Here is a 110,942-nt window from a genome sequence, read left to right as displayed (position 1 = left end):
TTTGGTCTGTCGCACCCGAATCCAAAAATCATTCGATACGCTTGCTCGACATCGGAGTACCCAAGTAACCATAAGCACTAATAATAAGCCCTTAATCAGCATCATAAATGCGTACCTACCTTGATACCTTGATGGCTACAGCGTAGCATCACGCCATTGCCGGGCGTATTGTAGAGCTCCATCTTCGTCGGTCTTGGGCGAAACTTCTCCAGTTGCCCCGAACGTTTAAGGCCCAAACGCAATGATAGCGGAACGGCAACGGAATGCGGAACCGGTTCGCCAGCATGAACTACAACAAGCTTGTCCACTCAGTGTTAATCCAATTTCATTCGTTGTCAGCTCAGTCGAGATGGTGTGATTCATGCTGGCGAACCGGTTCCGCATTCCGTTGCCGTTCCGCTATCATTGCGTTTGGGCCTTTAGGGTCGCCAGGTCCTCTTCCACTGCGTACAGCCAGCGTATTCGTGGTCTTCCCCGAAGCCGCCGGCCTCTACCTGGTTCCCTGCTGAATATTATTTTCGCAATTCTTTCTTCCGACATTCGCACTAAGTGACCAGCCCACTGAAGCCTGCCGTATTTTACACGATTGATAATATTCGCATCTTTGTACACTTGATACAACTCGTGATTCATGCGTCTGCGCCACACACCATTTTCGAGTTTCCCACCGAGTATTGTCCGCAGCACTTTACGCTCGAAAACACCGAGAGCTTTCCGGTCTGACTCTTTCAACGTCCACGCTTCGTGCCCGTAGAGAGCCATCGGAAGAATCAATGTTTTATACAGGGCGAATTTAGTTTCGGTTTGCAAGCTGCGGGACCTAAGCTGGTTACGTAGTCCGTGAAAGGCCCTATTCGCAGCCGCAACACGTCTTTTCACTTCGCGGGAAACGTCGTTGTCACATGTCACAAGTGTTCCAAGGTAAACAAATTCTTCAACAACTTCAAACACATCCCCATCAAACACTACCTCAGCACTTACACCACCATGCCTGACTCTATCTCTACCTGCAACCATGTACTTCGTCTTGGTAGAATTGATGGTCAGGCCTATCCTCGCTGTCTCCCTCTTCAAAGGCACGAAGGCCTCTTCCACTGACCTGCGATCGATTCCAATCAGGTCTATATCGTCCGCAAAGCCAAGGAGCATGTGCGACCTTGTGATAATAGTGCCATTTCTTTGCACGCCAGATCTCCTAATAGCACCCTCAAGTGCAATGTTGAACAGTAAATTCGAAAGTGCGTCTCCCTGCTTCAATCCGTCTAACGTCACGAACGAGGTTGACACCTCGTCTGCGATCCGAACACTTGATTTCGAACCATCCAGCGTAGCACGTATCAGCCTAATTAGTTTCGCCGGAAAACCATTTTCAGACATTATCTGCCAAAGCTCATTTCTTTTCACTGAGTCGTACGCCGCCTTGAAATCAATAAACAGATGGTGAGTCTGCAAGTTATACTCCCGGAATTTGTCTAGGATCATTCGCAAGCTAAACATCTGGTCCGTTGTCGAACGGCCCTCACGAAAACCAGCTTGGTATTCGCCGACGAAGGACTCCTCGAGCGGTCTCAGTCTGTTAAACAGGATGCGCGACAGAATTTTGTACGCCGAATTCAGCAGGGTAATTCCTCTGTAATTGGCACACTCCAGTCTGTGCCCTTTCTTGTAGATAGGGCGGATGAGGCCATCCAACCAGCCGGTGGGCAATTCTTCGTCCTCCCATACCTTCAGAAGTACTCGATGGATCGACTGGTAAAGCTGCTCGCTTCCGTGCTTGAGAAGCTCGACCGGGATCTCGTCCTTCCCAGCAGCCTTACAGTTCTTCAGCTCGCTGATAGCCTTTTTAACCTCTCCTATGGTCGGTGGGTCCACAGCTTGATCGTCATCATCTATGTTCATCCTGTTCCTCGCTACATTTCCATTCTCACCGTTCAACAATTGCATAAAGTGCTCCTTCCACCTGGCAGCCACCGCCGTTTTATCGGTCAGCAAATTCCCTTCTCGATCATTGCACATGGCGGGCACTGGTACGGTATTGTGCCGCGCACCATTGACCGTTGCATAAAATCTCCGCATATCATTTCGGTTCATGCTTTCTTGTGCGTCAGCTACCACACTTTCTTCGTGCTGCCTTTTCTTTCTGCGGTGGATTCGCTTTTCTTCGGCTCTCGCTGCCCTGTACCGCTCTCTGTTCTGTCGGGTACCGGCCACAAGCATACGGCTTCTGGCAACATTCTTCATGTCTGTCACCCTCTGGCACTCTTCATCGAACCAGTCGTTCCGTCTTCGTCGTTGACCAGTGCCGATCACTTCCCGCGCCGTTGTTGTCACAGCTTCGTGGATAGGGTCCCACAGGCTGTCGACGTCTCCAGCAACGTTCACTCTTCCCAACTTCTCGTCTAGTTGCTGACGGTACTGCGCAGCTACCCCATCAGTCGACAAGCGTTGTATATTGAAGCGTAGCGTTCTGTGTGTTGCGGAACTCGTGACGCTGGATAACCGCGCCCGAATTTTAGCTACAACGAGATAATGATCCGAGTCGATATTAGGGCCTCGGAAGGTCCTGACATCAATGACATCTGAGAAATGTCGTCCATCAACCAGCACGTGGTCTATTTGGGAGCAGGCATCGCCACTCGGGTGTCGCCAGGTGTGTTTGCGGATATTCTTTCGTGCGAAGTAGGTACTGCTGATTGCCATCCCTCTAGCAGCAGCGAAGGTTACTAGCCGCAGGCCATTATCATTGGTAAGGGAATGAAGGCTTTCCGTTCCAATAACGGGTCGGAAGAAATCTTCTTTCCCGATCTGCGCATTTGCGTCGCCAATTACTATCTTGACGTCTTGTTTTGGGCACTCTCCGTAGGCCTTATCCAGGCTCTCATAGAACTCATCCTTCATGTCATCGGGCTTATCGTTCGTTGGCGCATATATGCTGATCAGGCTGTAGTTGAAGAACTTGCCCCTCATTCTCAACACACAGATTCGGTCGCTTACCGGTTTCCACCGAATAATTCGCTTCATCTGCTTCCCAATCACTATGAAGCCAACTCCACGTTCTGCTCTGTCGCCACCGCTGTAGTAGATGTGGTACTTGAATGAAGTGTTGGCGATGGGGTCCACCGCTCGAAATTCGCGTTCTCCGGTTCTCGGCCAGCGTATTTCCTGGATAGCTGCCACGTTCACGCCGACATTCCGCAGTTCACGAGCCAGGAGCCCAACACGCGCGGGTTCATTCAAAGTTCTCACGTTCCAAGATCCAACTTTCCAATCGTTGTCCTTTATTCGTTGCCGGGTCTGTTGCCGTAAAATCAATCCGTTTGCTCTACTTTTGCCTTTCTTGGTTGGTGAAGAGTCTTCGATAGGCCACCTAACCAGGGTTGCGCTACCTACATCGTGCTAGAGGGGCTGCCTCCTCGATGCTGACACGATACAGCATCGTCCGCTTGTTCTTTACATGATGACCACGGTCATAGCCATCACAACCATCCACCTTTATCAGGGCTTTGGACCTGTAGCTCTGGTTCTCAATAGTTTCAAGTTCTTTCGGACATGCTACTATGGTGAGCCGTCATGCGCTAGCGGTGTTGCATTATAATAGCACCACAAATGCTTACACACCTTATAACAGCACTTCCGCTGCATAGAAACCCTATTACAGCATCATTAATGCTTCTAAGCCTGATGCATACGGGCATTAAATAAGCAATATATTGGCTCTATATTCGCATACAGGGCCTGTTTAAATGCCATCCAGTGTTTTGACAGATATACCACGTGCTTTGTGTTTACATATAGTGGTGAGAGGGAGTCAAACATAAGTCTTCTCACTACTACAATTGCAGGTTTTATGACGGGGAAAAGTGGTGGTTTAAATTGGTCACTTTTCTTTCCAATACTATTCATCTTATGTGGGCGAAGGAGCAAAGGAGCAGAACTTCAACAACTCAACAATACAGGTGTCGCAGGTTCGAGACGCAAAATGAGGAATTTCATCATCATAAAACAAGGATCAATATGTGGCAATTTCAAGTCCTCAAAAGGATGAAAACCACCAAAATGAATAAGTCTGATACGGAGAAGTACTATCTCAATCATTTTATTACATTTTGCATACTATTCGAGGTTTCCGTTTTCATTCATTTATTTATTTACCTCGTGTACCAGCTGCTTGGCCGCATACGCGAAAGCTCTCTGGCTGCGTACGCGAAAGCACAAAATATTCGCCCGAAAAACCTGGCGAAAACAACTGACGTTTCTCACGTGGTCTTATATCAGCACTAGTGATGCCGAGAAGCACGGTTATATCTTCGCATTATAATGGCACGCTATTTCGCCTTTTCTGGCATTATAATAGCATTATATGCGTATATAAAACTGACAAGCATCAAATGATTACCTTATATGCGCATATAATGCTGTTACCGTGCCGCATTATCGTGCTTACTGGTTACTTGGGTAGGCGTCGAAAAAGCAACGTTGCCTGTGGTTGCAATGAAAGAAATATCACTCGCACACGTGGCTTGCGCACCACTTGGAACGCAACTCCTAGAACTGCTTCGTCAGGAAAAGATTCCCGTCCAAGTAGCAAAGTTAATTTTATGCTATTCTTGAAGTATTCTTCTATATCAATTCTATAAAACTAGAAATAAAACCAGTAATTCTAAAAACCTACACTAACCCAATGATAAACATCTCATAAGACTAAAGTGGCCCATACTAGAGACTGTGTTGGAGAGCAACTGGCAAGTATCTCTTAAAACTTGTAATCATGCACTTATGACAATCCTCAACACTTCAATAAACTTTCCACAAGTAGGGAAAGTGTACCAATTACGGCTATAGTGGTTACCTATTTGGCCATAAGTGTTTTCTCAAAAACTTTCACATTTTTAACCTTTGTGAGTGTTTTAACATCAAGATATGTTTGATATCAAACTACTTAAACACACAGAATGATTTAAAATTTGAGGATAATCAAATTATCCCGTTTGGCGAAATAAGGAACCATTATGTCCATAACTGGTACACCTACCCTAGTTCTCAAGACAAGTTAAACTCATAATATGTTTATTATGTTGGTTTGGCTAACGAATTTGGGGATTTTTTTTATTTCCGTACGGGTTTAGGCCGAAAGGTCTCAGATTTTCATGAAAGCATCGTAGAAACAAAGTTTTTTATGAAAATGAAAGCAAATTTTTTTAGGAATAAAAAAAAAATTAACATCGTAAGAATGCAGCGTCACAGCGGTGAGTCGCGATCCAGTTTGGTTGCAGCGCGACATTATATGGGCTATTCGGCGAGAAGTCATTTCGACAAGTTACTACTTTTTCCCAGCACGGAATCGATCTCATGCCTGCTCTTTCGACCAAACATTCGATTCCCAGTTACGAAACACGATATCAAAACAAACGAGGAAAAAAAATCATTCAAACGGAGGACGCGCGCTTTCTCGTTCATTAGTTTCATGTCTGATGCAGTTGCAATTTATCCGTGTAAATTCATGTTACGCATAAATTCAATTCAGTTATTCATAAAGTACGAATTTGTTCAATTATTCTGTACAATATGGAGGACTACTTGAAACAGTACTACGATGAAGAAATCACAAATCTGTTAAATAACCCCGATGACATGGTTTACGTTTCGATTAATGTCAAGTGAGTTCTTGAACCAAGAATTACTTAAGAAATTTGATAGTTACTAACATAAATCGTTTCATTCATAGTCTAGCCCACCTTCAGCGAAAGCAACCTGCCTTGTACAATTCATTACTTCGGAACTATCGCTCGGAATGGATCAAATGGAACACCTGCCTGCTGAACGCTCAGAAGTCCCTCGTGGAAGGGAACATGTTCCTCGAGCCCGGCTTCCAAATCAAGCAAAACTGCCACGTTCGGTTCGTCAACATGCCCCAAACGGTGGCCGAGGCCGTTCGGAAGGTGGCATTCCCCAACAACGACAACGTCGGTCAGTTTGTGCAGGTCAAGGGCAGCGTGATCCGAATGACCCAGGCAAGGTTTCTGGAGTTCAAGAAGGAGTATACTTGTAGCAGATGTAAGAATGATTTCACACTGGAAGCGCAGTACGAGAAGAGCTATGTCTTTGACCCGCCTCGTGCTTGTCCGCTAGCTGGTGAAACTGGTTGCAAGGGAACTCCGCATCAGAAGAGTGCCCAACCTCAGCCGGATCACTGCCGGGATTATCAGGAAATACGCATCCAGGAGATTATGAGCGAACGAAACGTCCCGGCCTCGTTGTTGGTAACGCTGGAGAATGACTTGGTGGACAATTGCCAGCCCGGGGATTGCGTGACCGTGGTGGGAATCATAGAGCGCCGTTGGAGTCCGCTGGTTCAAGGGAAGCGAACGGAGGTGACCATAGCTATGAATGCCAACAGCGTTTCCAAGGACGAGAACAAGATGAACCTGGGGAAGGATCTGCCGGAGCATTTGGTGTTTGTGCGAGGGGAATGGCAGAATACGGTCAAGGAGATCGGGGAACTGGCTGCGAGGGACATGCTTGTGCAGTCATTCTGCCCCGAGATCCACGGGATGTATCCGGTGAAGCTGGCGGTTGCTCTTTCACTCGCAAGCTGTACGGAGAGATTCCTCGGTAGTGGGGCAAGCGTGCGAGGACACTCCCATCTACTGTTGGTCGGAGATCCAGGACTGGCCAAGTCACGGCTGCTGAAGTTCGCTTCGGAAGTTTCGGTACGATCGGTTTTCACCACCGGAATGGGATGTTCCGCTGCAGGGTTGACGGCAGCGGCCGTGAAAGAGGACGGCGAGTGGCAACTGGAGGCCGGGGCGTTGGTCCTTGCAGACGGTGGAGTCTGCTGCATCGATGAGTTCAATCTGATGCGTGAATCGGACAAGGCATCGATCCACGAGGCGATGGAACAGCAAACGATCAGCATGGCAAAGGCCGGACTGGTCTGCAAGTTAAGTACCAGGTGCGTCGTCCTGGCCGCAACCAATCCCAAGAATTTACTATCCATGGTCGAGATGGAGGCCAACAGTAGTGCCAGCCTGGGCATTGGGGGTCCGCTGCTGAGTCGGTTCGATTTGGTGCTGATTTTGACAGACGATCGGAACGAGCACTGGGATGAGCGGGTGGCCAATCACATCCTGGCGCTCTCGGTTGTGGACGAGACAAGGGACAAGTTTGAGGAAACTACTCCGGACGGGCACTGGGATTTGGAACGTCTGCAGACGCACTTTCTGGCGATCAAGGACATTCACCCGCGGATTACGGACGACGCCAATACCATTTTGGGTAAGTTGCTATTGCAGAAAGATTCCTTATGATGACTGAATTCTAAATTATGAAATTTTGTTTGCAATGAAATTATTGGAACTTCCGATAATTGAAGGTTGTGAAGAAATTTCCGCTGAATATTTTTGAGCATTTCTTCCCTGATTAATCGGTTTAGGTATTGCAAACCTAAAAAAAATCCTATGGCAGTTCATGCAAGAATTACTCCAGGCAATTCATTGGGATTCCATCAGAGATTTTCCCGAGAGTTTATGTACGAATTCTCCCTGGAGCTCGCTAGAGGACTTCTCAAAGAGTTCCCCGAATGTTTTTATAGAACAATCGCACATTTGGAGCTCATTTGGAACAATAGTTCAAGAATTTAATCACAGGTAATTTTTCAACATATTTCTGCAAGGTATATTAGAAAAAAAATCATTGGAAGAGCTATTTTAAAAATTTATGCAATATTTCTAAACAGAATTCCTAAAGAAACACCTGGACATATTTTCTAAACATTCTTGAAAAAAATATGTAGAAATTTCAAAGGAATTGTTTCAAATTTTAACTTAAAAGATTCAAAGAAGAGCTCCTGCAATGTTACTATTTTGAAGAAGTGTTTGAAAAAATCTGTAGAGAAATTCTTTGTAGGAGTTTTGATGATCTTAAGAGCAATTCCTCAGGAAAGAGATCGATGAAAGAACTCGTGATGGAATTAATGGAAAGTTTATAACAGAGTCCGAGACAAATTAACAAGAGCATCGTCTGAAGAATAATCTTGATACCTTATGCAAAAAGTTACATGAAATTTGAAACAATTCGTTTAACAATTTTGAATTAATTTTTGGAAATACATTGACAGTATCCCTTAAATAACCCTTAGAGAAATTCAGTGTGTCTGAAGGAATTCAAGAATAAATATTTGAAGGCATATTTAGGGGTAATGTAAATCACCAAGAGGGTAAACTGTAAACAAATCCTGGAAAAATCTCAAAAGGAATCCCTAGACATTTTTCTGTGAGATTTTTTGTCGGATTCCTTGGAGGAATACATACTTGCTAGAAGCCTGGAGGCATTCAGCAGTTATTCCTGGAAGAAATGTTGGTGCAATCAATCTTAAGATATTCTTCCAATAATTTCCTGGTCAACAGGAACGCCATCAATCTAATTTTCAAAATTTTTCAATCTGGAATTTTCCAAGACATTAAACGGACCCCTTACTTAGCCAACAAGGTTAACTAATACGCGATTCAGACTCCATTTTTCTCACTAAGAATGCAAAAGAATGGCGAAAGTCCTTCATAATAAACATTTATGGATGGACACAATATGCTTACATATTTCAGTTGAATGACTATTGGTCCTAGACATGTCTGCCCCAAACTTATTATAGTTTTGATGTTCTTGCAGTGTCGGAATGATTTTTCGTAACATTTTGAGATACATTAACACGATTGAGTACAACAAACTGGTTAATAACAGGTGCTGATCACTATTGATTCTGAAGATCTTCAAGACCAGAATTAAAAGAGCTTGGATATTCTGCATAGCTTACGAAGCATCTAGATTCTTCTTTGTGGTATTATGTATTCCCTGTCTACCCAACGTCATAAAGCATTCGTAGATACTACAGAAACTGTCTTTTACCCTGTAGATATTGCGGTCATTTCTGATAATTTGGATGACGTTCAATATCTCATCAGCACGACAAGTCTCATTTCACAGTTTTACGAAGTGTGTGAAACCTATCTGAATGTGGAGGCACAGCCGAAAAATTTGTTGATTGCAAAATTTTTGGTTGAAAAGATATTGTGTCGAAAAAATGATTATTCTACCATGTTTTACTAATTTAAAATAATTTCCCTGATTGTGGCCGAAATTCCCTGAGAATTCCATGTTTTTCCAAGTTGAATAAAATTTCCTGATAATTCCAGGTTTAAGAGGGTTTTCAAAATAGTAGACACTCAGATTCTCTATAAAGAAACTTTTCACTTACCCCACGTGGCTAGAAAATATATGATGTTTCAATTTAGCTATTTTAAGGTCCACGTCGAATCCTTCTACAACCTTTTTTATTTCCATTTTAAAAGACTATTTACACCGTATTCAGCCATGGGCTGCACAGACTGAACATAACTAACATTAAACAACGGACACACGGAACGACCAGTGGATCAGTGAAGAATTTTTCGATTGACGAAAAGTTTTCTCCGTCTGGGGTGGGAATCGAACCCACACTCCGTAACACAATACGCCTAAACGACTGACGCCGCTAACCGCACGGCTACGAAGCCCACATTTGGAATTATTATAAAGGGCAACTTAGAAGTAGACAGCCTCCTGACACCGCCCATACAACCCCGTTGGAAAATAACGAGCAAACATCTCTGGTTCCCACTGGGAAGTGGTTCCCACTGACAACTCAATGTTTGTAAACAAAAAGTCGTTCAGGGACTAACAATCAAGGAGGGCGAAATATTTTTTGCCGAAAAATTTATTTTCTCACAACAACAGTTATGTTAACACAAATAAACGGTTGCAAACTATCCGTTTGCAGTACTGAAGTTAATTTGAGTTGATATGGTTAGCGTGGAACACATTAAAATATCGGAGAAAAATTACCCTAATATGATTACGCCAATGCACGTTGTTGCTCTTGAGTTTGATGTTGACCTCGAAAACATGGCTGCCTAGCACCGGGCTGGAAGTAGATAAGAAAATAATTTTACGAAACATTCAACAGCAACAACAACACACGGTGTGCTGGAACACACATATTATCGAACTTGCATGAACCTCCGATCTTTTTTCACGAAAAGTTAGCCTTGATAGTCAAAAAAAGCTTGCGGAATATTAAAAAATCTTTCATCGGGAAAAAATTTAAAAAAGTTGATTTTTGTATTTTTACCCTTCTCCCATATATGAGTTCATAGAAGAATATTAGAGTTACACTAATTTTGATGCATTGCAATAGCTCAAAGACTTATTTGATATACCTTGAACACGAATTGATTACAAGACGTTTCAAATTGAGCATAATTTATACCTACATTCACACAATGTGACCAGCCCATGGTGGTATGCCGTTTATTAACGACATAGCATTTTTACATAACTTCATTAAGGTACTACACCTTATCAAATTTCCATCAATGTTTCCAATTCTACTGAATAGTTGAAATCATTGGAGTTCGTTATTGAACATGAAGCTTTTTTAAGATAGCAGACAATTATATAATTACACACAACCATTAAAATAAACAGCCATACAATCATATAGGGCAATGTACTGTTTCGATTTTGTATGGTATTTTCACGCTAGCTGGTATTGTTATTCACATTTGTTTTGATTGACAGATAGAGGAAGATTTAACGCAAACCTGTATAGGGTGTGTCTACATCCAAAACTAAAACGTATACTAATATTGTAAAATATCGTTACACATACAGAACATACTTAAAACTAAATACATACCATAAAACGGGGTAACTTTGATAGTTTTTTGAGTGAAAATCTGAATATTTTATGTTTTATTTGTAAAATAAGCACTGGTATGTTAGTTATCGATTGCACATGAAAGATTGCATAACGGTTCGATCTGTATGATTCTATAGTTTTTCATATAATTGAAAGTCAGTTTTTGGTAATGGGGTAACATTGATACTGAGTAGATAAGCACATGAAAATCCACAACAAACTATTGTTTGACATCATCACAGTTTAAATTGGATTGGACAATATTAATAGAAAACTGGATTAGATTTTATCAATTAAAATACAGAATTTATTGAACAAATAACACCTTTAAAAGTGTTTTCAGTCAAAACAAACATGACAAACACCATTATAAGTTGATAATAAAGGGTATAAAATTATATCTCTGAATAGATATCTATCGATAATCATGTTTCGACATTGAATTCATCATAAATCAATCGTTTTTGAAACATGAATGAGTACACATCGAATGAATCCCGTAAAGTACATGAGGCGTTGCATACCTTTAGGCTTTGAACGTCATATGGGAATTTGTGACTTTGATTACAAAAATGATTCCAAATTGTAAAACTGTTTTTCGCTATAAGGTTTGATACCGGATTTATGTTCTACTATAGCTAGGTCATCAAGCATACGTACCGAACTCATTATAATTTCATGAAATAGTTATAGTAAAACAGATCTCGCGTTTGGTATCATACAGGCGTATCTGCAGTGATCGATTTCTCTTCGTCGATTTTCTCTTTGGAGTAATTCAATCAAATTTCAGAACAATTTACGATGCAGCATGACGAAGAACGATGAGTAGCTTCCAAAGAAACAAAAATAGCAGTCAAAAATAGTTGTCCGGCCAAGTTATTAACTAAGGAGAAAGTCGATGAAGAGAAATCGATCAATGCAGTTACGCCCTTATGATAATGAACGCGAGAGATTGTTTGTGAGCGTTTTGAAAGTGCTTAAATCTCATAATTTTTTTAATATTTGAACATAAAGCCTCAAATACTCTCGATTGGCACGAAAACAGCTCCGAGGTGAAGTGTCACACTGATACTCCTTACTTTCGCATCCGTTTTGGTTAACTGAATTATTTTTATTTTTTTTTATATATTTTTGTTATTTTGTTTAGTACGTTGTGGATCCCGCATCAAAGTTACCCGCATTATCAAATATACCTCGTTTTACGATATTAAAATTTATGTGTCCATGTTGGTTATGAAATTGCTGTGTCTATTTCTCGCATACTCTGAGATAACGCCCTAAAAGCCATTGGTAGCCAAGTGTGTAGCTCGTTGTTTATGAGCAAATGAAAGAATAAGCATCCAAACCAACATTACGGGCAGGTAGATAATGATCCTTTCTTCCCAATAGCATTGTTAAATAACATGAAAATCCATTCAAATGCTCAGAGACAACGTGCTACACACATGGTTACCAATGGCTTTTAGGGCGAGATCAGAAGTTATGCGAGATTTCTACAAAATGTGCCCTCCATAAGTGCAAAGTCGTGAGTAAAAGTGCGGGATTACGTCGGATCGATTCGTTATCTTCTCCACATTTATTATTCATCTTAGGCGGCATCCACAAATTACGTAACGCTCTAGGGGGAGGGGGGGAGTAGGCCTAAGCGTTACGGCTCATACAAAAATTTGAAATTTTCCATACAAAAAGCGTTACGGAGGGGGGGGAGGTGGTCAAAAATTTCCAACTTTAGCGTTACGTAATAAATGGACGCCGCCTTATGACAAATAACACAGCGTAACAAAAATGACACTTTCGCGTGTCTCAAGGATCAAACCATGTGTTTCTAGTAGATTTTGGGTCGCTGATTCTGATGCCGTTCTGAGAAATATTCCAGCACGTCACAATTTTTAGCTACAGGTCGCCAAAGTTGTATAAAACACTGGTTTTATTGATGTTTTCATGATATTTAAAGTATGATTTATCAAACATTTTTGTGATATAATCTACCAAACATGCTAAATAGGACTTGAACTATCAATTTAGATACAAATCAGTTGAAATTTTACGATAAAATTTAGGGTAAATCGATTTTTTTCAACATTTTTGCAGTCTTCATATAAAATTCTTCGTTTCTCTTATATGGCATAATACAATACTTTTCTGAACCACCAAAAAATAACATTTTACCATCGAAAATATTATGAACTTCGTTGATAATTATTATTCTATACATAAAGTTTGAATTCTGTGACAAATTGAGCAAACAAATTGCCGTACAAGTTGGAAAACTTGCATGCAAGTTGGCTGAAACAGTCAAATTTAGCATTTTCAACAGTCAATATCTCAAAAACTAGACGTGCCATGATATTTCTGAAAACGGCAATGGACTCAGCAACCCTTAATTTAGTAAATAGCGGTATTTTGGTTCTTGAGACAAAACCGTGTTCCGCAGTGTAATTGGAGTGATGAGTAGATTAGTGACCTCACAAAACTTGTATCACGATGAGCTTGAGACCACATTAAGGCTATATAAGTCATTTACTGTTAATCATGTTATAGTGAACCCTCTTTCAAGACTTTTGCGCGTATAAGCACATGAGTACAGCCTTTACTGCCATGTGTATCCATTTCTGGGAATTCCTATTCTGATTAGAAAACTATGCCACATACGTAAAATATTACTGATTTGATTCATAAAGAAGAATACAAAGCATCCGTATGCGCTTTTCTGAAGTGAAAAATGAAATTTCCATTATATAAAATACGGCATACCACCATGGGCTGGTCATATTGTGTGAGTGTATGTAGGAAGTGATGTTTAATTTGAAACATCTAAGAATTCGTTCATATTAAAGATATGTCAAATTGGTCTTTATGCCGTTAAAAGTCATCATATTAGTGTAAATCCAATATTCTCCTATGAACCCATGTATGGGGAAGGGCCAGAAATACAAAAATCGACTTTATTCAAATTTTTGCCGATGAAAGATTTTTTAATATGCCGCAAGCTTATTTTGACTACTAAGGCTAACTTTTAGTGAAAAAAGATTGGAGGTTCATGCAAGTTCGATAATATGTGTGTTCCAGCACACCGTGCAACAAGCAAATTTTCACAAAAAAAAAAACATCAACGTAAGATTACACGCCAATAACTTGTTACGAAGTCATAACTGACAGGTAAACAATCTTTCGCTCTATTATGCAAAAATGGTTGAAAACCTCATAAATTTCATATCTGTCGTGATGTTTTGAATAACCTCAAAGGTTTACGAATGAGTTTGAAACGTAAATTCCTGTAAGGTACCGCGGAGCAAGTGGGTAAATAGGGTAAGTGAAAATAATTGGTATATTTAACTGAATATGTGAATTAACGTTTTTAACTCATGCGTAAACCTTTGAGGACATTGAGAACATTACGATAGGCAAGAGATTTCTGAGATAGAGCGAAAGATTGTTAACCTGTCAACTATCACTCCGTAACAAGTTGGCGGCGGTATTTTAATATTTTAGGCAGAAAAAAGTTGCGGAAAATAATTTTCTGTACCACTTCTAAGTTGTCCCTTCTGTTTTCTCTTTAGGTAGCTTTAAGTATACAAGGTTCGCAATTATCATAGAACAACAGAACATGCTGATAATTTAAGAAACACTATACTCAAAGCGTTAAAAGCTATTATCATGGCCAAATCATGGAACTTCTCTAAAAAAGAAGGTTGCCAAATATTACGATATTAATATGTTTACTTCGGACAGCCGATTAAAAGGAAGACGTTGATTGAAAAGTTCCAATGTATTCCGTTTGATTTCTCCCGAAGAGTATTACCCGATTTTCTTAACAAATAACGAGCGGTGTAAATTCTATAGAGCAGAAATGCAATTGCTGTCCCATGGTGTAAGAACTAACATTGGAAATGTTGCAGTTATAATGTTGTCGATGTGGGCAGAGCACCTTGCAGCGTACCGCGGATTATACGAAGAAGGACAAATCGACCGGAAAAGCAAGAGAAACTCGTAACGCGTGCTTTCAGAGGAAAGGAATAACTTTTATTGAAACAATGCTTTTGTTTACAGTTCAATCAGCACGAATGATCAAGAAAATATAAAGAAAGGTTTACTCTGTTTTTCGGAACGAGGGGCACCTGAGTGGTTATTTTACTCCTACACTCCTCCTAAAATTACTACTGAGGCACAAGCCCAATCCGTTCTACGAATCGGTTATGCAACGTTGGTCCCAAGGGTTTCGTCAACGCGTCGGCGACCATATCAGCTGTAGGGCAGTACGTTAGTACAATGATCTTGCGTTCACATAACTCCCGGATGAAATGTCCTTTGCAGGGTATCTACTACCTGGTAAAACCTGGAAAACCTGGAATTATCAGGGAATTTTTTTAAACCTGGAAAAAACCTGGAATTCTCAGGGAATTTTACTAACAATCAGGGAAATTTCTTTGTGGCAGTAATTCATGGTAGAATGTGTACATGACTAATGACTTTCACGTAGAAAGTCCCCAAAAAAATTCGGCTGCGCCGCTATCAAAACCCTCCTTTAGGTGTTCAGTGAATCTTATCAACTTTTCAAGACATGATTGTCTCTATTTTTGATGAAAGGTTTCTGAAGTTTTTTTTATCAAAATAGTCTCTGAAATCACTTTTTTCCATATCTTGTTTGCAATGAATTCTGATGCTTAATGATGTAGGCATAAGAGAAACCTTCGGTAACTGTTACGAGACTTTTCAACTAATTCTTAAAAAAATTAATCTCAGATTTCTCGGGGAAAACCTTCAGGAATAATCCTAGTTGTTTCTCCGGAGATTTCCTCTGGGATACTTCCAGCGATTCCTATCAGGATATCTCCAGAAATTCTTCTAGAGATTCCTCTGCCAATTCTCTTAGATATTGTCCGAGAGATTTTTATAAAAGATCTTGAGTAATTTATCCAGAATTTGCTCCAGGAAACACTATATGAGGACTTTCTCTAGATATTTTTCCATTTATCCTTCAACCGAATTTTCTAGTTGTTACTCTAGGAGATCTTCTAAGAATGTTTACTAAATTTGTTCCAAGAAAAACCGCAAAGGTCAATTCCACAGTTCTTAAAAGAAATTGTTCAGAGGTTTTCCCTCAAACTCGACTTTGTGTTTCATCATAGAATTCGTCTAGACTTCTCCAGAATTTCATCGAATGATTACAACTGAAGTCGAGTCTAGTACACGACACTAAAGATGGCCTTTCAGTTGAGGTCGAAATACGCGTATTTGTCAAAGGATACAAACTCTAGTGGAATTAAATGGTATAGTACTAAATTCGGTTTTTCATTCACTTACAACTGCAGTTCTTCAAAACATTTCTCATAAAATCCCATGATACTTACAAAAGTGATAAAAGTTTAAGTTTCCATACTAATTAACACTGTAGCATTTTACCAGAAAATTATGCACATATTTTTTGCCTTTTCTCAATTATCCCAAAAATTTAGCAAGAAAATCTACTAAAAATTCTTCAAGGGTCTATGAGTTCTTCTAGTAATCGGGTGACTTAAAAACTTACACAAGTTTCATCAGAGTTTGCTTTAAAATTTGCTTTAGAAATACCTTACAAATTGAACATTTTCTCAAATTTCTGAAAAATTGCATTCATATTTTCAGGCAGAAAAGCCTAAAAAATCCTGGAAGTATACTTGGACAAATCTTTAAAGACTTCCTTGAGAAATCTTTAAAGGATTACTGTAGGAATTCCTAAAGAAATCTGAGTAATTACGGAGTCATCCTTAGAAAAATTTGAAGTTGAAATCTTAAAGAAATTATGAAGGACGATTTTTAAGAAATCCCTAGATGCATCTTTGGAGAAACTTCTGGTTGAATTTTTGAAGAAGCTCTAAATGGAAGTCTTAGAGGATGTCCTAGGAAAATCGATGGAAGAATCACTGGATAAAATCTTGGAGGACTCAGGTCTTTCTTGGAAAACATCCGAAAGAATCAGTAAAGACATTGCTGACGATCTCTGAGTTATCTGTGTGGTTATAAATGGCAAAAATCAGGTCGTGTTTTGAGATATATAAAACAAAATTCTTTTACAAATTCCTTAGAAAAATTCTCGAAGGGATTCCATGGGAAATAATCACTACATGAACTCCTGGAGACATTTAAGACGTGAGCTAGCCTAGTGGTGCAAATTTCACAAATAAAGAAATCCATTCAACTATCCTAGCCTGAGTAAATCTTCGGAGTAACATCTGGATCTTTGGGCAAATGCTTGAATTAATGTCTGGTGAAATTCCTTTAGAAAATAATTGAAATATTTATCGAAAAACATGTTTTACGACATGTAATTTTAATTGTGAAATATTGTCACAAACATTTGTGAGTATTATTTATTTCGCCCATTTAGCTGTCTTAAGTATCAAAACTGCCCATGGATACCTTTTGAGATTTCTTCACTGAACGTGGGCCAAAATGGAATAGTGCATTATCTGTTTTTGCACAAGTACGCTGTAATCAATAAACTTGAAGGGTCAAGCATACTGAATCACTTGAAGGTTCCGTTTAGTTTACAATGATGATCAGAGCTCTCACAAACGATATAAAAATGAGTCTTCTTATCAAATACAATCAAGGCTTTGTATCAAATACAATTCAGTTGACAAAAACTTAAGCTTTGAAATTGTTCCACCTTTAAATAGCTTCGACATGCATTAATAAATTTGGAAGCTTGAAACGAATTGAAGCAAATTATTTTGTCAATAACTTTTTGTATGTCTGAAATTGGAGTATTTCTTAAACCTGGAATTATTTTGTAGAGCCTGAAAAAAACCTGGAAATATCAGGGAATTTCATTTATGTTAACGAGTAGACACCCTGCTTTGGTTTCGATGTGCTTCACTCGACCGCTTAACCGCTCTGCCTTCGCGAAACAAATACACCCCTGGTTATCCTCAAAAAGGGTTGTCGCTTCATCTTGAGGCTCTCTTAACTCCTTCAGCAAACGTCTAATCCAAATGGCTTCCTTGCACGCAACGGTTAGCGCGTTATACTCAGCTTCTAACGAGGAGAGCGCAACGCACTCCTGACTTCTGCTGATCCAGCTAATGGGTCCTCCACCAAAGAAAAATACTATTCCAGTTGTGGACTTCCTTGTTCGTTGGTCACCGGCCCAATCGGAATCGGAGTAGCCGATCAACTTCCAGGCCAGCCCTGGTCCAAATTTCAGCTTCCAGTGTTTCGTCGCGTTTAGATACTGGAGAATCCGTTTAGCGGCTGCCCAGTCACTTTGATTTGGATCACTCACCTTCCTTCCCAATAGTCCTACGCTGATGGCTACATCCGGACGAGCGTTGACAGCCAGATAGAGCAAGGCTCCAACTAGGCTGCGATAACGTGTTGTATCCGAGAACTGCTTGCTGTCACAATTATCGGTAACATACCCCGGGTTCATTGGGGTCTTGACCGGTGCTGAATTCCGCATTCCGAACTTGTCTACCAACTGTTCGATGTTCGAAGTGAGCCGCAACGAATAGTAACCTTCATCTCGCTCTATTTCAAAACCCAGAAAAAATCTGACTGGCCCAAGATCGGTTATGTCGAACTTGTCACGTAGCGCACAGTATACACGATTGATTTCGTCTTCGTTCATACACCAGAAGATAAACGGTGATGGATCCGCTCCGTCTTATATATAGACATGGATCTGATTCGCACTGCTGGAACCGAAGGTCACGAAGCACGCCATCCAGCGCTTTGTTCCAGCACCTCGCTGATTGACGCAGACCGTATATACTCTTCTTGAGTCTGCACACAAGCTCCTCCTGCCCATTTACCTCGAAGCCCGGTGGCTGTCGCATGTACAGCTCTTCGTCCACGGTCCCCTTCAAATAAGCAGTTTTGACGTCATATTGCTTCAGAATTAATTTTTGCTTTCCGGCAACAGCTAGTAGCGCACGCAAAGTTGTTTGCCGCGTCACCGGAGCAAATACATCGGTGAAATCTACACCGAAACGCTGTGTGTAGCCTTGGGCTACAATTCGAGCCTTATGCTTGATCACTTTTCCCGTTTCGTCTCGTTTGAGTTTAAAAACCCATTTGGCTCCAATCACTTTCTTTCCAATCGGCAAACTCGTGAGTTCCCATGTCTCGTTAAGTTCATGAGCTTTTAGTTCATCTCTCATCGCACTATTCCACTCGGGTAAGGCCAAGGCCTGCTGGAAATCGTCCGGCTCTTCATTGTGTTTCACAAGTCCAACCACATAGTTCTCAAAATGTTTCGGTAGAACTCCACGAGTTTGTCGATCAGATCTTCTCAAGCACTGTTCATTTTCGAGATTTTCTTCTTCTAGTTCATTCTCTTCAAATCCCAGAAAGTCACTTTCGTCCGTATTGTCAGCATCTTCATACACTGATTCTTCACCGATGGCTTCTTCTTCAATTACTTCCGTTTCATTTTCACCACCACTCATCGTTACTTCACAATCACCATCAACAGCTTCTTCCTGATCAACGACCACTTGCTGCCGATCTTCATCTTCCGTTAGCTCCGATCCATTAGCCAATTCAATAAAGCGAGCATCGCGATTAATCACGACTCGATCCGTCGCACGATCAAGAAAGCGGAATCCTTTATGGTGATCCGAGTAGCCAACGAATACTAGCTTCTGAGCTTTCGGATCGAACTTCTTCCTTTTGTTGTCCGGAATGTGGACGTATGCATCACATCCGAACACCCGGAACCGAGTTAGATCTGGTTTCGTTCCGGTCCACATCTCGTATGGGGTACGTTCAACGACACGGGAAGGTAGCCGATTTTGAATATATGCCGCGGTAAGCACCGCCTCACCCCAATAGCGTTTTGGTAAATCGGCGTCCAAAAGCATGCAATTGGCCATCTCTTGGAGAGAACGATTTTTCCGTTCCGCTACCCCATTCTGTTGGGGGGAGTAGGGAACGGTAAACTGTGTTTCAATACCTTCCGCCTTATAAAAGCTCAACAATTCGTGTCCGGTGAACTCACCTCCGCCATCCGACCTGATGACCCGAGGCTTCCGACCGAAAATGTTTTCAGTCCAGCGAACATACTCACGTATCTTAGCCGCTGCCTCAGCCTTAGATTTGAGGAGATACACCACACAAAATCTGCTAAAATCATCGATTACGGTCATCAGATACTTATTGCCGCTCGGTGTTGAGTGTTCCATCGGCCCACACAGATCGCTATGGATTAAATCCAAAGGCTGCTTGGAACTACGCTCTACAATTGGCGGAAACGGACTCCGTGCCAACTTTCCTTGAAGACAACACTCGCACACAAGCTGCTGGCCACAGTCCTTAATATCCAATCCATTGGCCAAATCTTTTGATTTGATAACGCTCATAACACTGGGATCTCGATGGCCAAATCTCCTGTGCCAGGTGTGTTGACACCGATCGCTGTGATTTTCAATCATGACCGCCTTGCACTTCTCTGCCGTTTTGAGTATATACTGGTTGCCAACCGTATCGCCTACCGCAATCACCACTCCATCGGCCGTTCGGATCTCGCAGCAATTCACCTTGAACACAACGGCGAATCCTTTTAAAGCCAGTTTTCGAACTGAAATTAATCCACCCTCAAGCGACGGCACAAACAAGACATTTTCCAGTCTGATTGCAATGCGATTTCCTTCACCATTCACACCAAACAGCACACCGTTGCCACATCCAGCCGACTTCGTTGTGGTACCATCTGCAAGTGTCACCTCGACTACGACATCTCTTTTAAACTCGTTAAAAAACTCACGGTCGTTGGTCATGTGGCATGTGCAGCCACTATCCACCGTCCAGGCACCAGCAATCGCTCCTCCGGCAATGAAGCACACAGCACCCTGTACCGTGCTCGAGCTTGCCGATGCATTCGGCTTCGATTTCCGTTCCGCCTGAACCTGTTTCGCTTGCTGCTCGCTGGATTTAGACGCAGACTGATCGGTGTTTTCATTTATCTTCGCAGCCAGAAACTTTCGGCAGTTCTTTTGCATATGGCCTGGCATGTTACAGAAGAAGCACTTTCGTTTATCGTATTTCGGCTTAACTTCTGTTTTCAAAGCTCGTTCGTTGTTTCCGCTGGCTCCCGACTGGCTCGCCCGCTTCTGACATTCATCCCGCATTCGAGCCACAACCAAATCCATCGTCAAATCCTCTTGCGGGCGGTTTTCCAAAGAAGTGACGAAACTGTCGAAAGAGGGGGGCAAACTCCGCAACATCATAATGATTCGCAGCAACTCGCTCAATTCCACCCCGGCATTATCCAGTCGTTCGTAGAGGCATTCAATTTCTTCAATGTGCCGCTCCACATCGCCACCCTCGCTTAGGTTCAATGCACATAGCTGCTGCAACAGCAGGGCCTGGTTGCCGATGGTCGCCTTCTCATGGTAAGTTTTGAGGTTATGCCACATTTCCCTCGCCGTAGTCGCCTTTTTAACAAAACGGAGCTGGCTGTCCTCCACGAATAAAGCGATGGTGGTGCGGGCCTTCCTATCATCCTTCTGCCACTGGCGGAATGCATCGTCAACTTCTTCCGGCTTCGGATCCGTGATGACGTGCCAAACTTCCTCTCGCTCCAGCATGGTCATCATCCTATATTTCCACGACACATAATTACTGCCGTTCAATTTGGCAAACGTAACTTTTACGTTGTCGGCCATCTTTCCACTTCTCACGTTGCACAGTCACTGAAACACTCGGAGAAAAAAAACGTGATTCCTCCGGAAAAACAACTTTTCCTTATATCCGTCCACTTGAACCGAAACCCTGGGTCCACAACCTGTGGGCAGAGCACCTTGCAGCGTACCGCGGATTATACGAAGAAGGACAAATCGACCGGAAAAGCAAGAGAAACTCGTGACGCGTGCTTTCAGAGGAAAGGAATAACTTTTATTGAAACAATGCTTTTGTTTACAGTTCAATCAGCACGAATGATCAAGAAAATATAAAGAAAGGTTTACTCTGTTTTTCGGAACGAGGGGCGCCTGAGTGGTTATTTTACTCCTACAGTCGAATCATTCCAACAAACATAACCGAACAGAAGAAAATTCAAGTAACAAGAATACCATTTTCTTTGTTTACATGTCACTTATGTTATTGTTTATTGGGAAGCCTTATCAAATGTTAAAGGTAATAGAAATCGTGAATATAACTGTTAGTTTTTGAATTTATTGTTCAAAACGATAAACTTTTCACTTGCAAGTGAAAAGTAAAGAGACGTTTTTCAAAAACTTTTTCTGTACTTTTTTCTTCAATTTTACATAAACATAAATTTCAGCATACTGCTTATATTTGGTGGGAGTCAAGCTAAAAATATACACGACCTCATTTGTTTTAATTGAAAGTCTCTAGGCTTTGAAGAATCCCAACTAAGCGAAATCCATTACCCACTTGCCCCACGGTACCTTATTCATTAAAATACAGTGATCCCCCCATGAGTCGATGTTCCATGACTCGATATCGACTCATGGAACCATACTGGAAACAAAATTTCATGGTTACTATGATGGTCCCTTCAAACAGCTTTCCAAAGGATTGCTGTTTCATGACTCGATATTTCCATGAGTCGATGGTCCCTTCAATATCGACTCATGGAGGTTTCACTGTATACAAATTATTTTCACTTACCCCATTTGCCCGCGGTACCTTATTGTCATTTGATAGATCTATCCAGACTACCTTGAACACATGTCGTCCTTTATGAAACATTTACACTTCTTCTCTCTCTTCGAACTGGTTAAGAAGAAGTTAGCTTAGATCCAACATTAATTTTGGCGGAACCCTTTGCTCCTCACTTGAGTCGTAGAGGCTGCATCGATTAGTTGCTTGCATAATGCATCGAAGTGATTTCTCATTTCAATACAATTTTCAACACTGTTCTGTTTACTGTTCAATTGTTTGAATGGGATGAAGCACCAAACTACGACGACTACTGATTAATATTTTCTATTATACCCACAGGGGCGTACTACAAACTATGTCGCTCGGATCCGTCACGTGACCCGTCGAGAACCACCGTGCGATTGCTGGACAGTTTGGTCCGCCTCTCGCAGGCCCATGCTCGTCTGCTGTTCCGAGATGAGGTCAACCCGGTGGATGCAATCACCGTCATCCGGTTGATGGAATCGACTTGGGGCTTTGGAAAGGTTTTACAGCCCACCGATTTGATACGCAAAGGACTTCCCATAGGTCCAACTCCGCAGGAGATTGCTGAACTTCTTGAACAACTACTTCTGTCTGATGTAGTGAAAGATATTCAGCTGGAACAGGTCAATAAAGGTCGTGTCGAACGGTATCAGCAGGAATTGGCGAAGAAGAAGAAGGAAGCTACGCCCGCAAATAAATGGGAATCTTTGTCGACGCAAAGAATAATCGAGTTCGACGAGAGAGTCCTCAGTGCGTTGGAGAACAATCAAAGTGAGAGCAGTAAGCAAAAGGAAGTTATTGAAGAGCCTAATTCTGAAGAGCCGAAGCAAAAACCAATTGAAGAAAGAGAACTCTATTCGAAATACTCATTTACGCAAATGCGTAAGAACAACGTGAAGAAGCTACGTAAGGAAAGTTCGGAGAAGACTGTGGACCCCAAGCCACCCGAACCTGCAAAGAAATCAAAAACGAAAAAACCTTTCCCCGAACCAGATCCAAAACTAAAAGAAAACATGAACAATGATCAGTTGGATCGCATCTTCAGCAGCATACGCCAAAACTTCATGTCCGAGCTGAGTGGTGCAACTCAACAAACGAAAACTAACGAAGGCTCTCAAGAATGCGTTACGCGAAGCAGCCAGATCGATACCAATTTTCCGCCAGCCAGCGGAAGATCTAGGGTGTCCCGCGAGGAGTCCTTCCGCACCATGCTGGACGTAAGTGGCTTGCTGGATGACGATCCTCCGGAAGAGCGTCAACCGGTCAATCCCAAAACAACCAATTCTAGCATGAGTGTGTTTGAGAATTTGGATTCGAGTACAACGCCGGTGCAATCCATTGACAATCCAACGCATTCTCTACTGACAAAACCGCTGGTGAATACCTCAGATGACGAATCTCGATTCCGTCTCAAACGGCCTCGAAACGAGATCAAACCAGCCTCCCACAATGAGTCGACGTCGTCCACGGTATCACGTTTCCAGTTCAAGCGACCAGCGCCAAACAGCACGCCTTGCAGTCCTAAACCTAGCAACTCGACGACATCGTCAGCAGACGATGAATCCCGGTATCGTTTGAAACGACCTGCGCCCAAAACTCAAACCAATGCGTCCAACAAACCGACCACACCGAACCCGATGCTGGTCAGCCAGCTCAGTTTCGACATGTCCTTCGATACGGAGGCTCTCGCTCTGGAAGAAGCACCGCAACAGCCCAAGCCGAAGCCATCACTATCCGAGCAAACCTTGAACAAAATGCGGGTCTTTGAGTTTAACCGGGGTCCGGATGACGGTGCTTCAAATTCCAAAGCTGATCCGGAAGAGAAGAAGCAGCGTGATGATAGCGCATACGAATCGCAGCCGGCATCGTCGTCGTCCGCGTCCACATCCGGTTCAGGTAGGTACTGGAAGCGAGACTTGAAGTTGCCGGAACTGAGTCACGTGGCCACTCTCGGTGGATCTGGTGACGTGGATGCTGAACTGGCGCTGCTCGAGTCGGTTGATTTCTAGGTAAGGCTTTCTTAATATCTTTATAACCATCTGTGATGACTCTTAATCTTAGACTGTTGAAAATAAAGCAGTTTACTAATTGTAATTTTCGATTCGATTTATATGCGAGATAGCCCTAGTAAGTATAGCACTAGTTTGAGCATTCCAAGACTAACTTCAAAGCTGAAAAAATCGATTCTAATTGCTTTTTCTGCTATTATCAACGCCAGGACCTAGCGTGGTCTAATCTTCGATGTCGCGTGTGTGCATGGCTGCGCTTCGATGATGGATTATCAATTAGTGAGCTCGTTTACTTCTTTATCACATGTGTTTTTGTCTACCCAAAATTACAAAGTCCCCATGAACAATAACATAAGTAACATGTAAACAAAGAAAATTTTATTCTTGTCAATTCAATTTTCTTCTGTTCAGTTATGTTTATTCAACATTATAACTACTTACAACATTTTCAATGTTAGTTCTTACATCATGGGATAGTAATTGCATTTCTTTCCTATGAATTCCCATCGCTCGTTATTTGTTTTTAAGAAAGTCGGATATGACGTCGGATAACTCTTCATGAGAAATCATTTCTTGGAACGAATTCCTTCAAAAAAGTATTTAGAATATTTTTTGTGTGGACCTATACCCCATTTTAATGTTTTGAACTTGCTTTACATAGACATTTCACGGGTTTTCCGTGCGTTCTCTTATATTGGAACTTTTCAATTTCTCCCAATCAGCTGTCCGAAGTAGACACATTGTTATTGTAATGTTTGGCACTCTCTTTTAAAAAAGTTCTATGATTTCTAATAGCTTTGATACTGCGAGTAGAGTGTTTCTTGAATTATCAGCACGTTCTTTTTATCTATGATAATTTAGAACCTTTTTTAATTATAGCTACCTAAAGAGTAAACACAAATTCAATCTCAAATGATAAACTTTTCCCTTGCCCCAAAGGTTTACACAAGATTTTGAAGCAATAATTCACATATTCAGTAAAATACACAAATTATTTTCACTTACCCATTTACCCACTTGCCCTGCGGTACCTTACTCACTTTACCAGTCATTCTAAGGCCTGGGTGGCCTCTGCTGTACGTAGGAGACGTCTCCATTCGACTCGGTTAATGGCTGCCCGTCGTAAGCCACGTAGGGTTCATGTTTCGTGTCCATAGAGGAATACTGGTCTAAACAGCGTATCATAGATAGTAAACTATGTGCACAATTTCTCCGCTGGATTTCTCCGCCGGTGTCGTTATCGGCGATTACCTGTGAGCCCAAGTACACGAATTCTTCGACCACCTCAACTTCTTCGGCTTCGGCACGAAATTGACCTCCTTAGCCTTGTACCACTCCAAAACCTCTTTCTGATAATGGTACGTGGCCAAATCCGGCCGGAAAATCGTAGGACCATCATGTGACCTCTGAAGAGGAACTAGTTGTCACGAACAGTGATGGAAAGTGACGAACATTTCCCAAGGAACAATTGGTAGCTTTTAAGATACTTACGTGTTTAATACAAGCTGCATAGCAGCAACCATTGCTGAACAATTTTTTAGTTGAATCATAAAATGTATAAAATAATTTTCCGCTTATAAAAAAGCTATTATTCCACTTGAAGTGTGTGTTTTGAGTAAGAGCTGAATAATCCTCCGAAAGTGCAAATATAGTAGCTTTTGTTCTATGACACATACGAAGTTTAAAAATTGACTGATTAAAAGCTTCTATAGGTTGTAGCCATCTCTTTAGTAGAATATTGAACATTTGATTAGCAACAAATAGTACAAAAGTTTCATTGTCTAATACTTAAAATGTTGACCAGCATGATTCGTAAAACTGATAAACAATGTGAATAACAGTATATGAGTATGCTTTTATTCAAGCAAAACATATTATGTCTTTTTTATGTTATTTTCAAATGTTTTTCAAATCAAATCTAAGACATGTAGGCGACTATGGATCAACGAGGATAAAATTCGAATCACATTGGATCAAAAAGATCATAATTTAAATTTTCTAAATGTAGTGATCATCATCTGCGACGTTATTGATATCGGAAACAGTTACTAATCATAACATTTTTAATGATAATCGAAGAATAAATAATAAATTAACAATAATTACATGAAAGTGGTTACCCAACTAACAGTACAGAGTCACAAATAAACATACATATTTAATTATTGTTGAATAATGGTGACAGCTGAAAAAAAAGCCCTACAAAGAGCTGAGAAGATGCTATTTAGACCAAATTTTAGTCAATGTTCAATATTTTTCATTGAAATGAATAATAGTAGAATCAACACTTATTAAACTTTTCTCTGTCAACTTGTCAAGATTGTTTTACTAATAAGTTGAACAAGTCATTTTTCCTTCTATAAAAGAGCCAATATTCCACCAAACAAATATATTTGTGTAATCAGATGTATATGAGACGAACTAACGTTTTGGTTGCTTCGCACTTCAGCTGTTTCCATGCTTAACATGAACATGATTAAAAGCTGAATAGGTATTTTATAAAATCCTAATTCAACATAGATATATAATCCGAGCAGTTAATCTAAAGTGGGTCAAAACAACGATTAATAAACACATTGTACAGCTACAAATAAACCTTACAAAGGAGGTCACACCATAACCAAAACTTTCGAAAAATGGACAAAATATCTAAACATTGCGTTGTATTCCTGCAATGTTCAGCTAACTAATATTATTATTATTTATCTTTATTTGAGTGGCTTTTAGCCGTGAATTTGTCGCTAATTTACTAATTATAAAAACATATTGGATACAATCATAGCTGATACTTTCTCAATACAATTATTCAATTATGTTTAGACAATATTTCGAATCAGTCTTCTGATATAGGATTATTTCGAAAAGAAAAATGGCACATTTAAAATACAAATGATTGAAATATATTTTATATTTCTATAATGCTTAATAGATAGAAAAAATACGACACATGATTAAAATATTAACCTAATAAAATATAATATATGAAATAAATGGATTTTAGTATGGTTAGATGAACAATGAAATTAAAGTTTTAACAAGTTATGAAATTCTATTGATCATTGCGGACTGTTTTTACTTTGTGAATAAACTTTATTTTTGACCAGCATTGACAAAAATTTTCTCACTGTGCGCTATAAATAGCCGACTGAATACAGCTTGCATCAGTACTGAACATCAGCAGAAGTAAGGCGCTTGTTCAGTTGTTGATCAGCCTAGCACGTGTTGATTAGACATTGTTGAATAGAAGCTCAAGCATGATCAATATTCAGCTACAAGAGGTTTATATTGGGCACTGGAAGGCTGGTATATGAATTCAAGGATGGCGCAGGTGGCAAGGTATACCGCTGACGATGGGAAAGTCTCGAGTTTGAATCCAGTATCCAGGTAATTATTAGAAGTGGTTATTAATTCATGGTAAAAATATATACTGTATTTGAAGCACGGTGTTAAGCGATTTTTGATCATTTATTTGTTTTCAATTATTTTGTGGCAGTTGAATAAAAGCTGAGATAAATGTTTATAAAGTGATTTTTAAGTTGCAGAACAAAGTCAATATACAACGACACGCTTTATAACTTCTCCAAATTTGTGTGTACAACGCCTGAACAAAGGCTTCACATGGAAATAATTAAAATTTTGTTAAACATGATGCTGAATTAAACTGCAATAATGTTGTTTGTTAAATTAGCGTTGTTAAATCAACAGTCCTTATTAGGCTAAGTGAAACCTGAATAAACATCATTAAAATATATGTATACAATCACTAAATGATAAGTAGCCTAATAATTTCGCCAGATTTGCTTGAACAATGTGTGCGTAGCAGCTGCAAAGTAATATAATAAAGCAACTATTCAGTATGTAGTTGTGAAAAATTGCTTAATAAATGATTATAAAATAGGCAAATATTTCTTGGGATATTCTGAACTGGAACAAAAACAAAACCAAACGCTCCCGAGCGTCAGAGCGCTGGTTTACTCGCATCTGTCGGCTCCCGAGTAACTAAGGCTAAAAGTGATTCGCGAACCTGTTCGGAGCTGTTCAGAGTCATATTGTGCTTTTGGGAAAAATGCTGCTTCCCCTCCGAGATTTATGGTTTTCAAGGGCTTTTGATTACAAACTAGTAGTTTGCTGTCGATGTGATGATTATACAATTGATTTGTCTGTCAAAACCGTAATAAATCACACCTTGCTCGGTTACTCGCGAGTAAACGCTCCCGAACTTGTTGCTATTTCTTTTGACATGTTCTCCCGAGCAGACGGGTGTGGACTTACTAGTTCCCGAGTCTGTGATGATTGTTATGCGTTGGTATACACTCGTGAGCTGCTTCGTGATGCGAACTTTTCCAGCACTTGTCACGAATGGGGTGCTCCGCTTTTCACACGAGCAAATTGCTTGCCAAATCTAATATTTTTTGGCATTGACATCTTGTGCTTTATAACGTCCTCAGGGACATCGAGTTTATGATGAGCAGTGAAAAACTGGAGTTGCTGTTCTTCCGAATCAATCTTAAACACATTGAACAAATTACACCCAAAATTTCAATAGAACGAGTAAAAAGCTACAGCCATTTAAAAGTGGTGTAATTTAATTCCGTATTCCTTTAACCAGTATCTCGTCAACGATACTGCGATATAGGACTCCTACTAGGGACATGGCACTGGGTACTAAGCGGAACCGTGAAAGGCTGAAAGGTGAGCTTCTACATGACGCAGTTTCTGTCAGGTCATTGATACATACTGAAGGATCTATATTCAATGGGAATATGTTAGAGGTTAAGAATTGGTTTATCTTGGAACACTTTTTTTTTTTTGTTTTTACAAGGGGAAAATCTGCAAACAGACCCCCTGAGATTTATAGGCAGTGATATCATGAGCGCACAACAAACCCGGTGCTCTAAACTTATAAATAATTCCGCTTTATTTTCACTATCGGCTGAATCGGTCTACAGTTACATGCCTTCTTTCTATTTCTGCCGCAATGCCCCTAATCCTAGTGCTAGCTAGTATCTACTACAACAGAACTACTGATTCCTTTTGTTTTGTGTCGCAGGCTTTGAACGGGCAAAAATACGTATTGTTGCCGGGTTAAAATAGGTACATTGATATTATAGTATGTGTTCATTACTATTCGAAAATAAGCTTCCCTATGGGTTCATTATGTTCTGCTGTTTTGTTTGTTCTACTGCTTGTTCTTGTGCATTGGATTGGCGCAAATTTGAAGTACAGTACGGTCGATTCCGTTCAGTTACAATCGATACTCGATAAGTGCAACATGCACTTAGTTTGATGGGTGAAACTAGGCCAGTGAAAGAGATTCACCTAAAATGCTAATGTGAAGGAAGTCAACCGCATTTCGTTGATAAAAAGTCGGATTTTTGAGGGAAAATATAATTTTTCTTAACGATAAATTCATCCCAATTTATCCACATCGACGGGCATATTTGTTAACAATTGATTAAGCCACGGGTGAATTAAGTTCACTGCAAATTTTTCGACACTTCTTTGGGCCCGGAACATGTTAGGAAGCATTTAGAAGCGTGTCCGCTCAAGTGTAAAATTATTGGACCAAATGAACTAAATTCATCGATGGATTGACTTCTGGCCCCACGTGTCACAATTCTTGAACCGAATGAATTTAGTTCATAGGTGGATAAGTCAATATGATTAGGCCAGGAGAAGCGGTTCGCCTAGAATAAATTTAGATAAAAAAGTAGATTTTATTTGTAAATGAAAAAGCGAATTTAATACTATACCATTTAATTCACTAGGGTTTGTATCCTTTGATAGATACGCGTATTTCGACCTCAACTGTAAGGCAGTCTTCAGTGTCGTGTACTAGACTTGATTCGGCTAGAATAAGTGGATGAACTTGTCATTCATTTACTTCTCAATTTTCGTACAAAATCTACTTTTTCTCTGATATAAATTCACTCTAGGTGAACCACTTCCCCTGGCTTATGCACGAGTTCACTAGTTGACGTTTGAGCGGTGCCGTGTCATTCCACTCCAACGTCAAATTAGTGAACTCGTGAATTGGTCCATAGGAATGAACTCTAATCGTTGAGAAAAAAATATAAGAAGAAAAGTAAGTAAGAAAAACGGCAAGTTTCTTCCACTTCTCCTAGCCTATTGACATCCACCGATGAACTGAGTTCACTCGGTCTAAGAATTTAAACACTTTAGCGAAACACTCTTCTTCTTCTCTCAGGCATTACATCCCAACCGGAAGCATGCTTCTCAGCCTAATGTTCTCATGAACACTTCCACAGTTATTAACTGAGAGCCTCCTTTACTTCCCTCCTGCATTCTAGGTAAACCACTTCCCTTAGCCTAGTGTCAACATTCTTGAACCTAGTGAACTCAATTCACTTGCGAATGAAGACTGCACTTGTAGAACATCTACTGAAGTTACCGTAGTTCCATATTCAGCACACTGAACCCAAAGCTTGGCTAAGCAGAAAAATCTATTTTAGTGTGTCATTAATTCCGAATTTCATAGGTTGTCTAGTTCATTTTCGAAAGAAATCGTTTCTGTTGGTCACTACGATGTGGTGCAATAGAAGGTTATTTAAATTCGCCAACCTTGCTCCGCTTAGGTTCGGATGTCTTTCCTCTCATTGAAAGAAGTGCAGTACGTTCGTCATTACACATACATCGCAGCAGGCATAATTATACGTTTTTACCTAAAACTAAATCCTATCTATGAAAGTCCGACTCGTATATCATTCCCTCAGAGGTGCGAAAGGGGGTCGATGCCCTTATTCTGCACCATTGTTACCTTACTGTCATTCATTCGTTCACTTAATATTGTTTACTCAAATGACCCCTAACAAGCTACTAGATTAGTGGTGGTAAATTTCTTTTAAAATATATTTTCAATAAATTTTTTACACAATTGTTAGTCCTAATTTCCCGAAAAGAAAACTCATCTCCTCTGTTGCCCTGTCGAAACATTCGAATAAAATATTTCATATTCACCATTCCATGCTTCTTTCTCTCTCACGATGATATTGTTTTTCTTTATCCATATATATTAAACCTTGATTTTAACGGTATGTAACGACTTGTACGCTTGGATTACTTCTTCCTTTTCCTATGTAGATTTGTGGCTCTCAGAGCTTTTACAAAAGGTCTCACACTTCAGTAAAAACTTTTAATCGCATCCCAACTAATAACATCCTTCAACAGATAAAAGTCCACAATTGGATAAATTAAACTCGATAAAAAAAACTTTCCAACTAATATGAAAACATTGCTTTTTCGCACGATTGCCAATTGTTTGCTAAGAGGCGATAAACCGAAAAGTGTAGTGTCTCGCCCCTGTGGCGACAACGACCTCGCCTACTACCTGTTTGTATGTCTGTGTGTGTGTGGGTGTGTGTTGCGGTGGCTGACGACAACCCAGATGTGTAGAAAATAATTCAGGCTACTGTGATTGGGCTGGGGAGAAGAAGTACTGGGATGGTTTGCATGGCTTGCTCACCTGCTGTTCAGGAAATTGTGCAGCTACTCTTCTCACCGGTGTTTCCGTTGTCGCGCTCGATCTGCTGCAAAAGTAGGTGGAATATATCTGCTACAGACTGAAAATGGATGTAAATGCGGGCATTAGTGGCATGGAATCAATTTTGAATACATCGCGAGTATCTAGGTACCTCGTTCTGTTTGGCAGAGGTCTCCAGGAATTGCGCCTTCCAACATTCTGCTAGTTTCTTTCCCTCCTCGGTTGAGACGGCTCTTTCTTGATGCAAATCGGTTTTGTTTCCTACCAACACCACGGGAACGCTACAATCATTTAAAAATCATAAATCAGCTTTAATTATATTGTGTCTTATCCAAGGAAACGTACTAAGCCTTTCCCATGACGTCCAGCAGCTTCTCGTAGATGATCTGGATGACTTCGAACGACTTCTGGCTGGTGATCGAGTACACCAACACGTACCCGTGGAAGTCCATGCTGTACTGGGCGGGAAATATGCTGTACTCATCCTGACCGGCGGTGTCCACCAGTTTTACCTCGTAGTCGGTTGAGTTGACGCGTGTGATCTTGGTGAAGGCTGCGAACGAAAGGGGGAAGTAGTAGATTCATTCACTTTCATTTGTTTAGTTAATATCTGAACTGATAACACTGAATCTGTAGTATATTACACAACCTTGCTACTATGAGTACCATACCATAAGTATCATTAACTTTGCGCTCGTCGTCCATGATGCTGCTGTCACACACACTGATAAACAGGATTGGGTACCCAGGTCGGTGTGACAACGAGATCGTGGGAAGAGACACTTTTTGTTAGACTACGGGCACGACGAGACGCATTGTCACAATCTGGCGACGAAGATTTTTGATCGTAAATTGAAAAGCGTGGAAAATGTAAGTATAAATGGCGGAAAAAACTGGCTGATATGAAAAATGGAGATAAATGAGGATAATTAACGACCGGGAAATAAGAATGAGTTTGCGAAAGATGGAAATAATTGTGCACTAAGTGGGGTTGGCGGAAAATTGAGGTTATGCATGGCGTGGGTTGGAAAAAGTGAAAATGTGCATTTACGCGAGGATTCTCCAGATTGTAGGGTTTGTGGCGGAAGCTTGTGTCCCCCGGAAGAAGCAGAAACCGTGAGGATTTCTCTAGAGCAGGCGGAAAATGTAAAGTTCCCCTGTATACAAAGCAGAGACGCGAGGATTGTTCGAATTCTCCAGATGGAAGCAATTAATTGTGGCGGAAGCAATGTGGGTTTCCCTGGAAGTGGCAGAAATCATTAGGATTTCTCCGGTGCAGGCGAAAAATGAGAAGTTCCCCTGAAAAAAAAAGCGAGGATTAGTTGAATCCTCCGGAATAATTCGTGGCAGAAATCAAACATGGAGTCGACGGAAATTGAGTTTCCCCGAAACGGCGAAGGTTCGAATTGGAATTTTGGAGAAATATTGGCTGCTGTGTGGAAGCTAGTGTGGAAGTGCTACTCAATTTCTAGCGTTGTGTACATATACAAACAAATTATTGGACACTGAAAAAAAAAAATACTTTTAGTTTTCTAGTTCATTTACCAAGAAAATTAAAACGATATTTTTCTTTAAATCTTGCTTTCCAGATGCAAGACTCACGACCAGTTCCAGCATTCCGGTGCGACCAGATCGAATCTGGTAAGCTTGCCAAGGAGTGGAAGATTTGGAAGACAGCGCTTGAATGTTATTTTGCGGCGTACGACGTTACCGACCAGTACGCCAAAAGAGCTAAACTGTTGCATTTGGGCGGTCCGGCACTGCAGGTCGTGTTCAACAATTTAAAGGATCATGACCATGTCCCATTGGTAACTTTGGAGCCAAGGTGGTATGATTCTGCTGTAGAGAAGCTGGACGAGTTTTTCGAACCTCGTCATCAGAGTACATCGGAACGGCGGAAGCTTCGCCTACTGAAGCAAAAGCAAGGGGAACGCTTCGCGGATTTTGTGATCCGACTTAAACAACAGGTCTCGCAGTGTGGATTCGAAAAGTATGGCACTGAAGTGAGCCACATCTTGAGCGACATCTACATGATAGATGCAGTGGTTGAGGGATGTTCCTCCAACGAAGTTCGACGAAGAGTGCTACTGATGGATTTGTCTTTCCCGGAAATCGAAGCTCTGGGAATTGCGCAAGAGAGTGTAGATCAGCAAATAGCGGAGATGGCGATCGGTCAACCGCCGGAGAAAGTTTTCAGAATTGAACAGCAGGGAAGATTTCGAGGAAAATCCACGGGGAGAACTGCGAAGCCAACCGAGAAGTCTTGTTTCAACTGCGGTCGGTTGGGACACTTCGCTGCTTCACCTGTTTGCCCAGCCCGCGGGAAACAATGCCGAAATTGCAAATGCTACGGCCACTTTGAAAAACTGTGCCGGAAGGCGAAGCGATCGGCGGTTAAAGATACGGACAAACTCATCAGGGTCGTAGAAGAAACACCGCAGCAGGAAACGCTGAAAATGGAACCAGAGAAGCACGAAGCGAAGGTGTATTACGCCTTCTACTCGGGAAATGAATCTAATGTCATAACATGCATGATTGGAGGAGTTTCCTTGGAGATGCTGGTCGATTCCGGCGCAGATGCCAACTTGGTTAGCGGTGAGATGTGGGAGAAACTGAAAAACGAAAACGTGGCAGTGTTTTCATCGACAAAGGGAAGCTCTCGTATCTTGCGCGCTTATGGAAGTCAAGATCCACTCATGATCCTCGGTTCATTCGTTGCGGATATTGAAATAGGTGATCAGCATAGTCGCGCGGAGTTTTTTGTGGTGCACGGAGGACAACGATGCTTGCTAGGCGACAAGACAGCTAAGCAGCTGGGGGTACTGAAGGGCGGGTTGGACATCAACAGTGTGGCGGTAAGTCTTTTTTCGAAGATGAATGGCATAAAAGCAAAGATCCAGTTCGATCCGGCGGTAGTTCCGGTGTATCAGCCGATGCGTCGAATCGCTGTGCCTTTGGAAGAAGCGGTTGACAGGAAACTGGATGAAATGTTGAACCGGGACATAATCGAGGTGAAAACTGGACCGACAACGTGGGTATCGCCATTAGTTGTAGTCGGAAAATCAAATGGAGAGCCTCGACTGTGCCTGGATCTACGAAGAGTCAACGAGGCTGTGTTGAGGGAACACCATCCGATGCCATCGGTTGACGATTACTTGGCGAAACTGGGGCGGGGACAGTTGTGGAGCAAACTCGACATCAAGGAAGCATTCCTTCAGATTGAGCTAGACGAGAATTCCAGAGACGCAACAACTTTCATTACGCGACGGGGTTTGTATCGCTTCAAGCGATTGCCGTTTGGCTTAGTTACAGCTCCTGAGCTGTTTCAAAAAGCAATGGATGAGACACTATCCGGTTGCGAGGGAACAGTCTGGTATCTCGATGATGTGCTTGTCGAAGGCCGAGACCTACAAGAACACGATCAGCGCTTGGAGCAGGTAAAGTTGTAATTTGATTAATCATAATAAAATCTCTTTTTTGTGATGGCAAATCCTGCTGTTTGACCTTTACTGAGCTTCTTCCCTAATACGCATTGTTGTTATTTCTGTCTTCCTGTCTGCAGGTCATAAAACGATTGAAAAACCGGGGCATTGAACTTAATTGGGAGAAATGCCAACTGCGAGTAACCGAATTGGACTTCTTGGGGCATAGAGTTTCTCGCTACGGAATTATGCCTGCAAAAAGTAAAATTCAAGCAATTCAATCGTTCCGTGAACCACAATGCGAAGCTGAAGTTCGCAGCTTTCTGGGGCTTGCGAATTATCTCAATAAGTTTGTACCGATGCTAGCTACCCTTGATGAACCACTGCGCAGGTTACTACACAAAGATACTAGGTTTGAATGGACACAGGAGCAATCCAAATCGTTCAACGCCATAAAAGAAGCTATGGGAAGAATTCAAAATTTGGGTTTCTACCGAGTTGAGGATCGCACAGCTGTCATCACTGATGCGAGCCCGTATGGACTAGGTGCCATGCTAATTCAATTTGATGAAGCTGATAGACATCGTGCCATTGGCTTTGCTTCCAAAGCTTTAACCGATACGGAGCGTCGCTATTGCCAGACGGAGAAGGAAGCCCTGGAAATAGTCTGGGGCGTTGAACGGTTTCAATATTATCTCCTGGGAAAATCATTTGACATCTTCACGGACTGCAAAGCATTAAGTTTTCTTTTCTCAAAAAGATCTAAGCCATGCTCGCGAATAGAAAGGTGGGTGCTGCGCCTACAGGCTTTCGACTATAGAATTGTATTCATGTCAGGGAAACACAATGTGGCTGACGCCTTGTCTCGGCTGCCAGTACAGGAAGCAACACCATTTGATCCGTCAGAGGAAATTTTCGTGCGAGAGGTAGCCACACATGCAGCTAGTTCTTCGGCTTCGCGCTGGAGTGATATTAAGGAAGGTAGCCAATCAGACCAAGAAATTCAGGAAGTCTTGGAACTACTGGTCAGTGGAGAGACACAAAAGTTGCCAATCACATATCGCGTGATCGCTAGCGAGCTTTGTGAGCTGGAAGGAGTTCTTCTTCGAGGAGATCGGATCGTTGTTCCGGTTTCTCTCAGAAATAGAGTTTTGGTAACTGCTCATGAAGGTCATCCAGGCATTACGATGATGAAAAACCACCTGAGGTCCAATGTATGGTGGCCCAAAATGGATGCTCATGTGGAACAATTCGTGAAAAACTGCAGGGGTTGTACTCTCGTTGGTGCTCCAGAACCTCCGGAGCCGTTGCTGCGAAGCCAGCTGCCTAGTTCTCCATGGCATACGATAGCGTTGGATTTTCTTGGTCCTTTGCCAGAAGGACAGCACCTCCTAGTAGTAATCGACTGTTATAGCCGATTCATTGAGGTATGCGAAATGGATACAACCACTACCAGCGATGTCATAAGGGAATTATCCATAATGTTCAGTCGTTACGGAATTCCACTTTCCATGAAAGCCGATAATGCCCCTCAACTTAGTGGAGAGTGCGCTGAGTTGAAGGAGTTTTGCGACGCGAACGGTGTTAAACTCCTGAACACCATCCCCTACTGGCCCCAATCTAACGGGGAAGTCGAACGGCAGAACCGTTAGATTTTGAAACGGCTTCGCATAGCTCAAGAGCTTGGACGAGATTGGCGACAGGAGCTGTATTTGTACCTACTGACGTACCACTCTACCAAGCATCCGACCACGGGCAAATCTCCAGGAGAGATTATGTTCGGCCGCCGCATTGAAAGCAAATTACCCACAGTTTCATCTTTTCAAGAAGATGCAGGAGTGAGAGAGAGGGATTTGGTAATAAAGGAGAAAGGGAAACTATACGCAGACAAAAGACGTGGGGCGATGGAAAGCTCTATTCAAGAGGGTGACCATGTACTGGTCAAACGGATGAGGAAGTCTAATAAACTTGACGCAGATTTCAGCAATGAAGAGTTTATTGTTCGTCGTAAGACAGGTACCGATACAGTGATCCAGTCAAAGGAAACTGGTAAGCAGTATAGAAGGACTTCAGCTCATCTTAAGAAGATTAGAGACCGTTCTGATTCATCTTCCTGTGAAGGACAACATTCCAAGCCATTGATGGATGTAGATACCAGCCCTGCCAAGGACGAGGAACCTGTTGATTCATTTCCTGCACTAGCCAAACGATCGAGACAACCACCAATGAAGCATCGCGACTACGTGCCACACTAGGACACCTACAGAAGTTTAAATGTATGTAAAATCCTTCATTAAACATGAATTCAATTACATGAATGAATAAAACTGTTTCGTTTGAACTAATTGTTAAAGCCCTTGTAAGGTATTCAATTTTCTTTATTCAAAGGGGGGGTTGTAGTATATTACACAACCTTGCTACTATGAGTACCATACCATAAGTATCATTAACTTTGTGCTCGTCGTCCATGATGCTGCTGTCACACACACTGATAAACAGGATTCGGTACCCAGGTCGGTGTGATAACAAGATCGTGGGAAGAGACACTTTTTGTTAGACTACGGGCACGACGAGACGCATTGTCACAGAATCAACAGTTTACACCATATCAGGTTCTAGCTGCAACTCTCCATCCTCAGTTCTGCTACACGCTCACAAAATTGTTGTGCATTTGGTGCTTGCTGCGCACCAGTATACAAGACACTGATCTTCCCGGTTGCCCTATATGGCCATGAATCATGGACATTGAAGGAAGTTGACCGGAGAGCTTTCGGGGTGTTAGAACGTAAAGTGCTGCGAACAATACTCGGCGGTAAACTAGAAAACGGCATCTGGCGGCGTCGCATGAATCACGAGTTGTACCAAGTGTATAAAGAGGTAGATGTCAAGCGCATAAAACACGGCAGGCTGCGTTGGGCTGGTCACGTCGCCCGTATGCCGGAAGAACGACAAGCAAAGATAGTATTCAACAGACAACCCGGAAGAGGCCGCCGACTTTGTGGTAGGCCGCGCACACGATGGCTTTTTGCGGTTGAGGAGGACTTAAGGGCACTTGACGTTCAGGGCGACTGGAAGCGATTGGCCCAGGACCGAGCCCAGTGGAGAAGACTCATCCATTCGGCGCAGATTCATCGTAGCGAATTGTAGCCCATCAAGTATCAAGTAAGTATCCTCATCGACGAGACGACGACGAACCGTGCGCGCGTTGCTGTTGCGGGCTAGAGGACGCCGTTAAGTCAATCTTGTCGGAATGACTGTTTGCTTTCGTCACCGGGGCAAGTTGTTCGGTCCGACTCGGAGACTTCGACAGCTCGGGGAATGTAGCCGAAGAGGTGAGTGGTTGCGCGGTAGGACCTACCAGTTTCTTGCTCAATGATTTCACACCGAACGATTTTTTCGGTGTTTGACGGTTGCCACTCTGCTTCGCTACGTTGGCGTAGCTCCTCTGCATCACCAGTATTTTTTTTATTCTGGACACGTGATATGCCAGAGTGTGCATGTTCTTTGCAGTGTTTGCTTGTGAGCACCTGCCCCTTGTACACCACGTACGCCTGCTGCCCATCGATAATAACCAAGTCGATATACCGAACTGTTCAGCTGTTGAGATTTTACAGGAATCCATAAAATAATTTAAGTGTGTAGTGAGCGCTGCCTGGTGGCAAAATTTTGAATCGACTGGCTCTAACAATGATAGCTCTTGAGCTACTAAACAATGTTGCCGAAGACGAAGGCTCCTAAGATATTTGTAAGCACCCGGGGTTCCAAAACCCCAACATCTTGCAGGTTCTCCTCGAACATAGCACAATGTACATTTAGTGCGGTAATGAATGTCGATATCACCCGCGAAGCAAACAAATCGACTGGATCCGTTGATGATCGTTATGCGGCTGTTACACCAGGTTCTCTGGATAATATCTTCCAGTGCAAAGTTGACCAATAGGCACGAAAGTTCATTGCCTTGCCAGTGCCCGGCTGGATTCAAACCAATCATACTGTTCTCCTGAATTCTTCTCAGTTTTGGATACCATTCATCGTCGTTCTGATCAATCTTCTAGGGTTTATTCACAAATTTCATAACGTCAAAAATGGCCATTTTCGACACCCACCCACCCTCTCGTAACGCTTTTTGTATGCATATTTTTCAAATTTTGTATGATCCGTAACATCACGAGGACACCCACCCACCCCCTCTAGCGTTATGAAATTTATGAATGGGCCCCTAAGCTTCTAAGGGAAAGCTGTTCTCGTTCATGATTTTCTAAAACTTCACGCTTTCGGTACTATCGTATGCCGCTTTGAAGTCGATGAAAAGGTGATACAGTGAGACCTGTAAGATTATCCGCATTGTACAGATCTGTTTCGTAGTCGATTCGTTGAGTACAGGTAAGTGATAGATAATCGAGTAAGATTGTCTTTTACAACGCTTTGTAGGTCACATTTAAAATGGCGTTCGCTCGTAACACTCACATTCCAATTTGTCGCCTTTCTTGTCGATGAAACATATTGCCCCTTCCTTCCACTGCTCCGGTTGCTGTTCTGTTCCTCACATTGTACCTATCCGCCGCTGCATATAAATGACCAGCATCTCTGGGCCAATCTTGATAGGTTCAACTCTGTTTTTCATTGTTCTTGAGCTGCTGAATGGCATCCTTAACATCCTTCAAAGTGAGAGATGGTTGGATATTCCTTGTCCACAGTACTTACATAGACATCTCCGCCTATGCCTTGACCCGTATTGTTTGTGTTCTTAGCACCATTCAAGTGTTCATGGAAGTGCTGCTTCCATATTTTGACCATCTCACGTTCATCTGACGCTCCCTTCCTTCCCTGAACATTTCGGCTCGCGGCACGAACCCACTGCTGAATGTGTTGAGCTTCTAAAAGAACTTCCGTGTTTCTTTAGACCGATACAACTGCTCCATCTCCTCGCAATCCACTTTCTTCAGGCGGCGTTCCGTCTTACGAAAGAGGCGGGTTTGATATTTCCATCCATCCGTTTCCATCTATCTATTACTATAATCGATGTTGTCTAGACTTCAACTCTCCTCCTAGATAACACTTATTAGGCTAATGAGTTTTGCCAGCTTTGCTTTGTAATGGTTTTGTAGGCATATTGGCAGCCATGGTTTTCAACACGCATGTTATTTATTTATTTATTTATTTATTTGGCAAATACTTGCTAAGTAAGGTACAACCTTTTTAATTTTAGCAATCGGAATTCAATAATACTTTATCGATCTTTTACTATTCAACTACTTAAAAACTACTTAATTCCTTCTACTATGATATATTCCCTTGATTTGATCTCTTACAAAATTAATCTTGGTCACGATGTGTGTCGTTCTTGAACTTAACTTTTCTGTCAACATTTTTTTAGCAGCTTTGATTATCTTCAAAGATAACGAGCTGTTCTGGGTTCCCATTAAATTCTCGCAGCTGTTTTAGCCACAATGCCTTGTACAGATTCCAATAGTGCTATAAATTCTGCTTCAGCAATGAATAATGACATACATATTTGTTTTCTAGAAGCACTGCTAACCGTTTCTCCATTCATCTTGCAGACGTACTCGCTATTTTATTTTCGATCTCTTCTATTTTCGGCCCAACCAGCATCCGATTAACCTACAATTCCTTCTGGTTCAGACAACTTGCTTAACCGTAACCGATAGTTGTTGGTACCTTCCAGATACTTCAGTTCGATCCAATCCTCTTGATTAGGTTGGCTGGAATTCCTGCTATTGATACAGCAGTTGCAATATCCCATCTTGTGTTGCAACATACAACAGCTTTCTTATAAGATTTTGATAATCTTTGTTCTCTGGCAACACTCTCCTTTTATTTTATCCTGGATCCAAGGAAATATTGCACTCCTTAGCCAGGGTGTCGACTCAATTTTGAAAATAAAATTCCCTGACTTTCCCTGACCTTCCAGTCGTTTTCCAGAAAAATTCCAGGCCACTCAATAGGTTAATTTGAACCGAAATTAGTACGATTTGTACAAGAAGATACATATCCGATAATTTGCATGATGTAAAGTTTATGATGTACAGGAATCGACTGTGATGGAGGTTATGTTTTTGGGGTTTTCGGTCTTCAGTCTCTGGGAATCATAAAGGTGTAGAACGGAAATCCGTTTATGATTCCCAGAGACTGAAAGCCGAAAACCCCAAAAACGTAAAGTTTATGTTATAGATCGTATGAATAAACTGAACAAAAGCTATTACTTTACTGAAATATATTTGTCAGATAACATTTTTAGCCTTTATTCAAATTGATATGTTAAAACTGAGTAATTGAACTAAGGTGTGCTATTACAATCATCCACGATGCTTCCTAAGTGTAAGAAATTTATCCTGAAATTTGGCTATTACTTTTTCCAGGTAAAATTCTAGCCATTGCCGAAGAACTTTTTTGGAGAATGGCTTCAAGAAATTCCACATAGATTTCTCAGAAATTCCTCTTGAAATTCCTAAACATATTTTTACAGATATTTCTTCAATAATTCTCCATGTCCCTTAGCAGCTCCTTATCTCCAGGGTTTTCTAAAAATTGTATTTCTTTCAATCTTGAATTTCTCCAAGAATAGAATTTGGATTTTTTAGGATTATTTCAAGAACACGTCTAAAGATATTTTTTAGGAATCACATAGAGTTTTTCCCAAAATGCTTTCATTTTTTTTTTCTTAGAATATTTTCAATAATGCTTCACGATGATTAGTTACAGGTATTTTTTTAGTTAATATTTTAGGATTCCGATCTGATCCGACTTGGTTCACTAGATTTATGCTCTTGAAAATTTGAGGTGTGGCTTCGTTGTATCTTCAATTTAAGGTGGTTATAGACAAAGCCAAATTTCGAATTTTCAAGCTCACAGATCTAGAAAACCTGACAACCGTTCGCGTTGAAAATTTGATAGGTTGGTTGCATTCTGAAATGCTCAAACGATCAAATTTTCAGTTCAGAGCTCTGTTTGGTTCTTTAGACTAGTGCTCTTGAAAATTCAAGGTAGGGCCTCGTATTATAATCATCTTGACGGAATGCATTCAGGGATTGAATTATGCGCTAATAATAAGTGTTCATATGCTCCTCTTGAATTTGTCGTGCCTTCAGCAACGGTCCGAAGAACTCCTCCAAGAATTCTTTTATAAGTATCTCCAAGTAATCTCACAAAGTATCAAGAGCTTATTGAATTGGTAGATGAAAGAACCGAATTTAGTACTATACCATTTAATTCCACTAGAGTTTGTATCCTTTGACAGATACGCGTATTTTGACCTCAACTGTAAGGCCGTGTTCAGTGTCGTGTACTAGACTCGACTTCAGATTATTTCAAACAATATTCCTGGAATTTCTGCTTTTCAATAATGTTCTGGAGAATTTCCTGGGTATATTATAGAATAATAGAAATTTCCTGGGTATATTCTAAGAAAAAAAATGCTCATATCTATGAGAAAGCTCCTGATTAAAATTTTGCAGAAAGGCGGTATTATCTGAACAAACTATTTTCAGAAACAACTTGAAAAAATAAACAAGAAATATCTTGTCCATATCCTGATATCTGCAACATCCGTATTTTTAACAAATTAACCAAACAGTGTTAAGAGCTGAACAATTGATCGATTGATCACCACCAGCCAGTAACCAATTTTTTTTTCAAATAAATTATTGTTTGATTCATCAGATTTATGCTCTTGGAATTTCGAGATTATAGGCTTTTATTCATCATCACTTAAATACGAGAATCCTTATTGGTTTTTGTCTATACTTAGTTTCACCAGTTCTTCTTGGATATTTTGAGCAAACTTGTAAGGATTGACATAATTTGATGGATTGGACTCCATTTTTTCAAGATTTTGAGCGAATGCGCCAAACTAGGCATTGAGTTGATCTAGGAAACTTAACAACAAAATATGTTTAAAGCAATCCACGTCAATTTCGAAGAAGTTGTTCGGAGAGTACTGTTGATGCTTTTTAATTCAGAAAATTTGAATTCTGAGGGTAAATACAAGCAGTAAAGTACAGTTTACTCTATCATGAATAAGAGTATTCCCTCAATGGTTAACTGCTATTTTAAAATATTGATTACCCTTCTTATTCCCAGATAGCCGTAGCGGTAAACGCGCAGTTATTCAGCAAGACCAAGCTGAGGGTCATGGGTTCGAATCCCACCGGTCGAGGATCTTTTCGGGTTGGAAATTTTCTCGACTTCCCAGGGCATAGAGTATCTTCGTACCTGCCACACGATATACACATGCAAAAATGGTCAATTGGCATAGAAAGCTCTCAGTTAATAACTGTGGAAGTGCTCATAAGAACACTAAGCTGAGCAGCAGGCTTTGTCCCAGTTGGGACGTAACGCCAGAAAGAAGAAGAAGAACCCTTTTTATTCCATATATCGTAATGCTGACTTAGCCTGAACAATAACTTTCCAGACAATCAACTCGTTTGATGTTGTAGTATTGATGTTTTTTTTCCCTGACCTCAAGTGAAATTCCCTGACTTTCCCTGACCTTCCAGGTCAAAAATTTAATTCCCTGACATTCCCTGACTTTCCAGGTTTTTCCAGGTAGTCGACACCCTGTTAGCTTCATTCCACCCGCTCGAAACAATGATGTCATTGATATATCATCGCAGACTCAAAAAATAATCTCCATCTTGATTCTTATCAATTTCCATGCCAAGGTAGTGATGAATTTCTCTCATCTCGGTGATCTCAAACGACTGTCTGAATGATATTAAAATTTCTTCTAGCATTTGGATACTCCTGCTTGCCACAATGAGACCGTCCACATATACTAGTACGTAGCACCAAGAACCTTGCGGGCATTTCCGATATGGTCCGATTTACACCTTTTAAATCCTTGTCGAATGAATTCTTGGTGTAACTTGTGATTCCATGATCTAGCTGCCTGCTTGAATCCGTACAAACGTTTCAATAGTTTACAAGCTTTTGTTTCGTTGCCTTTCGAGGTGAATCCATTTGTTGGCTTCATATATATCAACTCCTGAAGATCCCATTGAAGAAGGCTGTCTTGATATCATACTGCTTGGCAATCATTCGTTCGTCTCGACAGCAAATCGCCAAGTCGTCCAGTTCTCTCTGCAGAATCCAATATTTGTCATTTTATCGCGTTTCTGGTCCAGAAACGGATTCTTGGAAATGAGTAGCAGAATGAACAAATTCAGATTCAGAGTAACAAATTCTTCGAATAAAGTTAGGTTACTACGATCGCTGTCGTCTGGACTTCAACATACGCGAGTGCAGTGGCGACTTTCGGTGGCTTTAGTCGCTGTCTAGATCACAACGAGGCAACCGTCGATACCATGCATTGTTGATAACGGATAGTTCTGGGCGAAGTTCAACCAACACTGGATGGAATCGATCAGAATCGACGTTAGCGCCACAATGAGTCCTGATATCTGTGGTGATGATCTCCAGATATATCAATACGAAAGGGTGTCCTGGAAGTAGGTGTTGCGGATGGCCATATTCTTGGAGACGGTGAAATCAATCACTCGTAGATCATATTCGTTCGTCAACGGTGAGCGCTGAAATTTCCAATAGTCTGTCTGGTTTCTTCTTTCTGGTCAACCTGTGTCGAAATCTTCTTTGATGATATTTGATCGACCACACTATTAACTATTCTATTGACCACATAACATACATTCAAAAATGCGGTCGATGTACAGTGACGAGTATATGTCATTCGTTTGTCTGTGGTGATACACTAGAATGAGTAATCAAAAATCATTACGAATAAGGTGATTATGATCAATTCATCCTTTTAACGTTCAACGCTCCGTCATCGTAATCATCGTCATCATCGAAACTTCAAAAGCAGTTTTTCTGTCAAAAACTAAAAATTATTCGATGAAAATTTGTTCACTGTGTTTCGGTTGGAGAATAGATTATAGTGAAAAAAATTTCCTATAAATTTTCTTGATTTTGAACGAAAAAACTGCTTTTGAAAATTCCGAAATCATTGACGGATCCTGCCCCCTTAAACCAAGTCATTGATATAGATATATGATCGGGAAATATGTATATCATAATGTGCAATTTACTTACTGTTTTCGATGGTCGGATCATACGAATCCACAAATTGCCCTTCGACGAACTGAATACTGAGCGAAGACTTTCCTGTATTGGGGAAGAGAAAACGGAAGGACAAACATCAGCTGAGATTCGATAAACATACATATATAGATAGGACCTAAAGCACAGGAGACGAAGCTGTGTTGTATTAGACCTGTACAAAATAGGGTGATTCAAAATCACCAATTTAATATAGAATGCTGTAATTCAATATTAAGTAATATAATGTATTATAAGCACTCGGCCTTTTTTTTGTTGATTTTAACGGATGTTCTAAATGTCCCAAAAACTTCATGAAATATATGCCCTAGATTTACATGCGTAAGCAGTAGCATATTGTTGCTTTTCAAATATGGCATAAACTCTCAACTCTTCATTTAAGTCCTCATATATTCGATGTGGTTCTTCATCGAATATATGAGCGTTAGGATCTACGAGAGTAACCAGTGTTCAATGGTTCTCCACAATCACCGCGGGAAGAATGTTTATTAGTGAGGTGGGAAAAAAATTGGGAGTCACCTTTGTCGTTAATGCAATCCATGGGTAGGGAATACGATTTTTACTGAAAACTAGTTTTGCATTTTTGCCTCCGGTGAAAAGATATTGGTAGGAGATTTTAAAAAATCTACATTCATAATGTCGAACTATTTATAAGTTATTTTTAGAAATTGCGAAAAAAGAAAAAAAAAATGCGTATATTCAAATTATATCAAACAGGAATAAGCGTTTATGACGACACTTGTAGTGACGGACAATCCACAGTTTGTTAGAAAATTACATAAACGTAACGTTGTCATGGAACAAATATGTTATCATAAGCATGAAACGAGTTCACCAGTTGGTAATCCATTACACTGCGGAACACGTTTTTGTCTCCAGCACCAAAATACCGCTATTCACTTAATTAGGGGTTGCTGAATCCATTGCCGTTTTCAGAAATATCATAGCACGTCTAGTTTTTGAGATATTGACTGTTGAAAATGCAAAAAATGACTATTTCAGGCAACTTGCATGCAAGTTTACCAGCTTGTAAGGTACAATATTGGCTTAATTTGCCACAGAATTCAAACTTTATGTATATAACAATACTTATCATCAAAGTTTGTATTAATTTCGATACGGAAAAAATATTTTTTGATGGTTTAGAGAATTGTTGTATTTTTCCATATAGAAGAAACGAAGAATTTTGTATGGAGACTGCAAGCATGTTATAAAAATCGGTTTAATCGAAATTTAATCGCGCAATTTCAATCAAATTACGTCTGAAATGAAAGTTTAAGTTCTATTTTGCATGTTTGGTGGATTAGATTACAAAAAAGTATGATAAATTGCACTTTAAATTTCATGTAAACATTAATAAAACCAGTGTTTTATACAACTTTGGCGACCTGTAGCTAACAATTGTGACGTGCTGGAACATTTCTGAGAATGGCACCAGATTCAGCAACCCCAAATCTACTAGAGACACATAATTTGATCCTTGAGACACGCAAAAATGTCATTTTTGTTACGCTGTGTTATCGACTGAATACGACAGAACCAATGGATCAAACACTATGTTATAAACACATAACAACATAATTTCAACGAAAACATTTTTTTTACTGAAGTGATCTTAAGGTTTTGTCCGTCACTCTATGTATTTTAGGCCAAAGCATCTAAAAATTAATTCCTCTCAAGTACATTTCCGATTGTCAAAAAATGGTTCACCCTACGCGTAGAAAACTGAAAGATACATATAGCGCACATCGACGCGACAGTTGCCTTCATTTCACAGATGCCCAATATTTGAACATTGTTTATTTTCGCTATCACTTAGCGCCTTCCTCCTTCGATGCAATATAATGGTCTTTAAACACCGCACAAGCAGAAAGAAGCCTAAGTCGCGATCGAGAATAATAACCCCGTCAATTTATTATTGCAATCGCCGAAGGAATCATTTTATCGCATGGTGTTTTATTTTGCCAATTTCGTGCGGTTTTTGAATAGCGTCTAAGGCTTGGAATTTAGCGATAGTTTGGAGATGTTTTTTTTACATACTAAAACACTTCTTTCGATGTAAAACGATGTTTGATCAATCCACCTAGCAGTGAGATATAAAATAAAAATTCGAAACATAGACATATGATGATTTTTCAGGGTCATTTACTTACAACGTCATATATCTTCCACCAGGTTTGCGTGTTACTAATAAAATACATACAATACAAATACAAATAGAATAAAATAAAAAAAATCTTAAAAAGTACACCTCGAAACACCTCATCTGAATGTTTCAAAAACAATATGTTTTCTATCTCACTGCCAGATGGATTGATTACAATACTTTTACAGCGCAGGGCTGGTAGCGACTGAGTGTCCTAAAAGTAGGAACCTTAGAGACCTCATGCCTGAAGAAGCGACAAAACAGGAACCAAGAGAACAGAGAGAAACCAAATAGGAATCAAGTGGTTAGAGTTTTCAGAATTTTTCAGAAAATCCGACAAGCCATTTTGCTAGGGATATTTTGATTTTTTTAAATTTCTGGCAACATTAAGACAAGTATTGAGGACTGTTCATTTTATATTATTATTATTATTATTATGCTTTATTAGAGACACTTTACCACTTATCTGAGTGGCATTCGTGTCTGTGTTCATTTTATTTTTTTTTTATTTTTTATAAACACTTTGTGCATGCTATATCATTTTATTTTATTTTTGTTTCTCCTGTTTTGGAGCGTCTTGCTGGGTAGTGCTTCGTGAAGCCCAAGCAGGACAGTTTTTACATTCAGAAATGGAATAGTGAAAAGTGAAAAATGAAAAAGTGATTTGTTTGATTTGTGTCCTCAGTACTGTTGGTTTTTGGCTGCCCTAAGTTCACCGAACCATCCGAAGTGACAGGCAGCACATAAATTTAGAGAATCAATCCGGTGAGTTTGTTCCAGTATGATACTTTTTCTTTTGTGAGCCTTCCGGATCGTTTTTGTCCGCGTCGTGGATCTTCTGATCGTTTCTTGAACGGAAAATGTTATTTTCGGAGTTTGATAATAATGTTCAGATTGCGCATTCTGTCCGGGCGGGTGTTACGCAACTAACAATCGGTCGTGGATGCTTTTTAACCGTTCGATGACCCTGGAGGGATCGATTCTGCTTTTCGTATAATTTTGAGCAGAAAAACCGACTGTGTTATCCTAGGGTGTTTAGTTCGAACGCGCTTCCTTTCGTTTTTCGATTATCTAAAAATGCAGTACCACCCAGTACAGTTTTTCAATGGGCACAGTACAGTTTTTCAGTAGGCGTGATTTTTTTTACGCGTATCGTTATTTTATATAATCCGATGACCCTGGAGGGATCGGTTTTGCTTTTTACTGGTTATTGAGCAAAAATATTACTGCACAATCGACAAGCATTTCGCGAAACACTATTTATACTATAAATAAGCTATTGTTTTCTCTTTTGATTGCCGGCATTCAAAAGATTAATTTGAAAACGCTTAAACAATAAATATTTATGGTCTATCGCCAGCTTTCTAGGCGAATCCTGACAATATACCTTCCCCAACCTCCAACTCCGTAGCACTTATGAGGATGTCGCTGGGTCGGTGGCCTCTCATTAAGTAAGTGCTACATCAACATTTCCTTCCCCTATCCCAAGTTACGGTAAAAATTGAGCGTGGCCGGGAATAGCGATATTCATGCTTTTAGTATTCTTGTTTATGATTTGAACAAGGTATACTCCCCTGCCTTGTTCTTGAAAGTAGTCAGGATGAGATTATTAAAAAGAAACATGAATGTTGCTAGTATCCAATCTACGAAGTATACCGTAACTACGCTAACGCTAACGCTATATCATTTTATTTTAATTTATCAATAAAATCGCAACCAGTTTTTTGTACATCGTTCGACTAATATTGTACGATGTTGTGATAGAAAAAATGGTTTGCAGCATCATCAAAGCCTCTTGAAAATCAAGTTTTTTTTTCCAAATACCGTTTTGGTTATACTCCGAATACTTAAGGCCAACAGTGACACTGTGGTCATTCTGTCTCATATTCCGAACACCTTGATGATTCAATTTCCGAACAGCACGAATAAATCGTATTTTCGCAAATAAATTCATCAGAGCTAGTTTTACTGACCTCAAACTAAATGATCATCACTACTCCCGAGGTATAAAATAGATTAAAATATGATTAAATTGAATTGTAATTGGCTGCCATTTCCTGCTTATTTGATGATATAGTTCAGCGAAACATTTCAACCACATCGCCATACAAAAATCGATCGTTCGGAATTTGAGACAAAACGGTACCGTGATGCATCATTACCCGGACACTTAAGCAACGCCGAAACTTCAAACACTGATTTAACCCTCCAGTCGTCGCGCGATTTGCCACCGTCAGAACCACCACGCTACTGTTGTGAACGAAAAGCGAGGTTTTTTCAACAGTGTTGTACAAAATACAACAGCGCGACGACTGAAGTGTTAAATATGTTTTTGGGATATCTAGTATAAGTGTTATTGTTTTCCATATAGGTATACGTCAAAACATTGTATCATGGACAAACATGATAGTAAATTATGCAAGTATAACATGTAAAATGTTAATTTAATTAGGCAATTCGTATTCTTAAATCCGGACACATTCATCAAAATGCCGGTCGCTTTTGAATCGAAATCCGGACAGATACGTTTGAGTTGAAAATATACACAAAAAAATAATAAAATACACTTAACTCTAATTGAAAATCTAAAATATGATAAAATAAGAATTATAAATATACTTAAAAAAAAGAGAACGGCCAAAACTTAAAAAAAATTACAATTGTTTCACATGCACTCCTTGCCAACAACCTGCATTTTAGGTTCACAGAAATAATCCTTAGTTTTAACATTTCTCTTGCGTAAACCCATTCTCTACTGACTTATTACACTCTTTGTTTTGTAATCATACAGTTTTACATCAATTCACATCAAAATATTTTCCAAACGCACTAAATATCAGGTTTCCACTATATTTCCGGGTTAATGATCGATAGCCTATAAATCCGGACAGCAATTGAGGCAATCTGTGTTCACACTACAAAAGCTTATTTTCTAACATTTTTCTCACAATTTGATGCACACACTTGAACACTATTATTATATACACTTCGCAGATAGGCACATCATTTAGTATAATTTGTGACCTCATCTTAACTCGAAAGTGGCTGACATTCTTGCCGAAAATTTGACTAAGGGATTTAGTTCTTTGGGGGAATGATTTTTGATATTTTATTGCAAAGGATTACTAGATGAAACCAGGGCTGTCCATTTTCAATTCATTGAACGTATTTTCAGTCCCCAACTGACTGACTCAAGCTTCCCTTTCGATTGAAACTCTACTGTTTCGTTTCAATCCGACAAACATTTCCTTTCATCGCAGCAAGCGTAGTCTTTCATTTCTTTCGTGCCGCCTGTGCGTCGCGCGTCATTTATCAGAGCCTCACCGCAGCAAGCTAGTCTTTCAATCGGTAGTCTCTAGCTGTAGGAGCTGATTAATTCAAATGAACGACGTGGTGGCCCGCATACTTTCTCTATCTTAATTTATTACCTAACCAGTTATATACATTACTATTGCAAAAAATATGTAAAATCCAATTTGAAACATTTTGATAGATTTCAATGAAATCAAATGAAACGAAATTCTTACTCTTTCATTCCACCTTTCTTGTTCGCTGCTTTCAATAAGGTAACGAAACGAATGAGTGGCGAAAGAAGAACGAAGCGACGCAGTTGTTCGTCACCATCGAGACGACGCAGCCAAGCCTTCGTGTTTCACAAAATGCTTTCGTAAATGCACAGCCCTGGATGAAACTATAAATTAAAATGAACGGATATAGTGAAAGATATGAATATAAATTTCAAACCATTATTTATTGTTTGATTTTATATTTAAATTAACAATTACAATCAGAGTGTCCGGATATTGGTACCGTCCGAATTTTGATTCACCACGATTTTTTGAGAAAAATATTTAGCATATAAAGGAAACTGAGATGATTTGAAATTTTAGGTTTAAAATACGTCCTGATGAAAGTACTAATATAGTCTTTGTATGGAAAATAACCTACGTCGTCACGGAATGTGTTCCCACGTCATATTTTAAACACAATAGAGAAAAAAATGCGTTTTTTCCAGTCAAAGTCAGTTTAACATTCGTGTGCTTTTTAGTTGGATTTTTTACCAACCAGCGAACATCCAACCATCGAGTCATTCCATGTAGCGTGCCCCCAACGAGCTAATCCCCACTAAGCTTCAAGCCTTATTTGCTACTGAAAAGGAATCGCTAAAGAAATTTCTCGCCGATTCCTTGCAGAAATTTTCTACAGCGACTCCCATTTGAATTGACATTTTTTTTCAACTGCGTACTGCGCTCAGAAAAAAGCGCATTCTTGATCGATTCCTTGCAGAAATTTGCCATGCATCAAGATAGGCCGAGAAATTACTTTTCAGCAGCGAATCAGGCTTTAATGAAGAATTGAAAAGTAAAATTTTGCTACAGAAACTCGCTCAGTTGTTCGAACTGAAAACTAATTAAAACATAAATCTCACTTCACGGTTGGTAAATGGCTGGACATGGCGTACCATTGTTACCTCGCGTACCTGAAGGAATAAAATAGACCCCTCTGTGCGGTCCTTAGCCTCTTGCCCAGCAACTCCTATCCCTACCTCCTCGCGGTACTGGCCGGGTACGAGTAACCTCAGGGAAGATCGGGTAACCAACCCCCGGTGGGAACTTTGGTTGTATGCTGACAGGGAAGGGGATGGTTTGCTTTTGCTTCTGCAAACCTGGAGCGTCTGTACTCCATGTTAGGAGCGGCTCACAACAGCGTCTGTTCCCCATGTCAGGGGCGGCTGATCATCGTCCGAGTGCCAGAGAAGGACTCTAAGCTAAACTGCGCACTATGGCCCTCCGAACATTTAGGGGGAATGGTCCTCCGGAAATCTAGGGGGTTGGTGTCAGCAACGAATAATCAACGAGAGAATACGAACCGGGACAATCGGCGAAGACCACAGCGACGTAAAGGGAATAGCGATTGGAAGCTCGGTACGTGGAACTGTAAATCTCTCAACTTCATCGGAAGCACACGCATACTCGCCGACGTGCTGAAGGACCGCGGATTCGGCATCATAGCGTTGCAGGAAGTGTGTTGGAAGGGATCGATGGTGCAAACGTTTAGAGGTAACCATACCAGCTCCCAGCAAACCAGTGATCATATAAGGATGTTATTGTAAAATTGTATAAATATTCAGTTTGCGTTGTAATTGGATACGATGCAAAACTGAGTTGTTAAAAGTTGTTTATGGAGCATATTTGAATTTGCATCTTAACAAATTTCATTTGACAAAATATGTAACTTCAAGTTGTCATTCCTTTACAATTTCTACTTTACTTGATTTGGTTATTATTATAATCTTCAATGTGTGATTAGATACATGTTCATTCGATGTAAATATAAAATCATAAGGGAAAGATTACACATCGCCGTATGCTTCTCAAAATCAGGCATAAACCGAAATTTTTTGAATAAACTTACATATTGGATAATTAAACGTCACAAGCTTACAGAAACACAATAACATCACTTTGTATACAAATTTCTGTTTAATTTCCTCCGTAATCACTTCACTGTGTGGAGCACGTACTGGGGGAGCGACTGAGATCCCAAATCGGACCGTATTTATTTCTCATTCGAACAGTGCTGTTACAGCTGCATAATGTTATTCGATGAATACACAGAAAGTTCCTTCAGCGTTTCACTGGCTTCTTATAAGATTTCTATTTGTATTTATTCAATAACTGATGCTCAGAAATTCGCGGTTGGTCTCACTCTGTTTTCTTCTCTTTGCTTTAGTTTGTTTGTAAAAATTAAGTCATATAACCTGCAAGACAATATCATACACGTTGGTTGTAGTAAACGCCAAATCAACTTGTCTAGAGTTGTATTGACCATGATAAATTGTCAATAATGTAAACCATTCTGTCATTGTCTATAATCTAAACCATTTGTTTTTACCGAATAAGCTATTACTCTATTGAGTTGTTATCTCAGTTTGTAAACATATTTTTTGGCTGAATAATGAATATAATTGCTAATGCATCATAATCAAACGAGGAATAAATGTGCCGACGCCAAATTCTCTTGAACGTGGGTGGCCTGCCGCCGTTGTAGTATGGATGGGTAGAAGTACGTGCGGATGAGCTATATTGTTAGATTTATATTTGCCAAATTTTCCTGTCATTCAAGAGCGTTCGAACGGCATAGTGGTAGCCTATATGATTAGCGATTTGAAGATCATTGCATGGAGGCTTGTTCCTACTTATTTTTTTGCATTAATTTTTTGTTTGTTAAAACAAAGTCACATAAAATGCAAAACATTATTATATACAAAATCACAGAAAGCACCAAACGAATTCCTACGAAGTTGTATTTACTACACTGAATTTTCGGAAATATACGTATATGGCCTCCACTTTTGTGCACATAGAGGGAGTCTATGCATTTTAAACAATCTTCTATTTCCGAATAAGCGTTCACTTTCCTGAGTTGAATCTCAGTTATGTGAACAAATTTGTTGGCTGGGCTACCAGAGCTGCGGCAATACACATGAGCTGGGAACAGCTTCTATAGTGATGGGTGATATGCAGAGGCGCGTGATCGGGTGGTGGCTGATCAAAGAGAGAATGTGCAAGTTGAGGATCAAAGGCCGGTTCTTAAACTTCAGCATAATAAACGTGCACAGCCCTCACTCCGGAAGCACTGATGATGATAAAGACGCTGTTTACGCGCAGCTCAAACGCGAGTACGACAGCTGCCCAAACCATGACGCCCACCGGCTGACGAACGAAAACGGCCTATGACTAATTGACTTCGCCGCCTCCAAGAATATGACCATTCGTAGCACCAACTTCCAGCACAGCCTTCCATACTGATACACCTGGAGATCACCTCAGCAGACAGAATCACAAATCGACCGCGTTCTGATTGATGGATTGATGTACTTCTCCGACATTATCGACGTCAGGACCTATCGTGGCGCTAACATCGACTCTGACCACTATCTGGTGATGGTTAAACTGCGCCCAAAACTCTCCGTCGTTATTTAACAACGTACGGTACCGACGGCCGCCCCGGTATGACCTAGAGCGGCTCAAGCAACCGGATGTCGCAGTGGCATACGCGCAGCACCTCGAGGCTGCATTACCGGAAGAGGGTGAGCTGGATGAAGCCCCTCTTGAGGACTGCTGGAGAACAGTGAAGGCAGCCATCAACAATGCAGCTGAGAGCAACGTCGGGTACGTGGGACGGAGTCGACGGAACGATTGGTTCGACGAGGAATGTAGGCAGATTCTGGAGGAGAAGAACGCAGCGCGGGCGGTCATGCTGCAGCAAGGGACCCGGCAGAACGTGGAGCGTTATAGACGGAAACGGCAACAGCAGACCCGCTTCTTTCGGGAGAAAATATGCCGCCTGGAGGAAACGGAGTGCGAGGAGATGGAACAGCTGTGCCGGTCTCAAGAAACACGCAAGTTCTATCAGAAGGTCAACGCATCCCGCAACGGCTTCGTGCCGCGAGCCGAGATGTGCAGGGATAAGAATGGGAGCATTTTGACGGACGAGCGTGAGGTGATCGAAAGGTGGAAACAGCACTTCGACGAACATCTGAATGGCGCTGAGAGCATGGGCAATGAAGGTCAGGACAACGGAGAAAATGCCTTCGTCGGTACTGCGGAGGATGGAAACCAACCAGCCCTCACTTTGAGGGAGGTTGAGGATGCCATTCACCAGCTCAAGAACAATAAAGCTGCTGGTAAGGATGGTATCGGAGCTGAACTCATAAAGATTGGCCCGGAAAGGCTGGCCATTTTTCTGCACCGGCTGATAGGCACAATCTGGGAAGCAGAACAGCTATCGGAGGAGTGGAAGGAAGGGGTAATATGCCCCATCTACAAGAAAGGCGACAAGTTAGATTTTGAGAACTTTCGAGCGATCACCATTCTAAATGCGGCCTACAAAGTATTATCTTATATCATCTTTCGTCGTCTGTCACCTATAGTAAGCGAGTTCGTGGGAAGTTATCAAGCCGGCTTCGTTGACGGCCGATCGACAACGCACCAGATCTGTACGGCAAATCCTCCAAAAATGTCGTGAATACCAGGTCCCAACGCATCACCTCTTCATCGATTTTAAGGCGGCATACGACAGTATCGACCGCGTAGAGTTATGGAAAATCATGGACGAGAACAGCTTTCCCGGGAAGCTCACGAGACTGATAAGAGCGACGATGGAAGGTGTGCAAAATTGTGTGAAGGTTTCAGGCCAACATTCCAGTTTGTTTGGATCCCGATGGGGACTACGACAAGGTGATGGACTTTCGTGCCTGTTGTTCAATATTGCGCTAGAAGGTGTTATGCGGAGAGCCGGGCTTAACAGCCGGGGTACGATTTTTACGAGATCCAGTCAATTTGTTTGCTTCGCGGATGATATGAACATCGTCGGCCGAACATTTGAAAAGGTGGCACACCTGTGCAAGGCAGGCAGCAAAAGTTGGACTGGTGGTGAATGCGGTCAAGATAAAGTACATGCTAGCTGGTGAGGCCGAGCGCGACAGGGCTCGCCTAGGTAGCAGTGTTACGATAGACGGGGATACGTTCGAGGTGGTCGACGAGTTCGTCTACCTTGGATCCTTGCTGACGGCTGACAATAACATGACAAGCGCATCAACAGTGGAAGTCGGGGCATCCAGAAGAAGCTGCGGTCAAAAAAGATTCACGCCCGCACCAAATGTACCATGTACAAAACGCTCATAAGGCCGAGTCCTCTACGGGCATGAAACGTGGACGATGCTCGAGGAGGACCTGCAAGCACTTGGAGTCTTCGAATGTCGGGTGCTTAGGACGATCTTCGGCGGTGTGCAGGAGAACGGTGTGTGGCGGCGAAGGATGAACCACGAGCTCGCCCAACTCTACGACGAACCCAGTATCCAGAAGGTGGCCAAAGCTGGAAGGATACGATGGGCAGGGCATGTTGCAAGAATGCCGGACAGCAACCCTGCAAATATGGTGTTCGCTTCGGATCCGGTTGGTACAAGAAGGCGTGGAGCGCAGCGAGCTAGGTGGGCGGATCAAATGCGTATCGATTTGGTGAGCGTGGGGCAAAACCGAGGATGGAGAGATGCGGCCACGCACCAAGTATGGTGGCGCGAAATTGTTGATTCAGTGTTATCTGTGTAGAGGTTAACTAAATAAATGAAATTCACTGTAATAATGGAACTTATCTATTTGATAATACATCTGTATCAAAATTGCATAAGCAAAATCAGAATTGATGGAGTTCTCAATGCATCTTTATAAAGCCAAAAAATCATCTAGTTCGGTCTGTCTGAACACCGGCCACTTGTTCTCGTCAAAAAGCCAATGGTTGAAAACCCTTGACTTATTGCATCCATAATTGGTACATCTGCCCTGCTTAAAATTAGTAATGCAACTTTTGTTTGAAATAACCTAGCAATTTGAATATTTCTGACAATTATAGTTTGTGGCAAATTTTATTTTTGCGGAAACAAAAGCTTTGAATGACCCCTAGGGAAGCTTCCATTAAACAGAAGTTACAAAATGTTACTTAGGGCGTTTTTGACCACCACGAACCTGCTGCATCTGAAAAAAAAAGTCCCTTTAGAGACCCTTACTTTGACAACCTGTAGTTTCGTAACTAAACAAGTAATCTGAATCGACCTCATATTGTTGAATTGGTATTCTCGTGGACTGTGAATAGAGATTTTTAAATCACTTAGTTATTCATACCCGGTTCCGGAAACCCGGAACATCCAAAAAGTAAGTTTCCGTCGCAGTTTTGTATATGTAATTCACATCGGTACTATTCGGTTGATGGATATTTTGGCATAAAATTTCTTTGTAATAAGGTGCACATCCCCTGAAAAATTTGGTCTAGTATGGTCCATGCGGAACCGGTTCCTGGAGTCCCGGAAGGTGGCCAAATTACTCGGATGTATGCCCCAAAACTGCTCTCACGCTCTGAGAATAGAGATTGTTTGTTTACCTCTGTGTTGAATTAGTTGAATTTTAACGTTGTTTACGAAATATTAAATATTTGTTTTAAGTTGATTGAAACCGTATTGTGAGCAGTGTATAATTTTTGTGCCAAAGCTATCGTCTGTAATCGTTATTTGTCCAGAATAGCACTATCAAAAAAGGAACATTTAGTGTTGTTAGATAGCAATACCGTCACTCAGTGCCAATCAATTGTCCCATACTTCAGTTCATCGTGCACTGCATTCGTCTTTCGTACTGCCGATTTGCACCTCTTCTCATCATGGCTTGTGAACGCTGCCAGAAAAAAAAAAATTCAACCAAAAAGGAACGTGTCGTTTGCTATTGTGGCGCGTCGTTCCACGCAGTTTGTGTGAACGTTGACGGGCCTCTCCAAGAGCAATTGGCGCAAAATGGAAAAAATGTGTTTTGGATGTGCGATGGATGCGCTGGCTTATTCACAAATGCTCACTTCCGTGTGATGATGACCAACTTTGATGGGAAAGCTTCAGTCTTGCCAGAAGCATTTCAATCTATGCGATTGCAGATTGAACAGTTGCAATCTGCTGTGGACGCATTAACGACAAAAGTTGAGGAAAAATCGAGCACGCTCACACCCTTTGCTACTCCGAATTTGTGGCCCAATAGAGATCGCCTCAACACCCCTGTGAATTCAACGAAACGTCGTAGAGGCCAAGACGGTCATATCACAGACAAACAGACGTAACACTTAGAACAAATCTCGATTAAAATCATAGTTACGAGGACATGTGCGCCCAATGCTAAAATCAGTGTTTTTGGCCGACTGGTCAACAGATGGCGGCAGTGTGTAAACGTCAAACGCGAACAAAAACGATGCGAGCGCTGCAGGTGGCGGATTGGCCACTTGCCATATTTTTGAAGCGACCGTTAAAAAGGTGGTCGATGCACAATAATGAGAGTGTGACGTCTGTTTGTCTGTGGTCATATGGGCGTTCCAACGGTTGTAGGGAATGTAGGCACCAAGGCAGCTGGCGTTATCGAAACTGTGCAATTGAATCAGCGAGATGACGATAATTTGCTTTGGATATATCTCTCGGCTTTTCATCCATTGACCTCTGAAGGGCAGATTGCCTCGCTCGTCAGTGAATGTATAGATTTGACCAGTACATCGACAAAAGTAGTGAAGCTAGTTCCCAAAGGAAAAGATGTCAATTCACTACAGTTTGTTTCCTTCAAAGTTGGCATCGCTAAACAGTTGAAGGAGAAGGCCCTTTCGAGTGATTCATGGCCTGAAAATATCCAGTTTCGGGAATTTGATGATCTTCGCTCAAAAAACAGTCGACGAATAGTCAGTTTGCTGTCAATAGAAGACAAACCATTGGCAATGGAAACCGCAGAATCGAACTCCGCAACTTTAAATCAACCAGCACTTCGAATCAACTGGAGGTTTGGAAGGGGTCTTCCAGCCTGCAATTCCAGGCAAGTATGCGTGTCCTGTAGAACTTTCCACCGCTGAAGACTTTTCGAATTTTAGCTCGAACTCCGGCACATCATCCAGCGCTTATCGATCGAACTTCAGCCAAACAGTCTCCACGTCAAAGTACAACACCTCCCGCCCGATTGCGCCAAATCCTCTTACGATATTCTACCAAAATGTCCGTGGGTTGAGAACCACGACTACCGATCTTCGTCTAGCGCTCTCGTCCTGTGATTATGATGTCATCGCGTTAACTGAAACGTGGCTCGGTAATGACATACTAAACTCCGAGTTTTCTTCCGATTATGTCATATACCGCTTAGATCGAAATCCAGCCACTTCTCAACTGCAACGCGAAGGCGGGGTGCTGATCGGCGTCAAGAAGCATCTGCACTGTAAATTAGTTACATTGGACAATGCCGAGAATTTGGAGCAAGTTGCGGTGTGTATATCGTTGCCAACGCAGGCCGTCTACATATGTTATGTATATATAAGGCCGAATTCCGACACTGCTGTTTATTCGGATCACGCATTATGCGTGCAACAACTGTGTGAGCTTGCTGAAACTACCGACTCAGTCATTGCTTTGGGAGACTACAACCTACCTAGGCTTCTGTGGGAATTCGATGCTGACATGAATTCTTACATTCCGGTAAATGCCTCCTCTGAACAAGAAATCACCTTAACACAGGCGGTTCTTTCATGTGGATTACAGCAAATTCAGGATGTACGCAACGAAAACGAGAGACTACTTGATCTAGCTTTCGTAACTGATACTGACAGAATCGAAATTTTCGAATCTCCCTGTGGAATTTTAAAACTTGACGCTCATCATAAACCTTTTACTATCAAATTTGACTACAACAGCAATCCTGACGACATCATACAAGATCGCTGTTATTATGATTTCAACTCTTGCAACGAAGATTCAATCCATGCTCGATTAGGATCGATTGATTGGGAAACGTTTTTGTCGGACTGTGACGTTGACGACGCAGTTTCTCGATTTTATAGCACAGTCTACGATGTCATCCACGAATACACTCCCATTCGAAGGCGCAGACATCGCATCCACTTCAAGCAGCCTTGGTGGACTCCTGAACTCCGCAACCTCCGAAACAGATTACGCAAAGTTAGGAAACACTTTGTCAAAAATCGTACAAAAGAAAATAGGCAACCACTTCGTGCCGCCGAAGAACAATTCTCCGTTCGTCTGCATACTGCTTTCCATGCTTATATTTTGCGTAACGATTCGAATGCAAAGTGGGATCCATCTTCCTTTTGGACTTCTGTCAAAAAGCTAAAACGTAATGCCGGCATACCTCACGACGTGTGTTATAGAGATGAAAATGCAACTACCGTGGAAGAGACCGCGGATGCAAAGTTTTTCAAACACGTATTTTTAAATACCGCTCCCTCTCATTCTCCGGACGAACACCGCGAATGGCAGAGCAGTTTGATGCATTACGATTTTCCAGTACCGCAGTTAAATGTAACTTTTGAGGAGATAAAGAAAGTCCTCTCATCTGTTGATCCCTCTAAAGGACCTGGCCCCGACAACTTACCACCGCTCGCCTCACCTATCACTATAATTTTCAATCGCTCACTGCTAAATGGTGTCTTTCCGGCTGTATGGAAAATCGCTTCCATCACGCCTATCCACAAGAGTGGGAACATCCACAATGTCGAAAATTATCGCGGAATTTCGATTCTGAGCTGTATTCCGAAAGCTTTGGAAAGGATCGTATACGATGTTGTGTACCAAGCAGTTCGGCCAATTATTTCGGAATATCAACACATTTGTGAAGAAACGTTCTACAACCACCAACCTGATGGTTTTTGTCAATTCGCTGGTTACTTCAGTTGAAAGAAAAATACGCCAAGTTGATGCAGTACCTATATGTTGATTTCAGCAAAGCTTTTGATAAAGTACCGCACCTGCTAGCAGTGGATAAAATGAAGTGTTTGCCTACTTTTTACAGATGGGACTGACTTGCGATTCACGGCAGTATAGCCGCGATCACTGTTAAAGCATTCGCCACGCTGGGATTTTTGAAAAGGAACACGAACGCGTTCCAGGATATCTATGCGCTCAAATCTCTGTACTGTGCCCTTGTTCGCAGCCTTCTGGAATACGGAGTTGTAGTTTGGGCTCCTTTCCACGCTGTGCAGGTGAACAGAATAGAAGCAATCCAACGTAATTTCATCAAGTACGCTCTAAGAATTCTTCCCTGGAATGATACCGTGAACTTACCGCCCTATGAAGAACGATGTAGGCTGATCAGCTTGGACTCACTAGCAACTAGGAGAAAACTATTGCAACGAATGTTTGTATTTGGCTTACTGAATGGTGATGTAGATTGCAACTCCCTTTTGGGACAACTCAATTTCTCCATTCCCCAAAGACCCCTTCGCAACTACAGTCTTCTGTGGCAACCAGCTCATCGCAACAACTATAAATACAACGTCCATGGGCCATGTGCTGCCGTTTGTTCAACGAAACATGTGACGTCTTTGATTTCAATTTGAGTAAGTCTGCGAATAAGCATAGAATTAAATATCTAGCCTAAGTACCGTAAAGTGCCGTAATTCAGCGCAGTTAACGAATAAAACATTTCAAATGCTTAATTAAAAATTAGTATTGCATCAACAAAAAAGCTTTATGGGTGGATCGCTAGCAAATCTATTTTAGATTATGGCAAAAATATAAACTAGACTGTATTCACACGTTACAATTGTGATTTTTTTGAAATAGTTCACTCGTTGAAATTGCCTAATTCCGCGCATTTTTTTAACGCTTTTCCATATTCCGCGCAGAAGAATGCCTAATTCCGCGCACTTGCAAAACAATCAAATTAACATTATTTTGTATAAGGCAGCATCCATTCATTACGTAACGCTGAAATTGAACATTTTCAACCCCCTACCCCGTCCACAACACTTTTTGTATGGAAAAAAAGTAAAGTTTTGTATGATCCGTAACGTAGACTTTTTTATAATTTTTTGACTATCACATGAAATAAGGATAAACATTTGTTATAGTCTTTTCCTGAGACGAGACTCGCGAAGACGGTCTTCTTATTCTGTCGTTGCTGAGTTTTTTACTTATTCCTCTGTGTTTGTATCAATCATGCGCAAACCCTCACATGAACATCCCAGCAAATATGCAATTGCGATTACATCACACCGAAACATAAAAAGCCTTTGAAGTGAAATTTTATGCCAGAAAAAGTTGCAGACATTTGAAATAACTATAGTCTTGTGTTTAGATTTATCAGCAGCTTTGGAAAAACTGCTCCGAACACTGAGGATTTTATAACAGTTTATTCAGTTTATTTGTATTCAAACAATACTTTTCAATTTTTCAGCATTTGGACGTTTCGCGACTGCGGAGACGTTGATATTTTTTCCTTTTCCTTGTCAGCTTTGGGGTTGCATGTTATTCCAGAAGAAATTTCAAAAAAATAGGCTGTTTGGCGAAATCGCCCCGACTACCTCTACACACTTAAATTATTTTACCGTAATCCATGAATTTCACCGTAATCTCAACAGCTGATCAGTCCGGTAAAATAAAACACCGTAATTCCGTCGAAACGGATTGCGGTAAAATTTTAACGAAAACTGTAAAAAAGTACCGTACTCCGTTAATTTATTTCACCGAATTTTTCAGCTGTTGGTATTACGTTGAATTTCACGGATTCCTGTAAAATAATTTAAGTCTGTATATTCGTATTCTGCACTGTTCATGCAATAACAAATGTTTATGGACCTTGGTTTTGGACAAACTTTTCCTCCCACCATGAATGACCACGTGGTTTCTGAACGGCCGCTAGTTTTCCTGTATGTGGGCTTTCCCGATATTCCGGTTGTTTGCGAAACGTATTTATGCATGAAAATACTTCCTCAGATAAATATTCAGCTGTGAAGACCAATATAGCATGTTTTTCTTGTTTGTTGTTCTGTAAATAGCAGTGCGCGGAATTAGGGACTTATGAAAAATGACGTGCCCTAATGCCGCGCAATACTTTTTGGGATAAATCTCAATAATTATGCTAATATTTGATAAGATTTCATAGAAGCATCATGAAACACATCTGTAGCAAGTAGTTTCATAGAATATTGCATAAATAACGAAACATTTTCAATATAGAAATCACGTTTGTTTGTGTCCTACAGTCTTAGCACGGACGCTAAGGAAATTGAAAAAATGGCGTCTACTCAGACGGGCCTCCACTGATTATTTTTTACGCCGCGAAAAATTGCTCTATTTGCTTTTATTTGTGATTCAAACTTATTCTAAATCAAAGTAGCTGCAGTATTGATGTGTATTTCCATATGTAAATAATTTTGTATGAAATGCGCGGAATTAGGCAATGCGCTGAATTAGGGCACTTTACGGTAAATATCTGTGCAAAACTAGTTGAAGATGTAAGAAATAAACATAAATATAAAACCAAATGAATTGTACCCAATTCTTTACAATGTTTTATGTTTGGATGTGTTTTGCCAAAGGGATGAATGGATGGTTATTCTTGTCCTTTTGGTCCACCGGAATGACCACCGGGAAACCCGTAATATGGGACCACAAAGTTTCAGCACCAAAAGTAGACATGTGACGGCTCAATCTTCATGATTTTGAATCCCTGTGACTCTTCTAGTTCAATTATTGATGAATGACCACTTTGGTTCTAAAGGGACTTTTTTCAGATGATGTTGCAGGTTCCCGGTGTCAACAGTGACCAAATCCGGATCTCCGGGAGGGTTTCTGAAACTAGCCCTTCATTTAAGCCCAACAGAACTAAATTCTGACAATTCGATTCCACTTGAATTCGAAAAGCTACTCCAGTGACCATTTTACTGAAAAAGTGACCAAGTCTTTAAAAAGTGGCTTGCTACCAGCCCTGCTAGAAGAATACAGTCAACTCTCCATAACTCGATATTGAAGGGACCATCGAGTTAGGGAGGTATCGAGTTATAGAACACAAAACCAGAGCAACTGCGATCCAAGGGACCATCGAGTTGGCCATGAAACCCAACTTTTACTATGGTTCTCTAACTCGATATCGAGATACGGAATATCGAGTAAGGGAGAGTTAACTGTACTTAAAACTTTTTCTGGAGAAATCTGAGAATAAATTTCTGAAGAACATGTGAGACAGTTGAATAACCAAAGTAATCACTAGCTCGCTAATTCGCCTTTTTGGTCTTATTATAATAGGGCTATGAAACAGCTAATATAAGACAATGTCAGCCCGGCAAAAGATACGCTTTAATTTACCAAGAAACTTTTCTAAACAAATTCGTAAGCTTTCAATGGTTTAGACAAAAAGCGCACCTAATCGTCAAAACAAAACACTGTGCACGGAACTCCACTCAAAACATTTCATACAAAGAAATCCACCTCATTTTTTTTCGTTTCGATGGATTTAAGAACCAATCATTAATCTTATCGCACGTAGGTATTGTCTGCCAATTCCTGCCATCCAATCACGCGCTGATAAGCGGCCAATAATTAGCTGCGTTGCCCTTGATCAATTCGCAATGATTGCAAACCCATCAGGAAGAAGCGATTTGGAGGTGGGATAGCTGCGTAAAAGAGCGCCGTCACCTCGCAGCTAACTCCCGTGCTATGACGAGCCAACTAAAGACCATTAGAAACACTTCCTGGAGGCGGAGGAGGAGGAATGGGAATCGGTTCCTACCTACGGATCGGTAGCCCATCATGGCAATGTTTCGTTCTTTGGCAGGCATTTTTCTTCCTCCCGTCTAATCCACCGTTCTGGGCTGGAAACCGTTTTCTTGATCAAAACACTGCGCTTTTCACTATCTGCTTCCGAATTGCGCTGAAATAAGCGGTAGCACAATATTAACCGATTCACACGCGAAAAAGTTCGATTGAAATACAAACTTCGCACAGTTTTTTTTGTGATTTTTAGACAGTTTGATCCTGATGATCTTTCTCTTGGCGATGAGACCATCAACTGACAGTTGATTTGCGTGCGGATTTGAATGAGACGAATCCCGGTGGCGAATGTCATGCGAGATTCAAAAATTACGTTCTTGCTTGGCATCAATGAAAACAGTAGGAGAAGAGGTGGTAAAATGAACACCTTAGATATTGTACCATGCAAACACTGTTGAAACGTCTCGTTTTATAAAGAAAACTCAATGACAGGAGTCAGGGGGCCATCAAAAGGCGGTTTCCCCGTAGCTTACAACAAAAACACATTGAAGATAGTTTCTCACTTTATTTAGTGGCTTACACAATTGTTTACTCATTTACTTGCATATTTCTAGGAATCGTGGGAAAATTCCCAAAAGTGTCAAACTCCCAAAAATGTCAAAATAATGGACCTTTGCACGGGTTCACTATTTGACGTTTTTTTTTTTTTAGCGGTGCCGTGTTATTTATGTGGCCATAGCAACCAGTGAATTCGGCACCGCTCAAACGTCAAATTTTGAACACGTGCATCGGTCCATTGGGCTTATTCTACGAGTGGCGTGAGGTGACAATTATCGGTGTCGTATAGCGAGGTGACAATTCTCAATTCGAGTGAAGTGACTCTCCATTTGATTTGCACGGCGAGTCACTACACTCGAGTCGAGAATTGTCACCTCGCTATACGACGCCGACAATTGTCACCTCACGCCACTCGTAGAACTAACCCGAATGTTGGCCATGGTTCATATATATGGGGTTGACACGCTTGGAGGGCCCGTGACAGGAGTAGGTTTGGAAATGTTGATTTGTATTGAATTAATTTGTCGGTTTCGTTAAAACCATACAAGGTACATTAGCGATTTATATCTACAATGTTTACAGTGTTCATTCAAAACAGCTGATCTGGCAGATCTACAATGTTTACAGTGTTCATTCAAACCATGTTCAATCAGATCGCTAAGTCTAACCGAGCTTTTTACCACAGTTGATTATACCGAAGTTCTCAAAAACTAAAAGAGCGCAAGGCGAGTCCAATTCTCTAAGGTGTTATCATTTGGCGAGAGTGGCTAGGAGGCCATCTTTAACTTGCTGGCCGTTTTGTTTGCAAACATTACTGCCTGGCCCGGATGTCGATTTGACGTTTGGCTTGGGTCGTTTTCTATTGAACGGACCCAAGCTAAACGTCAAATCGTTTAATCCCTACCAGAAAGCGAGACTGTTTGCGGCAGCCATTAGTGCTCTGAAGTTATACCAGTTTCTCTCCTGGAGAATATTCTGAATGTGACTCACCATTGCATTGTCTGATCTTAACAACACTCTCGAAGCTCGCATTTTCACAATGGGGTCATGCACAAATGACGTCACGCTCCGAGGGGGGGGAGGGGGTCATGCCAAGCGTGACAAGCCTTACAAAAATTTCGGAGGACTCATACAAAAAACGTGACATAGGGGGGGGAGGGGGTCAAAAAAGTTGAAATTTAGCGTGACATAATTTGTGTACCATCCCAATTCGGAAACTATTTCGGAAACTGTTTGCATCCTTAACGCTCTGGTGGGCATCCAAATCTACGATCATTATCCGCTCGATTTCATTACCATTGGACTGCAAAATTATATGAATGTATTTTAATTTTCACGAATAATTCTCGCGTAACTTTTCAAAACGGCCTATCTAACAATTCACACATTTCGAGTAAATCGAGCTTGAAGGTTGTGAAAATATATTTTGAAACTGTATCAAAATGAAACAATTTTTCCCCACTGTGTTGCTTAAAGAGGGAAGCAGTGTAATAGAGTTCAACGTATGAAATGAAATTTTGTTAATTTATTTGGAAATTACATTGAAATCTATAAAACCATCAGATAGGACGTTTTGACCAAAAATATGTAGATAGGATAAATCACATAGGTCGTTCTGTTTCAACAATTGTTACATTGGACATTCATTTCTATCATTTTGTTTCAGTTATAGTAACATCGGATATTTTGATTTGAGCACACAACTGTAGTAACCGTAACGAAGTTCAACAATCCCACTCAGAAATAATGATTCCATCGAAATAATGATTCCAGATCGAACCGACGACTACTCCACGCAAAAGTACTTTCAAGACTGAAAACTTCGTCCTGCTTCTCCTCAACTCGCCTGTCACAATTTTCACCTTCTCGCACCATCCATTTGATTCGTTTTCCTGCATCGCCCATACATCCATACAATCCCGTTCACAGGCCATCAACTATTTTACGCATACCACTTTACTCATTCACGATCATCATCGAATCCGATGTGACGCTCATTGACGTTCTTCGAACACTCTCACAAACTTCCAGTTAGTTAAATTGTACACGCATAATGAATTCTGAACAATTATACAGCTCATTCACTACAACAACAATCATGTTTTATTTCATTTTGTTTCCACGTGCGTTGAACTGCTTCAACATTCAAGTTGAACTGCTAATTTTGTTGCGGTGTGATAATCGCAGGCACCAGTTGTGCTTTGTTTTTATTCATTTGAAGAAGAGACGAATGACCTTCGGGTTAAAGTCTCTCACGAACAACAACAATTTGATTCATTCAATGCCACGCCGTCACTTCTTGACGATGACGACGCCGGGGAGCGCACGCGAAACGGCTGATTTTATTTATTTGTTTCGATGAGCGTGATAAACGATCCATATATTTGTATATTGAAAAAAAGTGCGGTGTGCATGTAGAAGTAAATTTTGTTTACCGTAAGTTGTTCATTAGAATCGCGAGCTGGTCGGATACACTGAGCCAGAAATTGCGTACGAATTTCATAAGAGAACTCTTGTGAATTGATTTCTTGACTGGTTTTCTCTCTTTCATAAGATTCTTATGAAACACAAAACGTCCGATATTCACAAGAAATTCTTGTCGTTATCATTAGAGATCTTATGAATATCTTTATTTTCCTAAATTCAAAGAGCGATTCTCTAAATACATAATGGTCCTAAAGAATTCCATAATTGATATCTATGATCCTTCATAAGAGTATCTTATGATATTATACCTATTTGTATTATGAACGCGATGATCGATGGAAGTTCACAAGTTTTTCTTATGAGTCTCATTAGATGCTTCTTATGTCTTTATTCCAAAAGAATTTCGTATGAAATTCTTACGTGGTTTTTGATAGGAAGTCGACAGTTTTTCACAAGTGTTACTAATCATTGTCATACGCGCGCTCATGAATCTCAATCGTGAATATTTTGTTATTAGCATCTCTCCACGTAATCCATAAGATTTTCGTATGGAATTGTTAAGAAAATCGTACTTCATTAGATTGTCTTATGAATGCCAATGATCAATGCGTTTGATATCCAAAAAGAGTTTCTTATGGAATTATATCTGTCTATGTAATGAGTGTTATTTCATAAGTCTGTTGTGGAATGTTATAAGATTCTCGAATGAAGAACAAAATACTTCTTATGTCGTTATTCCATAAGAAATTCTTATGTACCTCATACGTTCCGTTTCCTCAGTGTAGCAATTGGCTACATCGCTCAGAACCGTTATAAGTTAACAACTTTAATTTGCAAATAGTATGTGAGGTTATTGGAAATTATGAGATATGAATCGAAACTGTAAAGCTGATAACGACTGTAATTCCGGAAATGATTATCCGTTTTTTCAAGTTGTTTTTTCTCTCGAGGTCCTGATGTGTGTGATGCTGACTTCTTCTAATTTGGTGAGATCTTTCATATTTATACTCTTAATAACTTAAAAGTTTCACTGTGTAAGCTTTTACATATATGAGTTTGACTGTGTAAGCTTTTACATATATGAGTTGAGCGGTTTTTGTATGGAAAACTTGATCCGGTCCGACCAAACATTAACAAAATGTTGTCACAATCCATAACGAACGAGTACCAGTCAGTGTAAAGGTTCATTTATGGATCCAATTTTTATATTAAAGTTTTAATATGATATATCCGTTTTTGAGCGGGAAAAAATGCTAAAGTAGTTGCAGTAACATGCTCTTTCGTTTTATTAAATGAAAACAAGATTTCATTAAACATTTTAGGACCCTATTGTTATTCCTTCCCGTGCAATTTCCGCGTCGCTTCGCGTGACGCGTCTACCCTGGCCGACACCTAATTCTATCTATGATTTGCGAATATTGTTGTGGGTTTGCATTAAAAAGAAAGTGGGGAGGGTGGAGTTAACCTCAACAGTTTCTGTAGAAGATCTATGTAACATAAGTATTCAAAGCCCTCAATGTGTACCACCCTAATTAATTGCAATACCAATGCATTGCCTAAATACTCAGTTAGATGTAGAGATGCAAGAGAACTCGTGAGTAATTAGTGTGGTCACTCACTAAATGACCACGTTTGCGTCTAACGTACATGTAGATATCCGAGCGATCAGGGTGATCGATCGCTCTGATCAATATTTATAAGACAGTTCAATCCAACCGCTCAACCCGATAGGTTGATAATATACGGCCGTGCGCGTAAAACCCAAAACCGAATCGTTATACGTGTCCGAAAAGTAAGTGCTTGTCCGCGACTTTGATTACAAAGTGGGAAAGCAGATCCCGGTTCGGTGGCCGTATCAGGCCAAGTGATAGTGCTAAACTTGTGCTCTGGTGAAAGAGCCTAGCTAACGAAGAAAGTGATCCCCATCCTTTAGCCACACCGCTGGCCTTTTAATTGCCATTTATTTTGGCGAAGAAAACCCTTCGATCCAGCATATACAGCCGACTGGCTCGTACATTTGGTCCTTCGAGCCGGATCGAAGGATACCCCGGTTAGAAGGTGCGGTGTGTGCTAAAGTGAAAGTTTCCTGGTCCGAGTGACCACCTGAAAGTCGGCAAAGAGGCCGTGAAATTACGCCATTGGTGGCTAGTGATTGCGCCAAGTGTGGTGTGGAATTCTGTGCGCGCCAGATTCCATTTGTTCGACCAAGTGAATAGCCATCATTCCGTTTTGTGGCTGGTCATTGTACGATCCCCGTGGGAAAGAATAGTGTGTGGATTGGCGCCTATAAAGCATTGTGACTGAGCGTGGCTTGGGTAGAGGCAAAGTGTGCTGTTTTTAGGCTGGTCGAATTGGTTGAAGTGCGGCAAAAATTAGAAGTGTGGTTGCAATTTGATTGCGTAATATACTCCTTGTTGGCGGCAAGGGAGTGGTGATAGGGAGCCACAGTGACCCAAGTGACAGTGCTTGCATCGATCCGCGTCGTAATCCGCGTAATTTCGTCCGCGTCGGGAAGGAGAAAATCGTTGCGTCCGCGTCGGGAAGGAGCAAAACCGTTTTCGTTTCCGCGATCGTTTAGATCGGTGCAAAAATGCCGGACAAGAAGATGGAGAAGAAGTTGGCCGATTTGGGAATCGTGCGAAAGGGCCTTTTAGTGACTTGCAACGGCGTCGAACAGTTCGTGAAAAACTTCGACGAAGACCGTGATAGTTGCCAGATTCCGGTTCGGCTTGAATCACTAGATCGAGTGTACCGGGACTTTTTGAAAGTGCAAGGTGAAATTGAGAAGTACGATGCGGCTGAACATTTAGATGAGCATCTGTCGGAAAGAGCCGCTTTCGAAACCCGTTATTGTGTGGCGAAAGGTTTTCTGCTGTCCAAACGAGCAGTGGACCTCAACCAAACTGTGTTCGATGCGACGGGTCACCACCCACCTGCTGCGCATGGCAACTTTCACCTCCGGTTGCCACAGATAGATCTTCCCAAGTTCTCTGGGGATTTCTCGAAGTGGCTGTCCTTTCGAGACACCTACACATCGATGGTGCACTCGAATGCTGATATTCCCACCGTTGCGAAACTGCAGTACCTGATCCAGTCCCTCGAAGGCGAAGCACGCAAGCCGTTCGAGAGCGTAGACATCGAGGCCGACAACTACGCTGCCGTGTGGGACGCCCTACTGAAAAGGTATGATAACCGACGTTTTCTTAAAAAGCAGCTTTTCCGTAGCATTTACGACCTCCCGGCGATCAAGAAGGAGTCCGCTGACAACCTCCATGAGCTTGTGGACGAGTTTCAGCGACATGTGAAGGCCCTCGCTAAGCTGAATGAGCCCGTCGAGCATTGGGATACGCCTCTAGTGAATCTTTTGTCCTACAAGCTCGATTCCTCAACTCTCCGTGCCTGGGAGGAAAAGACAAGCCATCAAGAAGACGTCCAGTACAACGATCTCGTCGAGTTTCTGTACCAGCGGGTACGAATCATCAAGTCCGTAGCATCCGATATGTCGCAGCGTTCCCAACCGGTTCAAGCAAAGGTGGCCGGCAGTAATTCATCCCAGAGAAGCCAGTTTTCCTCCAAGTTCGTCGCTAGTGCATTTTCATCCAATACCAAGTCGAACGCCCCATCCTGTTTCGCTTGTTCCGAGCGGCATTTCCTGTTCCAGTGCCAAACTTTTGCCAAGATGCCCGTCAGCCAGAGGAGAGAGCTGATTTCCCAAAGAAAGCTGTGTTGGAACTGCTTCCGAACCGGTCACCAGGCCAGAAGTTGCACATCAAAATTCTCCTGCCGAACATGTCGCGATCGGCATCATACGTTGCTCCACGATCCATCTCAAGTCAAGAGTTCATCAGTCCCAGCTGCAACATCGAAATCCCATGAAGCGATGTCTGTTCCATCCACGTTTGCTACTCCCGGACCGTCTTTCACATCCCAACAAGTAAGCATGTCGGTCCAATCCCAGGTCAGCACCGTTCTACTACAGACAGCCGCTCTTCACGTCATCGATGTTCATGGCAAGTCTTTCGAAGCCAGAGCTCTACTAGATTCCGGGTCGATGTCGAACTTCATGTCGACAAATTTGGCCAATCTGCTTGCTATTCCCCAGTCCGAAGCCGATGTGTCCGTTGCAGGAATCGGCCAATCCCATTGTAAGTTAAAGCGAGCAGTAAACGCCACAGTCCGGTCTCGAATCGGAACATTCTCCACCAAACTCCAATTCCTCGTCATCGATCATCCCACTGCCAATTTGCCCACCATCCATGTCAAGCTTTCGTCGTGGAACCTTCCGAAAGTCGATTTAGCCGATCCGCAGTTCCATGTTCCAAACAAGATCGACCTTGTCATCGGCGGTGAAGTATACTGGGATCTACACACCGGTAAAAAGCGTTCTTTAGGTCCAGGTCTACCCTATCTCATCGAGACGCACTTTGGTTGGACCTTGTGTGGTTCGACATCCCAAGATGCCAGTGGTTCGGTAGCCTGCCAGTTATCTACTGCCGATGCCCTGTTAGACTCCACCCTTCAGAGGTTTTGGGAGATCGAGACGATTCCCAAACAACCAGTGCACTCCAATTCCAAAAAGGCTTGCGAAGAGTTCTACGCTGCAACCACGACCAGAGATGAAGTAGGGCGATATATTGTTCGCCTCCCCAGAACCGACAACCCGGATATCGCCTTAGGAGAGTCAGAGTCTATTGCCGAACGCCGATTCCTTGGTTTAGAACGCCGCCTCGATCGAGATGCCAACGTCAAATCCGCCTACCACCAGTTCATGGAGGAATACGAGCGTCTCGGGCACATGAAACAGCTCGACGAACCGGTCAACAATGCAATCCCTCATTGCTATCTGCCGCACCATCCCGTCTTCAAGCTGTCAAGCACCACCACGAAGACAAGGGTAGTATTTGATGCCTCGTGTAAAACGACATCGGGTTATTCCCTCAATGACATCCTCCTTGTTGGGCCGGTCGTGCAGGACGACCTGCTGTCACTCGTCATTCGTTTCTGCTTCCACCGCATCGCCCTGAGTGGCGATATCGAAAAGATGTACCGTCAAGTTCGCCTCCACGATGACGATCAACCCTACCAGCGAATAAAATGGAGAAGTGATACGTCGGAACCCATAGCTACGTACCAGCTGCAAACCGTAACTTACGGTACGGCCTCCGCCCCCTACCTCGCCACCAAAACTCTCCAAAGATTGGCGAGTGATGCGGGCAGTAATTTACCCTCCGCTGCAGAGCCAGTATCCAAGGATTTTTATGTCGACGATTTGCTGTCTGGCGCCGACGACGTTGATAGTGCCATCCGTATTCGACGTGAAGTTTCCGCTATGCTCGACTCTGCAGGATTGCCAATGAAGAAGTGGGCTTCGAACTCCTTGGAGACATCTCTCCCGAAGACCGATCAGTGCAGCCATGGCAAGACCTCCAAGATCCGCAGTCCGTTAGCACGCTTGGGCTCATTTGGGAACCGGGAAGCGATATATTCCGTTTCAAGGTTCAGTTACCTCTCCCAGCTTCCGTTCTCACCAAGCGTAAGATTATGTCCTACATAGCTCAAATCTTCGACCCGCTAGGGCTAGTAGGACCAACCGTAACGAAGGCGAAGCTTTTCATGCAACGCTTGTGGGCATTGAAAACTCCAAACAGCGAGCGTTACGAATGGGACCAACCGCTACCTCCGAAGTTGCAGCAAGAGTGGAAAGAGTTCCACACTACAATCGATCTCCTCCGTGAAGTGAGAATACCACGATTTGCATCTGTCGTCGACGCAGTCAGCATCCAGCTCCATTTCTTCGCTGATGCGTCTGATAAAGCCTACGGAACGTGTTGCTACGTTCGCGCCCAATCTGCTCAGTGTCCGTGAAACTCCTAGTGTCGAAGTCGAAACTTTCCCCCCTTTCAGCTCGCCACACTATAGCAAGACTGGAGCTGTGTGCAGCCCATCTATCCACGCAGCTGCACAAGAAGGTCGCTTCATCTCTCAGAAACGTCCCGTCTGCCTACTTTTGGTCAGATTCCACCACCGTGATCCAGTGGCTCCGATCATCTCCCGGACGTTGGAAAACGTTCGTTGCGAACCGCGTGAGCCAAATCCAATCAAGCACCCCCGTCGACAAGTGGAACCACGTAGCAGGTTCGGACAACCCTGCAGATGATATTTCTCGAGGATTGGACCCGTCCGATCTTCTCACCAAAGCCAGATGGTGGTCTGGCCCATCGTGGCTGAAGTTTTCTCCAGATCAGTGGCCTACTGGAGCAATTCCCGCTGTTGAACCGCCAGAAGTCGCCCAAGAGATTCGCAAGGCTCCCGTAGTCGCCTTGACCTCCGTCCAAATCACGTTCACCGAAGAGTTGTTCTCCAGGTATTCCAAGCTACGCCGTACTATTGCATGGTCCTTACGCTATCTCCAAGGTCTCCGAGACCGTGCGATCGCCCGCCGGCGTAATCCAACAAGCCTGAATGAATCGCCAAAGCTATCAACGCACTGTCAGCCACTCAACTCCGATGAACTCCATTCCGCCGATCGAATCCTTTGTCGTTTGGCACAGCGGGAAAGTTTTCCCGAAGAGCACTCCGATCTTTCCACTGGCGTGCTCGTGTCCAAGTCCAGTCCGTTGAAGTGGTTGAAGGCCTACGTCGACGAGTTCGGATTGATTCGCGTTGGTGGACGCCTCAACAATGCCGAGCTACCCGAAAACACCAAGCATCCCATCGTTCTCAGCGCCAAGCATCCGTTGGCCAGATTGCTCACCATGCACTGCCATAAAACTCTGGCCCGCAGCTCATGCTGGCAAGCCTTCGCCAAAGGTTCTGGATCCTCGGTGGACGAAGCCTAGCTAGGAACGTCTACCACCAGTGCATCACCTGCTTTCGAAGCAAACCGAAATTGATTCAGCAAGCCATCGCCGATCTTCCAGCTTCCCGCGTTTCTCCGACGCGTCCTTTCTCCGTTTGTGGCGTAGATTACTGCGGCCCACTGTTTGTCAAGTCACCAGTTAGGAAGCGTGGTCCAACAAAGGTGTATGTGGCCATCTTCATTTGTTTTTCCACACGGGCCGTCCACATAGAGCTCGTGAGCGATTTGACATCAGCTGCGTTTCTTGCCGCACTGCGCCGCCTGGTAGCTCGAAGGGGTAAGATTTCCGAGCTCCACTCCGATAATGCCACCACTTTCAAGGGAGCATCGCACGCCCTTCATCGAGTGTACCAGATGCTGAAGCTGGATGACACGGACCGAAACCGAATCCTCTCATGGTGCGCAGACAACGAAATCCGCTGGAAGTTCGTCCCACCGCGCGCCCCTCATTTTGGAGGTCTCTGGGAGGCTGCGGTGAAGTCCGCAAAGACCCACCTCCTGAAGGAAATCGGCAATACCAGTTTGTCGTACGAGGACATGCTCACACTACTTGCACAGGTGGAAATGTGCCTCAATTCGCGCCCACTTACACCAATGTCGTCGGAACCATCAGACCTGGAAGCCCTGACACCTGGTCACTTCCTGGTGGGTTCCAATCTCCAATCAGTACCCGAAGCAACAATCACCGATGTCTCCGAAAACCGGCTCGACCATTTCGGGCAAACCCAGCGCCATCTCCAACGAATCTGGGCACGATGGTACCCAGAATACCTACAGCAGTTGCAGTCCAGAGCTGTCCAAGGCTGCAAATCTCCAAGTGGCATCAAAATTGGACAACTCGTCGTGGTCAAAGAAGACTGCCTCCCGCTCGCTCAGTGGCCCCTCGGCAAAATCGTCAAGGGCCACCCAGGGAAGGACGGCATCGTCAGAGTGGTCACGTTGAAGACTGCTTCCTCAGACAACGTCATGCGGCCCGTTGCATGGATTGCCCTGCTGCCCATCAGAACCGAACCAAGTCCGTCCGACACCCCGTCAGAGAACATCAATAGGGCAGTACTAAACTAGCTCGAGGCGCATATCATTTGAAATCAGGTAATTAACGTTCCAATCACCCTAATCCACCCGAATGATCTACCTGGTCTTTTTTTGTTTTCGGACGTCAACAACGAGGTCATCGCACTCTATTTCTGTCTACTGTCTGCACCGCCCAAGACCATATCAGTCAAGTTCGATCGTCGGCCCTCGCCCAATCGGTCTTCCGATCGACGATGTCAACAGAGAGTCGAACTGATCCTCTCCAATCCCGAATGAGCAGATGCAGCAGTGTTAGTTTTTAAGATATAGAAGTGTGTTGAAATAGGCTATTTTAAAGGTGGCCGGAATGTAGAAGATCTATGTAACATAAGTATTCAAAGCCCTCAATGTGTACCACCCTAATTAATTGCAATACCAATGCATTGCCTAAATACTCAGTTAGATGTAGAGATGCAAGAGAACTCGTGAGTAATTAGTGTGGTCACTCACTAAATGACCACGTTTGCGTCTAACGTACATGTAGATATCCGAGCGATCAGGGTGATCGATCGCTCTGATCAATATTCATAAGACAGTTCAATCCAACCGCTCAACCCGATAGGTTGATAATATACGGCCGTGCGCGTAAAACCCAAAACCGAATCGTTATACGTGTCCGAAAAGTAAGTGCTTGTCCGCGACTTTGATTACAAAGTGGGAAAGCAGATCCCGGTTCGGTGGCCGTATCAGGCCAAGTGATAGTGCTAAACTTGTGCTCTGGTGAAAGAGCCTAGCTAACGAAGAAAGTGATCCCCATCCTTTAGCCACACCGCTGGCCTTTTAATTGTCATTTATTTTGGCGAAGAAAACCCTTCGATCCAGCATATACAGCCGACTGGCTCGTACAGTTTCTTTTCGTTACAGAGAGCGAGTAACGCTAAAGCGCCTAGGCTTCCGAGTCAGGACATAAAAAAGAAATACCTTTGTCCCATCCCTGGAAAACATAAATACGACATGAGGTGGAAAAAAATATTTTTGGCCGCCAGTGTGTATAGAAATTGCCCATAGTGCAGTGCAGAGTTCCATGAGCCTTTGCATGCTATAAAACGTTTGACTTTTACTGTGCGCCCTGTTTTCAAATTGCCCGTGAGAGAGAGCGAAACAGCACCAACACACGGCGCACAGTAAAAGTCATGAGAGCAAAAGAATTTATGGCACGTACAGAGGCTTATAGACCAATCCAGTTGCCAGCGTAGTAGTGCAATGTTGACAAAATTTTCTTTGTTTGCTGTGAGAACTGTCACAACATTGCTTTTGTTTGCTGTGAGAATCCAAATATAAACAGAACTGCTGAAAAACAACCAGTTCCTTGTTGGCCTGCCGTTGACCGAAAGCTCAATGACGTCAAACAGACATCGATACATTTTCATTCTGAGGAAATCGACTTGTGTAAGATTGATTGTGCGTTGGTGTTCGTGGCAGTTTGCTTGAGGACCTCTATGCATGCTATAAAACGTTTGACTTTTACTGTGCGCCCTGTTTTCAAGTTGCCCGTGAGAGAGAGCGAGACAGCACCAACACACGGCGCACAGTAAAAGTCATGAGAACAAAAGAATTTATGGCACGTACAGAGGCTCATACAAACAAAATTTTATCAAAAGTTTTAGACAGATTTCGCGTAACGTAATATTTGAATCACCCCTTATCAGCATGAACAGCGTTCGTCAAATGACACTCCTGGTTCACCCGCGGGTCAAGCGGGTCACGGCGCACGACGACAAGGCAACAGGAAAGGCGGGGCGCTTCGATTCATTCCGTTTTGCCTTGCCACTACTGTTCTGTTCATCCGCTTGCGTGTGCTGTGTGGTGTCGATTTTTCTCAAAGTGCGATCAGCTTTTCTGTGAAAAAGGCCATTTCCCCCAGGAACCGTGCAAAATGTTTGCCCGTACGCTGAAAACCGTTGCTACCCAGGGAGTTAAGAACTTCTCCACAACAAGCCAGGTAGGTTCAGATAAGATTGCATTCCCGGTTAGATTTTTTCCTTCTACGCTTTACGTAACCTGCCTATTCACAAGGTTAATGATTCCGGGTTTTCCATTTTGCAGAACAATGTCAAGGTGGCCGTTTGCGGTGCTTCCGGTGGCATTGGCCAGCCTCTGTCCCTCCTGCTGAAGCAGAGCCCCCTGGTGACGGAATTGTCCCTGTACGATATTGTCCACACGCCCGGAGTGGCCGCCGATTTGTCTCACATTGAAACCCACTCGAAGGTCACCGGCTACAATGGGGCGGAAAATCTGGAGAAGGCTCTGGCCAATGCCGACATCGTCATCATTCCGGCCGGAGTTCCCCGCAAGCCGGGCATGACCCGTGACGATCTGTTCAACACCAACGCGTCGATTGTGCGCGATTTGGCCGCAGGATGTGCCAAGGCTTGCCCCAAGGCCCTGATCGGAATCATCTCGAACCCGGTCAACTCCACGGTGCCGATTGCCTGCGAAACCCTCGCCAAGGTAGGTTTCTTTGGCGGGTTTTAGATGTGATTGGGCTTTGAGACGAAATGGCGGGATTCTATTATTAGCCAAGGCAATCATGTCACATTGGGTTAATGATGCGCTTTATGCGTTTCATTACAATGATAACATTCAGTACAGTATAGAATAATATTTGCATTGAGATTATCAGTCGAGACTGATTGAGAATTGGGACTTCCATGTAAAGTATAGTTGTGTGCTTAACAATTTGCAAAACTGCACGATTGGTAGTTGGTTTATCTGACGATGACTTGCACTTAAAGTTAACACTATTGTGAAAATTAGTGTTGCGTAATTAGTTTCCTTCCACTTTTACTGGATACATATTTAGCAAAATAACTTATCAGCATGAAATGCTGATTTTTTTGCATTACTTTTCTTTATACATGTGCAATGAATACCTAATTACTGTTTCAAAAATTGTTTTTGTCATCAACATCTTCTAAAAATAGGCTCCAGGAAATATTTTGTCAATTAAGCTCTTAACAAATCACGTAATCATATCACATGTGTTTTGGTTTGTGAACAAAAAAATCGCAATAGGGTGCCGGTGCCATCAGTGGACTACCTAAGCTATAAAAATCATCGAAAAATAACGAAGGCCTTAACAGAGATCTGTTGCCGTCAACAGAAATGTTTCACCCTCTACTATATGGGAAAAATATAGAAGAGTGATAAAACTATTTTTAATGTTAGGAAGGAATGTTAGGGTGTAATGACAGTTGCTTCTAGAGACCGAGAACACCTCTGCATCTCTACAATCACCACGGGACTAATGAACACCCTCATTAGTCAGGGAGGAAAAGATCTGGGAGTCACCTTTGGTCAGTGATGTGATCCATGGAAAAGGAGGAAAAATACGACTTAAACTTAAAACTAGTTTTGCATTTTGTCTCGAGAAGTTTTTGGTAGAAAATTTTAAAAATACGTCAACTTCCATAATGTCGAACCATTTAAAAGATGTTTTTAGTAATTTCAAAAAGAGAAAAATATATGTAGATTGAAATTGTAAAAAACAGGCATATTGCCGACACTTGTAGTGACGAACCACACAAAGTTTGTTTGAATATTACATAAAATTAATGCTGTCATGAAAAAATGTGTCATTATAAGCATGAAACGAGCTCACCAGTTGTTAGTCCATCCTCAACTGAACACGGATATCTTATCGCACTCACACAACGCGAACCGTAAAACTTTCCGGCGTTCCGAAAACAAATCGTCTTGCTTGGGCTTTCCGAAGCACGAAATCGATCGATAATTTCTTTATTAAAATATCAAACAACTGCGTAGAAGACATGAAACATGTTGAAAATCTCGTAAAAAAAGTTATGAAATTTTTAACAAAATGTGCACTGTTTGAGAAAACTCGTTTGAAACCATTTTTGTCCATAACTTTTTACTAAGTGTGGTGAATCTGAAGAAACATAGTAGGCCTGACGTTCAGACCGTCAGTTTGAAAACTGAGGTCTTTTAGTGAACACACGTTGTCAGTCCATATTACTTTGCGAACTAAATATTAATAAACCCTAAGATAGTTATTTCTATATATATGCACAATTTTAGAAATTAGTGAATAATATCACATATTGGCGACGAGTAGAACCTGCTGTGATTCAAGCAAACAAAATCAGAAGGTAAACCAAATCAGTTTTTTACAAATGTTGGGAGATTGTTCCAGAAAGAAAACTCAAGCTAAACAAGCGGTTACCCAGCAACAGATTGCGATACGCGGGTAAAAGAAAAAAAACAAGTTCCCTCTACATGGGAACTGCCTCAGGAACGGATTTCATCCGTTGAGTTAAGCGGAATAAAAAAAAATCGTGTTTGCTTCAACAGTGAACTGCCTCAGTGTCAGGCGGAAAGAAAAAAACAAGTTCGAATTATCAGCGAACTGCCTCAGTGTCAGGCGAAAGAAAGACCAAGTTCACCTAAGAAGGGAACTGCCTCAGGAGCGGTTTTGATCCGTTGAGTCAGGCGAAAAAGAAAAGTTCGTTTAAACAGCGAACTGCCTCAGTGTTAGCCGGAAAAAAAAAGTTCACCTTAAAAGTGAGCTGCCTCAGAAGCGGTTTTGACCCGTTGAGTCAGGCGGAAAAAAAGCTAGTTCATTACAAAAAAAAAAAAAAAATGCCAAAATAATGGATCGGTCCGTTTGGTAGGCGATCGGTAATAGGTTGCTAATGGTAACCCCATGTTAACTAGACTAAAATATTCAAAACAATTCTCCAATATTTGTACTTACACCATTCACATGGTACTATTGAAATTAATTTCAATCATTTCTCAGACATGGAAGAACAACTGTTCAAACTACCACCTTTTGAATGCGATAGCGTTCCAACAACGGAACTCAGGCAAAAGTGGTTTGACTATAAAAAGCAGTTCGAGTATATCGCGGCCGTCATGAGCAAGAAAAAGAAGAGAAAATTGGAGAGTATTTTCCTTGCTGTTTCTGGTCGTCAACTCCAACGGGTTTACGAAAGCTTGCCTGAGGTAAACCAAGAGTGCGAGGATGAAGAGGACGAATTTGATAGTATGATTCGTCGACTCGACCATTACTTTGCTCCCAAGCAGCATGACACATTCGAGAGATATTCATTTTGGACTCAAAAACCAGATGCCGGAGAAATATTGGACAAGTTTTTGTTGCGGGCCAAAGTCCTGGCCAACAAATGTCGATTTGGATCATCAGAAAAAGAGAGCAGAGATGCAGCAGTTATAGACAAGATCGTCATGCTTGCGCCTCCCGAACTCCGACGGAAAATTTTAGAAAAGCCCAATATCAACTTGGATGACCTAACTACCCTCGTCAATACCCATCTATCTGTTCAGCATCAGATTCGCGAGCTTGGCCAACATACCTCCGGTGCTGGAAATCTGTTGGAAGCAAGTCGTGGTAACACGTTTGTCAACAAAATTACCACTGAGAGTGAGAACAGATCACGTTGGGCGAAAAGACATCCTACAGCTGATTGCAGTCGGTGTGGATTGAGGCTGCACAAGCCAGGAGAAAAGTGTCCAGCCAAAGACGTTCAATGCCATCACTGCAATCGTGTTGGACATTTTGCCAAGAAGTGTCATTTTGGTTCCAACAAAGGTACTTGGAAACACAAACCATCTGCTGAAAATCCAAACCCTCGCGGTCACAAAACACAAAAAGTTAATGCGATTAACAATAATGAAATCACTACAACATGTGACATGAAGCCGGAAACTCAAGTGCAGGACTCCTTTATATACGCAATCAGCGATAACCACGATGAAATGGTTTGGTGCAAGGTGGGCAATATACTCGTTGAAATGATGATTGACTCGGGCAGCAAATACAACATCATTGATCAACAGACATGGGTCTACTTGCAAAGCAGGAATGCTGCAGTCGACAATGTGAAACCGTCCACTAAACGTCTATCAGCATATGCACAAAAGGATTCATTGGGCATCATTTGCACGTTCGATGCAAATATAGCGATTGTGGAGGGCAATGATATGAGTTTTGTTGCCGCCTTCTACGTAATAAAAGATGGTAAGCAGAATTTGCTTGGTAGAGACACTGCAAAACGATTGGGAGTGCTGCTGATTGGTTTGCCTAGTGTCAAAAACTCGGAGTCTATCCAACATGTTTCTGAGAATGCCGTTGACAAATTTCCTGTAATTAAAGGTAGCTATTAATATGTCATCAATAAAGATAATATCCTAACCACATCCTGTGCCCAGGTGTTAAAATTCGAATCGATATCGATGAAATTGTGACGCCCGTTGCTCAGCATGTCCGTCGTGTACCCATTGCTCTCCGTCGACAAGTTGAAGATCAAATCAACCGACTTCTAAGAATGGGTATTATTGAAAGAGTTAACGGTCCCAGCCCGTGGGTTTCCCCCGTAGTAATTGTTATCAAGGATAACGGTCATGTTCGACTGTGCATTGATATGCGTCGAGCCAATACCGCAATCAGAAGAGAGTATCACATGATTCCTACGCTTGATGATCTTCTCGCAAGGTATTGTATTAGACAATTTAATTGTTCAAATTAAATTATTTAGGAAACTTCTCTGATCAGGTTAAACGGTGGCAAGTGGTTCTCTCGTCTTGATATTAAGGATGCCTACCACCAAGTGTATTTTTTTTTTTTTTTTTTTTTTTTTTTTTTTTTTTTTTTTTTTTTTTTTTTTTTTTTTTTAATTAAGGCACTCCGTGCTCGTGGCCACTGTTGTGCCGGAATCAGTTTTATCTGTATCTTCCTTACCGATACAGTTCTATTTTTAACTAATCTATATTTACATCGGCTGTCACTCTCTTCTGCTCTTTTGCTCTCACATCGAGCAGGTAGGAGAGTGCTCTGCTGTTGGTCCAATCGATTTCCATAAGCCATAGTCCATTGCTCTTGCGGTGGTTCGTTTTGCCGTGTTCCTGAGTCGTTTGAGGCTAGCTGCCTGCGAAGTGGGTCAATTTGTCTCAGTCACCATCTGATACTGACGGAGGATGGATGTGCTCCCCTATGCACGGTCCTCCGTGCGGCGTCTTCTGGTGGCTGGACGGGTTATTTTTTGGAGGGGCTGGGAATTGAATCCATGACCTTCCGCTTATGAAGCTAAAGCGTAACCTCAAGGCTACGGACCCCCCTTCCAAGTGGAATTGCACGAGTCAAGTCGACACATAACGACATTTATTACCCATCTTAATATGTTTCGATACACCAGGTTGATGTTCGGAATCTGCAGTGCGTCAGAACATTTCCAACGTATTATCGAGCAAATTCTGAGCAATTGTCCAAACTCTTTCAACTATCAAGATGACATTTTTATACATGGGAAGACGGAGGCTGAACATGACGCTGCTTTAGAAAGTGTTCTACGCACATTAGAAGCACACAATGTCGTGTTAAACACTAAGAAATGTAAATTCAAAGTTACGGAAACAGAATTTTTGGGTCATAACATTTCTCAGCAAGGCGTTAGACCTAGACCAACGGAAGATAAGATAACAGCAGTGCAGCAGTTCAGATCGCCTACATCTGCCGAAGAAGTTCGAAGTTTTTTGGAACTCGTTTGCTATGTAGGAAGATTCATTCCAGATTTAGCAACTTAAACATTCGACCTACGGCAGTTGACAGTCAGTGGACAAAAATTCGACTGGACGACGAAGCACGAGATAGCGTTCAATAATCTGAAACGGGCTGTATGCTCATCGCCAACGCTCGGTTTTTTCGATAACAACCGTCGAACTAGAGTCATTGCGGATGCATCGCCCGTTGGTTTAGGAGCTGTTTTGATACAGTTCGAAGACGAATATGATGATAAACCCATCGTTATATCGTATGCCAGCAAGAGCCTTTCATCAACAGAGCGTCGATATTGCCAAACAGAAAAAGAAGCGCTGGCAATAGTTTGGTGCGTTGAAAAATTCAAATTGTACCTACTTGGCAGAGTCTTCGAACTCGAAACAGATCACCGCCCATTAACTGCAATCTTCAAGCCAACATCACAGCCTCCCGGACGCATTGAAAGGTGGGTACTTAGGCTGCAACCAGAGACAAATAGAGACGTAGCACTCGGGCTCACAACGGGTACCTCTTCTAGTACTACATTTCGTCCCCGGTACCCAAGTTTGACATTTGGCCCTAACACCTAATTTTATATCAGCCTTGCGATGTTACTGCCCATAACAGGAGGGTCGTTTCTATGGTGACATTTCCTTGTGAAAATTTAACCTTCCGGTCGTCGAGCGGTTGATCATCACCAGATGCACTGCGTTAATGTTGTGTGCAAAAAGCGAGATTTCAAACACTCTGCCGAACTGAAAAAGGATTCGACCTACCATAGCATTTTTACTAGATGTTCATTGTTCCCGACCCTCCAATGTGATTTATCCAGTTTTAAAAATCCATTGAAACTACAGTAATGAATGTTTCATTGTTTTGGTGTACTTCTTATATATCGATGAATATAATAGTTATACAAAAAAACATACAATGATTATCATGGCATAAACTAGGTATTAATATTAATAGAACAATGACACACTATTCATAATAATTATAGGAAACAAGGTGTTTTTCGATTTGCAGAATACAATTTTTGATTAAATTCAGTTAGGTGTAAATGAATCTTAACTAAAAGGCAATTCCTATATTTTTAGGCAGTTCTTCTTACTATTTATGCTTCTGTACCTGAAAATACAAATCATTACCATGAAATGTTCAATCAATCTCGTAAATGATATGAATACCATGACTTTTCGCTTTTTAGAGCCCATGGAATGCTTCTGACCAGTACCTCTTGTATCTTCAGATTTTCTTTTTGTAGTCTTTCTATTTACTTTTCTCATTTTCACGGTTTTGTTATTCTTACGTTTTCCCGTTGCTTTTGGTTTAATGTTTAGCCTACGCGCCTTTCCATTCCTTCGACATTTCCTTCCATTTTTCTCTTGCATTTTCTTGACTTCCGCATTTATAAACGTGTTCAAAAGACAATCGCAAAATTTATTAACGCATTGAATGCAAACAGTTTCATGATACGTCTGACGATCAACAAATTTTTGTAATCGCTTTTTGACTCCACAACGATGTTGTTTGAAATAGATGTAAAATTTTTGCTTGAATGCTATTAGTAAAGTTAATCCAATGTCTAGAGCAACTTCATTTGAAAAATTAAAGTTAATGGCGTCCAGAAAATGTTTCAGCCTTGTAAAAACAAAACTTTCGTCATCCATGTGTCTACCAGATGATGATGAACGTAGGTGTCCCCTGCACGCTTCATGGGGTAATTTAGATATTACAAAACCAATGACATATACTAATGCATTCATTTCGGGTTTGTCTGGTACTTCTAGGTTTTCATAATCTAAATTATCATCAGGTAAATCAACTAGGCTATTTTTATCAATAACGCTCAAAGGGTCTCCAGTTTTCGCTTCTTCATCATTGATATCAATCAGGGTGACCGTTTCATCCAGCATACAGTTTGTATTGTCTTGCTGGTCTAATGTTCTTTCCACCCCATTATATTTGATTGCCGTGCTAAACTGCAAAACATTAGGCGTATCATTACAGCCACAGCAACGTCTCACTTTAGCAAATTCATTCTCCAGTGGGTCTTGACAGATACAATTAGTACACAGATAAGGGAAATTGAATTTTGTTTTTAAAATATCCCACAGCAGTCGAATCGCATTTATGTTCTGAATGAATCCTTTCATAAATGGAGGGAATCTCTGTTTAGCTGTGAGCAGATTTTGAGCTTCATCCAATGCCTAGAAATGTAATATTCATTATTGGTTCGAAAAATATATTTTTTGTAAACAACCGTTGAGGTATCGAAGCACGATTTCGGGATAAACTTGGCTTTCTCAAGAATATTTTTTGTTTTAACGAGAAATTCCCAATGTTCGCTATTATCGCATATAGCAGATCGTAGAGGCTGCAAGTAGAAAATTAAAATTTAATAAAATCGTTCAATATATTATACCATATTATTATTTTTTCCTAATAAGTTCAGCATTGGGCGCACATTTTCTCGCGAGTATGATTTTAAACCAAAAGAAAACATTATTTAAAGATACATAAAATATGAAATACATACCTTTAGCTTATCATGTTCAAAACGAGAGTTAAAAGTATCGAACAAGCTGTCCATCAGGTCTATGAACTCTATCGTGGGAATTACTTCGCTGCTCATGCTACCCATTTCAACATACGCTTGGAGAGCTTTTGAGACGGTTCTACTCAACGTACGGGTGGCCAGGCTTACATTCATTTTTGAAAATCCAGGTAACAATATTGCTTTTTTCGTCAATCGTGGTGCCAACCGAGGGACATTTTTAATGTCCAAATTGTATAATTCATTTATATATTTAAACGATATTATTTTACCATCTATTAACAAATTTTTGGCAAACAAATTGTTCCTTGCTGATTTAATTAAATGAGGATTATCGAACATTATAACCATTGGTATTTCATCCACTTTGAAAACGGGATTTTCATATGTGGCTCCCAGACTTTCAGCCATTTTTACATTTGTAGGATGCTGATCCATTATTAATAAAACGGGGTGAAATCCGATAGCAATCATTTTCCTAACAGCTTCACTAACAATCTCTTTTTGCACATCACTGCCCAAAGTCGCATTGGCAAAAAAGTAGCCGATGACCTGTATGTAAACAAACAAAATAGTTATTCAATTTATTTTTATTAAATATGATAATTGTACCTGCTTATAGTTTGTATTGATACTCCTCACCATAACAGTAACGCTTTCTGTCGCTAAAACTTGTGGATCATTATTTTCATACAACTGGCTCCGTGCAGTTTCCACAGTCGGTAATCCGTGGAATCTATCTGTTCGTGCATGATAGTCAAGCATAGGTTTTAACGCCATCCCATCTATTAAAATTGATACCACCTTATCTTTATCACTCATAGTTTCTCCTGCTATTCTCATACGATGCAGTATCTCTTCGTTGAAGCCAGGACTAATACTGATATCTTGATGCCATTTGTTAATTGTTTTAGGATGTGGTAAACATAGAACGTTTGCTGATCTCAACTTCTTATAACCAGCAGTCGACACTAATCTTTGTCGGGTAGCGAACTTTTTCGCAAATTTGTATCGTCTGCCATGCTTGTTTCTATTTAGGTTTTTTATGGACTCCAGCAAAACAGGATTGCTTTTCACGGTTTGTAGTATATACTTATCATCTCTAGATAGTTTTGTTTTTCGCTTGATCTCATTATTCAGTTTGATAATTTGTTGCTTTTTCTTAATTAAACTTTCTTTTAGTTTTTTACATAATCGGAGAATATTTCTGTTGATTTTTCTTTCGTTAAGTAATTTACATTGCAACTCCTGAACCTTTTTTAATTCAGCCTCGTACTTTACCCGGTAATCAACTTCAGTATTTGCTAGAAATAACGAAACAATGTTCGTGTGTTTGTTATCTTTTACTTTAAACATGAATTGATTTGTGCAAAAAACACGATTAATTTAAGTTTATTCACTTTTAACTAAATTCCATATATAGTATTGGACAAAACATTTGCAACTTGATTGCATTTTGATTGACAAAATCACTCAAAAATATATGTAAAATCCGAGTTATGTCTGATGTTCTTCCAAAATTTCATTTGAATCGATCCATAAATAACTGAGATATAGCTTACCAAAGTTGGTCATTTTGTATGGTAAATCGAAAAAAAAAATGCAAAAGTTTTGTCCAATACTGTATCTCTCTCTCAATCTGCTGTGGATTCTTACGCCAACTATCATTTCGACTAGGTTCATACGATGTTTCAGCCCAGGTGATTTGACAAGTGGCATAAAAATACACAGCAGAGTAAGAGGGAGATAAATTGAAAATATTCAGAATTTACTAAAATTGTGTAATTCTATGACTATTGTTGGTTTGGAGTGTAAAGTTTGTCATTATTGTAAAATAGCAGTAAATACCTTCATTTTGAATTTTTTTCGGCTGCACACTCTGTTCTATCTGTTCTCTATATATCTCTAAGTATTCCACTCCATTCAGGGGTTCGCCCTCTAATAGCGTTGGAACAGCACCCTTGTTCAACCTGGAATTATCAAACTGTTTAGGACAATGTTTTAAAAGGTATACACTTGAGTTTATTCTACGAAATACGCGAGATGACAATTGTCGGTCTCATATAGCGAGGTTATAGTTCTCGACTCGAGTGAAGTGATTCGCCGTATAAACTAAACGGAGAATATCTTCACTCGAGTCGAGAATTGTCACCTCGCTATGTGAGACCGACAATTATCATCTCGCGTAACTCGTAGAATAAACCCCACTGTGTTTTGTTTGCCAGACGTCTTCTATGGAACCTCTCATTTGAACTGAACTTTTTTGAGCGCATACTTAGTGATCTTTATAGCGCATTTCACCCTAAATTGGACTATCACACCAGTTGTAGAGTGCAGAAAAGTGCTATATAAGTATTCGTTTGCATCGGATCGTCTCGACGTATTTGGTGCACTTGTGCCATGAACTACATAGAATAAGTACACCGAAGACACCATCAGGATTCGACGTAACTCCGAGCTGCTATCACACTTTGAAGAAGCGTGCACACTTTTGTGCCGATCCAATTTGGGGTGAAACTAGCAATATGGACAAATGCACGAGTTCACTATTTGACGTTTTAGCGGTGCCGTGTTATTTATGTGACCATGGTAACCAGTGAATTCGGCACCGCTCAAACGTCAAATTGGCGAACTCGTGCATTGGGCCATAATGAATAATCTTACTAACCCTTTCGTGAAATCAAACGGATCCTTGAAGCATGATGCATCAAAATGCCAAGAACAAATTCGGCGATGGTCTAGCTTCCCTTTGAACACCGTGCCGTGTTTACGGCAGAATTCTTTCCAAACGGTTAAGCTAAAAATAAACGGAAGATAAACTAATGTATAAAGAAGATTATAAATTCGTTAACTTACTTGTCGTTGTCTTCGGGAAAACGGTGAAGGGAAACCACCGTATGGGATGGGATGCCGAATTTGTCCCGAGTTTTGCAACTGTCGATACAACAAATTTTCCCCATGGCGAATCAACGATTGTTTATTTATTTTCACATGGCAACGCGGATTTGAATTTCGCGGGTAGCGAGATGAATTAGATTTCAGCTTTGCAAGGCAGATACAAATGTAGGTATTGTGTTTGCTATTCTAGTACTTCATGATCCCAAAAAAAGTCATTTTATAAGGAAGTCATACGTCTTTATTTCGTCTTTGCTGCAACCGTTCAAGTTTAGGAATGTATATAGGCCTGGTAAACAAAATATAGCAGATTCATTATCTCGGCTATCTCTAACGACAATTAACGAAGACGTAGACAAATGAGATGATTAACTCTACATTAGCGCCATTACAGATTCAGTGGCTGTAGAAGTTTCGGAAATTAAGAATGCAATCATTACTGATCCAGAACTACTTCTATAGTCAAGGATGCTCTGTTGACTTCAGATTGGACTGATGGTGCGATTAGAGATGGTGCTAAGAAATACATACCTTTTCAGAACGATCTTGCCCTCCTCGAAGGTTTCGTTATTCGCGGGTGCAGAATCGTCATTCCTCAAAGTCTACGATCAAGAATGCTGCAACTTGCTCACGAAGGTCATCCTGGTGAGACATTAATGATATCACGACTTCGTGACAGGGTTTGGTGGCCGTGTATGGATGAAGATGCAAGGAAAACGGTCAGAAACTGCGAAGGTTGTCGATTGGTTAGCAGACCATCAGCACCTGAACCAATGCGCCGCCGCGGATTTTCTAGGGCCTCTACCATCGAGCGAATACCTTCTAGTGATTGTGGACTACTATAGTAGATACAAGGAAATGTGCACCATGAAAAAGATTACGTCAGAGGAAACTATTAAGAGAATTGAGCCAATCTTCGTCCGTTTAGGTCATCCAAGAACAATTACTCTTGATAATGGTCGTCAGTTTATTAGTACTGAGTTCGAAGAGTATTGTTTTTCAAGAAATATAACTCTGAATCACACAGCGCCATACTGGCCGCAGGCGAACGGTGAAGTTGAGAGGCAGAACAGTTCTCTTTTGAAGCGGCTAAAAATAAGTCATTCAACGAATCGTGATTGGAAAAATGTTTTGCTTGATTACCTCATGATGTACAATACAACTGCACATTCCGTTACAGGTAAAGCCCCATCTGTTCTGTTGCAGAATCGTCTAATCCGTTCTAAAATACCATCAATAAGCGATATCGAAACGGCGCCTCCTGTTAACTCTGAAGTACACGATAGAGATAGAGTTCTGAAACATAGAGGCAAAGAAAGAGAAGATGTAAGGCGCCATGCAAAACCCTCAGATATTCAAAAAGGCGATCGCGTTTTGTTACAAAACCTTATATCAACCGGAAAGCTTACTACAACGTTCGGCAAGACCCAATACGACGTCATGGAAAGAAAAGGAAACCGCGTTAAAATTCTTGATCCTGTTTCAGGGAGCGTCCTGGAAAGGAATATCGCCCATCTCAAGAAGATATACAATCCAAAAGCAATTTCGAATGAAGAATCATCAACATCCGTAATGGGCGATACAATCAACAACTCGATGAACGATCAGGATCCACCACCATCATCCACCGTTGATGACACCAATGACAATCCGATGTACAATCAAGATCAAGCACCACCAAGTCAACCTCCTTGTATAATGTGTCGACCATCCTGGCAGCGAGATTACTTTGTCAATCAACTTTGATCTGGAAGAAAGAGAGATGTGGTGAATCTGAAGAAACATAGTAGGCCTGACGTTCAGACCGTCAGTTTGAAAACTGAGGTCTTTTAGTGAACACACGTTGTCAGTCCATATTACTTTGCGAACTAAATATTAATAAACCCTAAGATAGTTATTTCTGTATATATGCACAATTTTAGAAATTAGTGAATAATATCACACTAAGATTTAAAATATTTATCATGTCTTCTACAAAGATGCGCTTTGATGTACCAAGAAGCATCTCCGAACAAACTATCGCTAAAATCTACGGTTTGGGTGCTATTCAAAAAGCGCACGAATTCGACAAAATAAAACACTGGAATGTATCGTTTAGTTACAGGGCAAGGAACAGAATTTAGCCATACAAAATATCTAGCGCTTCAGGGTTGCATAGCTATTTTTACGATGAACAACATTGTCGAAGAACGTAAAGCAATCCGATGCTTGTGAAAAAAGTTATTATGCATTGACTCTTCGTAAATTTTGCCAAATTTTCTTATTATTATTATTTCTTTACGTGTTAATCAACGTCACCATGCCAAAAGGTTTTCATTGAATAACTTTTTTCTTGAGTGTCAGATTGTTTCGCGGTCTACCGTAATATTCTTCAACGTAACAATACCTATCGAGATCTTTTTATAGAGGTCAATAGACGACATCTGGTGCTAAAATATAGTTTTATTTATGATATAAAAACATTAGAGTGGTTCAAAAAATTCGATTCACGATCAAATTCTGATTGTCCTCCCAAAATTTGAGCTCAGTCGGATAAAAATTGAGTCTGCACAAGCCCTTCAAAGTTTATATGGGAATTACTATGGGAAGAACAATCGGTCATAGTGTTTGCCCATGTGCTCTTGGGGACTACGTTGATAATGAATGCTAGATACATTCATCAGCTACAACTTTGCCGAAGACCGTTTTCAAATCGGATGTCTCAGTACTTAGTTATTGATTTATATCCAATCGCAATTTCTTCTACATTGCTCATTTATCTTCTGAACAGGCAACATTGCTGCATCTGACGCGAAATATAGCTCACATAAATCATAAACGTTTGATTGATTTGCTTGTTTTTCCCATAGTAGTTCCCATATTAACTTTGAAGGGCTTGTGCAGTCTCAATTTTCATCCGAATGAGCTCAAATTTTGGGAGGACACTCAGAATTGGATTTTGAATCGAATGAGTGGTGTGGAGCAAAAACGATTTTTTGAACCACTCTAATAAACATGCTTACAAATATAATATTTTTTTGGTAATATTTAAAATTTAGTCTGACTGATAGATATATAAACTAGGTAATCACAATCTTCTTCTATTGATCCATTACAGGCCGGAGTACTGGATGTGAAGCGTGTGTTTGGCGTATCCACGTTGGACATCGTCCGTGCCAACACCTTCATCGGTGAAGCCGCTGGCGTCGATCCCCAGAAGGTCAACGTTCCGGTCATCGGTGGCCACTCCGGTGTGACAATCATTCCCGTCCTGTCGCAGGCCACCCCCTCGGTAAACTTCCCCCAGGACAAGATCGCTGCCCTGACTGAACGTATCCAGGAAGCCGGTACCGAAGTCGTCAAGGCCAAGGCCGGAGCTGGTTCAGCCACTCTGTCGATGGCCTACGCTGGAGCTCGTTTCGCTCTGGCCCTGGCCCGTGCCATGAAGGGCGAACAGAATGTCATCGAGTGCGCATATGTCCGCTCGGACGTTACCGAAGCCAAGTATTTCTCCACTCCGCTGTTGCTGGGCAAGAACGGACTTGAGAAGAACTTGGGACTGCCAAAGCTGAACGCCTTTGAACAGGAACTGCTGAAGAAGGCTCTGCCAGAGCTGAAGAAGAACATCCAGAAGGGCGAAGACTTCGTCGGCAAGAAGTAAAGCGAATCTATGTCAAATTACTGGGTGGCACTATAAATTATCGAAAAAAAACATCTGTTAAGTACAACAACTACAACAGCGCATTTGGCAGGCTACCTTAAAATTTACCATCATCTTTTGATAAGTCAACTACCGATATTAAGTATAATTGCTGCCCTAAGAGCAGTCAAACCAATCATCCGTAGCTACAAAAAATCGATATTGTTCTCTCTGGTAGACAAAAAACACCTTCCAAAGAGTAAGTCATAGTGAAAAAAAGAATGGAAACCATCTAGAATGAAATTCGTGAATAAAGTTATGTGTTAAGCTACTTCCATGATCACGATGTGATACTAAACTACAGTTTTGAAAGAATTCCATAATGTCTTCACACAGACAAACAGTCGACGCAGTCTAATCATTGTCCATCGACTACCTTTTTAATGGTTGATTCGTATATATTTTTTGAACTCTTACGGTTTTTATGACATTACTAGCATACATTTTTCCTTAATAATATGCAAAATTATTTTCATGGAGTTGTCAGATATCAAAGACATGCTTTCAAGTTTTTTTTTATTCGCGTCATAGGTTTTACTTTTTCTACTGATTTTTTTTTTTGAATATAACTTTCGATAACAATTTCGGGACTTAAGTATAATTGGTCGGTGTTCAGACAGACCGGACTAGCTGATATTTTGGCGTTCTAAATATACGTTAAGGACTCCTTCAATTCTGATTTTTCCGATGTAATTTTGATTAAATAGATAAGTTAGGTACATTATTACAGCAAATAATACAAAGATTTAGACATTTCGAATGACTGGCATACCATTTTCTGAAACCATGAAAAAGCACTTGGTTCAGTCTGTCTGAACACCGACCAATTGTGGGATACATTAGGGCACTGGTGGACTAATCTGAGAACACGATTACCGAGGGCACAACACGTTCTTCCCACCATCGATGCAAAGACAGGTCCCCGTGATGAAGCTCGCCGTGTCGGCCGCCAGGAACGCAATGGCCGCGGCTACTTCCGACGCCTTACCCACCCGTCCCAGTGGATGGAACTGTTCGCTGTGTTTTATATAGGCAGCATAATCGGCGGGTGTCATTCCCAGCGGAGTCTGGAAGTTCGTTACAATCACCGCTGGAAACGATTATTATGAATTAGGTCGAGTACATGCGATAATGAAGCTTAGGTACCTGGATTAACAGAGTTGACTCTGACTTGCTTCGGCGCAAGCTCTAGCGCGACACATCGCGTAAACTGATCCAACGCAGCCTTCGAAACACAATAGGACAAAGAGTTGGCAAACGACCTTGTCCCCGCCACGCTGGACACGTTGACGATGTTGCCTTTGCTTTTGATGAGGTGAGGCACGGCCAGTTTGGTCAGGTGATAGACGCTTCTCAAGTTGGTTTCCATTATGTCGTCAAATTGTTCCAGACTGGTACTTTCGATGGTCCCATTCTGTCCCTTGCCAGCATTGTTGACCAACACGTCCAATCTGCCGAACTTCTTAATCGTTCCGTCAATCACCCGGAGGTTGTCTTCCGTTTTTGTCACGTCGGCCACGATTATTAGAGGCTTTTGTTTCCCAATGGCTTCACATTCGCGACCAATTTTATTGAGATTTTCGACGTTTCTACCGGTCAAAACGACGATTGCACCCAGTTGGGTTAGATATGTGGCCGTGGCAGCCCCGATTCCACTACTTGCTCCTGTGACTATAATAACCTTTCCGGAGAGATCCATTGCAGAATTGTAGCTCATTTGAATGATGTTACTGAACTGACTGCCAGTCGGTTGCCTGCATTTTATTTTACAAGACCTAATCTTGACACCTTTCCTGTTTGCGCTATTGAATAACTTTATCGTTATCAATATTTATACTATAGAGTAAGATTTGCTATTTACTCAGAGACCGAGTGAAAAGTCTGGCGAACCGAAGAATTTTTCCTGTTCATATCAAGTAAGTTGGTAGAATTTTGGATCTTGCTAATGGTGTACACTGCACATAAGCAACTCGATTTGAATTGCAAAATCAGCGAAGCCTACCACAAGGCTTATTTTATTCATTTATTGGTTAAAGTTATACCACCGCCGTCCCAACAATTCCACGCTTAATTGATTTGCATTTCGATTTTGTCCGCTGAGCTCCATGTCTTATTGTATCTGCCGGGTAAGGAGCGATCACCATCCTTGTAAGGTTGTTGTCTGGCATGCTCACATATCATCGGCGAAGCAGACACATAGACTGGATCGTTGAACGTGGCTCACTGCATGGTATCATATAGCGCATTGTTCGTCTGTGGAGCCTTCTAACCAACCATTTTACTATATATGCTTCCCGCTGCATTTCCCGCATTTAAAGCTTCAATGACACTAACGATTCAGAAAATTAATGCACCCAACATAGGCTACTTGATGAGATTCACGTTTTTGAACTACTGTACAGAGAAGGGCCACGTGAGTTTCCCGAAATTCAAACCTACTACTATTACCATTCCCTACACTGTATAGGAGTATTATGGTATGATCCATATTTTATACGGTGCTCATCAATAACTTTTTTCGATACAGTATGACGAGGGACGATGTGTACTTTCTACTGAATCAAAAATAGCAGGCTAAGAAGTTAGTAAAAGATAAATCAACCATTGTACACTGGTCCAGGAAGCTAATTTAGGCGGACATGAGATTTTCGTCAAGATTTATTGATTTTAGAGCCATAGTTTCTTCTGAGAATATGTTCAGAATTTTCAGGATCAATTTTTTTTTTTTTACGGTGATCGCAAGAGTGACGTATGCGCCAACTTTTTTATTTTAGTTAGTTAGTTAGTTGTCTTTATTTGAGACGCTTTAACTGGTTAAGTCGTTCGCGTCTTGAGATTGATTTTGCTTGGTTACATACAATTCATTCTATCTTAATTACAATTCATTTTATCTTGATAAAAATTAGATTTTTTTAAACAAACCAGATTCTTTAAGAAATAGCAGTAAATTTTCTTCAACAACTGGGTCGTTGTCGAGAATTTGTCCAATTGATAACTCCAGGTGATACCTTTTTCGTAGGTCATCATATACAGGGCAGTTTACTAGTACGTGTTCCACAGTGTTCGTTCTAGCACCACATTCGCATCTGTCTTCTCTGCTTCCGCCACACACATGTGGATGAGAAAATCTGCAATGTCCCACGCGTAATCTTGAAAGATTAATTTGGTGTTTCCGATTCGATTGATCGTTCCATTTTTTTGTTGAACTTTTTATCTTCCTTAAGAACGCATTTCGTTCAACATTCCATCTTGCAGCAAAAGTGTCATCTATTGATGATTTAATGTAGTGCTTTATGTCATCTCCTGGTGTTTTGATTCGTAAGCGCCTTGCAGTACAACCCCGCCCAGCTAAAATATCCGCTTTAACATTTCCAGATATTCCACTGTGCCCTGGTACCCAGCAAAATACAATGTTTCCTGAGTTGAACTCCTCCAGTGATTGTACACAGGGATGTTTTGATCTAGGATTTTCCAACGCCGTTAACACGCTTGCTGAATCCGTAAAAATAACTGATTTTCCACTCAGTCTACACGCCATTTTGGCTGCAAGATTAAGGGCAACTGCTTCTGCGGAAAATACAGACATTTGATCTGGAAGACGGTAGTTTATTTCTTCAGTGGAGCTGTATATTCCAATGCCAACTTTGTTATCTCTGCGAGAACCGTCGGTGTATATTTGATGGTATCCTTGATACTTTTCGTGGATGGTACTCTGGAAGACTGCTTTCGCTTTGGCCGGCGCTTCGCCAGCTCGAATCGCTTTTTTGATGGTCCAGTCAATCGGTGGAGCAGGTACATCCCATCTTCTGTCTCCGACTCGACAAAGTTGGGACACAGGCGGAAATGTAGCATTAGTTAGTCGGTGAAACAGATTTTGAGCACTTGTTAGCAATTCTTTGAATTTGTTTAGGCCAGCCTTCTCCGCTAGACGAACTGCTCTAGTAGCGATAGCTGTTGCTATCGTGAGGTCAAAGGGAAGATGTCCGGCTTCAACACAGCTAGATAGTGTAGGGGAACTTGGAAGGAGTCCAGATGTCATTCGAATCGAAGAATTATATACTGGGCCGAGAATTTGAATCAAGTTTTCGAAACCAGAATAAGTAATCTCGATGCCATATAACAATTTGCTGCAGATAAGTGCATTTGCAACACGTTGTAGTACATGACGGTTACTACAGGTGTGTCTGCTGCTAATCGTTTTTACCAGCTGAACTCGACTCTTCACTTCTTGTTTTATTCTTTGGAAGTGCTGGCAGAAATTTAGATTGCGATCTAGTGACACTCCAATAACTTTGGGTGCTTTACGAAATGGAATTGCATTATCATTCACCTTCACTGGCCTCAGCATTGGATTGTGACGAAAAGCACAACAATGAGTTATTTCACATTTCTCTGTAGACATCTGGAAGCCTACTCTAGATGCCCATTCAAATACCATTTTGATGGCACTTTGAATTTTCCTTCTTACTCTAGTAGCATTCGGTCCAGCGACAACGATGACAATATCATCGGCGTATACAAATACATGAACACCAGATGGTAAATGCTGGAACACGGAGTTCATTACGATCAAAAACAGGGAGACGGCAAGCACTGACCCTTGGGGGACGCCATTTTCCTCAGTGAAGGTTGAAGAGAGTGATCCTCCGATGGCCACTCGAAAGGTTCGATTAGCCAGGAATCCATTGATGAAATTAAGGACATTTCCAGCATATCCCCATCTTCCCAATTGCTCAAGCACTCCTTTTCTCCATACGCGATTATATGCTTTAGAGATGTCCAGGCACGCGATGTCAGCATGCAGATTGTTGGCTTTTGTGTGGGCGAGAACCTCCCCCATTGATGCAAAATAAGCACCTGCACCCTTTCCTCTACGGAAAGCAAACTGACGTTGATCAAGCAGCTTTGATTTTTCTAGGGATTCCATAAGTCTTCTATTTACCATCCTTTCCATAAGTTTTGCCATACAACTCGTCAAACTAATAGGTCGGAAATCTCGAAGCTGGCAACTTTTTGGCCCGGCTTTTGGAATAGGCACAACTATGCTGGAATGCCAATCATCTGGAAATTCGCCAGTTTGCCAGATTTTGTTATAACCATCTAATAATTGGCATTTAATGATATTCGGTAATTTTTTTATCATTGGATAACCTATTCCATCGGGTCCACATGATTTGCTTTTACACGTGTCGAGAGCAAAAACGAGTTCATCCAAGGAAAAACGGTAATTGCATGCTTCAAGAAGATCATGGTTAACTACGCCAGGACAGAACGGGAAGGGCCTATTTCGCTCACGTTCCATCAAAAATCTTTCGGAATATGCGTTGGTAGCAGACATTTCGGCAAAATATTGGGCCAGTTTTTCGCTAATTTCTCTTGGATTATCTGAAAAAGTGTCACCAATCATTAAAGAGAATCCTTTTATTCTCCTCTTTCCGCTCAAAGAGTTAATCCGACGCCAGAGTTCAACTGGAGAGCTGGATGCATTTATTCCGTCTAGGAAGCTTTCCCAGGCCTTCCTTTTAGATTCCGCCATTATTTTTCGACAGGTGCGACGAGCTTCACGGAATCTTCCTATGTACAGCTCTTTATCGGGATGTTGAGAGTTGATTCTTTTCATTTTTCGAAGTGCTTTCCTCCGCAATTTGACGGCTTCCTCTACTTGTGGGTTCCACCAGTAGGTTGCTTTGAGTCCCACTTTAGACGATGACATAGGTATACTTGATTTCCCTGCTTTTCTCATAAGTTCTGCGATTTGTTGTATCGAATACTGTGGGTCTTGGTCGAAGAGTGCTAGTAGATTACTTTCGTAGCTCTCCCAGTCGGCCGAATCAAACAGCCATTTTTTGCGGCGAGTGGTTTCAGGAAGTGCGTCGTTTCCCAGGATAAATATTGGATAGTGATCACTGCCGGACGTGTCGTCAGCCCTAACCCAACTAATATTCCTAGCTACTCCGCTAGAACATATCGACAAATCTATAGCAGATTCAGCTACACCACGTGAAAATGTGTTGCTGCCGTCATTGAGTATAATAAGGTCCTTGTCTTCTGCCATTTGTGCGATGATATTTCCTCTCTTGTCATTTTGTGGTGATCCCCAGGCCATGTTGTGGGCATTGAAGTCGCCTAGTAAGAGAAATGGAGGTTCTAGCTCGTTCAATAGATCCTGAAGTTTGTTTTCAAAGTTTTCACAATTTCTCGGAGGAACGTAGATTGACACAATTGTAAGTTTGCTGTTCTGGTACAATTGAATCGCGAGTGCTAGCAAATCACTTTTCAAAGGGACTACACGATGAGGTGTTGTAGAATTCACAGCCAGTGCGATGGAATGATGTGAAATCGGTCTACTCTTAAGATACCATTTGTAGGTTCCTCCTAACCAAGAATCAATGCAGCGTGTCTGCTTAACATGGGTTTCTTGAAGCGCAAGAACGATCGGTTGCAGTTTGTTTGTTAGGACAATCAGATCATTAAGATTCTTAGGGAGGCTGCTTATATTCCACTGCAGAGCGATTATCTTCTTGGAGTCATTTTGGTTTGTTGATGTCGAGGATGAACAGGAACTCACAGAGGCTGATCTGTGCTCACTCGATGACTGGTTTTGCTGAGCGTTTTCGAAGATGTTCTGGAAAATATTTTCTTGGAGATCGTTTTCGTATTCCGATATTTTACTAGTTCTACTTGCCTGAGATGTTAGGCAACCCATGTCAACTGCCGCCCGAGGCTCATCAGAAAAATCTGGAACATCTCGGGTCAGGGTTGACATGGGGGGCCTTGCTCTACTAGAGCCATACGATTTACGGGCGACGTGCTTATCTGGTGCTCTACTGGTGGATGGCTGTTGATTTATACAGTAGATTGCGTCGTACTCTTCAGCGGATAAGGTGTTCGATCGGGTAGTTTGAATTGAACAGTACGTTCCCATGACATTATATGCTTGATGATGATATGGTCGATTGTTTGCAGTGTGGTTATTGATTTCATGCGATGATTGCTGGGGACAGACGGTCACTGTGGTAGGTTGAAGGTCGACGGGTTGGGGTATTGCGTCCCGGACTATCTTCCTAACCGACAGTGCTTCTCTTCCTGGAAGTGAGGGGGGTACGTTACATTCCCCTCCCTCAAACCGCTTGGATGATGAAGAACTGCTATTGATGATTGATCTATTGTAAGTTGGGCTATTTGATGATGGGGATGTATTGGCCATGATCGAATTAGTGTTTCTGGCGATCAAAACTGTCGGCTACAGCGTTCTGATTGACAGCAACAGTATCATCGAGACATTCAATCATCCATAAAGCGTCGTCGTCATTTCTTAAGGGCTCTACCTCTAATACCACTTGTTTGGCTGGTGTGGCCTTAGGAGAGGACAGCGGGGAGACATTAATTCTTTTTTGAGTTGCTCGTGAGTTGTCAGTGGGTTTTCGGGCTCCTTTCGGTGGTGTAGTCATTCCGTTGTTGACCGATATATACCGGCTGAGGGCCAAACCGGTGCCAGGCGTTATTTCGTTCGGCGAATTGTTAGTTTCATCTTGATGGTTGATGTTTTCCACAGTTTCGCATGGAGACAAAGGAGTATCGTGTTGTGAAAGAGATGTTTGATTCATAACCAGTTTAGTTTTGATGAAATCTTTCATTTTTTCCATTTGCTGAGTTAATGCCTGAATTTGAGCATCTTTCACAGCAATAACTTTTTTCAGTTCATTGACGAGATCTGACTCCATCATTCGACCCTGCGCAGTTATTTTGGCGTAACTGCCCGAACCTTCATTTACTCTTCTTCTGGCTTCCGGATAGGAGAGGTTGTGGTCGATCTTAGTCTTGATGATTTCAACCTCTTTTTGATAGACCGGACATTTTCTGGCACTCGGTTGATGACCTCCTTGGCAGTTAATGCAATATGCATCCTTCTTACAATCATCCTTGGGATCTGTGTCTGAGCAAGTCTTACACCGTGCTGGACCAGGACATCGCGATTTTGTGTGACCATACTTAAAACAATGGTAGCAAAGCATGGGTCCGGGATAATAAGGACGGGTCCGGACGTACAGAGGGCCGACCTTAATAGCCTCAGGAAACGTAGTGCTACACAGTGTGAGAATTAATGTGGGCGTTTTAATCTTCTCTTGGTTCACATTTCGGTAGATTCTCCGAACTTCCGTTACTTTCTGTGCTGTTAATTCCGTCAAAATGTCATCCTCAGTCATTTTCAGCAATTCTGGGCATGATATGACGCATTTGCATGTATTAAGCGTAGGGTGGTAAACAACCGAAACTATCGTACCGTCAGTTAAAGTTTTCATCGCTAGCAGACTTTTCACCTGTGTAGGGTTTCTTACTCTGAGGATATACTTTTCGCCATCGTTCACCGATTTGGTATTTTCAATTTGCCCAGCAGCTCGTTCAATTGACAGACCCACAATAAAGGGATTAGGCAGATCGTTGTTTCCTGCTTTTTGCAGTAATAGGACAGTTAGTGCTCCAAATCGGTCTTGTGGGTCCAGAAACTCAGGAACAGTTCTTCCAGGAGGCCTTGTGCCCCCATAACTGCCACCTGTGGCCATGGGCCACGATTTCAGTTAGTCGATCAGCAGAAGAGCAATGTAGTTTCCTACCATGCAGTATAGACTGATTATAATTTTACCACTCCACCAAGCTGTCTCTTAAACCCCTAAAACACCAGCCAGTGTGGTAGCCGTCACCGACTATCTACCCCTAGGTATGAGGTTTAATGGGAAATAAACGACGATTGTTCACTGTGTGATGCTATCTGTTGCTCGGGCACTCACTGATATAGGTACACAATAACAGCACGTGCTACGACGACGACAACAATAGAATACTATCACAGTACCGATGCTTTCTTGATTCTGAACTGAATCATAAAATTGTTCGACAATACGCAAATTGAGTATTTCTCACTACACCTCCATCAAATATCAGTGTCCCGATACGCGATTTTCGTATTTAGATACTATCTATGTTTTTAGAATAATTCTTAGCTCAGATTTTACGATAAAATTCGGTGAGCATACAAACTATCGATATCACAGATGACAGTATCCCGACAAAACTGTTTTTTATTTTAACGAATCGTAAGTTGGTATGTTCAGCAAAGTTGTAGCAAATGATCATATAAACAACTTTGCCGAACAAACTTTTTCTCGGTTTTGCTTAAGAGCCGAGATAATTAAGTATTTTTAATAAAAAATCTTTTTTTGCTCTTAAGTGTTTTATTTTTTAGTTTTATTGGCCTACTATGTTCTACAAAGTTTTTATACTCATTATTTGCTACAACTTTGCTGAACATATTGCTGTTTGCGTTTGACGTGCAAATCCAGTCTAACTGAGCTTCAAATGCGGTAACACAAAGTAACTAAAGGATACTTAGCAACCATGATGCATATCACCGCCAACCTAGCAAAGAAAATCAAATTTTGACTTCGCCTTCCTTGTTGAAAATCTTACCGCATTTGGTGTTCCCGCATTTGATATTTGCATTTCAAACGCACACAGCAATACCAAAGTTGTATTTCTTATGGTTTTCATGTTATTTGAGTTTTTCTTCTTAAAATTTGCTATTTTGTATGCCTTGTATCTCAACTATGAGCACCTCAAAAAAATATATTTTTCCACTAAATGATTTTGCAGTCTTTCAAGCACCTGTGAGCAAAATTTGGAGAAGATGATATTTTTCTATCTCGTTTAAAATCGATATTTATTGAATATTTATACATGTTAAACTCACAAAAGTCATGGCTACCTAAGCACATCAAACCAAAGGTAACATGTGTATTTGTGTAGAAAGATAATGTACATCGTTGTTCAGTTGTTTTCGACTAACTTGGAAGCTTCTGCAAGAAATTCATCGTCTTCTCCTCTACCAGTATTTAATCTATTCCTAAGCAAGATCATCGGGTTGGAAGTCAACAAAAGCTGTATAAAACACATCTACAAAATTTACAGTCCGATTGAATTGTGTGGCATAATTTTCCCAGAATATTCTGATGGATTCCACGCTTCATGTTTTTCTTTGGTAATGCGGCATGCCGGACAACACCACTTCCGTGCAATAGTTGTAGGCATATCAGTAAGTGTAACAGCATTCTAAAGGATCGCCACGAAAAGCCCTCAAATGAAGGTTGGGGCTGCGACTGAACGAACCTCTTCCAGCTGGTAGGAACTCAAATGGTCGTAACACGGCACGCCGATTTTTACGGGAAGTAGATACAGTAGCAGAAATAACGGGACTTTCAAAGGAATCAACTTTGGTATGTTCAGCAAAGTTGTAGCAAATGATGAGTATAAAAACTTTGTAGAACATAGTAGGCCAATAAAACTAAAAAATAAAACACTTAAGAGCAAAAAACGATTTTTTATTAAAAATACTTAATTATCTCGGCTCTTAAGCAAAACCGAGAAAAAATTTGTTCGGAAAAGTTGTTTCTATAATAATTTGCTACAACTTTGCTGAACATACCAACTTACGAATCGTTAAAATAAAAAAGTTGGCGTATACGTCACTCTTGCGATCACCGTAAAATAAATTTTTGATCCGTACATTTTGTAGTACTGAAAATTCTGAACATATTCTCAGAAGAAACTATAGCTCTAAAATCAATAAATCTTGACGAAAACCTCATGTCCGCCTAAATTAGTTTCCTGGACCAGTGTGCATTGCATATACGCCCTTAAGTGCTAATCGCGAGAAATATATCCTTCATCAACTGGTATTTTGAAGTCGAAAGCGACTTTAAGAGGACTGGATTTTTTTCAATTCTATTAACTCAAGAGCGTTCGCGTTATCAGCTATCCACTGCTATAAACCAGCCACGGGCTGAAAGTCCAGAAGCTGTTCTTGAAGGTATTGTGTCTACCTATCTTATGGGGATTTTTTTTTTATTTCCGTACGGGTTTGGGCCGAAAGGTCTCAGATTTTCATGAAACTTTTTCCAGAGGCAGGCCTCATCAATATATGAATAAAAAAAAATTGAGAAAAAATCAGGGTCGCCTATTTTTCCGGAAAACTCAGTTGGAAATTTTTTGTTTTCCCCTGACACTACTTACTTTGAAAAATCATAACTCAAGAACGAAGCATCATAGAAACAAAGTTTTTTTTTATGAAAATGAAAGCAATTCTCAGGAATAAAAAAAATATTAACTGGAAAAAGTTTTCCACAAAATTTTCCACCGTTGAGAAAATTCATAAAGAAAAGCCGGAAAAACTATGCTCCAACTCGTGGAAAACTTTCAAAAAAATATTTTTGAGAAGATAAATTCATAAGCTTCAATCGCTGAAATTTTCTGAAATGTACTTTTTTTTCGTTTTTGAGTTATGGCCAATTTTGTAAAAAATGTGCAAATGTGCCATTTTGAGCCTTTTCTTTGAAAAATCATAACTCAAGAAAGAAGCACCGTAGAAACAAAGTTTTTTTTTATGAAAATGAAAGCAAATTTTCTCAGGAATAAAAAAAATATTAACTGGAAACAGTTTTCCACAAAATTTTCCACCGTTGAGAAAATTCGTAAAGAAAAGCAGGAAAACTATGTTCCAATTAGTGGAAAACTTTCAAAAATATATTTTTGAGAAGGTAATTTCATAAGCTTTAATCGCTGAAATTTTTGAAATGAACTTTTTTTTGTCGTTTTTGAGTTATGGCCAATTTTGTGGAAAATGGCCATATAAGCCTTTTCTTTGAAAACCCATATTTCAATCGAAGCATCGGAAAAACAAAGATTTTTTATCAAAGCAATTGCAAATTTTCTAAAACATCTGAAAAAAAGATATGGGATTGGTTTTAATGAAGTCGGAATGGATGATATTTTTCATGAAAAATCACACCGCTAACAAAAACTGAAAAAAAAACCTGTTTCTGCCTCAATTTTTTATTACACTGAAAAGGCATTCTTTCTTTTCCATGGAACAAATAAGATTATTATTTTTTTTAATTTTATTTATTCAATTATTCAGTATATAACTTACATTTTCATCTTAATACTATCTATTTATTCAACCGGGAAGATTGGCTTTGGTTGCTAACACCAGAAGATTTTCGTTTCTTTGTATTATTAAGAACAAAGCATGCTGTATTTTCTTGGTTTTCATGTGCATCTGAGAATTCACTAGCAAAAATGCTTCGTTCGTCTTTTGGTATAAATGAATGATATTTTTTTGTTCCAGGAATTGGAACAAGGTTAGAAAATCTTTCCTGAAGAAATTTTTCAGCCTCTGAATAGTAATTTTCAGTTGCATAGATAAATTCCCAATCTTTTTTAAATTGGTCTTTCACCTTTTGCGACACAGCTCAATCGAAAAAATGTTCATGGTTGCATACTAGAAGAGTTGCATATTAGTTTCCAGTTTCCAGTTAATATTTTTTTTTATTCCTGAGAAAATTTGCTTTCATTTTCATAAAATCCCCTTATGCGTTATTCTTTATACTTCCTTACCTAAGACAAGACGTGTCAGGTCAAAGTACAAAAACGAAACCAATTGCCTGTCAAAAAAGACCACTTTGCATTGGTCGTTTTGGCAAAGGCCTACTTTCACTTCGTTGAGCTGGGTTGCAACAGGGCACAGCCCGGCCGTGTTGCTAGTTCATAAATTTAATTTTTTATGAAAAGTTTGAAAATTTTTCATTTTTTTTTTTTAAATCTATCTCCATTTAATGATATGTTCCCAACTAACATTCACTCATTTAACAAACACCATTATGGCAGTTTTATCCAGCATCATGTTTTATAACATTTTAATAATTTGCATGGCCAACCTTTGTTAAAGCATTGTTCACACAAATTTGGAGAAACTTTAAAGCATGTCGTTGAATACCAACTTTATTTTGCAGCTTTAAAAACGTTTTACAAGCATTTAGTTCAGCTTTTATACGGCTGGTCTAAAAATAATTAAATACTAGTAAAAACAAAAAAATATTTTTCTAGGCACTTCATAAATGTAGTGTGCACTATTATTATGATAGTATAACAATCTTATTTAAAAATCGTCTGTATACTGGATTCGAACTCGAGACCTTCCAATCGTCAGCGGTATGCCTTGCCATCTGCCGCATCCTAGAATTGATGATCATACCGTCCAGTGCAAAATATAAACTTCTCATAGCTGAATATTGACCATGTTCGAGCTTCTATTCGACAACGTCTAATCAACACATGGTACGCTAATCTACAACTGAACAAGCATATTATTCAGCTGCTGTTTAGTGCTGATCCAAGGTGAGTTCAGCCGGCTATTTTTAGCGCACAGTGAGAAAATTTATGTCGATGTTGGTCAAAATAATGTTTATTTACACAAAGTAAGAACAGTCTGAAATGATTAATCTAATTTCATAATAAGTTTTAGTTTGTTCAAAACTGATTAATTAACTTAAATACTTTTATAAATTATAGTTTGATTATTGTTTTATTTGTATTTTTCATAAACCTCTTACATATGCATTGAAGTAAAAGTTCTCTGTATGAATATATTTGAATCATTTGAAGGGTTAGTCCTCAGAACCCACCTGAATAGAAAAATATTCGAAAATCTTGATGCGATTTTTATTTTCAGAAATGGCCAAGTAAATCATTTTTCTTAGAGCGCAGTATTTATTCACTTGTGAAGAAATGTCATTTCAAATGTAGCTGGCTATAGAAATTTATTTAATCAATTCTGTCAAAGAAATTTCCATTTTTCTTGTACGGAAAAACATCCCGAGCAGGCGAAAAAAGCTTAGCAATAGAAAATATAATATGAATAGCTAAAAGTGATATTAACTTGATAGATATATGATATAAAATATCTGGAAATGATATCTAAAATAAACTACTAGAACAAAATTGGCATGTCATATTAAGATTCTGCAAGATTTTACCAATAGCTGCGAGCTATTCATTAGATCTGCGTACATTAAATTTTTCATAGGTTTAGAAGTTCCAGGAACAAAATTTTGATATTGTCTTCAGATTTTTTATCTCCTATGTCAATCAAGTCAATATCACGCTTTGTTTGTCAGTACTTTGCTCCTACTCGGAATACTTAGCTTAAATGTTTATTTTTGTTTTTCTCAATATTTCTGCATTTCTGGAGACTGACCATGTTTATTTTCTGAACAGCTATTTCAAAAGTTTTAAGAAAGCATAATTTTTGAGCTTTGAAATGCATTCGGAACTCAACACGAATTTCGGATATTTTGTCCATTTTATGAAATTTAGCTATAGTGTGATCGCTTTTACAAGGCTTATTTATTGCTGAACAATGTGTTTGTTAATCCTCATTATGGCCTCTATTGGATCAACTGTTCTTATAATATACTGAAGCTGAATTAGGATTTTATAAGATACTTATTCAGATCTTATTCATGCTTATGTTAAACATGTGGGAATAGCTGAAGTGCGACGCAAGTAAAACGTTAGTTCGTCTTTTGAATATCCTTTTATACATATACATTTGTTTAGTGGAATATTGGCTTTTTAATTGGGAGGAACATGTCTTGTTCAGCTCATTTGTAGAACAATCTTGACTAGTCGAATGAGAATCTTTGGAAACGTTTAATGAGTGGCGATTCAACTTTTGTTCATTCTTATGCAAAACGTTGAACATTGATCTAAGTTTGTGTTAAAAAAGCACCTTCTCAGCTCTTTATAGAGCAATTTTTTTATTCAGCTGCCATTACCATTATTGAACAATAATTAAACATGCATGCTTGTTTGTGGCTCTGAATTGTTAGTTGGGTTTACCGCGTGTGCTCCTACAATGCTAAACAATATAAATACTCAATTGAGAGCAATATAATGGTCATTGTGTCAATTTACTCTAAATAAATCGACGAATTTGAATATAAACCTGATTTTCAAAATAGCTAGCATCTTCTACTGTACTAAATGAATGAAGCGTTCAAGAAACAACCAAATTATAAGCCTTGATGTTTGAATTTGTTCATAAGATTTGCTTAAAAAAGATACTGGTACTGATACTGGATACTGGTGAACTTGTGATTGGAAAATCACTCAAAAATATATGTCAAAATTCAAGCCATGTCCGATGTTCTGTCAAAATTTCATTCAAATCGATCTACAAATAACTGAGATATAGCTTACCAAAGTTGGTCATTCTGCATGGAAAATCGAAAAAGCTGCAAATGTTTTGTCCAATACTGTATGTATATTGAAATTGTATAAGAAAAAAGCATAATGCCGACACATATAGTGACGAACCATACAAAGTTTGTTTTAATATTTCATAAAAGTTACGCTTTCAAGAAAAAATGTGTGCATGAAACGAACTCACCAGTTGGTAATCCATTCTCGACTGAACACAAAACTGACACTGACAGCAAAACTTCTTGGCGTTCCGAAAACAAAAAAAAGAAAAAAAAAACACCTTGAACCGCGTAATACGCCTAAAAGTAGGCAATGTCCTAAGGAAATTCTACATTCGTAATAGTATTTAGTTAATGTTGCCTAAATGAATAAACTTATGAAAGATTTGACAACGGAATCGTTTTCGGCGATGCCAATTTTAGTAACACCCGCATTTTCCTTGATCACATCGTCTGCAGAACTCATGGGAGACATGAATTTTCGGTAGTGTCAGTGAAAATGATAGAAATCATTGTTTCAAAAAGTTGACAAGTTTGCGCATGAACTAAACGCAATTTTGGCAAAAACTACGGGACTTCTGTAACTACGGGATTTCTGTGCTATATATACTGGCTGCCATAGGAGCAGAAGAGAGAGACTTCCCGGACTGTGGACCGATTAACATATTATTTTATTCTTTATTTGCAGGATATAAAAGAAGGTAGTTTTAAATATATATCTGTAGTAATTCAGTAACAAGTCACTAGATAAATTTGTGAAGGATCCTTAAAGTAATTTTAGTTACAGTTAAAAAGAAAAAAAAAATACAATTTACACCATCTTCAACCAGAGGCTACACAGACTGAAAATAACTAACATTAGACAACAGACACATGGAACGACCAGTGAAGAATTTTTCGTTTGGATTTTTCTGGAAAGTTTCTCCGACTGGAGCGGGAATCGAGCCCACGCTCGGCAGCGCAATACGCCTAAACGACTGACGCCGCTAATAGCAAGGCTACGAAGCCCACGATTTATGATTTAAGATGGAATTCAATTTCGATTTATGATGGAATTCGAAAAAAATAGTGGAATTTGTAATCGAACTTCTGGATCAATTTCTGTTGTGATTCTAGATAAAATACCTTTTGGAAACACATTATAAATTACTCGAGGTATTTTAGAATACGGTGTAGCACTATCCCAGACAACCAAAATGTACGTACAACGAAATCATCTGGAGGCTTTGTATGTGCAAAATTTCGATTATAGGATGTCGCGAAAAGGTCTTCTATGTATAAAAGTGGAGGCGACATACGTGCATATATTATGTGATGAATAACAGCATACAATGCGAGAGTATAAATTTTCTACCGAACTAACCTTTGATCTTATGCGACCTAACTTATGATAATATATGTTAATTTGACAGCTGATACGGATTGATTCGACTTACTTTGTACGAGTGTACGGGACGAAACAAAATGTACAAATGAACTCAGAAAAAATGCGTTCTATGCGAGGAACTCATCAATCTGACAATTTTATCCACCGTGTTTTGTGGGTTGGATGTTATTTGTATGAATTAACGAGTTATTACGTGAACGTTCATGCGACTTCTGGTTGTCTGGGTAGTATTTGCAGTAATTTCCTTAGAAATCCCCAAAAGAAGTATAAATCATAATTCAATAAACATCATGAAATTACTGGTAGATTATCTCAAATAATTGAGAAGTCTTTGCAAGTGCTTTTGAAGGAACACTTTAAAAAATGTTGGTAAAATGTCTAAGAAAGTTCTTAACTTTGAAACGATTTATGAGGATTTTTTTAACATGTATAGTGGTATTTCAGGTATTACCGACGCTTTGAGGAATTATTGCAAAGTTCCTGGAAAAATATCTTTAGTGATTTTTTTTCTCGATTATTTCAATACTCAACTCTCTCGCACTCGATGTTACGTATGTATATATCGAGTAAGTAAAAGTTGGTTTTCATGGCTATCACGTTTTTCGAGTTTTTCGATATTAACTCGTCACCGGAGTGAAGCGAGTTGAGGTTTTCGCGTCGCCTAAGTGTTTTTTTGCATCGAGCTAATGAATTAGCTTATGGTTGCTTAGTCGAGAATAAATGATCAATTTGGTGAGCTCGTTTCATGTTGTTGTTTTAAATGTGTTATTTATTATGAAACACATGTTTATCATGAAAACCAAAGGTTCATTTTCGTTTCCCAAGCAACCAAAATGCATGTTTTTCTTCAGCTTCAGCTCACTTCCTAGGCAATTAATCGAGCATTACAACTTACCTAAAGTTCGTTCAAGTGCTCATAGTGAATGATATTTCAATACAAACTTATTCTAAACATTCCAGTTGTCGACAAATTCTTTCAAAAATCAAGTTCTGTTAGTGTTACATCCTGGAGTTTAGGGTGGCCGAGATACATATTGGTGTATGAAAACTCACAGGTGTAAACGAAAAAATTAAAAGTAGACTTTATTTAAACTAAAATACTACATTGAGACGCGACACGTTGACGGCACGACGGTTACTAAACTTCTACTGCTTGTGTGCATCAATCGAGGGCAGATTCAATTATTGCCATCGATGAGCAAGCAGTTTAGAGAGAGAGAGCAGGGTTGGGAAAAAATCTGAAACTCACTCTATAGTAGCCAAACAAAGCCAATCACAGTCAGCGAAGCCAGTGAAACTCACGCCCATCGCTGCTGTAGGCAAAATGCCTTGAAAATTGCAAAACACCCGTTGCTAAGGGCAACCCTAAATTACTGTAGAAAAATGTTCTATTTCCCGCATTTAGAGCCTTCAATGACACTCATGATTTAGAAAATTCGTGCACCCAACAGAGGCTACTTGATGAGATTCATGTTTTTGAACTACTGTACTGGGAGAGCCACGTGATTTTCGCGAAAAGTCAAGCCTACTACTATTACCATTCCCAGCACTGAGAGAGAGTATTGGGATATGCAGTGGTTCCCAACAGTTAGTATCCGACATCCGTAGTGTTTTTTTTTCATCAGCGAAATTTTTTTTACTGAAACTTGATTTGTACCAAAAGTGATCTTTGGAATTCATTGCTTAAGTGCAATCCGAGAACCCCAGAAGCCGGCTCTGTCCCAGTGGGGACGTTAATGCCAAGAAAAAGAAGAAGAACTTCAAATTTTGATCAACTTAGGCAAAAAAAGTTTTTCTCTAGCTCAAAATTTGACCAATCTAGAGCATTTTTCTCCAATCATCGTAGGGTGGTAAAAACAAAAATAAGTTTTTCGACTTTAGTATTGTAATTATTATTTTCTTGTCACTACTTTGACTATGAACGACTTTTAGAACTTAGCAAAACGCAAATTTTCATGCAAAAATATTGATGATATTTTTTTTAGTTCAAAAGTTATTGAAGTTTTTATGCTAAAAATCCTTTGTTTTTCAGGGCATTTCATTAGAGTTACAAAAATAACACATCTGTAATTTTTTGATATAATATACAATTTTAATTTGTCTTTTAAATGCCTTCAAAAGATATTGTTAAGATATGTTTGCCCGAATCAGAGACATTCACAATCAAAATAGGCATGTTTTGTGAGAAAGAAAATAATAACTCCCAAACGGAAGGTGAAAGCAAGTTTCTTCACTCATCAAATTATACATTTTTCAAAGCTCTAAAAGTGTTTCATAGACTACTTTGATGA

The 110,942-nt window shown here is 40.8% G+C and overlaps 4 protein-coding genes across 5 annotated transcripts; 2 read left to right on the top strand and 2 right to left on the bottom strand.

Annotated features, from left to right (window-relative positions):
* Positions 1–5,356: 5,356 nt before the first annotated feature.
* LOC5570235 (probable DNA helicase MCM9) lies at positions 5,357–24,457 on the top strand. Its single transcript, XM_001658964.2, has 3 exons — positions 5,357–5,657; positions 5,726–7,275; positions 22,679–24,457. The coding sequence occupies exons 1-3, from the start codon at positions 5,566–5,568 to the stop codon at positions 24,370–24,372; spliced, it is 3,336 nt and encodes a 1,111-aa protein (XP_001659014.2). The 5' UTR covers positions 5,357–5,565; the 3' UTR covers positions 24,373–24,457.
* A 4,810-nt stretch (positions 24,458–29,267) lies between these two features.
* On the bottom strand, positions 29,268–64,933 carry LOC5570234 (GTP-binding protein Rheb homolog). 2 transcript variants are annotated; one of them, XM_021855794.1, is made up of 6 exons: positions 64,833–64,933; positions 64,627–64,767; positions 45,364–45,435; positions 32,219–32,426; positions 32,025–32,154; positions 29,268–31,952 (listed from the first exon to the last, which is right to left on the bottom strand). In XM_021855794.1, exons 2-6 carry the CDS (start codon positions 64,673–64,675, stop codon positions 31,863–31,865), a joined length of 549 nt encoding a protein of 182 aa, XP_021711486.1. In that variant the 5' UTR covers positions 64,676–64,767; positions 64,833–64,933; the 3' UTR covers positions 29,268–31,862. The 2 variants fall into 2 exon arrangements, with proteins under 2 accessions (XP_021711486.1, XP_001659013.1); XM_001658963.2 differs by having other exon boundaries at positions 29,505–31,952; positions 64,627–64,912.
* Positions 64,934–77,270: 12,337 nt separating this feature from the next.
* LOC5570233 (malate dehydrogenase, mitochondrial) lies at positions 77,271–92,444 on the top strand. The gene is made up of 3 exons (XM_001658962.2): positions 77,271–77,467; positions 77,572–77,976; positions 91,588–92,444. The coding sequence occupies exons 1-3, from the start codon at positions 77,402–77,404 to the stop codon at positions 92,128–92,130; spliced, it is 1,014 nt and encodes a 337-aa protein (XP_001659012.2). The 5' UTR covers positions 77,271–77,401; the 3' UTR covers positions 92,131–92,444.
* On the bottom strand, positions 92,350–94,027 carry LOC110679834 (3-oxoacyl-[acyl-carrier-protein] reductase FabG-like). Its single transcript, XM_021855612.1, has 2 exons — positions 93,316–94,027; positions 92,350–93,259 (listed from the first exon to the last, which is right to left on the bottom strand). The coding sequence occupies exons 1-2, from the start codon at positions 93,884–93,886 to the stop codon at positions 93,042–93,044; spliced, it is 789 nt and encodes a 262-aa protein (XP_021711304.1). The 5' UTR covers positions 93,887–94,027; the 3' UTR covers positions 92,350–93,041.
* Positions 94,028–110,942: the final 16,915 nt, after the last annotated feature.

Source organism: Aedes aegypti, chromosome 3 (genome assembly GCF_002204515.2).
Source record: "Aedes aegypti strain LVP_AGWG chromosome 3, AaegL5.0 Primary Assembly, whole genome shotgun sequence".
Lineage (NCBI taxonomy): Eukaryota > Metazoa > Arthropoda > Insecta > Diptera > Culicidae > Aedes > Aedes aegypti.
Note: the sequence above shows the minus strand (reverse complement) of the source record. Positions and strands in the feature narration are given on the sequence as shown.

Coding starts and splice junctions, on each gene's coding strand:
- LOC5570235 (XM_001658964.2), top strand. CDS start 5,566: ATGGAGGACTACTTGAAACAGTACTACGATGAAGAAATCACAAATCTG. Junction 5,658..5,725: donor TACGTTTCGATTAATGTCAA/GTGAGTTCTTGA, acceptor TTTCATTCATAG/TCTAGCCCACCTTCAGCGAA. Junction 7,276..22,678: donor CGACGCCAATACCATTTTGG/GTAAGTTGCTAT, acceptor TTATACCCACAG/GGGCGTACTACAAACTATGT.
- LOC5570234 (XM_021855794.1), bottom strand. CDS start 64,675: ATGCCTGCCAAAGAACGAAACATTGCCATGATGGGCTACCGATCCGTA. Junction 45,436..64,626: donor GATGGGCTACCGATCCGTAG/GTAGGAACCGAT, acceptor TCCCCAATACAG/GAAAGTCTTCGCTCAGTATT. Junction 31,953..32,024: donor CCTCTGCCAAACAGAACGAG/GTACCTAGATAC, acceptor ATCCATTTTCAG/TCTGTAGCAGATATATTCCA.
- LOC110679834 (XM_021855612.1), bottom strand. CDS start 93,886: ATGAGCTACAATTCTGCAATGGATCTCTCCGGAAAGGTTATTATAGTC. Junction 93,260..93,315: donor AGTCAACTCTGTTAATCCAG/GTACCTAAGCTT, acceptor AATCGTTTCCAG/CGGTGATTGTAACGAACTTC.
- LOC5570233 (XM_001658962.2), top strand. CDS start 77,402: ATGTTTGCCCGTACGCTGAAAACCGTTGCTACCCAGGGAGTTAAGAAC. Junction 77,468..77,571: donor ACTTCTCCACAACAAGCCAG/GTAGGTTCAGAT, acceptor TCCATTTTGCAG/AACAATGTCAAGGTGGCCGT. Junction 77,977..91,587: donor CCTGCGAAACCCTCGCCAAG/GTAGGTTTCTTT, acceptor GATCCATTACAG/GCCGGAGTACTGGATGTGAA.